Here is a 143,014-nt window from a genome sequence, read left to right on the forward strand (position 1 = left end):
TCTCACTAACCCTGAGAGGCTGTAAGTCTGCACACAATAAGGCCAGCTGCTTCTTCCTTTGTGTCCATGTGTTAAAGCCCACACCTAGCTTTGAATAAGTTTCAATTTGGGTTTCTGTCTCCAAAAGCAGGCAACATGGGGCTTGGCTCCAGACAGACTTAGTATGAAGCTTGTCTCCGGCCAGAAATATTAGGATGTCAAACACCCCACTCCCTACTCAATTTTACCCTGAATTAAAAGAGACAGCTTCAAACATAACTATCTTATAAAGTTCAGTGGCCATAACAATAATTATTCAGATTTCCAGGATCTGCTTTTGACTTATAGTGGTGCTGTTTAAAATTTTTATCTACCAACCAGAATTAAGAAGCAGCTAAAGATGCCTGACTCTGGTGGGAGTGATCTATAGGCCTCCTGACAGCAGCATCAGTGGTGGGTCTACTTGCCCCAAATCCTTTGTTTTCACTAACTCTGAGAGTTTGTGAGCCTGCACACAGCAAGGTCGGCTGCTTCTTTCTTTGTGGCTAGGTTTTAAAGCTCACACTTGGCTTTGAATAAACGGTGGTAGCAGGATGCCTTCATATGGAGATCAGAGAATGTGAAGCAAAGGCAAAACTTTTGAGGATATAACAAGCAGAGTTGATAAGGGGGAACTGGTAGACGTAGTGTATTAGGATTTGCAGAAGGCATTCGATAAGGTGCCACATAAAAGGTTATTGCACAAGATAAGAGCTCACGGTATTGGGGGTAATGTATTAGCATGGATTGAGGATTGGTTAACACACAGAAGACGGAGAGTCGGGATTAATGGGTCCTTTTCAGGTTGGAGAGACGTAACGAGTGGAGTACCACAAGGATCAGTCCGAGGGCCTCAATTATTTACTATCTATATTAATGATTTGGAGGAGGGGGCAGAATGTAATGTATCCAAATTTGCTGATGATACAAAAATAGGTGGGAGGGCATGTTGTGATGAGGACATAAGGAATCTGCAAGGGGATATAGACAGGTTGAGTGAGTGGGCAAAAGCTAGGCAGATGGAGTTAATGCAGGAAAGTGTGAGGTCATGCATTTTGGTAGGAAAAATCATAAGGCAGACTATTATTTAAATGGAGAGAGACCCCCAAAAAGTGCCGCACAGAGGAAAACCAGTGGGAAGCACTAAAAAGTGAGATCCTAATTGTACAAAGTAGACATGTCCCCTAAAAAAATAAGAGTGGTACTGCCAAATCTAGACCCCCTGGTTGCCTATAGGCATACAGGGGAAGATCAAACATAAAAAGAAAGCGTACAATAGGCACAGAGAACTAAGCACTGCAGATAGCCTAAAAGAATATAGGAAGTGCAGGGACAAAATAAAAAAGGAAATAAGGAAATCAAAGAGAGGGCATGAAAAAAGATTAGCAAGTAAAGTTAAAGATAACCCAAAGATGTTTTACCAATACATTAATGCTAAAAGGTTAGTTAAGGAAAAAGTGGGACCTATCAGAGATGAAGATGGAAACTTGTGTGTAGATGCAGAGGCTGTGGGAAGGATTTTGAATGAATATTTTGTTTCCATGTTTACAAAGGAAAGGGAGGATGTAGATATAGTAGTCCAGGAGGAACACTGCGAGATATTGGACGGGATAGTCATAAAGAGAGAGGAAGCACTGGAAGGGTTGAAATCCTTGAAAGTTGATAAGTCACCAGGGCCAGATGGATTGTTTCCCAGGCTGCTGAAGGAAATCAGGGAGGAGATAGCAGATGCTCTGAGGATGATTTTCCAATCTTCACTAGATACAGGGGACGCACTGGAGGACTGGAGAAATGCAAACGTAGTTCCATTGTTTAAAAAGGGATCAAAGGAAATGCCAAACAATTATAGACCAGTTAGTCTTACATCAGTGGTGAGCAAATTAGTAGAATCAACCCTGAGAGATAGGATTAACTGTCATGTGGAAAGGCATGGACTAGTCAGGGATGGTCAGCATGGATTTGTTAAAGGAAGGTCTTGCCTCACAAATTTGATTGAATTCCTTGAGGAAGTGACAAAAAGGGTTGATGAAGGTAGTGTGGTGGATGTTGTGTACATGGATTTTAGCAAGGCATTTGATAAGGTCCCACATGGCAGATTGGTCAGGAAAGTAAAAGCCCATGGGATTCAGGGTAATGTGGCAAACTAGATAAAAGGTTGGCTTTGTAACAGGAAACAAAGGTAATGGTCGATGGATGCCCTTGCGAATGGAAAGTTGTCTCAAGTGGTGTTCCACAGGGCTCGGTGTTGGGACCCTTGCTGTTTGTGTTATATATTAACGATTTGGACGTGAATGTGAGGGGCACGATTGGGAAATTTGCAGATGACACAAAGATCGGCCGAATAGTGGATAGTGTAGAGGATAGCCATAATCTCCAAAATGATATAGATGGGTTGGTGGAGTGGGCGGTAAGGTGGCAGATGGATTTTAACATAGAGAAGTGTGAGGTCATACATTTAGGGAGGTCAAACAGTTACAGGGATTACACAATAAATGAGAATATACTAAGAGGTGTAGATGAAGTGAGAGATCTTGACGTACAAGTACACAGGTCCCTGAAGGCAGCAGTTGTAAAGTTGTAAAGAAGGCATATGGAATGCTCTCCTTCATTGGCAGAGGTATAGAATATAAAAGTAAGGATATAATGTTGGAATTGTATAAAACACTGGTGAGGCCACAACTGGAGTATTGTGTGCAGTTCTGGTCACCACATTACAGGAAGGACGTAATAACTCTGGAGAGAGTGCAGAAAAGGTTTACAAGAATGTTGCCAGGGTTAGAAAAGTGTAGCTACGAGGAGAGATTGGATAGGTTGGGGTTATTTTCCTTAGAACAAAGAAGGCTGAGAGGTGACTTGACTGAGGTGTACAAAATTATGAGGGGAATAGATGGAGTGGTTGGATAAAATTGTTTCCCTTGGTGGAGAATTCTAGAACCAGGGGACATAGATTCAAGATAAGTGGCAGAAGGTGTAGGGGGGACATGAGGAAGAACTTTTTTACGCAGAGGGTAGTGGGTGTCTGGAATTCGTTGCCCAAGTTGGTGGTAGAGGCAGAAACTCTAAACTCTTTTAATAAGTACCTGGATCTGCACCTTAAGTGCTGTAAGATGCAGGGCAATGGGCCGGGTGCAGGGAGGTGGGATTAGAAAGGGCACCTGGATGTCCTCGGGCTGGCATGGACAAGATGGGCCGAATGGCCTCCTTCTGTGCTGTAACTTTTCTATGGTTCTATGGATCTGGGTGTTCATGTGCATGAAACACAAAAAGTTAGCATGCATGTGCAGCAAATAATTAACGCGGCAAATGGAATCTTGTCCTGCATCACGAGGGGGTTGGAGTTTAAAAATAGGGAAGTCTTGTTACAACTGTACAGCATGTTGGTGAGGTGGCACCTGGACTGTTTTGGTTCCCGTATTTAAGAAAGGATATACTGGCATTGGAGGCTGTTCAAAAGAGATTCACTAGGCTGATACAAAAACAAAAATATTTTTGTTTTTGTTTCAGATTTCCAGTATCCGCAGTATTTTGCTTTGATTCCTGGGATGAAGGGGTTGACTTATCAAGAATAGCTAAACAGGTTAGATCTTTATTCATTAGAGTCTAGAAGAATGAGGGGCGATCTTATTAAAATGTACAAGATTCTGAGGGGGCTTGACAGGGTAGATGTTGAAATGTTTCCACTAGTGGGGGAATCTCAAACTAGGGCACATAGTTACAGAATAAGGGGATACTCATGTAAAACTGAGATGTGAAGGAATTTCTTTCCACAGAGGGTAGCAAATGTCCGGAATTCTCCACCTCAGAGAGCTGTGGAGGCTAGATCACTGAAAGTATTCAAAGAGGAGGTAGATAGATTTTTGAAATATTGGGGAATTGAGGGCTATGAGGAGCTGGCACGAAAGAGGAGTTGAGACCTGGGGCAGATCAGCCATGATCTTATTGAATGGTGGGGCAGATTTGAGAGGCCAAATGGCCTACTCCCGCTCCTATTTCATATGTTATTTCAAATGACATATTGTAATTTTCACGTAGACTGGGGGATGCAAAACAGCTCAAGTCATAAAGGCAATGAATTTCCAGAATGGATCCAGGATAGTTTTCTGAAACAATATGTAGAACCAACAAGAGAACAGGCTATGTTAGATTTAGTGATGAATAATAAATTAATGAATAATCAGATAGTAAGCAATCCTTCTGCAAACAGTGATTGTAACACGCAGAGTTTGACATTAAACTCAAGAAGGAGAAAGATATATGCAAATCTAGCTGTATGTAAGGCTGACTTTGAAGAATGAGACTCAAGGTGAACACATTAAACTCGGTTGAGCCCATTCACAGGTAAATCTACAGTAAAATAGTGGGAGGTATTTAAAGATGTATACATACGATCAATACTTAACTCTAAAGAGCAACAGATCCACTTGTAGGGTCAAGCAATCATGTGAGGTAAAACTAAAACTAGAGAAACTGGTTTACACAACAGCTAAAACTGGTAATCTAGCGGTCTGGGAGAAATAGAAAATAACAAACGGATACAAATTACAATTAAAAGCTGCAAAAAAGGAGTATAAACTTGCAAGTAATATAAAGGCTAAGAGTAAAAGTTTGCATAAATATATTAAGAGTAAGAGAGTGGCTGAGAGAGATAAGTCCATTAAAAACAGTCATGTGATACTGTAATAGACAACAAGGTAATGACAGATTTATTAAACAAGTACTTTCAGAGTAGTATAGCAGTGATAGATGAAAAACTAAAAGTAAATCAAGGGGAGCAAACTATTGGATTCAATATAATGAAAATAAGGTAATTGAGAAAATAATGGGACTTAAAGTCGATAAATCTCTAGGATCCAATGCTTCCCATAACAGGGTGTTGAAAGAAGTAGAGGAGGGAATTACAGAAACATTAATCATAATCTTTCAAAGTTCTCTTGACTCAGGAATTATGCCATTAGATTGGAACTTTGCTAATGTCACTCCAGTAGTTATGAAGGGTGGGAGAAAGAACCAGGAAACCAAAGGCCTGTTTTAATTCATTCAGAGGAAGTGTGCATCATTGGCAAGGCCAGCATTTATTGCCTATCACTAATTGCCCTCGAGAAGGTGTTGGTGAGTTGCCTTCTTGAACCACTGCAGTCCACATGGTATAAATATACCCACAGTGCTGTTAGGGAATGAGCTCCAAGATTTTGACCCAGTGACAGTGAAGGAAGGGTGATATCGTTCCAAATCAGGATGTTGTGAATTGGAGGGAATTTACAGGTGGCAGTGTTCACACATACTTGCTGCCCTTGTCTATCTAAGTGGCAGAGGTCAAGGGGTTGGAAGGTGCTGTTGTAGAGGTCTTGATGAATTTCTGCAGAGCATCTTGTAAATGGTATACACTGCTGCCACTGTGAGTCAGTGGTAGGGGGAATGAATGCATAAGGATGTCGATCAAAAAGGATGCTTTGCCCTGAGGTTTTTTGAACGTTGTGGAGCTGCAAACGTCTAGGCAAATGGAGAGTATTCCTCATTTGTACCTTGTAAACAGTGATAAGGATTTGTGGAGTCAGGAGATGAAAAACTCGCTGCAAAATTCCCAGCCTCTGACTTGCTTTTGTGTTCAAAGTATTACATGCCTGATCCAGTTAAGTTTCAGGTCAATGCTGACTGCCAGGATGACGATGGTGGGGGAATCGAGCAATGGTAATGCCGTTGAAAGTCAAGGGGAGATGGTTAGACTCTCTCTTGTTGGAGATGATCATTACTTAACACTTGTGTGGTGCAATTCTAATTTTTCACTTATCAGCCCAAGCCTGAATGTTGTAAGAATTTTGCTGCACGTGGGCAAGGATTGCTTCATTATCTAAGGAGTTAGAAATAGAACTGAAAACTGTACAATTGTCAGCAAACATACTCACCTCTGATCGTATGATGAAGGGCAGTTCATTGCTATAGGAGCTGAAGATGGTTGGACCTAAGACACTGCCTCAAGTAACTCTTGCAGCGATGTCCTGGGACTGACCAACAACCACAAATCACCTTCCTTTGTGCTAGGTATGACTCCAGCCAGTGGAGAGTTTTCCCTGATTCCCGTTAACTTCAATTTAGCTGTTAGCTGTGGAGAAGGCACTTGAATCTATCATTAAAGTACTTGGTCAATCCATCCCTCAATAAATATGGACTGATCAGAGAAAGCCAATACAGCTCTGTTAAGGGCAAGTTATGTCTAATTTAGTTGAATTTTTTTAGGAACACATTAATAAAGTGGATAAGGGTCAATAGATATTATCTATATGAACTCCTAGAAGACATTCAATATCAGCAATTGTTAGCAAAAATGACAGTGCATGGAATCAGAGGTAGCCTTTTAGCTTGGATTAGAAATAGGAGGCAGACTAGGGATAAAGGGTACATACTCTTAATTGTGGCAATGTGACAAGTGGTGTCCCTCAGCTTTTCAATGATTTGGATGGAGGAATTGAGTTTTACACCCAAGTTTGCAGAGGACACTAAATGAAGAGGGACAGTAAGTTATGCAGATGGGAGAAAGAAGTTGCAAAGGGACATAGATTATTGTGGATCTTCTCACACATTTTCTTTTCCTTTGGGGAAATAGTGGGGAAGTGCTGGAAAGATTAGCAGGCTGATTTTCAACCTATTTGAACCACATCACACTCTTTCCATGGCCACAAATCCAAGAGCAGGACTTGAACCTGGAGTTTCTGGCTCAGAGGCAGAGGTGCTATCCACTGAGCCACAAGACCTCCTGCTTTTGATTAAATCAGTGGACACAAATATGATAGATAGTTAAATGTGGGTAAGTGCAAGGTCATCCATTTGAGACCCAAAAAAGATAAACAGGAGGTTTTTTTTTAAATGAGAAACTAAGGACTGTAAAAGTGTAAAGAGATTTGTGAGTCCTAATACACAAGTCATGAAAAGTAGACTATTATATAAAGCAATCAAAAAGGCTAATGGAATGTTATCTTTTATCACAAGAAGGTTGAAATAAAAAGGTTTCAAATGTATGCTTCAGTTGTACAGAGTCTTGGTCTGATCCCATCTGGAGTACTGCGTTCAGTTTTGGGTACTGCACTTCAAGAAGAATATAGTAATCTTGGAGGGGATCCAGCAGAAATAAACTAGGGTGTAGTTATGAGGTTATGTTGCATAAACTTTACTTGTATCCCCTTGGAGATTTGAGAAGTGATCTGGTTAAGATGTTAAAAAGGTTAAAATGATTTGATAGAAGAGATAAAGGAAAAAAAGTGATAGGGAAATAAAAAATAATGACACAATCTTAAGTCCACAGCTAGCCTATGCAGCAGCAAAATTGGAAGCATTTTGTGACGTTGAGGGTATTAGAAATTTTCTTGTCAAAGAATGGTGAATGCTGGGGACAACTGAAGCTATCAAGATTGAGATAGACAGGAAAATGGGGAGTTGAGGTACAGTTCAGTCAACAGTCATGATCTAATGGAATGGCAGAGCAGCCCCATTCCTGTTCCTGCCTTCCGGAGACCATGACAAACTACTGTTTTACTTCTGCATTGTAGTACAATTAGTACTGAAATTTTGTGAAGTACATCAGATTTGAATAATAACTTCACAAGGGAAAAAACATTGTCCATCTTGGGCATCTTAAGAATTCAAATGAATGACCTCAAGACATTGAATGAATCATATTTATTAGTTTTCAAAAAAAAAAATTCCAAACAAGTATGAACAGGATAAGAGCTGATGATGTGCATTTTTCACCTCAAAACAATCAAAGTTCTTTCCCACCCTCTCCAATGGGTAGTCCAGCCACCAGCGGAATAAAGACTGAAAGTGCTGGCAATGCGCAGCATCTGAAAAGCAAGTAAATGTTTTGGGTGGTCTTTCAGACACTGGCAAGCCTGCCATGTGTAGCCTGCATTCCCTCACTTTAAATTGCCAGCATTCACTTTTTGTCCCTCTCTTCCCTCCTACACTTACAGAAAGATCAAACTGTCCCTTTGGTGGCTTTTCAAGCACATTCAGGTTGGAAATGCATCAGCAGCTTTTTCTCATGAAGGTCCCTCGCGGAGCAATTTGCTCCAGAGTTTGTTTTGATCAGGATATAGGTTTATTCCTTTGTTTGTTGGTTTGGCGATGGAAGCACCTCTATCAAGTTGAAATCAACAGCAAAACAAATCATATTGCAGCTGCACATTGCCACGTTGTTCTTAACCATGAACAAGGAAAATTTGGGAGATATAACTGTAATGCCAATTTGCAATTAAGTTTCTCTTCCAGACTAGCTGGCTGTGGAACCAGAATGTTGAGCACAGAGTTTTGATCATTAAAAGAAATCTCATACTAAGGGCCACTGGTTTAAGACTGGAGTTTTTTTAAAATGGTAAACAAATACTTTACCGAGCATTCAAAAGGCAGCATAGTAGGACAACCAGTGCAATTCTGTATCCATCCTTGTGAATACTGCGCCATCATATTATAAAAGAGCAAAAGGTTTCATTTGCATCAGAAAGCTCAAATGCACACACACAACCAACATTTTCTCTGTAACAAGGTTTCCAGAAATGTTCAAGGGTGGTGGGAAATGCTTAGCAAAGAAGTATTGAGTAATAAAATGCAGAGTTGGTGCTTATTAGTGTCACTCCATTCAACCTCAAAAAATGAGGGCCCATGTTCCTTAGGGAGCTTTATTCTGCTGAATTGACACATCTCTATGCGAGGTACCTGCATTCACCCCACAGTATCACAATGTCACGCCATTGGAAAAAAACTGTACATAAAGCATAAGGTTCCAAGTTTGCTTCTCAATAATACCTTTTCCCGTCAATGTTTTTCTTTGCCCTGCATGAAGGTGTTAACCCCACTGTTGGGAGTAGCTCCACCAATGGCAGTCGCCGTCCAGTACCTTCCTCAAGTGGCCATCACTCAGGTATGAGCCTTAACAACGCTAGTAAACCATCAACTGCAGAAGATATTGCAGCTGAGCTAAGTAAGTTCCCATCTGACATACATACACACCCCACCATTCCCAGCAATGGCTGCAGGTTAGCAATTAGAGGAAATCCTGCCCGATTTTTCCCTGCTCCAACCAAGGGCTTAATAGCCATTTTAAAGCATATAGCAACATGGGGCAATTACAAGTGTGTAAATACCTCCCTTTACAACATTCAACATTATGGGGCAAAATCAGATAAATACAAATCTTCCTTAAATATGCAAAGCAAAATTAAAAACATTTTCATTCACAATTTATCTTGGTAATACTGATTTAGTAAATGACTATTATTTAAGCTGTTCACAGCTTTATTTTCCTCTCTTCTTTCCATCAACTTCTCCATATTAGTAGCAGACCCTGGGGTGTTACAAGATTTACCATTTCCAAAACCACTCCATTCTTTCTACAAAAATGTTTAATTATAAAGCTTTTGTTTAAAACTATCTTTTATAAAAATTGTTCTTGCATTAGTTACAAACCATAATTTGCAAGTATATATTATTCTACCATTACTTTATATATATATATCATAAAAAACATATGTATATATTATTTTTTAAGTCACACATAGGTACAGAAATTCTACTTGAAATGCAGCAGGTATCAACCAAGATTTCACAAGAGTTGATCAGATTGAGTTACGGCAGCAGCATTCAACCAGTTTGGTTCAGGATGCAGTGGTTTGCACCCCTTTTCTGTTACCTACACTTGCCCTCTCCACAGCTCACCCGCCATCTGTAGGAATAAAAAATTAATTCTGGTAGCAGATGGGGTTGCCAATCCTCAGGTTTGCCCTGGAGTCTCTAATCTGACCACTGATGAGAGCAAAAGCCCAGGAGAAAAGGCATAGGTGCTTCAAAATTGTCTGCTTTCTAAAATGTTCTTATAAGCTTTTGCTTATTAATTATATAAATATTGCAGATGGGAAGAATGGCTGTTTGACAGGGCAAGGCAGAAGAGTTTGTGATGAAACCTCCAGGAACATATCCAACTAGAGTTGGGAACTCTAGCTGCACACCTTTCCTAAAAGCAGGCTCTGATATCAAGTGACTAAACAAAGAATAACTTTAGAATGGCTGGCAGTGGCCATTTTGGTGCAACAATCGAAGATGTAAATTGGATTTGCTCCATTTTATGGTTAGTCAGATGTGCCAGTTACAGACTTCTCTTAACACTACAAAAAACCCTCATGCAGTTTCTCTAGCACATTTTAGGATCTTTAAGTGACTGTGGAATCAATGCATCCTCCTGTAAATGCTGTGTTGGGAACATCTACCACTGGGAAACGTAGTTAAATATCCCAGGGAAATTTAAAATATCAAAAGTAACAAAGGAGCATATGAAGAGAACAGTTGGACCACGTTGAAAGGTATGATGGGACTTAGGAGGGTTCATGTTTATTTTGAATATCTTCTGTCTACGCCCCCTTCCCCCCCCACCACCCCCTCCCATTACTGGAGGAGGCATACAGATCAATTGCTTTACCAGCACCAATGATAAAACCAGCAGATCCATTTATTAGGAAAAGATGGCTCTGAAGATGAGGAACTTGCCATGATTGTTTTCAACCAAAATAACAGCTGAAAACTGAGGGCAAATCTATATGGCAACCAGTTTGTGAGCTGGCACAGTGAGAAGAGATACACACCATGAATGAAGTAGGTCAATGAATATGTTGGACTCTTAAATTGTTTAAGAATGTTATGATTGTGAAAAGACTGAAAGGATTATTAACGCACAACCATCCATCAAAAAAATCTCCAAAATGCTAACAGTGTTGATAAGATTCGGTCATTTTTTCAATTGGTTCTTAATCAGTACTATTTTTTGCGGATTTGTGATCACTTGGCTTGATCTTTCATTTCGGCAACTGTTTGTTTTGCTGGTGTACGCCAGTAAACAATGAACATGCACAAGGATTCAATAGGTCAGTATTACACCTGCACTGGTCCAACAAGCCATCCATGGACTGGTAGAAAAAGGCTTCAAAAGTCTGTGGACACTCTCGAACACACCGACACATGCAGGGAGAAATGACCTCAAGCTATGCCACCAGTGCAGGCACCTGGAAAGGGATCCAACAGTTTATCATTGGAACAAAGGAAATTAAATAGTTACCCAAGGCCTACTCTCACGTACCTTTCAACAGCTGACTTGACCAGCCTGGGAACAATGTTTAAACACAAAAATTCCTAGACATTGTCTGAATACCTGTGCATATTAGTGGGTGGTTATGAGTTTATCCAGTACACAAGGAGGCTTTTCAGCCCATCTTGCCTGTGAAGGTTCTTGCCTACTTTGTCCCACTCCCCAGCTATTTCACCATGGCCCTGCAATTTTCATTCCTTCAATTTATTCAGTTACTATTCAATCTGCTTCTACCAGCCTTTCAGGCACTGCATTCCAGATCATAACAACGTATTTATAATTGTTCTTATAAAATCTGTATTAAAATGGCCATTAAACAGTGCAGGGTCCAAAGGCTGATCATATTCTGACAATGGACCGATCCACTTTGGTGTAAAGGAGGGATGTTGCTGTCTGAATGTTTAGTGTTACATCTAGATAAGCATTACAGTATTCTGACATACTGGAGGTAGACTGGGTGTGTAAACCAAGACAAAACCTGACTGTTCCCTGTACCTTTTCTTGTGTGCTTACTAGCATAAAATTAAAGAGCATATATAAAATGCAAAGCAAAAAAAGTAGCAGCTTCCTGTAGTTTGAACCAACTAGATTCAGAGGGTAACTGGAAAGAGTTTCCATCGTGGAGTGGTTAGACAACGCAAAAAGGAAACATTGATGAGAGAAGTATTTGGGTGAAGGAAAGACTCATATTGATGAAAGCAGAGGTGTCTTTAAAACACATGCCAGATCACAAGGCGTAAGTATCATTCAGTTGGCAGAAACACCCTTCAATAAGCAATCTAGGGCGGTAAGAGGGTAAGCAAGTTAGCATTCCAGCATTTTGCAAAGAATTATTGGTGTTGGAAACTCAGATTGTACTCAAGTTTTGGAAAATCAAAAAGTTAATTCTGCAGATCAGATCAAACAGGTCAGAGTGTTCAAATTTTCTTTACTGAACAAAAAAAGATGGCATCAAATGTTGGATGTTTTCAATCAGAAACAGAAATGAAGGTGATGGAAAGGAAAAATGAACTTTGGGGAGAAGGCAGAGAGGGGAGAGATGAGACGAGGGCAAAGTGATATTAAAACAGTAATATCACTGCTGGGTGTGCAAAGGTCATAAGGTTGACTGCAGATTTTCATCTCAGTATAATAAAGCAGTTATTCTAAAAAACCCAAGGCAATGCATCACATACTGCATATACATCAACACTTGTCAATTCCAAGTGTTAAAATGGGAAGCATTTTAAAATGTATTATAAGGAAAATGTATCTTATAGGCAACTGTTATAAAACAATAAATATTTATTCCAATTTCACTGCAACTTCTTGTGAGCAAAATTCTTGTAGCTTGTGTGGTCAGTTCAGTTCACAGGGAATGCTCATGGTGGTAAATCATCATTGTTCGCATGCAACCATTACACTCCATGCCTCCATTTTATATAGTTCAAAAACCTGTATTTTGCCCATTAGGGTTGCCAACTGTCCAGGATGGCCTGGAGTCTCCAGGAATTTAAGATCAATCTTCAGGGTACCGCTGTATCCAACCCTGGAGAAAAATCATGACATTTAAAAAGATTGGGGTTTTTTTTTGTCATTTTCTTTGAACAGTTCACTTTAGCAGATATAAAAATATTGAAAATGGGAAATAAAGGCCATTTGGCTGACAGTCAAGCATCATCCAATTGGGTAATGAGTCTTTTTGCTTTCCAATTGGCGTAAGGAGGTGGTACATCACAAGGATGGATGTGTTGGCTGATTAATTGCTGGAGCTTGGGGGCAAGTCATGTGACGAAATCTCCAGGAATAGATTTAATCACAGTTGGCAACCCGATTTGGTATGCTTGTAAATTCTAGCATAATCAGCATAAGAGGATATTTGAAAAGATACAATCTGTCCGTGGGCATTTCCCCACCACCCTATTCCAATTTCCTAATAGGCAAAGGCGTGGTTGATGTTTATTGAGCCATAATGTAAACCTGAAGGTCCTGAATTAGATTCTCAGTCTGTGCCGTTTCTCCTTCAGGGTTTTCAATCTTCCGGGATGGTCTCTGAGCAGCCCATGAGAAAAGTTATAAGGGCATTAGAAATTAGAAAAAAAAATTTAACACTTGTTAATTATAAAAATATTGGAAAAATGCTGTTTGAGTAACAGTCAGGAATCATCTAATTAGGTAAAAAGGTTTTCGCTTTTCAACTGGTGTATCATGACGATGGGTTGAGCATGCTGGGTGACCAATGGTAGGAATGTATGGGTTGGGGCAGTTGGAGGTCATGCAATGTCACCTCCAAGAATACGTACAAAGTTGGCAATTCTATTTGCACTGGTGCACTTCAATTAGCCACAGAATCCCTCGAGTGAGTGAACAGATAAGACTTTCTGCCCCCCAGTTGTTATTGGTAACTTGTACTGGAAAGGGCACAGGTGTGGACACTGGTTGACACCAGAATCGGGGACTCAGCTGCAATATCCCCAAAGGGCAACTACTCAGTGTTAAGACTCATGCATGGTGAATGGGCAGTCGGGCGAGGCACTGAAGGGGCAGTCACTGCCCATGAAAAAAAAATGACCTCTTGGAAAAGTCCTCTTCCTGAAAAGATATGGGTATATCTGACTAACCCCCATTTAATTTTAAAATCTAGCAGGTACCAATGAAACATGTTGCCTTCCACAAACACCTAGCTTCACTATTCTAGCTTGCTGCTCATGAAGGGAAGAGATACAAAAGTAAAGGGAGATTTTGAACCAAACTAAAAATGACAACTATTCTATTTATGCACACATTCTACATTATGCAAAAAGCTTATTGCATTTTAATATGGTGGCACTCTTAAGCCTTTCATGAAGCCAGCAGAAAATACCCCACTGATAACAGGTTCAAACATAGTGCACCATACACATTGTAGAGAACAAGACGTATGTTGGATCCTACCAGTAGAAAGGAATGTTGTGTGCAGATTTTATTTATTAATAAATCTGCTCGCTTTTTCATATATAACTATTTTTAAAATAATCTATTAGTGTACAAGGATCAATGCAGACACCAAAGGATTAACTCTCCTGCAGGTTATGCCCACTGGGGGTCCTACATTAGGACACAGGTATGAACATTAATAGAGCTGTGACATTCGTTTCCCCACCAAAGCAGCATGGAAGGAAGGAAGCTGTTAAGTGTGTACCTCAATAAGTTGTTGGTTCAGCTTGCACTATTATAAATTACTGGAAGGAACAGAGAAGGTAAATATTCTCAGTGTTAGCCAACACTCCAGTTTGGCTGTTTTAATTGTCAGACTAGTTACTACTCTTTTTTGGAATGGGGAGTAGAATGATTCATCCCAAGATGGGTTGGAATTTGCAGTAAAAATCCCGCTAATATTTTTCACCGGTTAGAAAATCAAACTTGAAATTCACAGAAAACGTTTCCACTGTTCAAACTACAAGCACAGACACACAAAGTATTATCAATCTCAAGACTTTCCAGTTGTTCTCAGCCTCTCCACATGCCCCTTTTCCTTTAAGGTGCTCCTTAAAACCTATTTCTCACCTGTTCCAATACCTCGTGGCTTGGTATCAAATTTGGTCTGATAATGTTACTGTGAAATACCTTGGGAAATTTTACTATGCTAAAGGCATTATATAAATGCAAACTGTTTTTGGCTGTTACCACAATCTTCCTGAAACCTCCTAAAAGATGCTGATAAAGCAAATGATAGTGAATAAGTCCATGAAGGCTTCGTTTAAGCACAATCAGCATGTGATAGCAGAGTCTAAACCTCACCTATTACAGAGAGCATGTGTTGAATTGGCCAAGGAGAGCCAAATTGTCAGGCATTTTCAGTTGCTTGCAAGTAGATGGTTTGGTGGGGAATTTTCCTGAACCTTCAGCATTTGCTTTTTGACATACAGCCCCATTGCAGGCTGTTCTTCAAACACAGCAGAAACGTGTCAAGTACCACACACTAACTGTTCCAATATCACCTCATGCTGTTGGGATTTGGTCCTCCCATTCCTGTGAATGAAATAGGAAAGCTTGGGAGTAGTCCTGTCTCCATGGTAAAGATCTCCCTAGAGTTAGAATGGTTGTTCATCATTAATTCAGCCCTCGTTTGCACTGCTTCAACCAAAACTACTGGCACTTGTTAGTCCACATGCCACAAAGGTTGCTCAATGGTGAAGGTGGGAGAAAGGACACTTTGGTTATCCTATTGGGTATCCTACTCAGATGTGTCGACCAGTTCCTTGCACAACAGTGTCATACTTAGTGACAGCAATCTGCCCAAGAGCACTGCATTCCTGCAACTCCTATGCTTCAACAGGTACTCAGGGAACCTAATGTTCATTCATTCAGCAAGGCTGCAAAGTGCATCACCTTCAGTTCAGCTACACATGCTGCAGTAATATCCAGGCTGTACATTATTCACTGTTAATTGAAGTAAATCAATGTATTCTCCCCGCTACCCTATGCATATCTGTTTTGTTTAATTGCTACCTTTGAAGTTGTCGGCTTAATTAGTTGAAGGAATTTTTCTATAGACAACAGTTTTATTCACAGACCAGGAGAAAATGAAATCTTCACAATCGACAGCCATCATTAATTTCAGCTGACTCGGCCTTTTGCTTCTTTGAACGCACCAATCAGCATCTACTTTCACCTCCCCCATGCCTTCACAAGTGAAACACCCAGTTGGATTTGTACATTCAAAAAAAAGGGCAACCTTTTTAGTTTGCAAATGTGCTCTGGACAACCTCCTCCCATCGTGATGTTAGAAGGGCAGATACACTTCACTCCCTCTTGAATTAAATGCTTGTTTTCTGGACTCTGCTGAAGAGCTGTTTCACAGAGAATTACACTTCAAACAGGAAGGAATAGTGTTGGTACTTCACGTTGAAAGTACAATTTTTCCACCTGAACACTTGCTTGCTCTTTTACATTGGCTGATTTGCGTATGCAAATCTTCACTGCTTCTTCCTCACATTTTAAAGGAACAATGAAGATTGAAATGTCTTTGTGGAAGTTTTTTTATTTTAATAAGATTTCCTGTTTAGTTTAAAGATGGAAAGAAAGCATTTCAACTCTGTCTTACGTCTCACTGGGCCAAAGGAAGAAAGGGTTTAGACTGTTGTTTGGTCTGTTTCATTACCTTCTGTTGCTGTTTTTCAGATCCTGCTTATGAAAGAAGCGCTGTTTGCTTAAGGGCTTATTTATTTTTTATTTTATAAAAAAAGTTAAGCACCATAAAGCCGCGCACTGTATGAACTAACCTGTACAAACTAGGGGCGGGGGAGTGGGGGTGGAAGGAGAAGGAATGGTGAAAGCCGTCAATAAAACTCAAGCCTAGTTTCAAAAGTTTATTACCAGGACCTCTGGTTTATGATGAACAAACAACTCAAATTTGTTTATTTTTTTTTGATTAAACGGGGTTCAGAGATTTTTTAAAAAAAAAAACTACATTTCGACGACTTTGTTTTACGAATCTGCCTGTACCTTATCACTCCTCAAAAACTGCTACCACCTCATGACATAGCTGGGAGAAATCCTAGATGCCGCCCATTTTAGTGGTTGAGAAAAGTATGAAATTCACTCACACAGCGATGGAACAAAATGAAAATAAATCAAAACGTTTGTTATTTGAGGTGAAAAAATAACTGTAAGCAGAGCTAAAAATTGGTTCCTCTTGGTTAAATGAGACAGACAAGTTACAGTGGCCATAGAGGTTTACTTCTGCCATGTGTCAGGAGTGTACCAATTACGGGACTATACAGTCTGGCTGAAAGAGGTCATGTTTCTATAGTAAACTGTCAAAGAGTTTTCAGTAGAAACAGAAGTTGATAGAGTTCTTTACAGTTGTGAAAGAGTTTGACGTAGAGAAGATGTTTCCATTTATGGGGGATCCCAGAACTAGGGACCATAAATACAAGATTGCATCTGATAGGGAATTTAGGAGAACATTTTTCATCCAAGAGTGAGTAGAATGTGGAAATCCCTATCTCTGACATGACTAGCATAGATGCATTTAAGGGAAGTTAGATATGTACATAAGGGAGGAAGGAATGAAGAATATGTTTTTCAGGTGAACTGAAGTAGGGTGGAGGACAGATACAGAACAGCACAGACCTGCTAGGCCAAATGGCCTGTTTCTATCCTGTAAAATACTACATAGTTTGCTTACAAGCAGTCAAACCTTGTGGTTAGGGTCATGTATCTGCCCAGAGAATGAGGCAATGTCACAAATCAAGAGTACAATTTGATGACTGGCAGGACCCTTAAGTGGAGTGAGAACACTGGAGTGGGTACTTACAACAGCTGAGCGAGCCAGATGTGAGGCTGGCAACCCCCAGCACTCAGACACTCCATCAGGCTTGCCTTCTCTTCAGGCTCACCGCCCTTCCTGCCAACCACCACTCCACCCCAACCCAAGACAGCCCCCAATAACTTTGTCAGATCAGCCTAGAACAAAAAAAAAATTAAAAATACTGCAGTTTAAAACTCAATAGTTTCTTTGGGACCTCCTCTCCTGCACTGTAGACTGGTAGTACAGTTTTATTTCAGGCTTATTACACAGTAAGAGCCTTATATCTGAGGTAACACTGTCATCTTCAAGATGATAAGTCTGAATTGATGGACACATCAACATGACGTCTTCGACCTGAAATGTTAATTCTGTTTTCCTCTACACAAATGCTGCTTGGCCTGCCGAGTGTTTCTAGTATTTTTATATTTTATTTCAGATTTCCAGCATTCTCAATAACTTGTTTTCAGACACACCTATTGTGTTGGGAGTGCAAGCTTGCAACTAAGAGACGTATGTGCAGGCATACATCACAGTTCAGTTGCGCAGACCCTAAGCTCTGGAATTCCCACCCTAAACCTCGCCACTCATCTACCCTCCTTTAAAACTCTCCTTGAAAGCTAACTCTTTGAACAAGCTTTTTGGTCACCTGTCCTAATATCGCAGGTGGTTCGATGTCGAATTCTGTTTGAAAATGCTCCGCTGAAGTGCCTTGAGGCATTTTACCACATTAACGGTGCCAAGTGAATGCAGGTTGTCATATACCTGCCCAGCCTATTAGGAAATGATGTAGATAAAGCTCAAACATTGAGGTGGAAAAGGATATTTACTGGGATGGATGGTGGGGGCAAAAGAGAAATCTCTCCTAGCTTTAAAGTCTGCATCACAGAATTATCTGTGAATACACGCTGGTTAAGTCCATCCTATGGCTAAAAGAAATCTTTACACACAGAGAGCTTTCGTGTTTGTTAAACTCGCACAGTGCACATGGTCAGTAATTCGCCCCTATTCTGACGCCGTTTATTCTCCCATTGGCTGCCATTGTCCCAACCTACCTGTAGAGTCCACTCGACATGATTTCAATTTGTTTTGGATGTTATTCTTAAAATTAGAACAAATTAAAATAAAAGCTTGAGGAACTTCTCAAGGCCTACACAGTAAGCATAAAAATCTCCACACTGCAGGTTGCATACTGCTGTGTCAGTGTAGTGTCAAAATTTTTTTTCCTCCCTTCTCCTAAAAGGGCTTTGAAGCCAGGCGTCAACATTTAATGTAAATCTCTTAAATGTGCTCTTTAGTGCCAAGAGCTGCGACTTGGGATTCAGCTGTAGAAGGATTCAGTCACCCAACTGGAAGACTGTCTCTGCTGGTGCAATACATGCCGATGAGATAAAGTCTCCTGCCTAGGAGAGGATGGCATTAGAACGACTAATTCCTATCAAATTGCCAGCGCTGAGTGATCGCCTTATAGCAGCTTTGCTCATGTCTTTGTATTTGTCCTCACACAGCCTGGAGATTGCCTGGAGGGGGAAAAAAAGGAATTATTGCCCAGTCCTTATTTTTTCTTAACCTCATTTAGTATTCTCCCTTTTTCACAATCTACATTTTTAAGCCCTCTTCTTCCTTCATATCTCCCCACACCATGCAATATCTGTCACCCAACAAGGCAAGCAGTTAACACAGCCATGAACCCTGCCATTGGAATGATTTATTGGTCATTGGTGCACTTAATGGCTGCTTGGAGTTCCGGTTAAGTCTGCAAATGTCCCCTCGCCACCCATCTTTGGAGAACAGGAAATTCCAAATTGGGATGTGCCAATCATCACAACAGTTTACAGAATGTTGCAAAACAACTTCTCATTGCCCACCGCCCCCCCCACCCCTTCCATGCCCACCTTTCCTGGAGGCATAGTTTCCAAGCCAGATGCTTCCCCATGCAATTAGGTGCCTCTGGTGGAAGATGAAGCCACTTACTCATCATATGGTCACTTTCAATAAGTAAATCATCAAAATTATATATTCTCCTTTTGCAAAAGTTGATTATCATTTTTAAGAAGATTTGCTGATGGGCAGAGGAATGACAGAAGAGAAAGGAATAAGAAAGACAACAAGGGATAACATCGTTTGGTACTGTAATATGCCTCTCAGTGCCCAGTTACGAACCTAGGGATATGCAGCCTCTCGAATCTGATCCACTATTCAATTAGGTCATGGCTGATCTGTATCTTAACATAATTCACCCATCTTGGTTCTGTACTGATAATGCCCTTACCTAATTAGAAATATATCAAACTCAGTTTTGAAATTTTTAATCTGTCTTGCCCCCAAATCAACAGCTGTTTTTGGAATCAGAGCTCTAGATTTCCGTTCTCCTTTGTGAGAAGTGCTTCCTGATATCACTCCTGAATAGCCCAGCTCTTATTTTAAAGTTGTGTCCCCTTGTTCTGGACTCCCCCACCAGAGGAAACAGTTTCTCTCTGTTTACACCATCACTCCTTTAATCACCTTTAATATCTCAAGTAGATCACTTTTTACTTTCATACGTTTTCCAACTGGGGTCCCTGAGGTCACATGCACTTCTTGATGTTTTTATTGACTTACTAATGTTATTTCTCACTTTGCACACTATTAACAAAGAGAAAGACAAGACCCCAAGTCCTACAGACCATATAACACCTTAATGAACTGTTAACCCAACTAAGCCTCATGGGCCATCAAATTATTCTTATCCCAAAGTGCATGACATTTCTAACGTGCACACAATATACTGACTGCCCTGATGGACCAATAGAAACCTCTGTACTGCAGCAGGACAAGGAAAAAAGTTACTCTGCAAGGATAGCGCCTTTCAAATTTGGAGAGTTGATCAACTCTGCAAACCGAGAACCAATGTAGGTCAGTGAGCAAAGCATGATGGCTGAATGGGACTTGGTGCAAGTTAGGGTCGAGAGGGTGCAATGTGAAAGACCAAGCAGGAGTGCATGGTGGTCACCAGGAGTGTGTTGTTAATTAAGGAGGCAAGTGGGAGGACGCATTTGATAAATTGTGGAAAATCACTGAATTAGTAAAGGCATGGAGCATATTGCTAGCCAACCATTACGTCTTGGAGGTAAGGAATGACACAAGTGTGAGTAAATTTAGGAGCAGCCCAAGATTCTCTGTATGCTTCCATTATATACTCTGTAGGTCACAGACACAATGGCAGCTTCCTGTAAGGCAAGCCTGTTTGCCGGTTTGCCAACCACATTGGTAGCACTCCTCTGAGCAGGCAACTTATGAGTTTAGAGACTTGAGCACGTAATCTAGACCGAAACTTCAGTGCTGTACTGGGGCAAGAGCTGCCTTTTGGATGAACTTTTAAACCGAGGCTCTTTCAGCCTTCTCAAGTGGATGTAAAGGATCCCATGACAATTTTCAACTAGCAGTTGGGTTCTTCCAGTGTACTGGCCCACATTTAATCCTCAGCCAAGATCAGAAAAAAAGCAGATTATCCAATAATTTACCTCAGTGCAGTTTGTGGGATCTTGCTATGTGCAGATTGGGTGCTACATTGCTCTACATTTCAACAATGTCATACTTCAGAAGTATTTAATTGAATATAAAGCACTTTGGAACATTCTGAGGTTGCAATAGGCGCTGTATAAATACAAGTTTGTATGTTCTTTTGAACAGTCATTACCTCTAGTTTCTGTGCTCGCTCTTTGCTGAGCGGCTCCAAGGGGAAATTCATATTGTTGTCATCTGCCAGAGAGCGCAGATCAAAGTAATATTTGGCGTAAACACTAGCAGGAACATTAATGTTAAACTGTAGCAGCTCTAGGAACTGTCTCTCCATCTCATTCCTGTAGGGAAAGAAAGCACCATGAGAACCTTTCAAGAAAGAAAAATACCTGATTAATAGAGACTGAAGATAATTAACGAGAAGCCTAATCAGAAGTGTAATTGACTTCAACAGAAACCTTGGAACGTGCAGAAAAATAAGCAGCGGCCAAAAGCCAGACCGTTGTGTAGTATCTTAGGACCCATTACAACTCTCAACATTGTTTGTGAATCTATTTGCACATTTTCATGCTTCAGAAGCATCTAGCTCCAAAAGTTGTACATTCTCACTTGGCAAGCAGCCTGCTGACAGTCAACGTCTAAGACTTGCAGGTGAAAAATAGTCATTTAGGTGAGGTACCAGAGGATGGTTACTGCCTGTGGAATTGTGCCTCAGCACAAATCTCTGTCCTCGGGAAAGGAAGGGAGAGTAGAGAAATGTGTTTTGCCTACCAGATAATGCTATGTTAACAGTAAAATTTGGATTTCAACCAAGTGTTTCTCTTTCCCGCAACTGCGGATCCTGTTACCAGTTGTCAACACATTATTAAAACAATCACCACCACCTAATAAGGGACAAAATTAGAGCTGGGCTATTCAGGGGTGTTGCCAGGGGGCATGTCTTCAGCTAAAGGGTATAGGAAATCTAGAACACACCCCACTAAAAAGCTGTGCGGCTGAAGTTGGTCAATTGAAAATGTCAAAACTGGGGTTGGTAGATTTTTGTTAGGTAAGGGTGTTAAGGGATACGGAATCAAGGCAGGTAAATAGAGTTAAGATACAGATCAGCCATGATCTGACTGGCAGGCTCAAGGAACTGCATGTTCTACTCCTGTTCCCATATTCCTAACGTAAACACAAGCCGTCAGATCCAATTATTAAACATTATTAGACATTCTTACGCCGTATCATGAGGCACTCGGACTTGGCCCTGTCTTTTCAGTTCCACTCCCAAGGGAGCCAAATAAATCCACAAAAACACAAGCCTGTGAATGTGGCTTTGACTTAAGGCCGTGTATTTAACCTGGAAATCTGCAGTTAGCCGATGTGTTTGCACTCCAGGCTTCTGAATTATAAAGCAGAGTTCAGTGGATATATAGAGACCACGTTCTGTTGTTCAATGCCGATGCGAGAGGGCATTCATAAAATAGAATGAAGCACAAACGTAAATACACCTTAGAAGTTAAAACGTCAGGCTACTTTGGTGTTACCAGGCTTAAATAGGAGTAGGTTTGCAATTATAATTCGAGTATATGCAAGGTGCAAAGATGACAATAACTGGATGTCCTTTACATCAGCTTCACATGGGAATACTTCACCCCATAAACTGAATTAACAAAAAAATACTGGGTGTAAAGAGAGAGAGGGAGGATGGAGGAGAGGGAGGAGGGAGGAGAGAGAAACAGGGAGAAAGAAAGAGATTCAGTCCTCCTCCTTTCTGAACTCTTGCATCCCCACAACAGATGAAAAGGATTCATATGTTGTGCATTATCAGCAAATGACTCAGAGCCACTTTCACCAGGATGATAACAGGGAGAGATTTACTGGGGAGGGAAAAAACACACATACAAAGGCCTCAGGCAGTCGCCACGGCAACAAATGGACTCTCAGTATGCTGCTGTTATCATGTCAGAGGATGAGGGCCCTTGAACCTGCAGAGGCGCATTATAGAAAGGCTTTTAACAGGAAACTGCTCTTCGTTATGCAACAGGCTTAATACATAGGTAGCATATACTAGGAGTGCTGCACTTTGCTGCCCTTGACATTCTGCGGCCATGGAAGCTGTGCAATTCTCGATGAGCTTTATTTAATAATTATCTTAAAATGAACCTCAACGTCCACTTACTCTCATCTTTTACAAGCTTCCATTTTGAGCGAGACTGAACAAAGGCATTAATGTGAAAGACAGCCTCAACCTTCTTTTTAATTCACTTGTCATTCATTCCAATAATCACAAAAAAGGTCTTAAGAGGGAACATCTAAAAAGTGTAGCAAGTAAATAAAGCTGCAATGTCTTACTAAAATTTGCAGCAAGCTTCCCTCAGTGTTGCTCAAGTGTGACCTGTGAATGTTCCCAAGTGTGACCTGTGAATGTTCCTGAGAACAGCAAGGATCATTCGTCCAGTTTGTTTCCCAAACATTGAAAAATCACTTAATAGCTCTAAATGGACTGCTGATCTTAGTAAATAAATGGCAAATACATAGTGTAGCACCTGGTATTCTATCACCTTCTCACAAAATACACCTAAAAGGTGCCATTTAGTGAATTCTAGGGTTTACATATTTTGAAGAGGAAGTAGGGTAAGTAAAAGGGGAAAATTTCTAGTCAACAGCATATAAATCATTTTTTTAATGTAGCAAGTTGTTCTGATCTGGAATGCACTGCCTGAAAGGGTGGCGAAATCAGATTCAGTAGTAACTTTCAAATGGGAACAAGATATATACTCGAAAAGGAAAAATCAGTATGGCTGTGGGCAAAAAACAGGGGAGTGGGACTAATTGGTAAGTCTTGCAGAGAGCTAGCACAGATGCGATGGGCAGACTGATCTCCTCCCGTGCTATATGATTCTACCTATACCTTAAATAAACTACAACAGGAATTTTGACATGTTTCTGTACGACTCCCTTTAGCACAGCATCAAGCTATTTCTATGTGGAAATACGAGGGAAATGATAAAGGTTTAGGAGAGCGCTGGGCTCTGTAAAGTGAACTTCAAACTGTAGACAGGTTTAATAAAGGCCAACTCAAATACTTACATATCCTCAACTGTCATGTCTTTCAGGATCTGGCAATAGTCCACATTCCAGACAGCCTGATCATCCCAGACCTTGGAAGCAAGCAGGATGGCACCCAGCACGATCCGTTTCCAGTTACTAGGACAGATATCTATCTCAGCATATGTCAGCAACCTTTCTAGGTATACCTGCAAGAAATGGCATTCAATCCAGTTACTACTTCATATACAAACAAAAACTTATTACGCGTAACAAATGTCCAAAATACTCAGGTACCTCATTCATGGGGTGGCCGGGGAGGGTGTGGTCAGAGGGGTACTGTCAAAGTTGCCAAAAGGGCCAAAGGCACAGCTCAAATCCCTACACAGAGTGGAAGCCCAAGCATTTCCTTGCAGCAAGGGTTATTCAGGTATGTATAGATGTGGCACTCAAAGCACACTGTTGCACTACACCTTGAAGTGGGAGAATCTAGGGTTGTGCCTACAATTTCCCACTCCAGTAGCCCTCTGTTTCTGTTGTGCTGCCCAAAGGTGGTGGGAACGGGAGAAAGAACAGAGGCCAAGACAAACTGGTCTGCTCTTGTAGGTTTCTTGGCAGAGGCCTCAGTGCATAAGAACTGCAGTAGCCAAGGAGTGGTATGCCTGCTTGTTTGGGTAGTGGTGCATGGTGACCTAAAAGGGTAAAAGAATGAAAAAACATAAAAATAAAATGCCACATCATTGTGCAACTCCAACACTTTGTACCATTGAATGATGTGGATTTGAGGCTGCATTCACAACAAACCAACTTCCTTTAGTTACACCACCCATAGGAAGCAAGAGAAGATCAAATACTTTCCCACCACAGGGAAGGAGAGGAGAATGAGAGTTGAAACTTAAATGCTTGCAACAGCTTCAAGCGATGGAGATAGAAAGGCAGGCCAGATTGCTGACCAGGCTTCTTGGCCCGAGGAGGCAAAATATAAATAAGAAAAACAAATATTTCAAATAAAGAAAGAGCAGGCCACCCCAAGCCAAATGTGCTTCTCTCAGCTGCTGCTTTCATTGTTGGAATATCAGACGGCCTCGAAACAAATCAACACCTAATTTCTCAGCTTAGGATAGTGCATCACAAAAAGATGGCTGCAGTAACTTCTATACATTAGATTGTGCCTTCATTTCTTTTCCCCATCACCCCCTCTCTTCCCTGCACCTTGCTCCCTTTCTTCTCCTAAAGGGACAATTTCCTGTTGGGACAAAGTTCTGTATGAACCAGTAGCTTTATTCTATCTTGTCCACAAGACCTTCTTTCATGCAAAAGCATAAATGCTCCAGTTATGCCAATGCCGGCAAGCTTATTGCTTGGTGAGAGAACAGCCAGACATTTACATGCTCTTCCCAGAAGAGCGCACTTATTTACAATCAGAAGCAGGAACAATCCCTTGCCTGGCGCACTGAGTGTAACTGCAGTGCCCAATGCAGGTCAACTGAACCAACGGAGGCCAAGAATGGAGCTTTCTGGTCATGTAATTTTGAGGGTGAACACAATTTGAGAAGAGCCAGTGCGAGTCATCGACACAGGGAAGGAAAAAGAGGCGAGAAAGAAAACAAGAGCTACTAGGTGCAGTACAACAGGTGCAGATGATTTTATGAAGATCAACTCACCAGTCACCAAGTGAATTCTACTCTACTTTTTTTTGAAAGTTTATTAATCATATAATCAGTTCCTTTGCAAACATTCTCGACCATATGTTACAATGTAGTGAAGAATTCTGGTTACGGTAATAATACATATTAAAGCATAATTCGGAGACAGGTCATCGTTTCTCTTTCCCACCATGTGCTTTGAGTGGATTCCAGATGATACTATGTGTTTATGTCTAAGGGCCCGTGCTCAACGTAAGAGATGGGAGTAGGAGTAGACCATATGGCCTGTCGAGCCTGCTCCGCCATTCAATACGATCATGGTCGATCAAGCTCTTTCAGAACCTTGTAATGCTTCAATAAGATCACCTCTCATTCTAAACTCCAGAGAATGTAGGCCCAATTTATTCAGTCTCCCATCGTAAGACAACCCTCCCATCCTAAGACAACCCTCCCATCCTAGGGACCAATTTAGTGAACCTTCGATTTACTGCATCCAATGCAAGTTTATACTCGAAGAGCCAAATGGCCTACTTCTGTTCTTAAGTCCTATGTCCTCGCTTTCCTTAAATATGGAGACCAAAACTGCACACAATACTCTAGGTATGCTCTCACCAAAGCCCTGTACAATTGTATCAAGACTTCTCTATTCCAATTTACTCCAAACCTTGGTCTTGCAATAAAGACCAGCATACCATATGCCTTCCTACTTGCTTGCTGTGGTTTTTAAAAAATTATTTCATGGGATGTGGGCGTCATTAGCAAGGTCGCATTTGTTGCTCATCCCTAATTGCCCTTGAACTGAGTGCCACTTCAGAGGGCAGTTAAGAGTCAACCACATTACTGTGGATCTGGAGTCACATGTAGGCCAGACCAGGTAAGGATGGCAGTTTCCTTCCTTAAAAGACATTAGTGAAACAGGTGGGTTCTTACAACAATCGACAATAGTTTTGCAGTCCTATTATTGAGGCTAGCTTTCAACTCCTGATTTTATATTCTACCAGCTGCTGTAGTGGGATTTGAACCCATATCTCCAGATCATTAGCCTAATCCTCTGGAGTACTAGCCCAGTGACATTATCACTATGCCACCATCTCCCCCTAGTTGCTAACTTTCTGAGTTCCTTGAACGAGCGCACCCAAGTCTCTCTAAACATCAACATTTACAAGTTTCCTTTTGATATACTAATAACAGGTCTTACAGTCTTGTTTTTATATTCCTAGCTAATGTGCTGTCATATCCTTGTTAAAAACAAAAGCTAGAAGAGACCAGGTGATCCTAGTCTATCCACTTACTTTTGCTGATAAATAAAAATTCATTCCAAAACAATATTTTAAATCAGAAAAAGAGACAAAATTATCTATACTCTCTTGCAACAGAGTCCACAATACATAATGATATTAGGAAAGAAATATAGAGGTAGACACTTAACTGGGAGCTGTACAGTTCAGAAAGGAAGAGGTAATATGATTTTATCCAAAAATCTCTTAAAAGTGCTCCATTTCTGTGGCTGCTGTGGTGCCTTACCTAGGTTGCATGTACTAGGGTCAGTCTCTAGTATAATTCAAAGCATGCAAATCAGTCAGAGGATCAGAACAGAACAGTACAGCATACAAGGCGGACATTTGGCCCATCGAGTCTGCGCTGACTCTTATGAAGAGCAATCCTGGCTCTTTCCCCATATTCCTGCAATTCTTTTCTCCTTCAATAATTTATTCAATTGCCTTTTGAAAACTACTTCTGAATGGCATCATTTCCTCATGCTATTCAGCCAATCACCTTAAATCTGTGCTTTCTGATTATTGACCCTTCAGCCATTGCAGACAGTTGCTCTTTATTTATCTAAACCCTTCATGGCTTCAAACACCTTTACCAAATTTCCTCTTACCCTTCTCTGCTCTAAGGAGAACAATCCCAGTTCTCCAGTATATCCACATTACTGTATTCCTTCATCCCTGGAACTAAGCTAGTAAATCACTTCTGCATTCCCTTCAAAACCTTCACGTCCCTTACTAAAGTATGGTGCCCAGAATTAGACACATCAGATGGGGTAACATACTAGGATTAGCATAACATTCTGGCTTCTGTACTGTATGCCCCTAATTATAAAACCCAGGATCCTAGATGCTTTATTAACTGCTTTGCTAACCTGCCCTGCTAATTTAAAGATTTACGCATTAACATCCCCAGGTCTCTCTGTTCTTACAACCCCTTAAAAATTGTATCAATTTATCTTGCATTGTCTCTTCTCATTCTTCCCACCAAAATTTATTACCTTCAATGAAGTATCAAATGTTTGTTAGGCAATGGATATTGGCCAAATACTGGGGGTGGGGGGTTTACTGCTCTTTATCGAGTGGTGCTAATGGGATCTTTTATGATTGCCTAGTAGGGTAAATTGGTTTGGCGTCTTGCCCGGGACGGCCACCTCTGGCGATGCTGCACTCCCTCAGTGCTGCATTGGAATGTGCACTCATGATTCTGGGGCAGCATTTGGGCCCACTGGTCTCTTCTACCCTCTGGCTGAGAGACGAGAATGTTGTCACTGTGCGAGCTAACACTTAGACAGCAGGATGGGAAGGAGGGGGGAGAAACTGCTGTGTGAGGGGGGTGGGTCTGCAAACTGTTGAAAGAGAATTGGAAATTAAGTAGGTGAGGTGGCACATAGGCAACCGTTTGTGTTAACACAAAGTGTTCCATACGAAAATGATCTGCAGTGCAAATGAGCTGTTAGATAGAAGGTGATAAAATTTACTTGTAAAGAATCAGAAAAAACTTCTTTAGCCTTAGTGTGGTTAGGATGTGGAACTTGCGGCCACATGGGAGTAGTTGAGGAAAATAGCATAGACTAATTTAAGAGGAAGTTAGGTAAGTACATGAAGGAGAATGAAATAGAAAGATGTGATAGGGTTAGTTGAAGAAGGGTGGAACTAACATACAACAGTTGAGCCAAATGGCCTGTTTCTCTGCTGTAAATCCAATGTAAATTTAACAAAAACTGAACTATTTAAAATAGATGGTCCAAATTTACGGTGCAAGTTGGCAGATATACTTGTCATGTTAGCTAAAATATACTGCAGGGAAGCAATAGTACCACCTAGTGGTGAGGTTTAAAAAAATACGAAAGCTAGTATCTCCACGTGCCTCAACACTCAAACCTCAGACTAATGGACTCAAATGAGTCAACCACTCTAACACTTCAAATTATATAAAACTCAATGCATAACTTTACAAACAAAAATTCAAATATATTTGGATTCTGAAAGAATAGAATCTTTTATAGAATAGAATCTTACACAGGAGACCAACCATTCGGCCCATCATGCCTGTGCCAACTCTTTGAAAGAGCTATCTAACTAGCTCCATTTTCCCTTGCTCTTTTCCCAATAGCTCTGTAAATGTTTCCTTTTCAAGTGTATGTCCAGTTCCTTTTTGAAAGTTGTTACTGAATCTGCTTCCGCCGCCTTTTCAGATTGTGCATTCCGGATCATCATGCCTCACTGTTAAAATAATCTTGAGTATTGCTGAAAAAAGCAGCATGGTGTCTAAGCTTTTCATCTTGCACTCATCAGTACAGATCACAAGATCACCAACAGTAAAGGCAATAACAATTTGTACTGCTTGAGAAGAGAGCACTGATTGGTTGGCAAGTTAGCAAATGTTCCCTGCTGCATTCTCCATGGCAACGCCTTTACCAGAGTCCACTTGCCATCCAATGAGCACTCTCTTCTCATGCAGCATAAACTGTTACTCCTTTTACTGCTGGTAATCATGCAATCTATCCTGATGAGTGCAAGATGAAAAGCTTAAGACAGCAAGTTGCTTTTCTCAGCAATAAAAATAATCTCTTATCTTTCTCTGGTTCTTTTATGAATTATCTTAGATATTAACCCTTCTGCCAGTGAAAACCATTCCTCCCTATTTAACCAAACCCCCTCATAGTTTTAAACACCTTTATTAAATCATCCTTTTAACATTCTGTTAAAACTGCAAGGGGAACAATTCCAGCTTCTCTAATCTTTGCACAAAATCATCCATAATTTATATAAAAAATAGATAGACTTCAATCAAGCACAACTTATGTAAGTACTGAAACTTGATCAGTTGGCAGATACCCTCATTTTTCAAAGGAAGGGTTAGAAAAACGCGACAGAGAACAGCTTGATGAATTGATACTGGATTCAACAACAGGTGCTTTTGTGTGAATGCAGGGGGCTGTATAAACACCACAGTATCTGGCTGAAAACACAAGGAGGAAACCCTTACCAAAAATGTAAGTCCCTACAATGCTATGAATACATGGTAACTATGTACATGCAGGTGTTTGGTTTCATTAAAGTGAAATAAGTCCAACACTCTCTCTCAACCTTCAAATATCGGGCACGGTCACAATTTGGACAGGCAGTACATACCGACACAAAAACAAAATTACCTGGAAAAACTCAGCAGGTCTGGCAGCATCGGTGGAGAAGAAATCAGTTAACGTTTCGAGTCCTCATGACCCTTCGGCAGAACTGAGTATAGTTAGGAGAAAGGTGAAATACAAGCTGGTCTAAGGTGGGGGGGCGGGGGGGGGGGGGGGGGGGGGGGGGGAGAGAGAAGTTGAGGGTGGGGTGGTTGTAGGGATAAGCAAGCAGTGATAGGAGCAGATAATCAAAAGATGTCAGAGACAAAAGGATCAAAGAGGTGTTGAAGGTGGTGATATTATCTAAGAAAAGTGCTAATTAAGAATGGAAGGCAGGATACTGAAGGTACAGCTCTAGTGGTGGTGGGGCGGAAAGACTAACAAAGTTTTAGTTTTAGATTTAAAAATAATGGAAATAGGTGGGAAAAGAAGAATCTATATAAATTATTGAAAAAAAAGGGAGGGGGGAGAAACGGGGTGGGGATGGGGGGAGGGGGAGTTTAAGAGCTAAAGTTGTTGAATTCAATATTCAGCCCGGAAGGCTGTAAAGTGCCTAGTCGGAAGATGAGGTGCTGTTCCTCCAGTTTGCGTTGGGCTTCACTGGAACAATGCAGCAAGCCAAGGACAGACATGTGGGCAAGAGAACAGGGTGGAGTGTTAAAATGGCAAGCGACAGGGAGGTTTGGGTCTTTCTTGCGGACAGACCGCAGGTGTTCTGCAAAGCAGTCGCCCAGTTTGCGTTTGGTCTCTTCAATGTAGTGGAGACCGCATTGGGAGCAACGAATGCAGTAGACTAAGTTAGGGGAAATGCAAGTGAAATGCTGCTTCACTTGAAAGGAGTGTTTGGGCCCTTGGACGGTGAGGAGAGAGGAAGTGAAGGGGCAGGTGTTGCATCTTCTGCGTGGGCATGGGGAGGTGCCATAGGTGGGGGTTGAGGAGTAGGGGGTGATGGAGGAGTGGACCAGGGTGTCCCGGAGGGAACGATCCCTACGGAATGCCGCCAGGGGGGGTGAAGGGAAGATGTGTTTGGTGGTGGCATCATGCTGGAGTTGGCGGAAATGGCGGAGGATGATCCTTTGAATGCGGAGGCTGGTGGGGTGATAAGTGAGGACAAGGGGGACCCTATCATGTTTCTGGGAAGGAGGAGAAGGCGTGAGGGCGGATGCGCGGGATATGGGCCGGACACGGTTGAGGGCCCTGTCAACGACCGTGGGTGGAAAACCTCGGTTAAGGAAGAAGGAGGACATGTCAGAGGAGCTGTTTTTGAAGGTAGCGTCATCAGAACAGATGCGACGGAGGCGAAGGAACTGAGAGAATGGGATGGAGTCCTTACAGGAAGCGGGGTGTGAGGAGCTGTAGTCGAGGTAGCTGTGGGAGTCGGTAGGCTTGTAATGGATATTGGTGGACAGTCTATCATCAGAAATTGAGACAGAGAGGTCAAGGAAGGGAAGAGAAGTGTCAGAGATGGACCATGTGAAAATGATGGAGGGGTGGAGATTGGAAGCAAAGTTAATAAATTTTTCCAGGTCCCGACGAGAGCATGAAGCAGCACCGAAGTAATCATCGATGTACCGGAGAAAGAGTTGTGGGAGGGGGCCGGAGTAGGACTGGAACAAGGAATGTTCCACATACCCCATAAAGAGACAGGCATAGCTGGGGCCCATGCGGGTACCCATAGCCACAGCTTTTATTTGGAGGAAGTGAGAGGAGTTAAAGGAGAAATTGTTCAGCGTGAGAACAAGTTCAGCCAGACGGAGGAGAGTAGTGGTGGATGGGGATTGTTCGGGCCTCTGTTCAAGGAAGAAGCTAAGGGCCCTCAGACCATCCTGGTGGGGGATGGAGGTGTAGAGGGATTGGACATCCATGGTGAAGAGGAAGCGGTTGGGGCCAGGGAACTGGAAATTGTTGATGTGACGTAAGGTGTCGGAGGAATCACGGATGTAGGTGGGAAGGGACTGGACAAGGGGAGAGAGAAGGGAGTCAAGATAACGAGAAATGAGTTCCGTGGGGCAGGAACAGGCTGACACGATCGGTCTGCCAGGACAGTTCTGTTTGTGGATTTTGGGTAGGAGGTAGAAGCGGGCCGTCCGAGGTTGGGCGACTATCAAGTTGGAAGCTGTGGGAGGAAGATCTCCAGAGGAGATGAGGTCAGTGACAGTCCTGGAAACAATGGCTTGATGTTCAGTGGTGGGGTCATGGTCCAGGGAGAGGTAGGAGGAAGTGTCTGCGAGTTGACATACCGACAGCCCTTCTTGTTTAAAGATCATAAGCAGTAGAACCATTGACAGAATCACAACAGGCTGAATGCCAGCTTTGAAACGGGTGAAATTCTGATGAATGTCCAATTTTCTACACTAGGTCCCAGGAATATCCCGGAATCAAGGCAGGGAACTTTCTTCAGCTTGGTGGTGTGGGAAATGTTCAGGAGTATTCTGGTTGAAGGCTAGCGATCAGAGACATTGCTCTGTGAGTTGCAACTGTACCTGCTAATCTTGGCTGCAGCTGCTACAGAGAAACAAAAGGATACGCCTTTCAGATTTTTTTGGAGAAGGGAATGACAGCAATGAAGATTGTCAAATAAAGATCAGTCGCACAAAAGAACAGGCTGTCACTTCTTAGCTCTTGTCTTTTGCTGAAGGATGATTTTTATTTGAAGAGATATTGAACAGACACTATAAACTACTTATATTTTGGAACTTCACTGATTTTGAGTCAAACGAATCTTCCAAAAAAAAAATTCTTTCAAGGAGGAGCTGAATTGAATGTGAATGAAATGCGAGTATTTTGTTTAGATCGGTTACATGTTTACTCATTGTTGCAACGTCCCCAATTGGTGCACAGTATTAGGTGCTGCATGGTACCACAGATGTATGCACCCTTACCAGTGTTACTATTGCACATTCTGCAGTCAATTGGGCAGCACCGAAGAGAGTCCTTACAAACCGGTATATATGTTTATGTTCTGGGTCGCGTTTATAATAATCTACTGGCACCTCTTCTCTCTGTAATAAGATACAAAATCTCAAAAAGGTATATTGGTAAAACAGTACAAAAATAAGAACTACACTTTGACTCTCTTCATTAATCAGTTCAATGACGGCTAAAATTTCTCTCTCCCATCACCTTTCAGGTCTTCCGCGCAACATTCTGCTAATGACCCTCTAACCAGAGTTGGAGGGTGCGTAACAAAGGCTACTAAAATGACACTTCCCTAATTATCCACAGATCTGGGCACAGCGTTCAGGGAATTGCTAGAGCTGAGTTTCCACCAGTGATGGCATTCTCAGGCACCTCACCCCGGGTGTCTGTTCACAGGCTAGCTTGCGCAGTGAGTGCCAACTGGGCAATTGGCTGTGGGGAACATCACAGCCCAGTCAGGACCAGCCCTCCTCCTGCATACAACAGACTTTCCAGTTGCAGCGAATGCATAAGGAATCAGGAGTGGAACTCATGGTATGGATTTGCAACATTAACGTTTGGCACACAGCAACTCAACACTATCTGTTACCACCGTTGCTCTGAATCAAATGAAACAATCCAGATTATTTCGTAACTACTTTGAAGAACACGTCATTTGCAGAATGCCATGTAACAATCAAAAGTTCTGCACAAGGCAGATCCTGTGGCATTATATCATGCCAGCTCATACAGGAGAAAACAAATTTAAAAATGGATTGAAATCTAATCTTCTCGATGGACTGGAGTAAATAAACTGGTTAGCATGGCACAAAATCAGAGTTCTCACTCCCAATCACTATCCAGCGACTCCAACAGGAGTGTTTGGTCGTTGAGCTATATGTGCCTTTATTTAACAGTCAGAACTGGGTGCAGCAAGCAATCTGACTCAATTTCATAGGGTGGTAATAATGTCATTGGAAAGATAAGGTGAAGAACAAGTACATTGCAAGAGTCATCTGGTATTTCAAATAATGGCAATAGGAGGGTAAATTCAAAATGGCTGAATAAATGCAGTATTTTATGAACTTTGGAGTTGCCCAGACTTACCAGGTTAGACTGCTCCAGCCCTGTGTACATTCCAATGTACAAGCATATGAATGATCATCAGCACATCTAGCCCCACTATGTCTACACAATAAGCTCAAGGAATTCAGTTCTTTAATAAAAAGAAAAGCACTTACAGTCAACGGGTGCTTTTTCTCATCAAAAATATCTATTGATCTGTCTGAATCTCTGCAGGAAGAACACAAATCACATTTACTACTTTTAGCACCTGTTTGCTACTTGCAATCTAAATTCTGCTGCTCCTTCAACTCACTTTGCTGCCACCCTCTGGAACCTCCTTAGCTCAGCATTGCCACCTTGCTCCACACTTATTAAATCCTCCTCAAAACTCTGTATTTCAAACAAGCTTTTGCCCTTCTGTAAAACCCAGTGCCTACTGCTTTGTTAAGCTACCCGAGATGTTTTTTATGCATGTCATGAGAGCTATGGAAATACAAATTACATAGAATTTTGCAGCATAAAAAAGGACATTTGGTCAAAATGGTCTCTGCTGGTGACTATGCTCCAAATGAACCTAGCCCCACACTTCGCCTGCCCTATCAACAGAGATTTATATTTTACTCTCCTTCATGTATATATCTAGCTTTCCCTTATATGCACATTTGCTTGAGTATTGCTGAAGAAAGACATTTTGTTGAAGCCTTTCGTCTTGCACTCATCAGGGCAATCACAAGAATATGAATGTCAGGGGAAGCAACAACTTTATACTGTATGAGAAGAGAGTGCTGATTGGTTGTCAAGTGGACTCTAATTGGTAGAGGCCACATGTCAACCAATCAACGCTCTCTTCTCATCCTGTATAAAAGTTGTTGCTTCCCCTGACATTGGTATTCTTACGATTGTAATGATGAGTGCAAGGCGAAAGGCTTCGACAAAATGTCTTTTTGCAGCATATATGCTATTCACCTCAACTACTCCATACGGGAGCGAGTTCCAGACTCTAACCATTCTCTGTGCAATTAAGTTTCTCCTGAATCATAGAATTATAATAGCACAGAAGGCCATTCTGCCTGTTGAATCCATGCCAGCTCTCTGCAAGAGAAAATCACACTACCCCCCCCACCCCCCCACATTTCCTATTGGATTTCTTAATCACTATCTTAAATTGCTCTTATTAATGTAAAAGTCAAACTTGTGTGTATGGTAAAACTAAATTGGAGGTGAAAGTTGTACAATAGCATTTTAGAGGCAAACTAAAAAGGAGGAACTGTACTCTTCCCCTCCAGTTGAGATCTTTATAGCAGAATATATTTTTTAAAAAGATACTTTTTTTTTGCCAATCTCCATTTTAAGTTCCAACTCGACTGAACGACTCTGCCAATGCCACTCTGAGACCAGCATCTAGGAAACTACTGAGTAGTTTGGTAGGTTCATCAAACATTTTAAAATTGATTTTTTTAAAAATTAAATAAGGGTATTTATAGATAGAGAACCAGGACAGATAAATGGAATTAAGATACAGATCAGCCTTGGTGTAATTTAATGCCCATGGGATTCAGGGTAATGTGGCAAACTGGATAAAAGGTTGGCTTTGTAACAGGAAACAAAGGGTAATGGTCGATAGATGCCCTTGCGAATGGAAAGTTGTCTCAAGTGGTGTTCCACAGGGCTCGGTGTTGGGACCCTTGCTGTTTGTGTTATATATTAAAGATTTGGACGTGAACGTGGGGGGCACGATTGGGAAATTTGCAGATGACACAAAGATTGGCCGAGTAGTGGATAGTGTAGAGGATAGCCATAATCTCCAAAATGATATAGATGGGTTGGTGGAGTGGGCAGTAAAGTGGCAGATGGATTTTAACATAGAGAAGTGTGAGGTCATACATTTAGGGAGGTCAAACAGTTACAGGGATTACACAATAAATGGGAATATAATAAGAGGGGTAGATGCAGTGAGAGATCTTGGCATACAAGTACACAGGTCCCTGAAGGCAGCAGTTCAAGTAGACAAAGTTGTAAAGAAGGCATATGGAATGCTCTCCTTCATCGGCAGAGTTATAGAATATAAAAGTAAGGATATAATGTTGGAATTGTATAAAACACTGGTGAGGCCACAACTGGAGTATTGTGTGCAGTTCTGGCCACCACATTACAGGAAGGACGTAATAGCTCTGGAGAGAGTGCAGAGGAGGTTTACAAGAATGTTGCCGGTGTTAGAAAAGTGTAGCTACGAGAAGAGATTGGATAGGTTGAGGTTATTTTCCTTAGAACAAAGAAGGCTGAGAGGTGACTTGACTGAGGTGTACAAAATTATGAGGGGAATAGATAGAGTGGACAGGATAAAATTGTTTCCCTTGATGGAGAATTCTAGAACCGGGGACATAGATTCAAGATAAGTGGCAGAAGGTGTAGGGGGGACATGAGGAAGAACTTTTTTACGCAGAGGGTAGTGGGTGTCTGGAATTTGCTGCCCAGGTTGGTGGTAGAGGCAGAAACTTTAAACTCTTTTAAAAAGTACCTGGATCTGCACCTTAATTGCTGTAAGCTGCAGGGCTATGGGCCGAGTGCAGGAATGTGGGATTAGAAAGGGCATCTGGGTGTCCTCGGGCTGTCATGAACAAGTTGGGCCGAATGGCCTCCTTCTGTGCTGTAAATTTTCTATGGTTCTATGGTTCTAATGGAGGAATCCTTTGAACCTGTTCTAATGTTCCTAAGAGCCTACCTTCCCTACTTCCCCATCTCCAGTGCATAAGCAGGAAACCAAGATTTGGAGAAAAATGCAGGCATGAACTATTACTGGTCCAACAAGGCAGATAATACAATTATTTGTTTTTAATCCACAGGACCATTGCTGGCATTCTTTCTTTACAAGGGAATAGATTGGATCCCTGTCAAGGTACTTACATAATTAGTAGCAGAGTGTTCAAATGCGAAGCTACTGTTCAGCTCATCAGGTTATCCAGACTGTGCCTCAGGAACCAGCTTGATTATTTCATATTTTTTCCCCACCTTAAGCTCATATCCTGCAACTGCATGTTGAATTAGCAATCAATCCACTGCCTTGTGGAAATCTTTCTGCAAGCTATGTACAGCTTTGGGGCTTCTTCAGCTTATAATTGGACACTCTGGTTCTTCTCAAGATATTGCCCAAGGTATATTTACATCAACTTCATCAATTCCCCCCATTTTTTAGAATCTGCACCTGCCCTTAATCTTCCTTTGCAATGACAACAGCTTTAGCTTCCTTTGCTCCTGACATAAAAAGTGTCAAATTGTCTTAAATTGCCTTTCACAACTTCAGGACATTCAAAAGCGCTTTACAACAAATGGAGTATTTTTGAAGTTATGTTGTAATGTAGGAAACAGTGAACATACTTCAAAAGTACTTTATAAGTGTGGCGATCACATATGCTCTCGCTAATGCTTTGTGGAGTACCCCTTTCTTTTCCCTGTGTTTCATGGAGGTACTGATTGCAGTTAATTTTTGCAATTGCTGTCACGACTATGAAGCTTTCAATGTTGAATGAACTATTAGATGTGGGGCAGGTATTTGGCCTCATGTGGCTCTTCAGCTGCTGTAGAAGATCCTTATTACTTCTCAATATGATTGGCTTTTTTTTACTAGCTGTTAAATTGAATACAAATCAAATACATTGTAATTTCATTTCCATAAAACTTTGATGCAGCTAACTAATTTTGGAGCCTGCCCTGCTCTCCTAGATTTGCCATCTCCATTCTCCTGCTGTATCAGAATGCCCAAGCTTGCCACAGGCACAAAACGTTACTTGTATCTTTGAACCCAGCCCAGTCTGTTCTCCTATCCAGACTCTGTTCTGTTGTATTCCATTTTTAAAAGCATTTACAGGGGCAATTTTAAAACAGAGGTCTTCTGGATGGTCACAAGCCTCCACTCTCTTGCAGGTCTGCTGTAGACCACTTCAGCGAGTGAAGACCTAGCCTTCTTCACATGCCTGAAGGACAGTAGAGACAAATGACAATGCAGACACCAAGAGTGTGATGCACAGACTTTTTTGCGTCAGTAAGGATACAACTTAAAAAAAAATAAAAGCAGCATTATATCCTACCAGGTCCAATTATCTATAAGTATTGAAGTACACCTTATTTATTAAGAATATAAGAAATAAGAACAGGAGTAGACGATTCACCCCGCGATCCTGCTCCACTATTCAATAAGATCATGACTGATCTTCCACCTCAACTCCATCTACCCTCAATATCCCCAAATGTCTTAACAAAAACAAAAATACCTGGGAAAACTCAGCAGGTCTGGCAGCATCCGCAGAGAGGAACACAGTTAACATTTCGAGTCTGACTAGGCACTTTACAGCCTTCCGGACTAAATATTGAGTTCAACAATTTTAGATCATGAACTCGCTCCTCCATCCCCACCCCCTTTCCGATCCCCCCCACTTTTTTTCCTAATAATTTATATAGATTTTTCCTTTCCTCTCTATTTCCATTATTTTTAAATGTATTTCCATCCATTGTTTTATCTCTACCTTTTAGCCTATTTCGATTCCTTCACCCCACCCCACCCCCATTAGGGCTATCTGTACCTTGCTTGTCCTGCTTTCTACCCTTAATTAGCACATTCCTTTAGATAATATCACCACCTTCAACACCTCTTTGTCCTTTTGTCTGTGACATCTTTTGGCTATCTCCACCTATCACTGGCCCTCTATCCAGCTCTACCCCCCGCCCCCAAACCAGCTTATATTTCACCTCTTTTCTATTTTTACTTAGTTCTGTTGAAGAGTCATATGGACTTGAAACGTTAACTGTGTTCCTCTCCGCAGATGCTGCCAGACCTGCTGAGTTTTTCCAGGTATTTTTGTTTTTGTTTTGGATTTCCAGCATCCGCAGTTTTTTGCTTTTATCCCCAAATGTCTTGATTCCCTTACTATCCAACAATCTCTCACCCTATCTTAAATATACTCAATGACTGAGCATCTACAGCTCTCTGCAGTAAAAATTCAGAAGATTCGTAACTCCTTAAGTGAAGGAATTTCTACTCACCTCAATCACCTTATTCTGAGCCTGTAATCCCTACTTCTAGATTACCTAGCCTGGGGAAACATCCTCCTAGCATCTAACCTGTCAAGATCCTTAAGAATTTTATATATTTCAATGAGATCGTCTCTCAGTCTTCTAAACTCCAGGGAACATGGATCTAGTCTACACAATTTCTCCTCATAGGACAATCCCCTCATTCTAGTAAACCTATATTGTACGTCCTCTATGGCAAGTATATATTTCCTTAGGTAAGATGACTAAAACCGTATTCAGTACTACTGGTACAGTCTTACCAAGAACTTCTTATAATCGCAGTCAAGACTTCTTTACTCTCATACAATACTCCCTTTGCATTAAAGGCTAACTTATGATTTGCTTTCCTAATTGGTTGCTGTACCTGCATGTTAACTTTGTGATCCTTTACATGTACACTCAGGTCCCTCCGATTACCAAAATTTCCCAGGCTTTCATAATATAAATTCTGCTTTTCTATTTTTCCTACCAAAAGGGATAATTTCACATTTCTATGTTCCACCTGTTATGTTCTTGCTCAATCACCTAACCTGCCTAAACCCTCTGGCAACCTCCTTGCACCCACCTCATGGTGATTTTGTATCATCAGCAAACTCAAACGTTTCACCCTGTCCCCCTCATACAAGTCACTGATAGCGATTGCAGCTAGCGGAGGCCTTGGCGCTGATCTTTGCAGTACCCCACTAATACAGCTGCACACCTTTTTTTCCCTACTCTGTTTTCTGCCCGTTAAACAGACCTCAATCCATGTTAATATATCAACCCAAATTCCATGAGCTCTAACTTTGTGTAATAACTTCTTGCGTGGCACCTTATTAAGTACTTTTTGAAGATGCAACTAGCCAAAATCCACTGTTTCTCCTTCATCTACCATGCTAGTTATATGTTCAAAAAACTCAAATTTGTCAAAGACGATTTCGCTTTCATAAATCCATATCGACTCTGCCCAATCATGTTGTGATTTTCTAAATTCCCTTTTTATCACGTCCCAAATTCTAACATTTTCGCTAATACTGATATCAGTCTAACTGGCCTTTAGTTAATTCCCTATTTTCTCTCTTCCTCCTCTTTTGGACAGCAGTGTTATATTTGCTATCTTCTAATCCATGGAGACCATTCCAGAATCTAGGGAATTTTAGAAAATCAAAACCAATTAATTCATTATCCCCATAGCCACCTATTTTTTTAAAACCCTAGGAAGCAGGCCATCAGGTCCAGGGGATTTGTCGGCTTTTAGTCCCATTCATTTCTCCAGTGCTGTTTCTTTAACTCATGCTAATTTCTTTGTTACTCATTCTCACTAGACTCTTGGTTCCCCACTATTTTCAGAGTTTGCTTGTGTCTTCTACCATGAAAACAGGTACAAAGTATTTGTTTAACATCCCTGATATTTTCTTATTCTCCATTACAATTTCTCCTGTCTCTAAGGGATCCATGTTTACTTTCACTAATCTCTTCCTTTTTATGTATCTATACAGGCTTTCATAATCTGTTTCACATCTCTTGCTAATCTACTCTCATATTCTAACTTTCTCTTGATCGATTTCTTGGTCCTCCTTTGCTGAATTCCAAAATTCTTCCAATCCTAAGGTTTGCTATTCTTTTTTTTAAGCAACATTATAAGCCTCTTCCTTTAACCTAACACTAACTATAATTTAGCATGTTAGTCATCGTTGGACCACTTTTCCCATGGGGTTTTTATTCCTTGAGGGAACATACATTCGTTGTGTATTATGAATTAATGATTTAAATGTATCCCATTGCTTATCTACCATCATATCTTTTAATCTAGTTTCCCAGTCTAACCTATGCGGTTTGCTTTGTTCAGATTTAAGGCCCTAGTTTCAGGTTTAACTAAATCACTCTTAAATGCTACATAAAATTCTTTCATATTATGATCACTCCTCCCAGAGGCTCCTTCATTAGAAGGTTAATAGTTAACCCTTTCTCGTTGCACAATACTAAATCGAAAACAGTCTGTTCCCTATTTGGTTCCTTGAAATACTCACCTAGAGAACTATCTTGAATGCTATGAACTCATTATTATTGCAAATCTTTTTTTTAAAAAGAGATTTACAAGATGATGAAGGCTCTAGATGCATTTGTGTAAATCAATCATTTCAACTGAACAGATTAGAGAGGACCAAGTATCACTCTTAAAAGTTATGGAAGTTCATATTTTTCCAGAGAATAGTGGACTGCTGAAGCAAGCTGCCAGCTCATGCAGTGAGTGCTGATTCACTTAATTTCTTCAAACAACTGAACCAACCGCTGGGTGGGGTGAAGATCGCCTGCAACAATCCTGTGATGTTGATCAAGGCCGTGGTGATCCCCTGGACTGGTTTAAATCACCTCAGGGGCTGGAGAGAAAATGTCCAGGTTTCACACCTCCCAAATTAGCCTGGGTTTTTTTGCTACTCCCGGGAGTTTTCATGGTTTTGGGTGGGATGGTGAATGTATGTAATGTGATGCATGAGGCATCAGAATTGTGTGGGGCAGGCTGGAAAGACAAGTAGCTCTTTTCCTCCATTACTTTTTGAGTGTTTGTTAGTAAAAGCATTAGGTTCCTCCGACTAAAAGAATAACCACTCCTGCCTGTGTCACATCTCAATTTGACTACTCAAATTCTCTCCTGGCCAGTCTCTCATCTTCCACCTTTCATAAACTTCAGCTCATCTAAAATTGCTGCCTGTATCTTAACTTGCACCATTCATCTGTCACCCTGACACCACGCCGCCACCCCCCCCACCCCCACCGCCCCCTATATTTGTTGACCTAAATTTACTTCTAGTGCAGCAATGCCTCAATTTAAAATTCTCATCGTCATTTTCAAATCCCTCCATGGCCTTGCCCCTCTCTATCTCTGTAACTGCCTCCAGCCACAACCCTCAAGAGCACCACATTCTGGCAATTCTGACCCCCTTTTTCCTTCATCACTTCACTGTTGATAAAACACCATAAAGTTTTACTATGCTGAAGAACCTACACAAATGCAAGTTATTGTAGAAAAGGCCTCCCCTTATCCTTTATTTGCGCTCCACTAAAATTCGTTACAGATGGTAGTTTAGGGCAGTTATCAGGGCTCTGCAAGGCAACTGGTAGAGGAAACCAGACAGGAGGCCACAAAACCCAACACAATGCACTAGAGACCAATTATATTTTGAAAATTAACTTCCTGAAAATTGACAGTGGATAACTGGCAGAGTACCAGCATGCTGTGACATCCACTTTGTAGAAAAACCCTACTTCTTGTGAAGTCACACAAACTAATTGCTACAAAATGGCATTAGATAATTGGTGGCACTTAAAGGAACAATTTGAGAAACTGTAAGATTACCTGTTCTTTGTGTGATAATATATTGCAAGTGTAACGCTGTTAGAAGGGGAAAATAAAAGTTATTAAAATTTCAACTTTAAACATATCCAAATTTAAATACAAGTTTACACCATCTATGGCCTGACAAATACAATTTTCCATGTCTCACCATTATCTTCCTTCCCAAAAAAACCTTTGCCATAGATGGATTGCATTCATGCCATTCAACCAGCCCCACCAAGCCCCCCCGCCCTCAGTTACAGTCAAACTAGGCTTCTTCATAGAGCTTTTACTGACCCATGCACATCTGTATTTAAAAAATAATTGAATTGCACTTTATAAGATGCAATGCTATGAGTAACTTGCCAATAGACTGGATTGAGAAGCCTGGCATAGTGCCCATCATATTCTCCAGAGATCTCAAAGCACTTTATGACCAACAAATTACTTTAAACGTGCAGTCATCATTGTTATGTAGCCAAATGCGGCAGCCAATTTGCACATGGCAAAATCCCATAAAGAGCAAAGGAGATTAAGGATAAATTAACCTGTCCCTGGTGGTGCTGGCAATGAGATAAATGTTGGCCAGTTAACTGGAAAAACCCCGCTTCAAGCAGTACCAAGAGGTTTTTCATACTCGCCCGGAACTAACTCAGTTTAACATCTTAATCTGAAAGAGGGTACCTCCGATCATAACATAAACTCATTGTTTGGGCTGATAAAAACTAAGGCTTGAATCCACAACCTTTTGACACTGATATGAGCATTCTACCCACAGAGCCAAGGCTGATGCCTGAATAAAGGATCAATTTTTCAGATATATCACAACAGTTCATATTAAGAATTTTTATGTAAAAACACTTGCGTTTTTAGTGCCCCTTAATTAGATAAAGAAACTCAACAATTCCATCTACTTTAAATCTATTCTGACAGAAAGGAAATTTCATTTGTTGATCACCTACCATTTAATTGTGCTTTTCAGGTTAGGTTGGCTTACAGTACTGTCATCAATAAATATTGTTGAACATGAGCTGTATTTTTTAGTGAGTTGACCAGGAGATACCTGTATAAATAAATGAAATCAAATCAGTTTGACTGAAAGATTTGCCTTTGTCTCTGCAAAACAGCACAAGACATTCATTATCGGAACAAGTGGGTATGAATCCTGTATAATGCAAAAGCCCAAACATTGAGGGTTTAAATTTCCAGCATAAATAATTGCAGTTTATAGCTCCATATCATATTGAAATTTCTTAACCCACCTCAAAGAGTCACTGTGCAGGTACATGCAAAAGCTATTCTATGTCAGCAACACCGCGCAAGTAGTAACAGCCAATTCATTTGCTCTTTTTTTGTTTGAGGGAGGAATACTAGCTGTGACACTGGAAGAATTCCCTACTAAAACCTTTCCCTTTGCCAAGCTTTTGGTCACTTGTCCTAACACCTCTTTATGTGGCTTGGTGTCAAATTTTGTTTAATAATCACTCCTGTGAAGCATCTTGGGACATTTTACTATGTTAAAACTGCTATATAAATGCAAGTTGCTGTTGTTGTTGCTCTTGGAATAGTTGCTTAGGATCTTTATTATCTTCTTGAACCACTTCTGTTTTAATATAACTATACCTTTGATTGAGTCAGGAAGGGGCTATTTAATCTTTACAATCCCCCAAATATTTTGATAACTTCTCTCAAACAAATGGCAACAAAACTTAGCCATATTGATGACACAAAATTAGGTGGGAATGTGAGTGGTGAGGAGGATGTTAAGAGATTTCAAGGCGATTTAGACAAGTTGAGTGAGTGGGCAAATACATGGCAGATGCAGTATAATGTGGATAAGTGTGAAGGTATCCACTTTGGTAGGAAAAACAGAATGGCAGGGTATTATTTAAATGGTGATAGATTGGGAAATGTTCAAGTACAAAGGGACCTGGGTGTTCTTGTACACCAATCACTGAAAGCAAGCGTGCAGGTGCAGCAGGCAGTTAAGAAGGCAAACGATATGTTGGCCTTCATTGTGAGAGGACTTGAGTACAGGAGCAAGGATGTCTTACTGTAGCTGTACAGGGCCTTGGTAAGACCACACCTGGAGTATTGTGTGAAGTTTTGGATATACTTGCCATAGAGGGAGTGCAGTGAAGGTTCACCAGACTGATTCCTGGGATGGCAGGATTGTTGTATGAGGAGAGATTGGGCTGACTAGGCCTGTATTCACTGGAGTTTAGAAGAATGAGAGGGGATCTCATTGAAACGTATAAATTTCTGACAGTGCTGGACAGACCGGATGCAGGGATGATGTTGCCTCTGGCTGGGGGGGGTCCAGAACAAGTGGTCACAATCTCAGGATACGAGGTATGCCATTTAGGGCTGAGATGAGGAGAAACTTCTTCAATCAGAGGGTGGTGAACTTGTGGAATTCTCTACCATAGAGGGCTGTGGAGGCCAAGTCACTGAATATATCTAAGAAGGAAATAGATACATTTCTAGACCATAAAGGCATCAAGGGGTATGGGGAGAATGTGGGAGTATGGTGTTGAGATAGAGGATCAGCCACGATCATATTGAATGGCGGAGCAGGCTCGAAGGGCCGAATGACCTATTCCTTCTTATATTTTCCTATGTTTCTACTCCTTAAGTGAGCTTCACTCTTGCTAAGCAGTCTCGATTACTGTGGATCATATCCTGAAGCAGTAGCAAAGAGGGTGATTGAAAATGGTGTATACTTGAAAGATAGAGCACACCCTCAGTACTGTACTGGAATGCAGTATAAGAGCAGAGTCATTTTCCCACATTTAGTCATGTAACATCCTGTAAATTGGTAGCATGCAGGGCCTAACCTTTTGAGTGCATGTGGCCTAGTTGTAGCACTTTAGTTATGGCGATCTGTGAATTGTCCTCTTGCCATTATGGCTGGACATTAACTAGCCCCAGTGAAAAGCAGGTCATCTAAGAGATCAAAACCTGGCAGATCTCATCACTGGCTGTGAAAGAGAAAAACCCAGTCCACAGGAGCTGATGATTGAAGAACAGAAAAGCAACTATAGATTTTTTGAATATTTGCTGTTTATATCTAGTCACCTTTGATAAGAGATACAGAACACTGGATAAAGCCACGTAGAAGTGCTGCAGGAGAGACAAACAAGGACAGGTAGAGTTAAAAGGCAGGGAGGCACAAGAAGCAGCAAATTGGAACAACAAGATGCTGTAACAGGATCATACGGGAACTGACTGGTACAAGAAACAACCCCACTGTACCAATCAAGGGCAAGGATGGTAGGACCCTCTTGACGGACGAGGAGGAGGATTACTTTTGGGAGATTCTCAACCAGCCCAGCTCCACATTTGAGTTCAATGACAGCTCTGCACCTCAACAGCTGAACCTAAACCTGGGAGAAATTGCAAGATCAGAGGTCCAAGGAGTCTTCAAGAGCATGAAGAACAACAAGGCACCTAGAATTGACGAGATACCAGCAAGGCTATTGAAATATGGCAAGAACACTAAAGCTCACGAACCTGTTCAATAAGATCTGGGCTGTGGGCATTGTCCTGAAAAACTGGAGGTGGAGAGTAATCGTAAAGCTGCCAAAGAAAGGGAACCTCAGTGACTGCAACTGGAGGGGCATATCACTGCTGTCAGTACCTGGCAAGGTCTTCATCAACAGATTGAAAGTAGAAGTAGACAGTACCTTTCGCAAAGAACAGGCAGATTTCTAGGGTGACCGATCATGATGCGAGCAGATCTTTAACTCAGAAACATCTGACAGGACAGACACTGAGACATTGTTTCCCCTAGTTGGGGAATCTAGAACACAGAGGCACAATTTCAGGATAAGAAGCCAAACATTTAGGACTGAGATGAGGAGAAATTTCTTCACTCAAAGGGTTGTGAATCTTTGGAATCTCTACCTCAGGTCTCTGGATGCTCCATCATTGATTATATTTAAGAGTGAGATAGACAGATTTTTGTTCTCAGATAATCAAGGGATTTGGAGAGTGGGCAGGAAAATGGAGTTGAGGTAGAAGATCAGTCATGATCGTATTGAGTGGCAGAGCAGGTTCGAGGGGCCATATGGCCAACTCCTGCTCCTATTTCTTACGTTCATAGAGCAGAACCTAGAGTATCAGAAGCCACTTGTTGTTAACTTCATTGGTTTCAAGAAGGCTTCCGATAGCATCCATCAGCAGTTCTCTGGCAAATTGCAAGATAGTACGACATCCGAGAGTGGTATAGTAACATGTTGAAAGCCTTATACCATGGCTCCAGCTGCTGCTGCAGGCACCACAGACTCCTTCAACGTCATCACAGTAGTTCAACAAGGCTGCATACTCTCCCTATTCTTTTTCCTCTTGGTTATTGATTTCATCACGAGGAAGGTGATGGTGGTTGCAGACTTTGGCATACCATGGCAACACCACTGAATGATGGACCTGGATTTTGCTCAACAGCACCTTGCTAGAATCACGCATTCCAAGACATGACCACCAGTCTTGAAAGTAGTGGCACCAGGGTTGGCCTACGCATCAGCTACAAGGCAACCAAGGCAGTGACAACTGGACGGCAACAAGGCCCTCCCATCATCGTTGGGCAACAGAACATTGATCACTTCCCCTATTAGGAAGTAACACTTCCAGGCAAGGCAATGTAGAGAACAACATCCACACAAGATTTGGGAAAACAGCATCAGTCTTCCAGCAGCTCCACACGGTCTGGGCGTCCAACACCATTAGCATGGACATGAAGCTGCAACTCTACATGTCCATAGTAGAATCAACTGTAATTTATGCCAACGAGACATGGAAGAGAACAGCAAAGGTATCACCTAAGTTGGACGCCTTTCACCAGCATTGCCTACATAATGGGCATGGAGAAACAGCATCAGCAATGAAGGAGTGCTACAGAGGACTGGTCAGAAGTGCCTATGGGACATCGTCATAGAGAGATGACTGAGACTGGCAGGATATGTATTTTGCCTGCTGAACATACACCCCACCTGACTGACAGTAGAATGGACACCAACAGATGGAAAAAGAAGACAAGGCCAGACAATGAAGACCTGGCAAAGTACATTTAAGGAGGGTTTTCAAGAGTGGGACACCACCTGGGCTGCAGCAAAAGAAAACACGATGGACCAGGACCAGTGGTGGAATTGTGCTGCCCATCGTCCTGCATAAGACCGGAGAAATTAAGTCTAAGTAAGTCTATCCAGTTGATGCAGAGGTACAACATTTCACACCTCTGTTGTGGGTAACATCAGCAACAAGGAGAACAGTGCAAGACAATGTGCAACATTCCAAAAGGATGCCAGACAGTGTTAATTGGTTCATTCAGTTTATTTGTGTGGTAACATGATTTGCATACAGTCTGCTTTGAGCTACTGGGAATGATTTGGCCATGTAATTGCCTGGTTACAGAGCAGAGCTGTTTTTCTCCCACTGTAATTCTTGCTGCCGAACAGGAATTCGGCACCCACTCCATCCAATGGCACGTGTGCGCCTTCTCCAGCCGCTGACGTTATTGTTGTGCGTCCCCCTCTCCATTCCCTTTAGGGAGTGGCTGGGGGGGAGGGGGGGAGGTGTGGTGGCAAAGGGGGAGGAGTGGCAAAGGAAGGGGGAGTGACAAGCAGAAGGGAGATAATCAGGGTGCAGAGTTGGTGGAGGGTGGGACGGTGAGTGGGGTGAGTGAGAGCAGCATTGTGTTCTTTTATTCTTTGTTAGACCTATGCCATCTTTGATGCTGGCAACTGCCTGGGATGCCACTGTCAGTTATGTCACAGGCACGGCAACTGCATGTGCAGGGAGTGTGCCCTCTGCAGTTGTGACATCAGCAAGTGCAGCCTCTCTCTCCAGTGCCAGTTTCTAGACCTGCCATATTGCAAACCCAGAGTCAGGAACATCTCCCAATTCTCTCACCTCCAGTGTAATGTTACCACCAATCACACCTTCCTCACACCTTTTGGCATTCCAGAGGGATCCTTCCCTCCACAGCACCCTGGTTCACTCTTACATCAACCCCCAAAACCCACTCCCCTTTGAGTGCAAGTGAAGGATATGCAACATGTCCTGTCCTTTCACCATCACAGGCCCCAAACACTCCTTCCAGGCGAAACAGCAGTTTACTATGTACTTTTATGCTAGCATATTTCCTATGTTTCAACAATAACTATAACTCTGAAGCACTTCAATGGCTGTAAAGTGCTTTAGGACATTCTGTAGTTGTGATAGGCTATATAAGTAAAAGCCTTTCTTTATAATGGAAGTAATTGGGTGGCCCAATAGGCTGTTACATTGCATTTTCACACCTGGGAACAGACCTTGAAAAGATTTCTCTCTGTTTCCTACATGAAATAGGTTTGGGCAGTCTCAAACTTGGCTCCTTATGTGAACTGGTCTCAGCGGTGTGCACCACTCAGTTTTCATACTGGTAGTCTACACACTCACCTTGTATTTTGCTGCAAATGCAAAGGACTGTTACCATGAAAATGCACCAAGGGATATTAGTGAAAAAATGTTTGTGCTTCTATGAAATGCTGCTCTTTTAGTGGAAATGCTAACTTATTTTTAAAATAAATGGGTTAAGCCTTGATCAAAATAACAGTGGCAAAAATGTTAAGCATTCGTATGCTAATATCCTAAAGTGTGATTTCACAGCATCAATGATTTAATACCTCACAATATCAGTCCAGTTCAGCTAGTTTAAGAGCTTCCCATTTTAAATTACCTCTGCAAAAAATCTACTGACATCTGTTTCTTCCAAATTCAAATGCATATGTTGGACACAAGATGGCACCAAAAATCCTTTCATGCACCTGAGAATGTCCAGCACAGTGTCCAGCCCATTACTATTTCAAATACCCTCCTACTTAGAATCTTTCTTGCAAAGATCCCAGGATGATATGAGATGCAGACGTAAAAACACTGAGGATACCAGAGGGTCATCACTGAGTGGATACACCGCAACTTTCAGTTAATCATACAAATGAAATGATAACATGGGCCAACAGATACAGCATGTGAAGCAATCTGTACTGTTGCTGTGTGCGCTAGAAAAAAAATCAAATTCTAAAATGATAGAAAATGCTGGAAATATATTACAGACCCACCAACAGCTAGCTGCAAAGAGATTGGTTAAATTTTGGGAGTTTTCACATGGATTGACAGAAATTAAATTGATGAATGCTGTAGTTTAAGAATGAAATCCTGAAGTGTTACAAAAATATTGATGGTCTGCAATAGTGAAGCAGACAGACAGCTTGTCTAAAGGAACTGCACTTACATGGTTTATGTGGTTACTCTTCCTCTTCTCTCTCACTGTTTTTAAAGAAGGAAACAAATTTAAAACATGTCAGTAAATTAAAGCAAATGGTTGATCAATTTGAGTTAAATGTAAACATTTGGATTATGATTTTTTGAAAACTTAGTATGGCAGATGGAGGAAAGCTGAAGAATTGCAAATTTATTAGCAAAGCAAGTTCTTTGTATATAGTGCTGCTCACAACCTCAGGGTGTGTGTGTCTGAAAGCACTTCACAACCGAATGAAGCACTTTTCAACTGTAATCATTGTTGTTTTGCATGCAGATGTGGGAGCCAATTTGCACCCAGCAAGATCCCACAAACAGCCATGGATATGAACATACGAACCTACAAAACAGAAGTAGGCCATTCAGTCCCTCAAGCCTGCTCCGCCATTTGATAAGATCATGACTGATCAGTTTGTTCTTCAAGTTCCGACACTGTGTTTCGAGTTCTACCCCCTGATAACTTTTGATTCCCTTGCCTAACAAGAATCCATCTACCTCTACCTTAAAAATATTCAGTGACCTCACTTCCACTGCCTTCTGAGGCAGAGAGCTCCTGAGTTGCACAACCCCAAGAGAAAAAATTTCTCCTAATCTTTGTCCTATAAGGGCAACCGCTAATTTTAAAACAGTGTCCCCGAGTTCTGGACTGACCCACAAAAGGAAACATCCTTTCCACGTCCACCTTGTCAAGGCCATTCAGGATCTTATATACTTCAATCAAGTCAGCCCTTACTCTTCTAAACTCCAGTGGAACCAACCTATCCTAATAAGTCAACCCACTCATTCCAGGTATCAATCTAGTAAACCTCCTCTGAACCGCCTCCATTACATTTGCATCCTTCCTTAAATAAGGAGACCTAAACTGCACACACTGTTTGAGATGCTGTTTCTCACCAATGCCCTGTATAACTGAAGTATCACATTCTTACTTTTATGTTCAATTCCTTTCCTAATAAAGGATAGCTTTCAAATAGCCTTCTTGATTACATGCTGTGCCTGCATATTAACTTTGAGACTCATGCATGAGAACACCTAGATCCCTCTGCACCTCTGAATTCTGCAGTCGTTCTCAGTTTAAATAATATGTTTTATTATTCTTCCTGCCAAAGTAAACAACTTCACACTTTCCCACATTATACTCCATCTTCCAGATCTTTGCCCACTCATTCAACTTATCTATATCCGCCTGCAAACTCCTTATGTCTGTGTTGAGACCTCAGCACAGACCCCTACTTGACTCCAATCGTCACATCCTGCCAATCAAAAAAAGACCCATTTATGCAAACTCTGTTTTCTGCCAGCCAGCCAATCCTCTATCCAGGTTAACATTTACCCCTCTACACCATGAGCTTTTCTTTTCCGCAATAACCTTTGATGTGGCACCTTCTCAAATGCTTTCTGGAAATCCAAGTACAGTACGTCTACAGGCTCCCCTTTATGCACAGCACATGTTACTCCTTTAAAGAACTCTAATAAATTGGTTAAACATGATTTCCCTTTCACAAAATCATGCTGACTCTTCTCGATTGCCTTGTGTTTTTCTAAGTGCCCAGCTATAACTTCTTTAATCATCGACTCTAACACCTTCCCCACAACAGACCTCAAGCTAATTGGCCTATATTTCCTGTTTTCTGCTTCCCCCCTTCTTGAATAGAGGGGTTATATTTGCTACTTTCCAGTCTGATGGAACCTTTCCAGATTCTAGGGAATTTTGGAAAATTAACACCAATGCATCAACTACCTCATTAGCCACCTCTTTCAAGACTCTAGGATGAAGTCAGAGACTTGTCAGCTCTCAGCTTCATCAGTTTGCTCAGTGTTGTTTCCCTAGTGATTGTAATTTCACCAAGTTCCTCTCTCCCCTCCGCCTCCTGATTTATAGCTATTACTGGAATGTTTTTTATATCCTCTGTAGTGAAGACAGAAGCAAAATATTTGTTCATTTCATCTGCCATTTCTTATTACCTACTATTAACTTCCCATTATCACACAGTGGAGGACCAACACTCACTTTACCTACTCTTTTCCTGTTTAAACACGTGTAGAAACTCTTGCTATCCGGTTTTATATTTCTAGCTAGCTTCCTCTCATACTCCAGTTTCTTTCTCCTGATTAACTTTTTAGACATTCTCTGCCATTCTTTATATTCTGAGCAATCATCTGACCTTCCACCCTTCTTTGCGCAGTTATACGCTTTTTCCATAAGTTTGATGCTTTCCCAAACTTCTTTAGCTAATCATGGATGGTGGGTCCTCCCCTTCGAATTTTTCTTTAGAGTAGGAATACACTTATTCTGAATATTCTGAAAAATCCCCTTAAATGTCTGCCACTGCTTTTCTATTGATCTATCCCCTTGCCTGGTATTCCAGTTAACTTCAGCTAGCTCAGCTTTTATGCCCACATAGTTGCCCTTACTTAAGTTTAAAATACTAGTCTTAGATACACTCTTCTCCCTTTCAAACTGGATATAAAATTCAATCACATTGTGTTCGCTGCTATCTAGGGGTGTCTTTACCCTGAGGTCATTAATTAATCCTGTCATATAACACAATACCAAATCTAATATAACCTGCTCTCTGATTGGTTCCAGAACATGCTACTCTAAGAAACTCTCTCAAAAGGATTCTATGAACTCCTCATCCAGGCTACTACTGCCAATCTGATTTTTCCAGTTTATATGTAGATTAAAGTCACCATGATTATTGCTGTCCCTTTATCACAAACACCCAATATTTCTTCTTGTATATTTTGTCCGAAATTGTGGTTACTGTTAGGGGGCCTGTAGACCACTCCCACTAGTGACTTCTTTCCCCTATTATTCCTCATCTCCACCCAAACCAATTCTACATCCTGATCTTCTGAGCCAAGGTCATCTCTAACTATTGCACCAATGCCATCCTTGATCAACAGTGCTACCCCTCCACCTTTACCTAGCTTCCTATTCTTCCTGAAGGTCATATACCCCTCAATAAATGAACAGTTAATTGTGTTCAGTGGTTTTAATTGAGGAATAAGTATGGGCCACGACACTGGGAGAACTCCTCTGCTTTTCTTCAAATAGTGTCATGAGACCTTTTACATTCACCCAAGAGTGCAGATGGGGGTTTGGTTTGACATCTCATCTAAAAAAACCGCACCACTGAAAGTGCAGCATACTTTCAGTACTGCAATGTCCACCTGAGTTATGTGCTTAAATCTTGAAGTAGCACTTGAGCCCATAATGTTCTGAACTAGGGCAGACAGTTCTCTTCTAGCTGGAGCAATGGACAGATTTTTGGATATCAAGGTAAAAGGAGATCGTGTGGGAAAGTGTAGTTGAGGTAGAAGATCAGTCATGATCTTATTGAATGGCAGAGTAGGCTCCAGGGGCCAAATGGCCTACTCCAGTTCCTATTTCTTTTTGCTGTATTGCACAATTCAGCCAAACAGATGCTTACTGTAAGGCCACATAGGGTGAGCCAGCTTTCTATTATGGATCGTAAATTAGCAAAGGCACCCTTAGACTTATAACGTTCAGTGCTATTAGTCGGCTGAATCATATAAAATGCCCAAGTGCATTGCTTTCATATGAAGTCTTGAAAACTATACTGTGCATGTGTTACTCATGCATCAGGGGTGGGTGGGCGGAGTGGGACATGAGGATATAGAAGAAAGCTAGTGCTCTCTTGATCATTCTTGCACACACTGGCACCATACAGAGGCAGGTGATTAGCGAAATAAAGCAAGAGAAGCTCAGCATGACCTTTCGCAGGTTAAATGAAAGTATCATCTTTGAGCATTTAGGCAGACGACTAGTGGAATGAGTGCCAACACCTATAGCTGAACATACAACTCCACTGATCAATGCAGCAGAAAATAAGGGCTTGCAAAATTTTGTTGGACGAATGGTACACATCACCACTGCCATGGCTCACTGGAATGATTTACCGTCCAAGTGTGCCTTACAGAAACTGACATCAATAGTACGAACTCCATTGTTACTTTTGGAAGGGTAAAAGCCTCAAAGAAAATCTAGTGCCTTTAGCCATTTCATTTTTAGATTGTTACCAGCTTTGGCAAAAGGCACTCCAACTTAAAGTTGAAATTTTCTATCCGAACTACTAGCGGCGCTGCTGGAGAGCTGTACAACCACCGAGATCAAATACCAAAACTCAACTTCTTGATGCACCGTACAGTAATCCTCATTAGAAAGGTTTCATTTGCGTTGTCCTGAATGCAGTGGTGAAGGGATCGCTGCACTGTAGGGGGCGCTAACTATCAGATGCGTATTAAACTGAGGTCCCTTCTGCTCTCTTAGGTGGGCATTAAGATTCCTCAACACCCATTCTGAAGAGGAGCAGGGGAGCTCCCCACAATGTCCAGGCCAATGTTTAGCCCTTAACAAACACCACTAACAGATTATCTGGTTAGCATCAGAATGCTGTTTGTGGGATCTTGTTCGCAAATAGGCTGCTATATTTCCTGAATTACAAAAATGCCCACACTTCAAAAGTACTTAAATGTTTGTGAAACACATTGGGACATCCTGAGGTCATGAAAGGCAATGTAAATGCAAGTCTTTCTTTCTGTAATCAGCCAACTCAGCAAAGACTGAGAGCTAAACCTGGAACAATCCTGATTTTTAAACACATAAATTGCCTGGTCAAAAATACAATCTAACATGGAGGGAATCTTAAAACACAATTCACCAGCAAATTGTCCCTTAAACCAGTGGTTCCAAAGTATGGTACGTACACCCCTGGGGTTACGTGAGACATCTCTGCAGGATATGGATGAGAAATTTTCTAATAATGGCAGATGTAAGGCCTAATGCAAACATATAATTATTTTTTCCGTCAGTTATTTTTAGAATGCATTATTTTTTGTGTGTGTGGGTGTGCGTATGTTTGTAAAAAGAGAAAAAGATAGGCTGCTTCCCAGTGTATGCTTGCTTTATCTGTTGTATATTTTCCAAATGCAAAGGCATGTTGCATGGCCCAGGGATGGGTGGCTGGTTTGTCATGGGAGAACAGGTCTCTGTGCCATTTGGTCATCAGCGACCACTTAGCTTGCTCTTAAGAGCTTCCAAGAGTGGGTCAGAGGTCTCCACAGAAAACTCTACCTCTTCCAACCTATCTGGTGCTAGCAATGCACTGCCTGGGAGAACATCACCTACACTTACCTGACATTTTGTCTGGAGAAGCAGGACAAACTATCCTGTGGTTTCCTTACAGTATTAGACCTCACAAATTCAGAGTTTTCATACTTCTTTTAAAGAAAAGTCTAACTCTCACTATCACAGCATCAGAAAGTCTGCACATCATTTAAATAAAACCCCATTAATGAAGCACATCATTTACATTTTATATAAATATCTGCATCGTAGTACCAACACCAAGACAGCTATGATGAAAATAAAAATCAATTGATTTGTACTCAGATACAACACAATAAGCTGCATGACTGATTCAAACAAAAGCTTACATTTATGTCATTTTTAACCTAAAAAAAACATCCCAAGGGACCTCACAAATGGAAACCACCAAGGAAAGGCCTGTGAAAGCCATGGAGGAAGAGATTAGTAAGGGATGACCAAAACCTAGCAAAAAAAAAAAAGTGATTTTTGAGAGGATTTTTGAATGAACAGAGATTGGTGGTCATGCAGAAATGGTTAGTGGGGGGAGGTGTGAAACTAATGTCACCAAAGGATCTAACACGGTGAGTTAGAGAAAAAATATCAGAATCAGAGGACTGAAAGATGCCATGGAAGGTGATATAAGACTCTAAGGATGTTGTAGAGATAGGGTGCAGCAAGGCAATGAGAAATTTGTTAAGAACGAATAGTTCAAATTTAATATGTTGTGGGGCAGTGGCCAGTGTAGATCACTGATGGGTGAATTGTACTTAGTGTAGAAAAGGATTTTGTAATTTTGGACAAAGGGGAGTTTGTGGAGGACAGGAGAGCATTAGAATAATTAAGTCTAGAGGTGACAAAGAATGGATAAGATAAGGTTTTCAGTGACAGGGGGACAGCAATGTTGCACACATGGAAATAGGCTATGTTGGTGATGGGACATGGGGGTTTAAAATTTAGCTCAGTATCAAACAGAATGCTAAAGATTCACACAGCTTGTTTCAGTCTCAGTGAGTTGCTGGGGAGGGAACTAAACAGTTCTTAGAGAAGGATGCTGAGGGATTCTCCCAGGGCTCGGTGCTAGGATCATTGCTTTTCTTTCTTTAAATATAAATGAATTGGAAACAAAAACAGAAAATGCTAGAAAAACTCACCAGATCGAGCAGCATCTGTGGAGAGAAAAAAAGAGTTAACGTTCTGAGTCCACATGACTCTTTTTCAGAGCTAAAGAGAAGTGAAAAAGTGATGAAATTTATACTATTTAAGGGGGGATGGAGTAGATGAAGCTGGATAGAAGGCCAGTGATAGGTGGGGGAAAAGGAGAGATAGCCAGAGATGTCATGGACAAAAGGACAAAGGGGTGTTAATGGTAGTAGTACTGGCTAAAGGAGGTGCTGATGGTGGCATTAAGGTCAGAAAGCAGAATGTGATAATAGCAGGACAAGGGTAAGCACTGTGGAAAGTACAACATGAACAAGTGACAGATGACCCTTGTGGAGTTGGGGTGGGTGGAAGGGATGGTGGTGGGAAAAAAGATTGAAAATAGGATAAAAGGTGGAGATAAAACAATGAATAAAAATGAAATAAAAATAAAAACAAGTGGATGAAAATTAAAAATTAAAAAATTAAAATGAATATTTTTAAAAAGGGGATAAAAAAAGGTGAGGATGAAGGAGAGAGTTCATGGTCTGATGTTGTTGAACTCAACATTAAGTCCGGAAGGCTATTAAGTGCCTAACTGGAAGATGAGGTGCTGCTCCTCCAGTTTGCATTGGGCTTCACTGGAACATTGCAGTAGGCCAAGAGTGGACATGAGAGCAGGATGGGGTGTTGAAATGGCAAGCGACAGGAAGGTCTGGGTCATGCTTGCAGACAGGCTGAAGATGCTACGCAAAGTGGTCACCCAGTCTGTGTCTGGTCTCTCCATTGTAGAGGAGACCCCATTGGGAGCAGCGAATGCAGCAGACCAAATTGAAGGAGGTGCAAGTGAAGCAATGTTTCACCTGAAAGGAGTGTTTGAGCCCTTGGACGGTGAGGAGGGAGGAGGTAAAGGGGCAGGTGTTGCACCTTCTGCGATGGCATGGGAAGGTGCCTTTGGAGGGGGAATGAGGTGTTGGGGGTGATGGAGGAGTGGACCAGAGTGTTCTGAAGGGAATGGTCCCTACGGAATGCCAGCATGGGAGGGGTGATGGGAAGATGTGATTGGTGGTGGCATCGTGCTGGAGTTGGCGGAAATGGGAGAGGATGATCCTTTGAATGCAGAGGCTGGTGGGGTGAAAAGTGAGGACAAGGTTCTGGGAGGGAGAGGAAGGTGTGAGGGCAGAGGCGCGAGAGATGGGTCGAACACGGTTGAGGGCCCTATCGACAACAGTGGGTGGGAAACCTTGGTTAAGGAAGGAAGAAAGACATGTCAGAAGCACCGTTTTGGGAAGTGGCATCATTGGAATAGATGCGACAGAGGTGAAGGAACTGAGAGAATGGAATGGAGTCCTTACAGGAAGCAGGGTGTGAGAAGCTGTAGTCGATGAAGCTCTGAAGCGCCATACGGACTCCAAACCTTAACTCTGTTTTTTTTTCCTCTCCGCAGATGCTGTTAGACCTGCTGAGTTTTTCCAGCATTTTCTGTTTTTGTTTCAGATTTCCAGCATCCGCAGTATTTTGCTTTTATATAAGTGAATTGGACTTGGGATGGCCTCCTTCTGTGCCATAAGAGTCTATGGTTCTAAGGGAGTGGAGTTTAATGCTGCCACTTTCATCTTTAGCTGTCCTTACAGCATGCGTACAGAGATAGCAGACAGTAAGAGAGTATTCCCCGAATCAGACCATTGGCAACAATTTGAAAAACTGCGACTGTAAGAAGTTAAAGGGGAGTAAAAAGGCTGGAGGTGGGTCAGGGAGGGATAACAAAAGTATTGTCCACCAAATGTGGAGTGCAAAAAAAATTGCCAACATACTTCAGTGTTTATTTCACTGAGCAGTTTAAGACTCAAACTATTACTACCCATCACTGTAAACATTATGTGCCTGTGCTCGAATAAACAGCCTCATGCATCATAGTAATGGTGAGTAGTACTATTAAAGGTATTGTTTAAGTTGTATACAGGCTTTGAATTTGCACATTTTAAACAACGCTTAGGCAGGAAAGAGATTAAAACAGTAAACATATTCGCTGGTAGGGGTATGTGGGCAGCCAGTAGATCTGGAAGGTGGTATGCAGTAAGTTTGGGGACCTCTGCCTTAGAGTCACCTGCTTCAAAGAAGCTAAAGGGGTTTAAGAATCCCTGAATTTGATCGAGTTACTGAAATATCAATGTTAAGAATTTCTTTACCTTCAGAGTTGTTGGTCACCATGACCCCCAGGTTGCTGATATATTGGAACCTGCGGTCCTGGTCATATCCTTATGGATGACAGACAGCTCTAAAGGTAGATAAGCAAAAACAACCTTCTCATTATATCTCAGCAATTAACAGGGAACAAAGAGGATAACCCCTTCTGCCACCTTTGCCAAGTAATTTTGGGAAGTGCAATACTTAAAAGAAAAACGTTGCATGGGAAAGGATGATGGAAAAGAGATGCAACTTTCCACTACTGAGCTGAAGGCAACATATTCATTGATGAATGTTAGAAACCTTAATGGAACATAGCAATCTAAAAAGGCAGCGTTTTTTGTTGCTGGGTAGCTTAAAATTTAGTGAATGAATATTATGGATAGTGTGGTTTCTGTAGTTAGAAAAATATAGAATCAAAGCAATGTTGTGACACTGCATGAGATTTTTTTGTGGAAATAGGGTCATTGCTCCAGAGTGAAGTTTACAGCAGCTATTGTAATGGTGAGCATGAAGTGTCCTGCATTTTTAAACAGGCAGAACATTACTCTGGTAGGTAATGGACGATAATAACACACAGATGTCAGGATATTAATCTGGCTGATATCTACTCACCATCTGGCTGTGACTTGCTCAGGAAGATGGTGCTGGCTCTTGGGTGGTCGGATGGGTTGGATTCAAAGTTCATATCTAGGAAAGGAGAGGCACAGAAAAAAAATATAAAAACTGCATCCGAGGCTGCAACAACTGAAACCAAACAGGTTTTGCAAAATGATAGGTTTAGAGAAGATGCTTCTACTTGTGGGGAAGACCAAAACTAGGAGCCATTAAAATAAGATAGTGCAACAAATCTAATATAGAATTCAGGAGGAACCTTTTTTACCCAGAAAGTGCTGAGAATATGGAACTTGCTACCGCATGGAGCAATTGAGGCGAATAGTATAAATGCATTTTAAGTGGCAGCTAGATAAGCACACAATGGGGAGAAGAATGAAAGGATTAGATGAAGTAGTGGTGAGAGACTAATGTGGAGCAAAAACAGCAGCACAGACCTGATGGGCTGAATAGCCTGCTTGTGTGCTGCACATTATATACAATTCTACGTAAATGGAAAATTTCTATCCAATTTTCCCCATACTTCCTTTGCTGTCAATCCTTCCTCCCCAGTGTCGGTAAATTGTCAGACAGCTTGCTCCAGAAATTTCCTCCAATTAAAAATTGGGAAAACCAAGGTCATTGTTTTCAGTCCCTGCTACAAACCCTGTTTCTCAGCTACTGACTTTATCTTGCTCCTTGGTAATAATCTGAACCTGACCCAGACTGTTTGCAAACTTGGCGTCATATTTGACCCTGAGGTGAACTTCTGACCATATATGCACTCCACTACCAAGACCACCTATTTCAACCTTCAGAACATCGCCTTGACTCTGCCCCTGCCTTAGTTCACATGTTGCTGAAGCCCTCATCTCTGCTTTTGTTACCTCTAGACTTAACACTCTTAGCTGGGCTCCCACATTCTACTCTCCATAAACTTGAGGTCCTCGAAGACTCTGCTGTCCCAAATCTTTACACACACCAGGTCCCATTTACCAATCATCACTGCACTGACTGACATTTACTGGCCTCTGGTTAAGCACTGCCTAGATTTTAAAATTCTCATCCCCGTTTTCAAACCCCTCCTAATTTCTTAATCTCCTCCAGCCCTACGATACTCCAACATATCTGCGCTTATCTAATTCTGGCCTCATTAGAAGTCCTGATTTTAACTGTTCTGCCATTGGTAGGGTTACCAACTCTGGCTGAGCATATTTTAGGAGATATTGACAGAAGCGACGTCACAGAATCCCAAGGTGTGGCACAAGCAGGTGACCCCATCCGGGGGTGGGGGCAAAGTCCAAAGCCCTGGACACTAGACACAGGGAGCTGACAAACAGCTGTCTCGATTTCCACTTTCCAGCCAGCGGCGGCCCTGGCCTGCTCCCTTCCGTTGGTTACATTAACAGACATGAGCGCTCCATCCCTGGGAGCGTGGCCTCGTGCCTGCTTCCTGTGGAAGTGTCAAAAGTGCCAATTCCCCTGTCAGCTCACATCGCACTCACCTCAGCACTGGCAGGGCAAAAAAGGTCCTTGGGACATTAAAGGTGCATGTGTTGGTCATGGCTCAGTTGGTAGCACTTCTGCCTCTGAGTCAGAAAGATGTGGATTCAAGCCCCACTCCAGGACCTCAGCACAAAAACAAATCAAGGCTAATCCAATGCAGTACGGCTGCTTCACTGTTGAACATGCTATGTTTTGGGCAAGATGTTAAACTGGGGCCCCATCTGCCCTCTCAAATGGACGTTAAATATCCCATGGCATTAACTTCAAAGAGCAGCAGAGAAACTATTTCCAGTGTGCTGGTCAATAACGATCTCTCAACCAACATCACAAAAAAAATTATCCGGTCATTGGCAGTGTCATTTGTGGGATCTTACAGTGCTCAAATTGGCTGCCATGCTTTCTCAAATGTAACAGTAACCACAATTCAAAAGTACCTCATTAGCTGTAAAGCACTTCAATACTTCTGGTGGTCGTGAAAGATGCTATAGAAATGTGTCTTACATTTTTTATTTTTTTTATAAATACAAGTTGTTATTGTTACAGTACCCAAATCCAAGTGACCTCCCTTCATGTATGAATTTTGATAATTAGTGCCACCTGGCTACTTGATGATAGAGAATATTACAGCCGTGCCCGAGCCTGCCTTTGCCCACATGTCCCAGCAGGAGTTGCACTCAATTATCAGGACAACTTGGTCAATGGGATAGGTGTTGAGGAGCATGTTACAGGAGGAGAGCGCAGTTGAGAGGCAGAGAGGTTTAGAAAGGGAACTCTTGAGCTTGGCACGTAGGGTAAGGCTGACAATGACTGAGCGATAGAAATCGTGGATGCACAAGAGGGCAGAATTGGAGGAGCGCAGAGGCCTATGAGGGTTGTAGAACAACAAAGTGACAAATCATTCACCCATAGTGAATAGCAGAGCTCAAGCTGCAAAGCAACAAGTCTGATGGGCAAGAAATGCTACTGGTTCACAGTGAGAAAAAAATGCTGGATTGAGATCCCCCCAGTTAGCACAAACTTTAAATAAATCGGACTTGAACAGCAAAAAATAAATTTGACTCACCCAACCATTGATTTAATAGGTCATTTTACCTCAAAATCAGGTTCATAAAATGTTACAAGTACGAGGCTTTTCGGTGCCATCTTCTCTCCCAATATTTAAGCCGCACTTGCTAAAAGCAGGCCGTTTTTCAGATTCAGAAATTATTTCTTTTCCTGTATTCTGTCTATCCAGAGAACTAAACATCATCTCACTTGCAGTAATCAGGGTGCACTGCAGCGTCATGCTATATTTCAGAATTATCTTAGACGTTTTAACATCACGATAATACTTTACTCACAAACTGCTATACAAGCACAACAAATGGCAAATATTAAACACAAAACAATATGCATAACTGTTTTTCGTATGAGCTTCTGATTTGGTACAAGTGTTGTCAACCTGAAAACAAAGCTGTTACTGCAAGATAAATTCAGCATCTTCCTCTTCCTTTTCCTGTAACTATTTTAGCCGCTAGCAGAGTTTCATTGCAAGAACTCAAGTATTTTAGACAACATGTTTTGGAAGGACTCCTGGTCTCTTTTCCAAATCCTGCCTTTAATTCAGACAACACTAACACTTTGAAAGGTTCTCTGATGTTCTCTTGGTCAAAATCAAGAATCTACTGCAACTTGCTGATTCAGACTGCTCCGATAGATTTTTAATGCTTAGGTGCAATTAAAAACAATAGATATATGCAGAAGAGCCCCTCCACCTAGTGACCACTGAATCACATACAAAATGGGAAACATATGACTCTGTCTGCCCTGCCGAGATACAAAACACACTTAGGAATGGGAGTAGGCCATTCAGCCCATTAAACCTGTACTGCCATTGAAACGACTATGTACAAACACATACAACAACTTAACATAATTAAATGTCCCAAGGCAGGTCACAGGAGCATTATAAAGCAAAATAGGACACCATGTCACATAAGGAAGTATTGGGTCAATGAGGTGTGTTTTGAGGATTGTCTTAAAAGAGGAAAGTGAGGTAGAGATGTGGAGAGGTGTACAGGGAATTCCAGTGTTTAGAGCTGTAGCAACTGAAGGCACAATCACCAATGGAAGAATGATTAAAATTGGGGAGGCTTAAGTGGCCAAAATTAGAGGAGCGCAGACATCTTGGAGCGCTGTGTCGCTGAAGGAGATTATGGAGTTAGGGAGGGGCAAAATACAGATTTTTACAATGGACCAAACTAACCCTTTAGATGAAAAAACAACCTGCTAATTAAAAGTCAATTAAATAATCACATCCAATTTCAAAATTTAAATATTCTAGTCAGCGACAAACACAACCTAAACTCCATCACACATAAGGTACAGCACATACAAACAACCATACACACAAATTCAGAGCAGGCGTAGGCCACTTGGCCCCTTGAGCCCGCTCCACCATTCAATCCAATCCTTCAATAAGATTATGGCTGATCTGATTGTAACCTCAACTCCACATTCCTACTACCCCCAATAACCTTTTACCCCCTTGTTTATCAAAAATCTATCTACTTCTGCCTTAAAAATATTGAAATACTCTGCTTCCGCTGCCTTTTGAGGAAGAGAGCTCCAAAGACTCACTACCGTCTGACAGAAAAAAATTCTCATCTCTGCCTTAAATGGACTACCTCATTTTTAAACAGTGATCCCTAGTTCTAGATTTTCCCACAAGAGGAAACATCCTTTCCGAATCTACCCTGTCAAGGCCCCTCAGGATCTTATATGTTTCAATCAAGTCACCTCTTGCTCTTCTAAATTCCAGCATATGCAAGCCTAGCCTGTCCAACCTTTCCTCAAAAGGCAACCTTCCTATTCCAGGTGTTAATCTAGTAAACCTTTTCTGAACTGCTTACAATGCATTTACATCCTTCCATAAATAAGGAGACCAATGCTGTACACGTTACTCCAGATGTGGTCTCACCAATGCCCTGTTTAACTAAAGCATAAATCTCTACTTTTGTAATCAACTCCCCTCACAATAGACAATAACATTCTATTAGCTTTCCTAATTACTTGCTGTACCTGCATACTAACCTTTTGCGATTCATGCACTCAGACACCCAGGTCCCTCCGCATCTCAGAGCTCTACAATGTCTCACCATTTAGATAGTATGTTTCTTTTTTAATCCTCCTGCCAAAATTTCACATTTTCCCACATTATAATCCATTTGCCAGATCTTTACCCACTCACTTAACCTATCTATATCCCTTTGTAGCCTCCTTATGTCCGCTTCACAACTTACTTTCCTACCTATCTTTGCATCATCAGCAAATTTAGCAACCATACCTTTGGTCCCTTCATCCAAGTCATTTATATAAACTGTAAAAAGCTGAAGCTCTGGTACTAATTCCTGTGGCACACCACTCATTACATCTTGCCTACCAGAAAATGAGCCATTTATGCCTACTCTCTGTTTTCTGTTAGCTAGCTAATCTTCCATCCATGCCAATGTTACCCCCTACGCCATGAGCTTTTATTTTCCACAATAACCTTTGATGTGGTACATTACCAAATGCCTTCTGGAAATCTAAGTACAGTAAATCCACCGGTTCTCCTTTACCACAGCACGTTACTCCTTCAAAGATCTCCAATAAATTGATTAAACATGTTTTCCCTTTTACAATACCATGTTGACTCTGCCTGATTGCCTTGATTTTTTTCAAAGTGCCCTGCTATGACATCTTTAATAGTAGCTTCAAGCATTTTTCCTATGACAAATGTTAAGCTAACTGGCCTGTAGTTTCCTGTTTTCTATCTCCCTCCCTTTTTGAATAAAGAAGTTAAACATTTGTTATTTTCCAATCTAATGGAACCTTCCCTGAATCTAGGGAATTTTAGAAAATTAAAACCAATGCATCAACTATCTCACTAGCCACTTCCTTTAAGGCTCTAGGATGAAGTCCATCAGGGTCCGGGGGTTTGTCAGCCCAAAGCTCCAACAATTTGCTCAATACCACTTCTCTAAGTGATCGTAATTTTGCTTTCTGAATTTGGGTTGTGTTTTGAAAGAAACATGACAGCTACACAACACCAGGATGAAATGCTATTGATAGGAGCAACTGAGGGTGAATTAAGACTTTCACACAAGTAGCACTGTATTACATATATATTAGGGAAATAAGACTTTTTCCCAAAATTGTAAGCTGATTAGGCCCAGTGACAAAGACAGCAACTCTGTTTATAACTTGGCTTATTGAAAGCCCACAACTATAGCCCGAGATGACTCTTTGTCAAAGTTTTTGCCGTCTCCTATAGTGATGAGGAATGGATCATTCGTGACGATAACAGCACAATACTAAACTTGATTTTAAGTGTTCTGAAGTATCAATCACATCTTCTCAACTCAACAGAACAACAAAGGCAGACAACTTCCCCAGAGCTGCCCCAGCACTGTAACTGCAAGGACAGTAAAGCTCAGGTTTTCACATCACTCTACAACACCAACTTGCATCTATATAGCACCCTTAACATAGTAAAAGGAGACATTAAGACAGATTACCAAAAGCTTGCTCATAAAGATGTGTTTTAAGGAGTGACTTAAAGGAGGGAGACAGAGTTGGTGAAGTGAAACCACCCACCAAATCCAAAAAATGATGGTTTGTATGAAGGGTGATCAATCAGCATTGTGTTGACTTGTGCAACATGGAAAAGCCAAAAAAGAGAGAGAGAGAGAAAAAGAGAGTGGGTGGGGGGATGAAGAGAAAGGCAGTGAGGAAGAGAAAGAGAGGATGTGGGGACTGTGTGTGTGTGTGGGGGGGGGCGGGGGTGGGGGTAGAGAAAGAAGGAGTTGGAGAGGTTTTGGAAGAAATTCCAGAGCTTAGGGTCCAGGCAGCTGAAAGCACAGCCATCTTCGGTGTAGTGATAAAAATTGGGGATGCACAAGAGGCCAGAATTTGAGAATTATCTTTACAAACATTAGATAAGTGAGACTGATTGATCTTTTTCCTAATTGGGAGTCAGAGTATATTAATTTACCAAGTGATACTAATCAGCTGTTGCAAAGAAGACACCCTCATCTTTTATTTATGTCTCCCAGTCATTCAACAAGCATTTATGGTGTAGTTCTATTTAATGATAGAATACCAAGAAGGGTTCTCTACAACACGTGAGCACGTAAGTGCAAAGGATAAGGCTGAGGCATTTGTAACCATCTTCAGCCAGAAGTGTTGAGTGGATGATCCATCTTAGACTTCTCCTGAGGTCCCCAACATCACAGGCGTCAGTCTTCCACCAATTCAATAAGATAAAAGCAAAAAACTGCAGATGCTGGAAATCCAAAACAAAAACAAAAATAAAAATACCTGGAAAAACTCAGCAGGTCTGACAGCATCTGTGGAGAGGAACACAGTTAACGTTTCGAGTCCGTATGACTCTTCAACAGAACTAAGGAAATATTTCACTTCTCTTCTATTTTTCCTTAGTTCTGTTGAAGAGTCATACGGACTCAAAACGTTAACGGTGTTCCTCTTCGCAGATGCTGTCAGACCTGCTGAGTTTTTCCAGGTATTTTTATTTTTGTTCAACCAATTCAATTCACTCAAGGTGTTACATAGAGTCGTAGAGGTCTAGAAAAAGACCTTTTGGCCCATCGAGTCTGCAGCAGTCAAACAATCCCATTTTCCAGCACTAGGCCCGCAGCCTTGTATGCCATGGCATCTGCATCTTAACAGCTCAACCTGCAACCGAGTTCCTAGGACCAAGGCCAGGAATTCTGCCAGACAAAGCCTCCTAAAAGAACCTTCCTTGGACATTGATTCTGGGCTCACGTGAAACCATAATTCTTAGAGTCAAGAAACTGATGAGGGCATTGGATACTGGAGGGCTTTAAACTAAATAGTCTGGGTGAGGGCTCAAGCTTGAGAAGATGTGATAAATTAAACAAAGAAGACAAGGCTGGAGGACAAGTAGCAATAAAGGAAATTATGATCAGTACATGGCAGGAAGGAACAAGTGCGCCAGCAGATAAGGCTAGAGGTTATTAAAATAGTAAAAAGGCAGAACTAAAGGCTCTGTATCTGAATGCATGTAGCTTTCATAACAAAATAGATGAATTGACAGTGTAAATAGAAATAAATATGTATTATCTGATAGTCATTACAGAGACATGGCTGCAGAATGGCCAAGATTGGGACCTGAATATTCAAGGGTACATAACATTTAGGAAGGACAGGAAGCGAGGAAAAGATAGAGGGATAGCTCTGTTAATTAAACTTGGCATTGGTACAAGAAAAAGAGAGATGACCTTCATTCTGGAGATCAAGATGCAGAATTAGTTTGGGTAGAGGTGAGAAAAAGTAAAGGTAAGAAGTCACCTGTGGGAGTGATTTATAGCCCCCCCCACCCAACAGTAACCACACTGTAGGAGGGGTAGACAGGAAGAAATAATGGGAGCTTGTGAGAAAGGCATGGCAATAATCATGAGTGATTTTAATCTACATCTGGAATTGGACAACCCAGACTGGCAAAGGAAGTGTGGATGATGAGTTCATAGTGTTTTTGGGATGGTTTCTTAGAGCAGCATGTTCCAGCACCAGCCAAACAGCAGGCTATACTAGATCTGGTAATGTGCAATGAGACAGGATTAATTAGTGACCTCATAGTAAAGGCACCCCTAGGTAACAGTGATTATTATATGATTGAATTTCACATTCAGTTTGAGGGAGAGAAGAGTGGATCTAAGACTAAGTGTTTTAAACTTAAATTAGGTAATTATGAGGGCATGAATGCAGAGCTGGCTAAAGTGAACTGGGAAATTAGGCTAAGGGATAGTTCAGTAGAGATGCATGGCGGACATTTAAGCAGATAGTTCAGAATACTCAAAAGATAGAGTCTTTCTTTCTTACTGGAATGTAAGTGAAGGACACACAATCCATGGTTAATGAAAGAAGCTAACGGTAGTATCAAATTAAAAGAAAAAACATAATTCCACAAAGATGAGTGACAGATCAGAAGATTGGGCAGAATATAAGGATCAGCAAAGAATGACTAAAAGATTAATAAGGAGGGAGAAATTAGAGTTTGAGAGAAAGCTAGCTAGAAACATAAAAACAGATAGTAGGAGTTTCTACAGGTATTTAAAAAGAAAAAGAGTAAGTAAAGTGAGCATTGGTCCTCTAGAGAGCAAGTCTGGGGTATTAATATTGGAAAATAAGGAAATGGCGGATGAATTGAACAGACAGTGTGTGTCTGTCTTCACTGTGGAGGATACAGATAACATTCCAGAAATAAGTGTGAATCAGGAGGTGAAAGGGAAGGAGGAACTTGAAACAATTCCAATCACCAGGGAATGTGTACTGGGGAAATTAATAGAACTAAAAACTGACAAGTCCCCAGGTCCTGATGGATTTCATCCTAGGGTCTTAAAAGAAGTGGCTGCTGAATAGGTGCATTGGTTTTAATTTTCCAAAATTCCCAAGATTCTGGAAAGGTCCCATCAGATCAGAAAATAGCAAATAGGACACCTCTACTCAAGAAAGGAGGGATACAGAAAGCAGGAAACTACAGGCGAGTTAGCTTAACATCTGTCAGAGGGAAAATGCTGGAATCTAATATTAAGGAGAATATAGCATGTAACTTAAAAAAATTTCAATGCAATCCAGCCAAGTCAACATATTGTTGTGAAGGGAAAATCATGTTTGACTAATTTATTGGAGTTCTTTGAGGAAGTAACAAACAAACTACACGGATAAAGGGGAACCTATGGATGTGCTGTAATTAGATTTTTGGAAGGCATTTGACAAGGTGCCACATCAAAAGTTGCTGCCCAAAATAAGAGCTCACAGTGTACGGGGTAATATATTAACATTGGTAGAAGACTGTTTAGATAACGGGAAACAGGGTAGGCATAAATGGGTCACCTTCAGGTTGGTAAGATGTGATGAGGGGAGTGCCACATGGATCAGTGATTTACAATTTATATCGATGAGTTAAATGAAGGGACCGAATGGATGGTTGCTAAATTTGCTGAAGACACAAACATAGGCAGGAAAGTAAGTTGCAAAGAAGACATACAAAGGGATACAAGTAAATTAAGTGAGTGGGCAAAAATTTTGCAGATGGAGTATAATGTGGGAAAATGTGAACTTGTTTCCTGTTATCTAAAAGATTCCTGGGCGGCAGAGGGGCAGCACACGCAGCGGCCACGACTTGTAGGAGGGGCACCCAAAGTTGACAGGAGGCTATTGATGTAGACATCTCCTCTGCCCACAATTCCCGCTGGAGGCCTGAGCAAGGTCACCTTCTGGGCTTCCCCCACTGCCCCTGAAACCCTCCCGCCAGTCTGAAAATTGAGGCTGGGCAGGAAACAGCCCTTAGGCGGTCATTAGTTGGCCACTTAAGGGCCTCAACTGGGGCAAGGGCTGACGGGCCGGCATAGGCCTCACTCATTCCACCGTAAAACTGCAGAGGGGCCAGGGTGGGTGGGGACCCAGTGGAAAGTCTATCTGAGGAATTTTACATGCCCCTCCACCTGCAAGCCAGCTGGTGGGGGGGAACATAAAATTCTGCCCCAAGGTTCAGTTGGGTCACTCGGCTCCAGACTTCATCACAGCTTTGGTCCAAACATGGACAAAAGAGCTGAATCCCAGAGGTAAGATTAGAGTGACTGGCCTTTACATCAAGGCAGGATTTGACCGAGCCCAAACAGAATTGAATTCAATGGGAATCAGGGTGAAAACTCTCCACTGGTTAGAGTCATAACTGGCACAAAGGGAGATGTGGTTGTTGCCAATGATAACAGCTCCAGGGCATCAGTGCAGGAGTCCCTCAGGGTAGTGTCCTAGGCTCAACCATCCTTGGCTGCTTCACCGTTGTCCATCATAAGATCAGAAATGGGGGCATTTGCTGATGATTGCAGAATGTTCAGTACCATTTGTGACTCCTCAGATAATGAAGCAGTCTGTGTCTGCATGCAGCAAGGCCTGGGCAACATTGAGGCTTGGGCTGTTAAGTGACAACATTCATGCCACATAAGTGCCAGCCAATGACCTGGCATCTCCAACAAAAGAGAATCTGACCATCTTCCCCATGACATATAACAGCCTTACCATCACTGAACCTCCCCACCATAAACAGCCTGGGCATCACCATTGACCAGAAACACAACTGGACCAGCACAGAAATACTGTGGCTACCAGAGCAGTTAGAGGCTGGTAATTCTGCAGCAAATAACTCATCTTCTTCAAAGCCTGTTCACCATCACTAATGCACAAGTCAGGAGTGCGATGGAATGCTGTCCACTTGCCTGGACAAGTGCAGCTCCAACAAAAACTGAAAAAGTTCGACACCATCCATGGCAAGGCAACCCACTTGATTAGCATCCCATCCACCACCTTCAACATTCACTCCCTCCACCACCGATGCATAATGGCAGCAGTGTGTACCACCTACAAGGATAAGGGCGGCAGATGCATAGGAACATCACCAGCTACACTAGCCACACACCCATCCTGTTGGAACTATATCGTTAGTCCTGCACTGTCTGAGAGTCAAAATCCTGGAACTTCCTCCCTAAAAGCACTACGGGTCCACCATATCACATGGACATCAGTGGTTCAAGATAGCGGCTCACTCCTACCTGCTCAAGGGCAATTTGGGAACGGGTAATTAATTTAGGCATTGCCAGTGATGCTCATATCCCACGAATGAATAATAAAAAACACGCAATACCAATACAATTTCTTGTGATTCAACTTTCTGGCTGTTATATTTTGAGTGCCATAACTCCCACCAAATGCAAATAAACTCAATACTGCAAACCGGAATGTCTCTGCCCTTCACGTTTAGAAGGCAGCTTTCCCTAAAGGATCTGACAGTGTCAGTCTGTAAACAACTGGTAGAAGAGGAAGCAGTAGCCTAAAATGATACACCTTCTGATCTACCATCTTACCCAGCTAGAAAAACAGTTAGCCTTCATTCATCAGTCTCCCAACACTTAATCGCCACATGTCTAGAAGCATCCTACCATTCCATGCAGCATGGTCATTTGGCCAGCAGCACCGTCTCCTATCCCAAGCTTTTCCTCCTATTGCTGCATCAAATTAGAGTACTGAAATAAAAAGGTTCAAGCATGCATGGGGCTAAATTCTCTCCCTCGTGCTTATGCAGGAGTGCAGGACATCGTATCCCCTTCTCCTTTAAAGGGTCAGTCTTAGATGAGTGGTAGTACTCTTGCCTGAGTCAGAAGGTCATGGGTGCAAGTCACTTTAATTGCATGCCTACGAATAATAAGACAGTATAAATATTTATTTGCTACACCCAATACAAGACTGGAAAATTCCATGTCAGCTAGCCGGGGAGCAGCGAACTTTCAGATTTAGCAAGCTGAAAAACAAAAGCAGCTTGCACATAACATTCATTCGGCCTTGCCCTGCCTAACCTCCAATTTTAGATCAAAGAAATTACTGCACAAGGGGCTATTCAGGCCACTGCTCCTGTGGCAGTGCGAGCGCTTACTGGCTCCAAATCCTGTTTCCATGCCCCTACCCTATATGCTTTCCTGTTCTTCCCTCCTGCTTCCCAGCCTTTCTGTGCTCATCAGGCCCATTTTAACTCTGATGCTTCAGTTTAGATTCCCTTCTGAATTGGAAAAGTGTATTTTAATTTAATTTTTTAAAAAATCACTGGTTACAGGTGAAGTCAAGGTCCCTGATGGTTAAAGGAAAAATACTGTGGATGCTGGAAATCTGAAACAAAAACAAAAAGTGCTGGAAAAACTCAGCAGGTCTGTCAGCATCTGTGGAGAGAAAGACAGAGTTAACATTTCAAGTCCGTATGACTCTTCTCCAGAACTAAAGAGAAGTAAAAATGTGGTGAAATATATACTGTTTAAGGGGGTTGGGACAAGTGAAGTTGGATTGAAGGCCAGTGATAGGTGGAGGCAAAGGAGAGATTGCTAAAGATGTCATAAACAAAAGGTCGAAGAGGTGTTGATGGTGGTGATACTGGCTAAAGGAGATGTTAATGGTGACATTAAGGGCTGAATTCTGGCTGACGTGCGGGTGGTGGAGCCCGCACTTCAGCGCTTAAAATGTCGCGCACTGATGTCGCGAGAGCGTCCCAACATCAGCGCGCGGCATCGCGATATGTAGGTCGGCAGGCACGCTATGCAACGCGACGCGCGCCCGCCATTAATTAAAGGCCTTGCTAAGGCCATTAAGTCACCAATCGGCGAGGATTTTGAGGAGTCCGTGCGACCTTCGGCTCGGTGGACGGGCTCAGCGGGCAGGCAGATAAGTGATTTTTTTAACAAACCTCTTCCAGTGGCGGGATGAGGTTTGTTTTCGGATTTAAAAACGTTTAATAAAGGTTTTGTGTACTTCATTAACATGTCCCATCTCGTGTGACATTTTTACGTGAGGGGGACATGTTAATGATTTTTTAATTTTTCTATTTTTAACGTTTCATAGCCTTTCAGCGATCTCCCTGAGGCTGCACTTAGCCTCAGGGAGATGTGCACTCTTTCTTGCGCATGCATGAAAGAGCGCACTCTCGCAGTTGGGGAATCCCCCCCCCCCCCTGCCTGCACAAGGAGCGCATAGCGCTTATTGGCCCGCCCATGTAAAATGGCGGCGGGGCCCGCTTCGGTGGCAGCGATCGGCTGCCCGCCCGCCGCCAAGTCGGTCGGGCCCACCCGCCCATCAAGGGCAAAATCCTGCCCGAAGAGTAGAACGCAGAATGAGCAACTGACAGATGGCCCTAGTGGGGGAGGGGAAGGCGTGGGAATAAAAATCAAAATGGGCTATAAGGTGAGGATAAAATAATGAATAAAAATGGAAATAAATTTTAAAAAATAATAATAAAAATAGGTGGGAAAAAAATATATATAAATTTTTAAATATTTGAAAAAAGGGGATCAGAAAGTGGTGAGGATGGAGGAGAGAGTTCAAGGTCTAAAGTTGTTGAACTCAATGTTAAGTCCGGAAGGCTTGTCCGCAAGCATGACCCAGACCTTCCTGTCGCTTGCCACTTTAACACTCCACCCTGTGCTCATGTCCACATGTCCGTCCTTGGCCTGCTGCAATGTCCCAGTGAAGCTCAACGCAAACTGGAGGAACAGCATCTCATCTTCCGATTAGGCACTTTACAGCCTTCCGGACTTAACATTGAGTTCAACAACTTCAGACCATGAACTCTCTCCTCCATCCTCACCCCTTTTTGATCCCCTTTTTCCAAATATTTTTAAATTTTCATTTATAGATATTTTTTCCTACCTATTTTTATTATTATTTGTAAAAATTTATTTCCATTTTTATTTGTTGTTTTATCCCCACCTTTCAGCCCATTTTGATTTTTTTCCCCACACCATCCCCTCGCACCCCCCTAGGGCCATCTGTCACTTGTTCATTCTGTTTTCTACTCTTAATGTCACCATTAGCACCTCCTTTAACCAGTGTCACCACCATCAACATCTCTTCGACCTTTTGCTTATAACATCTTGTGCAATTTATCCTTTGCCTCCACCTATCACTGGCCTTCTATCCAGCTTCACCTGTCCCAGCCCCCTTAAACAGTATATATTTCACCACATTTTTACTTTTCTTTAGTTCTGAAGAAGAGTCATACGGACTTGAAACATTAACTCTGTCTTTCTCTCCACAGATGCTGTCAGGCCTGCTGAGTTTTTCCAGTACTTTTTATTTTTGTCCCTGATGGTTAGACAGACTTAGGCTGTAAACAACAGAGCACCAGAGAATGTTTCAGATTGAAATAATGTGATCTGCATTGAGTTAGCTGAGCCTATCCAGAGCATGTGGTTAGGCATTATAATTGGTTCCAGTACCGTGGGTTAGGGAGAGGTGAAAGTCATTCAGAGTCACTGCTTCATCTCTTGAAGTGCATGTGTGTGGATGTAAAGCTGGGATGGGGGTCAAGCTCAGTAATGACGCACTGCAGCATTTCAAAACGGCAGCTCACCACCACCTTCTCAAAGACAATTACAGATGGGCAACAAATACTGGCCTTGCCAGCAACGGTCACAGCCCTTGAAAGAATTTTTTTTTAAGTTGCATGTGTTATGATGTGGCAGATGATATGTGCCAGGCAGATCAAATCCACGAGAGAAACTTGATCATGCAGTCACAACTGTTTTGCAATTTGTATTTTATTTCAAGAAGCATGCCTTGCATTCAGAATAAGACTACCATGACTTCAGAGGTTTTTAGAAAATTAAATTAAACATTTATGAACAAAAAGTATTTCAAGCACATACATAGGTCTACAAATTACTACCATAATAACTCCTAAAACCCCCAATTAATCTGACTCCCAGTTACACCTCCGTTAAGGCAACAATAAAAACAAATGGATTTAAACAGAAAACAGCAAAGCACACAATACGCTGGACAATGAGTTTCAAAGTGAGTTTTCTCAACTTTGGTTCCTGTAGGCAGAAACTTGATGCACAGAGGCTGGAGGCTTTTCACACTTGTGTTAGACCTTAGAACACCTTCCCTCTTACACATAGTTTCATCTCCTTCATACATGTTTCTCTCCTTTTAATACAAATTACATTGTTCCAAATGTCTTTGCAACTTTACTTTTCTCATAATATAAATCTTTCATAGTACTAATTTTATCAGTAACCTTTGGGAAAAATAAACACACTGATTGGCTTAGCTTCTTCTGGCTAGGTGTAACATCTTACCATCTCTTTGAAATTCAAAATACTCTACTTTATGTAAAAATGCAAATTTTCCTTACACCTCACATCCTAAAACTTCAGCCATGTTTATGTATTTAACATTTCAAACCTAGCTTCTTGTTGATAACTCAAAACCTCCAGACCAGCTGTTGCCAATTCAATTAAATCTCTGCAACCTCCTCCAGACACAGAAACACACAGCCACAGGCTAGAATTTTTAGCTCGGCGGGCAGGCGCGCACCCGACCCGACCGAGTGTGAAATGGCGCGTGATGACATTGGCCGAGCGTGCTGACATCAGCACGCAGTCGCACGATAGGTCGATCAGTGGCTACACTGCCGGTTGGCGGGCAGGCGAAAAGGCCAAGTGGCCTTTGCATTTTTTTTGGAAACCTCATCCACGGACGGGATGAGGTTTCCAAAAGCAAACAGAAATAAAATAAAAACTTTATTTTTTAATTAAAAACATGTCCCTGCTCATGTGACAGAGTCACATGAGCAGGGACATGTTTTATTACATTTTTCTATTGTTTATTAATTTTTTCAATATCATCTTCATCTCCCTATGGCAGCTTCGTGCCTCAGGGAGATTCAGTGCTCTCTCGCACGCATGCGTGAAGTTCACGCTAGGCCTGCTCCCCCGCCCGCACAGGCAGTGCTCAGCACGGCCGCTCGCATATCACGTTGGGCGGGCCTTAATTGGCCTACCAGCGTGAAATCGTGGTGTGCTGTTAATCGCAGCAGTCGGCTTCCCTCCTGATGTGCCCCCGCCGATCCCGCATGCCATGGGCAAACTTCTGCCCACAGAGAAACTAATCCAAACCCCACTATTAACCCACTTTTACAATAAATCACAATAATATGAAAACTGTATTTTTGTGACACATGCTACCTTTAGGTAACCTGCTGATACTTAGTGTCAAAGGTCACAAATGAAGAATAAGCTCTGGCTCAGATTGGCAAAGCTTTCGCCTGAGTCAGAACGTTGTGGCTTCAAGTCCCATTCCAGAGACTGGAGCATAAAATCCAGGCCCATAGTCACAGTGCGGTACTGAGGGAGTTCTGCACTGGCCGAGGAGCTGTCCTTTAGATTAGACATTAAAATAAGGCCCTGTCTGCTCTCGCAGGTGGACGTAAAATATTCCATGGCACTATTTTGAAGAATACCAGGGGACTTATCCCTGTTGTGCCGGACAATTTTAGCTCTCAACCAACATTACAGAATATTTGGTCATCACCTCTCAGTCATTTGCAAGACATTGCTGTGTGCAAATTGGCTGCTGCATTTTACATAAGATATACAACAGAGAAACAGGCTATTTGGCCCAACCAGCATATGCCGGAAGTAATGTTCCACTTGAACCTCCCCCATCTTTCCTCATTTGACTCCATCAGCATAACCCTTTATTCACTTCTCCTTCACATGCTTGTCTAGCCTCCCCTTAAATGTATCTATATTATAAGTGAAAGTTGTGGTATAAATGCACATCTTTTTACTATGGCCACTCAAGTGAGGAGAGGGCCCGAACATCACCAGGAGTGGAGGAAAACAATTTGGCATGGGGGGAAAAGAAATTCAAATAATGTTTTTGGATAAATAAAATTTAAAAATATTAACAGTTGTGGCAAATCAGTATACTTTAAAATGACTAGGGTGTAATCTACCTGTTTATTTCTTTGGTGGATGTAAAGAAACTTTTTTTGGGGCTAAAACGCAATTACACACAGGCTGTTGTCATCAAACTGTGGGAACACTAAGCTAATGGGGAAAATCAGACTGTAACTGGATCAAACCAGGGTCCTCTTTTATAGGGCTGGAACAGTGAGGCACAAAAATTCTCACTAACAGCTTGCATTTATATAGGACCTTAAACATAGCAGAAACAGCTCAAGACAGTTCACTGAGTGCAATGAGATAAAATTTGGCACCAAGACACAAAAGATGATAATGGGTCAGGTGACAAAAAGCTTGGCCAAAAAGGTAGGTATTGAAGGAGCGTCTTAAAGGACAGAGATAAGAGAGGTGAAGAGATTTAGAGAGGAAGGTAGAGAGATTAGGGCTTACGCAGCTGAATGCGCAGCCATCAATAGTAGAGCGACGAACATCAAAGAAGTGTAAAACCAGGATTGGAGAAACACAGAATTCTCCTAGCAACCTCGAGTAGGCTCACTTTACACTGCAGCACAGCTAAGGCTACAAATGCAGTTATGCAAAAAATTGTGGACATGACACACATCCGTGGAGCTCAATGTCACCTTGCCATCACTGTCTGCCCTGTTTGCCACCAACTCCTAACTTTCACCTATTCTCCACTGCAGACATAGGTTGATGTTGGGTCTCTTTCTTTACCATGGCTATTGGTCACACATGGAGCTAGACTGAGCATCGACGAGATTTTTAACTGTCAGGAAAATCATCCCTGAGCCTAAGCACATATTATCTGAATTGCAATCCTAGCTGATGTTTCCCCCTATTTAAGTATCAAGGCCAAATGCAGCATCATCTAACCCAATACAGGCCACCAGTCAACAAAACATGGACTCAGGACTATAGATATTTCAGCACATACATAGGCCATTTGGCCCAACATGTCTATGTTGGCTCTTTGCTACAGCAATCTAAAAATAATCTCACTGGCTGCTCTCTCTTCCCATATCATTGTCTGTTTAAGTGCTTAAAATATTTATCTACTTTAAAAGATGCATTAGCTAATCCCAATGGCAAACCATTCCATGTTCTAACAACTCTCTGCAGAAGGAAATGTTTTCTTAATCCCTCTTTGAAGGGATTACAGAGAATTTTAAATCCATGACTCCCTCATCATTGACTCCACCACCCCAGAAAACAGCCTCTCACTATTCCTTCTTAGTCTTCTCTGCTTAGTAGTCTCAATATTGTAATAGAAGTTCACCATCTCAGACACCATTCTTGTGAATCTGAATTGTCTGCTCTCCATGTATTTTCCAAAAATGAAGCAGCAAAAACTGCACACAGTCCTCTCAATGTTAAGGCATTTAACAAAGATTAAGGGGGACGCTAGATGGGTACATGAGGGAGAAAGGAATATAGGACATGGTGATAAAATGAGATTAAATAAGGCAGGAGGATACTATAAGTTATCATAAATTCTTGCTCTATGTTTACACACAAGGGGCTAAATGGCTTTCATCTATACCCTAACATTTCTATGTTCTTACTTTATGCCCATTTATAAAATCCAAAATGCATTTTTCAAGGCTCTTTCCACTTGTTCTTGCATGTTAAAGGAATTATATATTTTCTGATCTACAGGGTATTGAGTCATCAGGAAACTCCATTACTCACTTCTTAAATAAGTCATGATATTTCAGGCAATCCTGGGTAGGTTGGCACAAAGACAGCTAAAGACACAAAAACTTTTACATTGTTATTAGGTTTAATAACCCGAACAGACAGACAAGTTCTACAGTCTTGTAGAGTATTCGCTATGACAGTAGGGGTAGTTACTGTATAGAAGAAAGAGTGGAAAATACATAAAATTATACCACACAGAAACAGGTCACTGGCCTATCGGTCTATGCTAGTGTTTATGCTCCAAATGAACCTCCTCTCAGCTTTCTTCATCCAACCCTATCAGCATATCCTTCCAATTCTTTCTCCCTCATGTACTTATCTAGCTTCCCCTCAAATGCATCTATGCTACTTTCCCAAACCACTCCATATTGTAGCAAGTTCCACATTCTAACCACTCGCTGTGTAAAGAGGATTCTCTGTTTGGCTCTGTTTGGCTCGGTTCCGCTCTGTTTTGCTCTGTGTGGCTCTGTTTGGCCCTGTATTGCTCTGTTTGACTCTGTTTGATTTGTTAGCCGTTATCTTGTTTTTATGACCCCTAGTTTTGGGTTCCTCCCCTGGTGAGTAGACACATCTTCTCTAAATCTACCTTCTTGAACTTCATCGTTTTAAAGATCTCCATTAGGTCACCTCTCAGTCTCTTTTCTGGAGCCCCAGCCCTTCAGTCTTCTCTGATAGTTGTACAATGAAAATCTTTACAATTCAAAAGTTGTAGATCCAATAACAGGAAATATTGCAGTCAGTATTCTGATGGGTCAGTGGCAGAATCTATCAAACAGGGGGGAACAATGTGGTTTTGAGCCATACATACCAATATCACCCCAGATGCAAGGCTTGGTTTGTGCTGAATTAACTGATCCCAAGCAGGGATTTGGCCTCAGCATCCCTCACAAGGTAGAAGGAACAAGTAATCAGCTGAAAAGTATACTTGTCGACGATTTTCATGCTCCAGGATTGGCTTTGTGCTGTTCCCACTGTTAAATTGCTTAGTGATACACGCTGGCTAGACTCACAATTAAAAGAGTGATTTGGACAATGTACTAAAAGCTTTGTGGAGCTATGGAATGCACTACAGTCAGAGACTGTAGGCGGGGGAGGAAGAGAATTGGAGGGGACATCATCAGCTGCATGGTAGCTGGTTAAGTTACAGTTAGTTTGGTTCTGGCCACCGTACTATAAGAACAATGTGTTTGCACTAGAGAGGGTACAGGGAAGATTTCAGAGGACGTTACCTGGACTGGAGAATTTTAGCTAGAAGGAAAGTTTTGATAGGTTAGGGATGTTTTCTTTGGAACAGAGAAGGCTGAGGGGAGAACCAATTGTAGTGTACAAAATCATCTCAATAGAGTGGATAGGAAGGCCCCACTCCCCTTTGTTGAGAGGTCCATAATTGGGGGGATAGATTTCAGAAAAGAGATAGGAAGTTAAGGGGAGATTTGAGGGGAAACATTTTCACCCAGAGGATGGTGGGGGTCTTGGACTCACTGCTTGAAAAGTGTGGTAGAGGTAAAACCTTCATATCATTTAAAAAGTTCTTGGATATGCACTTGAAGTGCCATAACCTACAAGACCGAGAGGTGGAAAGTGGGTTAAATTAAAAGCAAAACACTGCGGATGCTGAAAATCCAAAACAAAAACAAAAATAAAAATACCTGGAAAAACTCAGCAGGTCTGGCAGCATCTGCGGAGAGGAACACAGTTAACGTTTCGAGTCCGAATGACCCTTCAACAGAACTAAGTAAAAATAGAAGACAGGTGAAATATAAGCTGGTTTAAGGGGGGGTGGGACAAGTAGAGCTGGATAGAGGGCCAGTGATAGGTGGAGATAACCAAAAGATGTCACAGACAAAAGGACAAAGAGGCGTTGAAGGTGGTGATATTATCTAAAGGAATGTGCTAATTAAGGGTAGAAAGCAGGACAAGCAAGGTACAGATAGCCCTAGTGGGGGTGGGGTGGGGTGAAGGAATCAAAAAATGCTAAAAGATAGAGATAAAACAATAGATGGAAATACATTTAAAAATAATGGAAATAGTGGGAAAAGAAAAATCTATATAAGTTATTGGAAAAAAGGGGGGAAATCGGAAAGGGGATTAGGCTGGATGGCTACTTGTTTGCTGGCGCGGACACAATGGACCAAATGGCCTCCTACCATGCTGTAAATATCTATGATTTGATGAAGGCTACTTGGGTAAAATCTTTCGGGCCCTGCTCATGTACCAATATAAATAACTCCTAAGAGTACAAAACTGCTCTGCGAGGTTAGCACACTAATAGAAATCCCGCCACCCCCTCCCCCCACTAGCTCAGGTATCCACATGTCCTGCCAGCAAACTGCTTACATTAAGAACGGGAAGGCAACCAGAATCTGAAGTATGCCTTGAAGTGAAACTAATCACCACCATGTAGAGTGGAATTTACACCCTGGAGTCTCAGGATGACACAAACAGAACCAACTGCAGGCTCTCTTTCACCACGTGAATTATCTGTAGGCAACTGTGTCATTTTGAAATCCCCCCTCCTCCCCCAGAGGTTATCGCATCATTGACCGCAGTGACTGAAATACTACACAGTGGATAAAGTTACTTAGAAAGGAATATGTGTCCCCAGAGTAAGACCGGAAGTAGAAAGCAGCCTGTCCTTGACTTTTAACACTCAAGGGGAGAGAAATGCTTCAAACCTTTCTCTCCTTCCTCCCCACCTATCAATCAGCAGTACAACCTCTCTGCCCAAAAATAATTGTTACAGTATGGCAGGTGGTATTTGTCAGGCTGACCAAATCTCAAAAGGAAACTTAGTCACGCTATCACAACGATTTTGCAATTTGTATTTATTACAAGAAGGTTTCTGCATTGAAGTCAGAAGTAATGAATCCACTACCACCTATAGAGATTTTAAAGATTAAATTAAAACATTTATTAACAAAAGAAAAGAAAACTTAAACACACCATGTCCACAGTAGGACAGTTACATTTAGTTTTATAACAATTCTCAAGATTTCTACTTAACTAGATTCCCAACTACCCACTCCTTTCAAGCAACAGTCCAAATGGATTTGTCATCTATAAAACATCCAGCAGTATTACCACAAACACCCACTGTCGCTGCAAGTGTATTTCACAGCTTCTTTCTCCCTTTCACTCAACAATCTAATTTCAAAAGCTTTTAACAAAACCTTGGTTACTGCAACAGCAAACTGTCCAGGGTGGCTAGAGGCTTTTTCCCACAGGTCTGACTCATACCATGCACCTTTCAACATCTCATACGGCCACTCCCCACACAGTTTCCCATCTTTCTTTAAATATATTTCCTACCTGTTGGCCTGTAAATTCCATTATTTCAACCTTTCTTTGCAAATTACTTTTCTCAGAATATAAAAATCTTTCATTTTGTCATTATGGCCAGCACCTTTTGGAAAAATAAACTTATTAACTTTGTCTTATTTATCTTGCCAGTTGCAAATATCTTATGTCCCTTTGAAAATCAAACAACCTCTCAATTTATCCAAAAATGCAAATTCCATTCACACTGTAACTGCTGAGACTTCATTCCATCTCCATTTCAAATGCCTGTTTTACACGTAACCTCTTTTGATGATTCCAACCTTGTAGTCTGACTGTCTGTAGTTTAATTAAACTAGACACACAAACAAACATACACACACACAGTCCCCATAAGCCTGCTTCAGTATCCCATAGTAAATTTGGGAAAAAAATATTTCCTTTAGACAATCAGAAATACATTTCCTATAGTCCTTAGGTTAATTTTTAGATCTCCAGCATCAGGTGAATTCTGTACTCCCTGGGCCAACCGAATTTTTGGCCTCACACACAATGACATTCAAAAAGCATGCAATATTACAGTAATTCTAAGCATTCAGCAAGTTTTCATACGTATTAATTTACTGCAATTTGCAATGTTGATAATATATACGTCAAAAAGTCATCACAGAAAATCATTACTTGTTTTCATGTATGTTTTCCCATCCTTAATCTTTTTATTCATATTATTTCTCTGCTTTACATTGCCTTCCATTACCCTGGACCCGTTATGAAACTTCTGTTATACAGCACTTTTCATATCACTCAGATGGTCCAAAGCACTTCAGCCAACAAGTTTTTCTTGTGAAGTATCATTACAATGATCATAAACTTTGCATTCATTAGTGTAGTGTAATGTCCCACCATTTTGTCTGCTTTCTTTGCTCCTGAGTTGACCCACATATACTGTATGATATTCAGTAGCAACACAAGCAAATCAAAATTGAAAGCGTACTCTTCCCCTAAAAATTCAAAGGGTCAGGTGTGGGTCAGTGGTGGCACTCTCTTCTCAAATTCTGAAGATTGTGGATTTGCTCCAGAAACTTGAACGGCAACATCCAGGCTGTCACTCTGCTGAAGTACTCCACCATCAGGGGTAACAACTTTCAGATGAGATGTTATTATACCGACTGGTCCCTCAGGTGTACGTAAAAGATCCCATGCACTATTTCTAAGAGCAGGGAGTTCTCTGTGTCCTGTCCAACCTTTATTCCTCCACCAATCTCTAAAATCAGAGTGCTTGCTGATTGTTACAATCTTGTTTGTGGGGCCTTGCTACAGACATACAACCTAGGAGTAGACCACTCGGCCCCCTGAGTCTGCTCCGCCATTCAATAAGATCATGGCTGATCTGAATGTAACCTCAACCCCACATTCCTGCCTACCCCCAATAACCTTTCACCCTCTTGTTAATCAAGAATCTATCTAGCTCTGCCTTAGAAATATTCAATGGCCCTGCTTCCACTGCCTTTTGAGGGAGGGTGTTCCAAAGACTCTCGGCCCTCCAAGAGAAAAAAATTTCTTTTCATCTCTGCCTTAAATGATCAACCTCTTATTTTTAAACAGTGACCCCTAGTTCTAGATTCTCCCACAAGAGGAAGCATCCTCTCCACATCCACCTTGTCAAGGCCCCTCAGGGTCTTAAAGGTTTCAATCAAGTCGTCTCTTACTCTTCTAAATTCCAGTGGATACAAGCCTAACCTGTCCAACCTTTCCTCATAAGGCAACCTGTCCATTCCTGCTTTTAGTCTAGTAAACCTTCTCTGAACTGCTAATGCATTTACATCTTTCCTTAAATAAAAAGACCAGTACTGTACACAGTACTCCAGATGTGGTCTCACCAATGCCCTGTACAACTGAAGCATAACCTACCTACTTTTGGAATCAATTCCCCTCACAATAAATGATAACATTCTATTAGCTTTCCTATTCACTTGCTGTACCTGCACACTAACCTTTTGTGATTCATGCACTAGGACACCCAGCTCCCTCTGAATCTCAGAGCTCTGCACTCTCTCATTTAGATAATAAGCTTCTTTTTTATTCTTCCTGTCAAAATGAAGATTTTCACATTTGCTCAATTTATACTCCATTTGCCAAATCTTTGCCCACTCACTTAACCTATCGGTCACTTTGTAACCTCCTTATGTCCTCTTCACAATTTACTTTCCTACCTATCTTTGTGTTGCCAGCAAATTCAGCAACAATTCCTTTGGTCCCTTCGTCCAAATCATTTATATAATTTGTAAAAAGTTGAGGTCCCAGCAACGATCTCTGTGGCACACCACTCGTCACACCCTGCCAACCAGAAAAAGACCCATTTTTGCCAACTCTCTGCTTCCTGTTAGCTAGCCAATCTTCTGTCCACACCAATATGTTATCCCCTACACCATGAGCTTTTATATTCCGCAATAACCTTTAATGTGGCACCTTATCAAATGCCTTCTGAAAATCTAAGTGCAGTAAATCCACCGGTCCCCCTTTTTTCACAGCACATGACTCCTTCAAAGAACTCCAATAAATTGGTTAAACATGATTTCCTTTCACAAAACCATTTTGACTCTGACTGATTACCTTCAATTTTTCTAAGTGCCTTACTACAACATCTTTAATAATAGCTTCTAACATTTTCCCTATGACAGATGTTAGACTAACTGGCCTGTAGTTTCCTGCTTTCTGTCTCCCTTCCTTTTTGAATAAAGGAGTTATATTTGCTATCTTCCAATCTAATGAAACCTTCCTCGAATCTAGGGAATTTTGTAAATTTAAAACCAATGCATCAACTATTTCACTAGCCACTTCTTTTAAGATCTTAGAGTGAAGTCCATCCGGACCTGGGGATTTTGTCAGCCCGCAGCCCCAACAATTTGCTCAATACCACTTCCCTGGTGATGGCAATTTTCCACAAGTTCCTCTCTCCCTTCCATTTCCTGATTTACAGCTATTTCCAGGATGTTACTTGTGTCCTGTATAGCGAAGACCGGAGCAAAATACCTGTTTAATTCATCCGCCATCTCCCTGCTTTCCATCATCAATTCTGCAGACACACTTTCCATAGGACCAACGTTCACTTTGTAAACTCTTTTATTTAAATACCTATAGAAACTCATTACTATCCGTCTTTATATTTCTAGCTGGCTTTCTCTCATACTCTAATTTTTCCCTCCGTATTAATCTTTTTGTCGTTCTTTGCTGTTCTTTACATTCTTTCCAATCTTCTGACCTGCCACCCGTCTTTGCATAATTATATGCTTTTTCTTTAAATTTGATACTGTCTTTAACTTTTTTAGTTCACCAGGAATAGTGGGCCCTGCCCTTGGAATTTTTCTTGCTCAGTGAAGTGTATATATTCTATGTATTCTGAAATATCCCTTCAAATGTCTGCCACATTTCCTACATTATAGCAGTGACTACATGTCAAAATTACTTAGCTGACTGAAATGCTTTGGGAGGTCTTGAGATTGTAAAAGGTGCTATAGAAATACAAGGCTTTTTTTTAAACCCAGGGTCAGGGTTACAGACAGAAAACAAGTGCGGCTGGGAGCACCTTGTGATCAGAGAGGGTATCCTGCAAAATGCTAACAAAGAAGTATTTTGTTGACATCAACAGAACCGCTGCAGGGTTGTTTATGATATGCAACTGCGGCGGATAGTTGTCTTTCAGGAATTCCAATCATGCATCATTCAAATTCACTGGCATTCAAAGGAACAGCAAATTATACTACAGTAATCTCCCCACAGACAGACGCTTAGATGTGTGCTGTGTGTATTCACACACCAATCAGTCTCAAATTAACATATTTCAGGATCCCAGATGTGCTCAACCGCAAGAGCTCAGGGAAGCAGCTGTCCCCAAAATAGCTTCCATGGGCCAGATGCACTGCAATCACTGACACAGAGGGCGTGCACCTCAGTGAGATGACTGTCCAGCTACAGATGTAATGCATTACCATTCACCAGGCTCTTATTTGAAAATAACTTTACTGCCCAAATCTCTCCCCTCGTTTCCTGAACCCATTAAGTGAAGCTGGACGTAGAACCTCATGGGCATCAACCTTACCTCCAAGTAACTGTTCTTCATACGTGACTCTCGTTAGTGATTACCTGCATACTTTTTGAGTATTAGGGAGGGAGAAATGTCACAGTTGAGTCTAGTACTGACTTTCCCTGGAACAAAGTGGGAAATACAAAACATTTTTGCTGCTCCTCACCCTGAGAATTAGAGGATAATTCATGTTCTCATTGCTGACATAAGTGATTGTAAAGCAAAACCCAACAAAGAAGGTGACATTTATCTTTTAAGACTGACACAGCCATCTCCTGATAATTTCTTGCACTAAAATTCTGGATGACAAAATTTGAATCATAATTGTAAATATAAGAAAGGTGGGAACTTTGTGCTAAAAACATGCAATTCAGGTCATTTGAATTAAACAAACTGAATTATCAAAATAGGAATCAGTGTGTACAAACATGCAAATTAGGAGTAGCCATTTGGCCCCTCTGCCAGCTCTGCCATTTGATAAGATCATTGCTGAACTGATTGTGGCCTTTAGTTTCCTGTTTACCCCCTATGCCCTCTGACACCCTTGTCAGTCAAGAATCTAAATCAGTCTTAAAAATATTCAACGACCCTGCCTCCACTGTTCCCCGAGGAAGAAAATTCCACATACTAACATCTTTCGGAGAGAAAGAAAATCTCATCTCCATCTTAAATGGGAGACCCCCTATTTTAAAACTGTGTTCTCTTAGTTCTAGTCTCCACAAGAGAAACACCATTTCAGCACCCACCCTGTCATGTCCCCTTCACAATCTTATATGTTTCAATAAGATCACCTCGCATTCTTCTAAACTCCATTGGGTACAGATCCAAACTGTCCAAGCTCCGCAAATATCCCCAACCTCAATGCTGGAGGAGCCCAGCACATTAGTGCAAAAGATAAGGCTGAAGCATTCGCAACAATCTTCAGCCAAAACTGCTGAGTGGATGATCCATCTCGGCCTCCTCCAGAAAGATGTTCTGTCTTGAGCCAATTCGATTCACTCTATGTGACATCAAGAAATGGCTGAAGGCACTGGATACTGCAAAGGCTATGGGCCCTGACAATATTCCAGCAATAGTACTGAAGACGTGCTCCAGAACTTGCTGCGACCCTAGCTAAGCTGTTCCAGTGCACCTACAACACTGGCATCTACCCGACAATGTGGAAAATTGCCCAGGTATGTCCTGTACACAAAAAGCAGGACAAATCCAACCCAGCCAATTACCACCCCATCAGTCTACTCTCGAACATCAGTAAAGTGACGGAAGGGGTCATCAACAGTGCTATCAAGCGGCACTTGATTAGCAATAACCTGCTCATTGACGGTCAGTTTGGATTCTGCCAGGACCACTCGGCTCCTGATCTCATTAGAGCCTTGGTTCAAACGTGGATAAAAGAGCTACTAAACTCCAGGGGTGAGGTGAGACTGACTGCCCTTGACATCAAGGCAGCATTTGACTGAATGCAGCATCAGGGAGCCCTAGCAAAACTGGAGTTAATGGGAATCAGGAGAAAACTCTCCGCTGGTTGGAGTCATACCTAACACAAAGGAAGGTGGTTGTGGTTGTTGAAGGTCAATCATCTCAGTTCCAGGACATAACTGCAGGAGTTCCTCAGGGTAGTGTCCTAGGCTCAACTTCTTAATCAATGACCTTCCTTCCCTCATAAGGTCAGAAGTGGGGATGTTCATTGATGATTGCAGAATGTTCAGCACCATTAGCGGCTCCTCAGATACTGAAGCAGTCCATGTCCAAATGCAGCAAGACCTGAACAATATCCAGGCTTCGGCTGTCAAGTGGCAAGTAACATTCGGACCACACAAATGACAGGCAATGACCATCTCCAACAAGAAAGAATCTAACTATCATCCCATGACATTTAATGGCATTACCATCACTGAATCCCCCACTATCAACATCCTGGGAGTTCCATTGACCAGAAACAGAACTGGACTAGCCATATAAATACTGTGGCTACAAGAGCAGGTAAGAGACTAGGAATCCTGTGACGTGTAACTCACCTCCTGGCTCCCCAAAGCCTGTCCACCATCTACAAGGCACAGGTCAGGAGTGTGATGGAATATTCCCCACTTACCTAGATGAGCGCAGCTCCAACAACACTCAAGAAGCTTGACACCATCCAGGACAAAGGAGCCCGCTTGATTGGCACCCCATCCACAAACATTCACTCCCTCCACCACTGACTCACAGTTGGAGCAAAGTGCACCATCTACAAGAAGCACTGCAGGAACTCACCAAGGCTCCTTTGACAGCACCTTCCAAACCCACAACCACTACCATCTAGAAGAAGGGCAGTAGATACATGGGGACACCATCACCTGCAAGTTCCCCTCCAAGACACTCAACATCCTGACTTGGAAATATATCGCTGTTCCTTCACTGTCGCTGGATCAAAATCCTGGAACTCCCTCCCTAACAGCACTGTGGGTGTACCTACACCACATGGCCTACAGTGGTCAAGGAGTTAGCTTACCACCACCTTCTCAAAGGCAATTAGGGATAGGCACATCCCATGAATTAAAACAAAACAACCTTTCCTCATAAGGCAACCCCTTCATCCCAGGAATCAGTCGAGTGAATCTTCTCTGCACTGCCTCCAAAGCAATTATATAATTTCTTAACTAAGGAGATGATATAATGCACTCCTACAAGCACTAAAAAGACCTGGCTATATATAAATAAATATGAATGTACGCTCTCATAAAATGTGTATTTGAATGCACATTTCTAGGAATTCAATTAAAAAAAAAGCAAAGCTGGAGAATTCACAAAAAATTACCAATTCTAATTGAAACTAAGTGCTTCTGCTGATGAGCAAGATTTAATCGTTTTCTAACTACCATTTTCTACTGAATAGGATCTCTGTACAAAATGCAGATTCAGTTTCTCTAATAATTTAAGAGGTACATGCGCTTCATTGTGTGGTACCGTGCCATTCACAGCAAGGTCTCAGCTTATTCCTGATCTTTACCCATGCTGGAAAGCGCACATGCAGACATCTGGTTAAAGGCAAGCTTCTTAGCAGTTTAAAAGACACAGCCTGCCTGAACCGTAAAGTTGGAGAGGCACCAGAAGCTGTCAGTGGGTGTATTCCTGCGAGGGCATTAAAGTGGGTGTGTGGGGATGGTGGGAGAAAGGAAAATGCATAGAAAACATTAAGCAATGAGCAAGCCATTTTAAGGTGCCAATTATGCATGAGGGTTTTCTGTTGGGATGCAAAGGCAGCTGTCAACACTCTCATCTGCCCAGTAATCCTTTGCTTAAACTCCTTGCTGCAACTTGGCAGCTAATTCCACCAATTTGTCTCCCTGGCTGGAGCACTGTCTGTGACGTCACTGGCGCCTGGTGTTACCGCCTCTCCCCTCCCCATCCCGCAGCCGCGCGGTGTCGCCACTCTTACCTTCCGGCGCTTCCCTGTCGCTGATGTGCTGCAGGTTGGTTCCGGGGCTGGGCTCGGGTTCCCGGAGCTCCGCCTCCACTCGGTAAGTATCGACCCTCTCCTGCTGCCGCTGCTGCTCCTGGCCCCGGAGCCCGCCGCGGCCCGACAGCGTGGGGCTTGCCCCCGGGGACACGCAACAAGACAAGGTGTTTCCCATCACTCCTCGATCGGGGGACGGGAAGCGAGTAAAACGTTAGCCCCGCCGCCAGCGGCCTAAGAGTGTTTTTCCCTTCAGGGAGGGAAGGGAAGGGGAGGTGGAGGGTGAGGGGAGTGGATGGGGGCTGCCGCTCGACGTCGTTGTCGCCGCCTCTCAGGTGAGGAAGGGAATCGTCACTTCTCCCCTATGGTAAATGACAGCCTCTCCGACCGGGATCTGGATGCCGTCGAATCCCCGGCTTACCCCTGCGGCTTTGGCTTCATTTGGCCCCGCGGAATTTCTCCGCCATTTTGCGCCGCGCCTGGCCCCCGGACTCCGGCATGGCAACCGAGCCCGCCCAGCGGAAACCCCGCCCCTGATTGGATGTTGTCAGAACAATCGATCAACAATCTATAACTTCATTGGCTGTCACACTTGTCAATCACTGGTCCTTTACCCTCATTGGCGTGACCAGTGTCAATCACCCGGCCTCATTGTTGTGAATTAAAGGCGCTTCTGCCCCTTAAAGTCCTCCCACTTTTTTTATCTTGGCAAAATTTCAAAGTGTCATAGACAGCTGTTCATGACACACTGACTCTTGTACAAAAATCCTGGCAGCTTATCCATGATTAAGTGGGGTGGGGATATTTTGCAGTCATAAAATATACATTGAATTAAACTTAAAAGTTTTATGATTTCCCAATGAACTTTGTACCTTACTCATACTGAGGCACTGCCATAAACCATGTTTGGGATTCAAATTGTGAACTAATTCCAAGGAAGGATAAAAAGTAGAAATACTAGTTTCTAACTCCTTCCATACAATGGTTTTTGTTACTGTTTCCAATATAAACTTCAACTTGAAACAGACCATTCAAAAATAAGGTCCAGTGCCTACATATTTCCACCTTTTTAATTTTTCAGTTCATTATCTCTGCCATTTAAAATAAAATTCCCCATCCTCTTTCAAACCCACTGACTCTGAGGAACAATTCCACTGGCATTAGTATCTCATTCCAAGAAACTATTACTCATTTGTGAGCAATGTCAGTGGGGCTAGTCAACAGTTGAGCTTGATCCTCTCCTCACTTGATGCTCACATTGATGGATAGCAGTAAGGGGTGTAATTTATTTCTCCTTAACCCAGGGACGGTAATATCATCTACAGCAGTCCTTTTATTGCCATGAGTAATATCAAGTTGCCATCTTGAATTGCTGCCATCTGTGTGGTGAAGGTGGTCCCAGCCTGTCTAGCAGCCTCTATGGCTTAACTACTTCAAGATTGCTTTCTTGAAGAACATGTTTACAGTCCAACAAAGCAATTAACATTGCTTGATTGAGCTCCCGGAAATGAAGTTCAACAAAGAACTGACATGACAGTAGGAGAACAATTGGGAAATAGCGATTGCTCCAACATTTAAATAGTAAAGGATAATGTGCAGTGAAAGATAACGATGTTGGTTTTGTAAAAGCTAAGTTCTGTGAGATAAGAAAGGACCAGCTTAACTTGGCAGAAAACTTAGGAAACAGATAAGTCATGGTGAACCTTCAGCTTAGAGATATATGGAGTACATAAAGTAGATATTTTCCTTTGGGTGTAACGCAGAGTTTTGTGGACAAATGAATTAAAAATAAACAAACTTGAAGGGAAACATAATTGAACTAGAGCTGACAATACTGAAGAAAATAAATCAACTTAAAATTGTCAGAGATTGGGGAGAGATTTTTTTTTAATGTAAAAGGTTATTTGACCATGAAATACTTTGCCACAGGAGGCAGTTGAGCCACAATCCATTGCAGCTGTAAAGGAAATCTCAATATTTGAACCTGAGGAAGATAGCAAGTTTAATGGGAGAGAGACAGATGGTGGTGGGATTCAATTTTGATTCCTCCTAAAAAGAGATGGTACAGAGTCAGTAGGCCATATAGCTTTGTTCTATGTAAAGTCCAATATTTCTGTGGTACTGACCAGATGTATTTGCTACACTATTGTGGGAGTCTTATCAATAGGAAAAACTGGAGCAGCTAGATATAGCAAACCCAATGTTCATTAAGATGAACCAGCAAATGTATTCTAGAAGGACTCTCGGCATTATATATTCTTTCTCAGATTCAGGACTGGAGACCTGTTTATCTGATTATGATGACAGGATTCTTGAGAAGTATGCAAAAAACAAATACAGACTTTATTTAACATAGATAGAAAGAAATTGCATTTATAAAGCGCCTTTCATGATCTCAGGCTGTCCCAAAGAGCTTTAGAGCCAACGTAGTACTTTTCAACTGTTATAATGTGGGAAATGCAACAGCCAATTTGTGCATAGCAAGTGACATTGGTTGCAGGTTAAATATCGACCAGGACATGAGAAAGAATTCCGCACCTCCCTCCATCCCCCAACTCTAAAGCAAAATAGTACCATGAGATCTTTTACACCTATCTGAGAGCTCAGACAGGGCTTTGGTTTAACATCCCACCTGAAAGATGGCCCCTCTGACAGTGCAGCACTTCCTCTGTACTGCACTGTACAGGAGTGCCATTCTGGATTTTTGCACTCCAGTTTTGGGACTGGGACTTGAACCCACAACTTTCCAACTCAGAGGCAAGAGTGGTACCCATTGAGCCATGGCTGACACCAGGGTCCACTTTCCCAGTCTTGATCTACTGACCCTTGCTAGATGATGGAATCATTCCCCACAGTTGAACAGCCTACTGATATTTAACAATGCCCATGTGTGAAAAATAACAATTTGGACTAAGTACTGTAAGGCTGCCACCAGTATCCTTAGGGCCAAATCCTCTCCTATTACCCAATGTTTACACGTGTAGAGGGAGTCACAGGCCATGAGCAGGATCAATAACCAATCTTTCTTTTCCCCCCAGATAGCTTCTGGGTCAGTTGTGGTGTTCCAAATACTACTTGGATGAGATTTGCAAACTCACCATAGATTGGGCCTTAAATCTGGAACCTTCTGATCTAAATGGCTTAGTACCCAGTGGTACTATTTAGATTGTAATTTAAAGATATACAGAGTCTCCATAGCATTGCCTTCGACATAGAAAATAGGAGCAGGAGAAGGTCATTCGAGCCTGATGCACCATTCAATATGATCATGGCTGATCCTCTATCTCAACCCAATACTCCCGCGCTCTCCCCATGCCCTTTGATGCCGTTAGAGTCTAGAAATCTATTTCCATCTTAAATATATTCAGTGACTTGGCCTTCACAGCCTTCTGTGGTAGAGAATTCCACAGGTTCACAACCCTCTGAGTGTAGAGATTTCTCCTCATCTCAGTCCTAAATGGCCTACCCCGTATCCTGAGATTGTGACCCCTTGTTCTAGAACCACCTCCCCAGCCAGAGGAAATATCCCTGCATTCAGTCTGTCCAGCCCTGTCAGAATTGTATACGTTTCAATGAGATCCCCTTTCATTCTTCTAGACTCCAGTGAATACAGGCCTAGTCGACCAATCTCTCCTCATAAGACAGTCCTGTCATCCCAGGAATCAGTCTGGTGAACCTTTGCTGCACTCCCTCTATGGCAAGTATATCCTTTCTTAGGTAAGGAGACCAAAACTCTCTCAATTCTCCAGGTGTGGTCTCACCAAGGCCTTGTACAGCTGCAGTAAGACATCATTGCTCCTGTATGCAAGTCCTCTCGCAATGAAGGCCAACATACCATTTGCCTTCTTGACTGCTTGCTGCACCTTCATGCTTGCTTTCAGTGACTGGTGTACGAGGACACCCAGGTCACTTTGTACAACAACATTTCCCAATCCATCACCATTTAAATAATACTTTGCCATTCTGTTTTTCCTACTGAAGCGGATAATTTCACTCATCAATGTTATACTGCATCTGCCATTTATTTGCTCACTCACTCAACCTGTTTAAATCACCTTGAAGCCTCTTAACACCCTCCTCACCACTCACTTTCCCACCTAGTTTTGTGTAGTCAGCAAGCTTGGAAGTATTACATTTGGTTTCCTCATCCAAATCATTGATATATACTTTGAATAGCTGGGGCCCAAGCACTGATCCCTGCGGTACCCCACTAGTCACCACTTGCCACTCTGAAAAAGACCCATTTATTCCTACTCTCTGTTTCCGGTCTGTTAACCAATTCTCAATCCATGCCAATACATCACCTCCAATCCCTTATGCTTTAATTTTTCGCACTAACCTCTTACGTGTGACTTTATCAAAAACTTTCCAAAAATCCAAATACACCACATCCACTTGTTCTCCCTTATCGATTCTCCTAGTTACATCCTCAAAAAACTCATGAAAAATTAGGCGAGACATGATTTCCCTTTCATGAATCCATGTTGACTTCGTCTAATCCCGTTGATATTTTCTAAGTGTCCTGTTATCAGATCCTTTATAATAGACGCTAGCATTTTCCCTACTACTGATGTTAGGCTAACCGGTCTGTAATTCCCTGTTTTCCCCCTCCCTCCTTTTTTAAATAGTTGGGTTACATTCGCCACCTTCCAATCTGCTGGGACTGTTCCAAAATCTATCATCCTTCAGCTGCACTCTCTGCTGCTTCTGTGCACCCTTTAACTTCAAATTGGATTTTATTTGATACTTACGAAAATGACAGGGCAGAGCCTGAAAAGCTGACCCATCAAGCTTGCCCAACACCCATGAGGGCTGGAGCATCAAGACTGGACCCCTGGGCCTCTCTGCCCACAGCTGTGTGAAGAAAAAAAAGGGAGAAAAACAAAGGCCAATAAGGGAATGAAATGCTTTTGAAAATCCCCCAACTCACTGCTCAGGCAATCAAAACCAGTCCAGGAGATCATATGGGCCATGTGTTACATATAGAGCCACTTAGCTTCTAATGCTGGCAACTCAGCTCCCTTCTCTGAAGGCATACAGAGTCAGCACCCACCACACACACCAGCCACCAACAATTGTTTGGTCGTGCTAACAATCATGAGCTGATTAATTCCTATTACTAAACTGAACCTTTGCATTACCCTCTGTTTATTAACCTGGTTAAAGGCCTTTGTGTATCAGGTTGTTGCCTGTCAGATTTTCAGTCTTGTTTTTTGAGGATGCTTCCTTTCATTTTGTGCATTTAGCTCAATTTTTAGTTAGGTTTTCTGGGGTCATACTTCACCTTACCTAAGGAGCAGGGCAATGGCAGCAGTAACTCACATCTGCCTCAGTCACGACACAGCAGTAGTACAACAGGTTGTGGGTTCAAGTCCCACTCCAGAGACCTGAGCATAAAATATAGGAGAAGCCAATTTTCATCAACTTATATTTATATAGCACCTTTAAAGTAACAAAATACCTCAAGGCGTTTCATAGAAGCATCGCAAGACAAAGTATGACGCCGAGCCACATGGGCATATATTAGGTCTTGTGCAATTTTTCAGATGAGATGTTTAAACTGAGGCCTCATCTGCCCTCGCAGATGTAAACGATCCCATGGCACTATTTTGAAGAAGAGCAGGGGGGTTCTCCCCAGGGTCCTGGCCAATATTTATCCCTTAATCAGCATCACAAAAACAGATGATCAGGTCATTATCACATTGCTGTTTCTTAGACCTTGCTGTGCACAAAGTGGCTGCTGCATTTCCTACATTATATCAACAACAACTTGAGTTTATAAAGCGCCTTTAAAGTAGTAAAAGGACCCAAGGCACTTCACGGGAGCATTATCAATCAAAATTTGACACTGAGCCAGATGAGACAATATTAGGACAACTGACTAAAAGCTTGTCCAAAGCAGTAGCTTTTAAGGAGTATCCTGAAGGAAAAAGGCAGAAAAGCAGAGAGATTTAGGGAGGGAATTCGAGGGCTTAGGACCCAGGTACCTGAAGGCACGCGCCAGTGGTGTAATGATTAAAATCAGGGATGCGCAAGAGGCCAGAATTAGAGGAGCGCAGAGATTTCAGAGTATTGCAGGGCCTAGAGGAGGTTATAAAAGGTGAGGCTGTAAAGGGATTTGAAATTCAAGATAATGCAGGAATGAGCTAATGTAACTCTGCAGGCACAGTGATGATGGGGTGAATAGGACTTGATGCAAGTAAGGACATAGGAAGCAGAGTTTTGAATGAATTCAAGCTTACAGAGGGTGGTAGTGGGAGACCAGCCACAAAAGCACTGGAATAGTCAGGTCTAGCGTAACAAAGGCATGGTAACATTTCAAAAAAAAGGTCATAAAAAGCACCAGATCAGACCTATTTGAAAATGTTTTAGTGGAATGGAGGACAGAGGCATGCACTGAATTCAGCCTACCAGAGTAGGGGAGAAATAATTAACCCAAAATTTAATTGGAACCAAGAATTTAAAGTGAAGACCACAGAATATAAACTGTGTAGGAGATATGAAGAGGGAAACTTATCAATGTGAATTAACAGCAAGACAAAGTCTCACTGCAGCGGGCTGGTTGGGATTGTGAAGCTGAAGGGAGTTTCCCCATCAGTAAGTGGGGAAGAGGGCAGGCTGGCAAATTCCTTAAGATAAAAGCAAAAAACTGCAGATGCTGGAAATCCAAAACAAAAATAAAAATACCTGGAAAAACTCAGCAGGTCTGGCAGCATGTGCGGAGAGGAACACAGTTAACGTTTCGAGTCCGTTTATATTTCACCTCTTTTCTATTTTTACTTAGCTCTGTTGAAGAGTCATACGGACTTGAAACATTAACTGTGTTCATCTGGCAAATTCCTTCCCTCCCACTGCAATCTCTTTCCTCTACAGCTGCCTGGCCCTCCTCTTTCCTCACCCCCTTCTGACTCCAGAGTCACATCAAATCCCAAGTGGGTGAAAATGGAACAAGTATAGAAACAAAAGATGGGTCTAGAGGAGGTGTCAATAGTTACAGCAGAATAGCAGAGAGGGAGGGATGCATGGAAAACTTGGCAAAGTGGAGAGTGTTGTTGCTGAGACGTGGTTAAAAATTTCCAGCATCCACATTATTTTGCTGTGGCTCTAATGTAATGGGCTTGCCAGCAAAGTTAAAGCCCATGGAATAAATGTTGCAGTGGCAGCATGGATACAAAGTTGGGTGAGTGACAAGAAAGAGAGTAGTGGTGATTGGCTGAAACAATAAAGAAAAGGCTGCAAAAACTCAGCAGGTCTGGCAGCATCTGAAGCAGAGTCATACGGACTCGAAATGCTAACTCTGTTTCTCTTTCCACAGGTGCTCCCAGACCTGCTGAGCTTTTTTTAACATATTCTGTTTTTGTTTCAGATTTCCAACATCCATAGTATTTTGCTTTTATTATCGTGGTGAATGGCTGTTTTGCAGACTGGTGGAAGGTGTATAGTGGGGTGCCCCATCGGTTGGTACTAAGATCATTGCTTTTCTTAATTTATATGAATAACCCAGACTTGGGTGTGCAAAGCACAATTTCAACATTTAAAGGCGACACAAGCCTCGGAAGTGTTGTAAACTGTGAGGAGGATACTGATAGACTGTAAGGGGACACAGACAGGCTGGTGGAATGGGCAGACGTGACAGATGAAATTTAATGCAGAGGTTTGTGAAGTGATGCATTTTGGTAGGAAGAATGAGTGGAGGCAGTACAAATCCAAGGGCTACAATTCTAAAGTGGATGCAGAAACACAGGGACCTGAGGGTATATGTGCACAAATTGAAGGTTTCGGGACAGGTTGCAAAAATGGCTAATAAAGTATACCGAATCCTGGGCTTTATAAACAGCGACATAGACTACAAAAGTGAGCAAGTTATGATAGTGTGTTGAATTGTGAGCCCCACACTGTAGGAAAGTTTCACAGAATGAAGGCAGAAGAAGCTGAGGTTGCTCTCCTTCAGACAGAGAATGAGAGGAAATTTGATAGAGGTGTTCAATATCATGAAGAGTCTAGACAGAGTAGATGGAGAGAACCTGTTCCAATTGGTGTAAGGGTCAAGAATCAGAGGACATCAGTTGGAGGTGATTGGCAAAAGAACCAATGGCAGCTTGAGGAAATGCTTTTTTTTTTGCAGTGAATGGTTAGGATCTGGAATGCTCTGCCTGGGATTGTGGAGGAAGCCGATCCAATTGTGGCTTTAAAAGGGAATAGGTAAGCACCTGAAGAAAAGGGGCCATGAGGAAAGGGTGAGGGAGTGGGACTAGCTGAGTTGATCTTGCAGAGAGCTGGCATGGACCTGAAGGACCAGATGTTGTCCTTCTTTCCCTAACCATTCAATGATTCTGTGATAAATGCAAGTTGTTGTCTGGCAGCATCTCTGAAGAGAGAGAAACAGAATCACTGAGTCAGAGTCACTGACCTTTCAGTTCTAACTCGGTCATCAACCTGTTTCTCTCTCCACCGATACTGCCAGATGTTGCTGAAGAGTCTTTTTGGTGTTTTCTCCTTTTATTTCAAATTATTACTTTACTTTCTGGTTTAATTTGGATTTGTGATGACCCAAAGCTCTGCGACGCCAATTAAGCACTACCCTGAATCACCGACGTGCTGCACTGTCGGATGTGTCGTTCCTTTGGATGAGACATTAAACTAGGCCCTGACTCCCCTCTAAGGTGGCATAAAAGATTCCACGGCATTATTTAGAAGAAGAGCAGGGGAGTTCTCCATCAATAAAACAGGCAAGGCAGTCACGACCACATTATTGTGTGTAGTGGCTTGCTGTATGCAAATTAGCTGCTGCATTTCCTAAATTACAATGATGACTGCACTTCAAAAGTATTCCAGTATGGCTGTGAAACACTTCAAGATGTCCTGAGGTTGTGAAGGATGCTGTATAAATGTCTTTCTTTCTTAGTTTTACAGCGTGTGTGAAAGTCCAGGCAGGAACATAATGGCTTTACTGCCGTATGATGGTGCCATGATACCAGGACTCCGGAAATTCCATGAAGCATCAGCAACTTTTCACTATGCCAAGAGAGATATAGTGATCAGACAGAACTGGAATCAGCTTGGGGTAGCAGCGGTTGTGTGGGATGCAGTAAGTATCAGACTTTCATTTCATATTAATGCGTGCCTGAGACCTCAGTCAAGGAAGCCTAGTTTTAGTATCTTCATTGACAGATTATCATCAGATGTGAAACTGATATACAGATTGAGTGTCCTTTATCCGAAATCCATGGGGCCACTTGCGTTTCGGTATTTGGATATTTTCGGTATTGGGTATAGTTAGGATGAATAAGGCGTGTCTTGTGGAAACCTAGCTTGTAGTGAGGACTTAGAGAAAAAGTTTGGTGCCCCTCAGTGGTACGTTTAACAGTTTGTGAAGCAAGGGGAAGCAGCCTCTGGCAGACCGGTCTTGGCACTCATACCTGTACTTCCAAAGACTCGCTGATTCCATTTGGATCAGATATCATTATTTGCCCGAGGGGCAGCATTTTCTTGGTTGAATATAGTTTTCATGATAGGGTTTGGGTCAGAAGCAAAAACTCTCACAACAGCTGGGCACAAGGTAAGGCAAACAAGTAGGCTTCCCATGCTAAAGGTTGTGTGCATTCAGTGAGGTTCATGTTGGCTCGGGTCGTGTCAGCTCGGGTCAAAGACTTCCCGAACTAAAGGTTGATGAGGTTTTTAAAAAAGGTAGTTTTTGGATGTTTTCGAATTTATGGATAAAGGATACTCGACCTGTACAAAAAGGAAGACCTGCATTTATGTAGCACCTGTTCTTCTAATAGAAGAAAAACAGTACAATCTTTTGCATCCACCTGAGGGGGCTGACGGGGCCTCAATTTAACGTCTCATTTGAAAAATGTCACCTCCGACGGTGCATTTTGTGGCTCAAGTGCCTGAGTATGACTTGAACCTACAACCCACAATCTGGACACCATTATGCAAAACATGAGTGTGAACTCGTGTTGTATGAAAATACTGTGTCGCATCCAGGTTAGGTTTTGGTCCTTGCAGTTGTTGCGTTACTTCACTGGCTCTGGTTTTTTGGGACATATTGAGGTGATGAAAGTATGCTATCTATGCAAGTCTTTTTCTTCCTTTATTTCATGGGTGGAGAGTAGCTGAGGCTAAGCGTAACAGTAGAAAAAAATATGGCAAGAGGGTATCAGAGAAGAGGTGAAAGCCATAAAGCAGATTTGAAATTGAGGCTCAGCACAAAATAGTGAAGAACCTGAATGAATACTTCATCCAAGTATTCATGAGGGAAGACATGAGAAACCTGCCCTCTCCTAACTAGAAGACACGACGGGCCGAATAGCCTCCAACTGTGCCGTAATCATGCTATGATTCTATGAATCAGTGGCTTTGTCATAAGCAAGATGGAAGTTCTGACAGGCTAACTGGCCTCAAAACATGGTCAGTAATCCCAGAGTGCTGAGAGAGACAAGGGGGGAGATTTGTGATACACTGACAATCCTTATGTGGGAGTCAGTGAACTTTGGAGAGGTATTAGAAGATTGAAAGCAAGAGAATGTGGTAGTTGCATGCAAAAAACAAGGGCCAAAACAGACACAGCCAACTATTAATTTCATTAGTCATATATTGAGGAAAGGATGAATCTGAAGCCAGTCTTTTCCTTAAGTCAGGTTTATTTTGAAGATTACAGAGTAATGGCACATATTCCTCTTGTTCCCCCATACCCAGTGTGAACTAGGTTTTAAACTCTTGCAATGATCTTTCCCCAATTGGGGATAGCTGCTCCCAATCACCAACTTAAAGCATGCACTCTATTGCAGCATGATTCCAACATTAATACCAACTACAGACCTCATTATTCCGTGCCCGGTGGGAACCGCGGGGACTGGGGAGTTTTGTTGACCCCTTTAATCACATTTTGGTTTAATGTTTATAAGGTTCCTTTAAAGTTTTTCCTTGATTTTACAGCTGACCTGACTTAGGGGCTGTGCTTGATTTATCCCTTATTGTGATAATTTAGTTTATTGTTTTAACTCTGAAAGAGTTACAGACCTCATTAGTCTTTCATAGCTTGCAAAGTAATGGAATCACATATTAGGAGTCAGCTTGAACATCATGTGTACAACAATAATCTAGTTAACAGCAGTCAATATGGATCTAGAATGGGAAGATGCCGCCTGATCTACCTCCTCAATTCCTTCAAGACAGTGACCGCTCAAGTGGAATGTGACGGGAGGCCTTAATACGGTGTAACCTTGACTTTCGAAAGGCTTTCAATAAAGTTCCACATGAAAGGCTATTAATTAATGTCAATGCTGTATAATTCCAGGGAAATCCTGGGAATGGATAAGAAGCTCTCCAATGGTTGGGAAAGCAACAAGTTCTCAGTAGAGGAGTTATGTTGGCTTGGGTGGAGTGGGAAATACTCAGGGCTTGGTCCTGGCACCACAGGGTTTCTGATTTAAATAGATGACCTGGATTCAGGAACTCAGTGTACAGTGGTCAAATTTTCAGAAGATACCAAACTAGGAAGGTCAGTGGACTAGGAAGAGGCAACTCAGAAATTAAAGAAGTGTTCAAAAAAATTTGCAAAATAGGCAGAATAATGGCAGCTAAAATTTAATGCCAAAAAGGCTCAAAGTGCGATGCAGAGGAATGATGGTACACCTGTTCCATGCATGGTGTTGAAAAAGCTAAGGATAACAACTGAAAAAAAAATTGAGGAGCCTTAACAGATTGAACACAAAACATGTCCAACTGAATTAGTTGCAACAATTGTCAAAGGACAAATACAAAAGCAAAATACTGCAGATGCTGGGAGTCTGAAATAAAAACAGAAAATGCTGGAAATACTCAGCAGGTCAGGGAGCATCTGCTCTCCAGAGATGCTGGCTGACCTGCTGAGTATTTCCAGCATTTTCTGTTTTTAATTGACAAAGACTGTTGACTACATCACCAAACTGTAGGACATAAGTTTGACGAAGTAATCTTTTGGAAAGGAAAATTGCAAGACTGTGTATGACCTGACCACATAATAGGCAGTTGAGGCTAAGAGAAGCTTTTCCTTCTGTGTTTCAGGCCATTGTACTTTGCACATATCTTGAACTAGGAACAATCCAGCTACGAGACCGTACTGTGATAGAGCTGGGAGCAGGTACAGGATTAGTTGGAATAGTTGCAGCACTCCTAGGTAGGTGATGGGTTACCGATGTTCATTACACTCTGCGTTACTGAAGCCATTTGGCACTCTCGCATTATTGCAAGAAGATGTGCGTGAAAGCACAGGATGTAGACTCAGTTCTACTCCTGCTGATTTAACCTCAGTCATTTTGGTGTGGGGAGGAATTGAGCAAAGGTGTAGGGAGTCTGTGGGGTGGGTGTTGGAATATCAAAAGATCATGGACCCTAAACTCTGTCAATTATATCTCTGCTTGAGAGAAAAGCTCTGGCCCCATTAAGTTGACTGCGCAGACTATGGGAAGTGGCCAAGAGAATGAAATTAAACGACTACTAAGCAAATATCATGGGTTTCCATGCACAGGCTGACTGCCTATTAGGCGATACTAAGGTAGAATGTATATTTCTGTAGCGGCTTTGATGATCTCAGGACCTTCTAAATTGCTTTCCAGCCAATGAAGTACGTTTTGAAGTGCAAGCACTGCTGTAATGTAAGAAATGCAGCAAATAAATTGCACACAGCAAGCTCCCACAAACAGCAATAATATAATGACCAGGTAATCTGTTTTAGTGATATTGGTTACGGGATAAGTGTTGGCCCAGGACGCCAAGAAGAGATGACACCTCTGGCAGTGCAGCACTCACTCAGTACTGTGCTCAGGTGTCAACTTCTTTGACAGTATCGTCAGTCACCTTCCCTAACTATCTCCTGACTTGCTCAGTTTCATTTCCCCTTATCACTTTCCCACCTCCGTCCACCCCTCCTGTCGCAATGAGTCACTTTGGAGCAGTTTGTTACATTAAAGGCGTTTTATAGCTGCAAGCCTGATGGGTTGGTAGTACTTGCTTGTGGAAGAAAAAAAGGGTTTAATCCCTCGCCCATCACTTGAAAATAAACATATATATATTTTAATGCAATTTTGTTCCCTTGTTTGTCTTAAAATAGGTGCTGATGTAACAGTCACTGACAGGGAAGTGGCGTTACAGTTCCTGGAGTCTAACCTCCGAGAAAACATCCCCCCTGACCTGCAGACCAGGGCGCGGGCCAGGGAGCTGAGTTGGGGGGTGAACCTGCACCAGTATGACGCAGGCAGCTATGATGTGGTCCTAGGGGCAGATGTCGTTTACCTGGAGGAGACCTTCCCGGCCCTGCTGGAGACTTTGGAATATCTCAGCTCCGAGCAGACTATGATCCTGCTGTCCTGCCGCATCCGCTATGAGCGAGACCAGAACTTCCTGAAGATGCTTGGGAGTCGCTTCACGGTGGAAAAAGTCTATTACGATACTGAGAAAGATGTTCATGTTTACAAGGCACAGAAAAGAATGGCGAAGGAAGATCTTTAACCAGAATGTAACTAATATTAGATTTACTTAGGAAGAGGAGGAGGAGGCCATTCTCAGTTTTGAAATTTCAATTGACCGCCAACCTCAACCGTTTTTGAGGGAAAGAGTTCCATACTTTCACTGCCTTTTTGTGTGAAGAAGTGTTTTTTGACATCATCCCTCAATGGCCTGTCTCTAATTTTAGGGTTATGGCCTCTTGTTCTGGACTTGCTTACCAATATGTTCTCTCTATCTACCCTATCAAATCCTTTTTAATCAGCCCAACTATGTCATCTTCTTTGCTCAAGGGAATACTAGCCATGTCTATGCAACCTGCCCTCATAATTTAATCCACTTACTACTGGTAAATCTGTGCTGCACCGGCTCCAAGGCCTATCTATTCTTCCTAAGGTGCAGTTCCTAGAAGTGAACACAGTACTCCAGAGACAGTCTAACCAGAGCTCTCCACAGCTGTAAAATAATTTCCACCCTTTTGTATTCCAGCCCTCTTGAGATAAATGCCAACATTCCATTAGCTTTTTGCATTTTTTTTGTATCTATCCACTAGCTTTTAGTGATTTTTGTACTTGGACCCCTAAATCTCTCTGCTCCACCCCAGTTCCCGCTGTTTAGAAAAAAATCTGCTCTATCTTTCTTAGGTCCAAGATGGATGACACCACACTTCTGAGATCTAGTCTCAACATTTGCGTCCAAGAAGGTCCACCTGAGCAAGCCTAATAAAGAAATAGTTATGTTTAAGATGATGTTTTACCTGTGTGAATCTATTTTTTTTTAAACTATCTTTATTTCTTCTGCGTGATGCATCAGCTCAGCAGTTAACCCTCTCACCTCTGAGTCAGAAGGTGTGGCTTATCAAGTCCCAAGATGTTTTACTCCATTAAGAGCACTGTGCAAGACCGAGTTGTTGTTGTAGTATGTGGGCTGACGTATGAAGGACACCCACTTGTGAGATAGCAGAGGATGGTCGGCACCGATAGAATTGTATTCCAGCAAGACACAGCAGCTTCAGGAGAGAGGAGAGCAGAAAACTGGAGCAAAAGAAATCAAAATTGAAGAGCAAATTCCTACTTAACTTGTCACTGTGGGGTTGGGGGTAGGGAACCACAAAGTTATGCATAAAGGAGCTGGTGCATTGCACTTTATGCCTTGTTGCCTCATTCATTTTCATTTGTGAGATGTCTGAGCAATTTGTGCAGAATTCTGTGACCGACAGTTTAAATAACAGAACACATGAAGGGTGACGGTCACAAAGAGCCTCCACTATCCATTCTCTGTGCTGCAGGGCCAGTGCAAACACCCCTAAATCCCACAACAATAAAGGCAGGGACAAAGTATTCACCCATGTATTTCTTTTCTAAGCACTGCACAACACTCATAATTAAGACTTGTATTAAGTAAGAAACCTGACCACTTAACTGTTAATTATCTAGCTTCAATTTCACATTCACTCCATTAGATTTTCATGGCAGTGTGTGTGTGTGTGGTTTGATATAATTGATTGTTTCATAAGAACAAAATATTAGCTAGAGAACACTAATAGCATAACACTTTGTTTTTTAAACTTTTCAATATTCCACACAGCGGTATACTTGTACCGTACCTTTTGTTTAAATAAATAGATGACATAGCTGCACACTTTAGCCTGTTTGTTTGAACAATTGTTGCTTTCTTAGTAAAAGGTAATTGTAACCATTTGAAGTACAAATTAAGAGTCTCTTTACTGTAACTCTCCCTTCATGTGCAATATTTGACTTTTCTCTCATCCTTGTTCACACTTTTTGTCTCTCTGTTCCTCTGCCTCCTTTTAGAGTTTCTCAATCTCCCTGAAAAAGAAAGACTTGCAATTATATCGCGCTTTTCATGATCACCAATGAAGTACTTTTGAAGTATAGTCACTGTTGTTAATTTAGGAAACAGGGCAGCCAATTTGTGCACAGCAAGCTCTCACAAACTACAAAGTGATCATTGTTACGATCCCCGTAGAGAATGGTAACTTTTAAAAAGAGATACGAATTTCCCAGTGACCGAAAGAATCACATGACAAGATTTCATGTTTTTAAACTTTTACTGTAACAAATGAACTAAAATCAACTGAGACTAAACATTACATAATAAGCAACTAATGTACCAAAGCAACGAAAAGGTACTTCTCCAATAACTAATTAATGCAACTGGAAATACTTTACCATCCATTTGTACATTATACTACGCTCCCAGCAGATATGTAGCTTGAAGGTCAAGCCCCACATTCCTAATGATTCTCAGCAGACTCCCTTCTCCCTGCCATTCCAGGGCAAATCTGGTGTCCTTTGAAAGTCTTTTCACTCAGTGTCCTGAGTATCCCTGAACCGACTTCCAGCAGCAAGGCCCTTTTCAGCATCTCCTTGGTCTTAAATCTCCACCAGTCCAATCCCTTCAAACAGAAAATCGCTGTCCTTGGCATCCTGCTTGGGGGATAACCCAAAACAGTCTTTCTTTCTGCTTCTCACAGCAGCAGCAGTTTCTAACTCCCTCTCCAGGTCCCTGAGTCTGATTGTATCAGTGTCCAGAAGACCTGCTCCTCTTTTGTGTTAAGGTGTGAAAACTGGCGCTTGATTTTTCTATAGGTTTTGGCCTGGGCCTCTTTTCCCAACAACAAAACAGCATAGGCCTGCCTCAGGGCAGAGTTTAGTTTGATTTCACCAATGCCCTTATTTCATTCTATTTCACCTTAATTTAAAACAAAGATTTTTTTTTTAAATGACTGCCTTATAAAGTCTCACATTCACAAAACAATGACCAGATAATCAGTTTTTGTGATGTTAATTGAGGGATAAATATTGCCCAGGACACCGGGAATAACTCCCCACTCTTCAAAATAATGCCGTGGGATCTTTTACCTCCACCTAAGCCAGCAGATGAAGCCTCTGTTTAATGTCACATTCAAAAGACGGCAGTGGTGACAGTGCAGCACTCCCTCAGTGCTGCACTGGAATGTCAGGCTTGACTTTTGTGCTCAAGGCCTGGACTGGAACTTAAGCCTTGTGACTCAGAGGCAAGTGGGCTACTCACTGAGTCACAGCTGACACTGAAGTAAAAAGCTAAGTATATGAAAATAGATACTTGTTAAAAATGTTCTAAAGTTTATTCTTTCATTCATTTCATTAAAATTGATATGAAAAAAATACTAATGGATAGTCACTGTTATAGCCTAAGGAAAGGCACATTTTGAATTGTGTAGAACTTCCTGAATACTTGTGCATTCAGGGACTTTGTTCCACAGTGCAAACACTCTGATTCCGGTAAGCTGGGAATTTAGGTGGCAGTAAAATAAAAGCAAAATACTGCAGATGCTGGAAGTCTGAAATAAAAAACAGAAAATGCTGGAAAAACTCAGCATGCTTGGAGAGAGAAATAGAGTTAATGTTTTGAGTCAGTATGACTTCTTCAGAGCTGAAGAGAGGTAGAAATGTGATGGGCTTTATACTGTTGAAGAGAGGGGGTGGAACAGCACCTCATCTTCCAATGAGGCACTTTACAGCCTTCTGGAATTAACATTGAGTTCAACAATTTCAGACCATGGATCCTGTCCTCTATTTTGATGTATTTTTTTTCCCAAACCCCTCCCCCCACAGAGCCACTCTGTAACTTGTTCTTATGTTTTGCTTTCAGAGAGCGCTGACCCTTGTTCTGCTATGAACACATTCTGCTATCGGACCTTTATGCCACTATTAGTACCTGCCTTAGGCTTTAACACTATCATTACCATGCCCTTTGTCTTGTATCTATGACATCTTTGTCAAATCTCTCTTGAGCTCCCACCTATCCTTGACCTATTTTGCTCCACTTGCTCCACCCCGTGTCTTCAACAGTATAAAAGCCATCACATTTCTACCTCTCCAGCCCTGGTGAAGAGTCTTACAGACTCAAAACGTTAACTCTGTTTCTCTCTCCACAGATGCTGCCAGACCTGCTGACTTTTTCAAGCATTTTGTTTTAATTTAGATGGCAGCCTTGGTTCAGTGGGTAGTACTCTCACTTTAGGGTTAGAAGATTGTGGAATAAAGAAACAAGCCAGAGGTCGGAGCACAAGCTATATACTGATGCTCCAGGCAATACTGAGGGAGTCATGCATTGCTGGAGGTGTCGTCTTTCGGTTATCTGCCCTCTAAAGTGAATGTGAAAGACCCCTTGGGTCTATTTGATGAAGAGCAGTGGATTTCTGCCCAGTGCTCTGCCCAATATTTATTCCTCAACCAAAGTCACTATGAACAGATTATCTGGTCAGTTATCATGTTGTTGTTTGTGGGTATTTGCTGTACACAAATTGGCTGTTGCATTTCCTCCATTCCAACAGTGACCAAATGTCAAAAAAAGAGGGCTAAATTGGCTGTGAAGCACTTTGGGATGTCCTGAAGTTGTGAAAGACGCTACAGAAATGCAAGCCTTTCTTTGGGGAGAAGAGCAAGGAGAAAAGAATGCCACAACATCAAAGCTGCTAATCAGCAGAAAATTCAATTGATCTGCAGTGTACTTAAGCCTCTCACTTTTATGAACCTATCACAGATGAAATAATTGAGACAGAGCTGGGAGTCTACTGGCCTGCCAGAACAAATCAGTCAAATAATTTACCACAATAAGAATAATTGTGAAGCAATGTCCACGGTTGAATGCACAGAGCCCATAAATAAGAAGTGATGGCTTGCATATGTTGAGGCATTCTGCAACAGCACTTCAACTATTTACGTTGCCGTTTAATCTGGTTATCCTAAATTCACTACTTAACGTTGTTTCAAAGCAGTAGCAATTTAACTCAAAAGCAAACTACTCTGAATGCTGGAAATCTGAAATCAAAACAATGCTGGAAATATTTAGGAGTTCTTTAGCAGAAAGAAACAGGCTGATGACCAAGTTAGAACTGAAAGGTCAGTGACTTAAAACATTGATTCTGTTTTTCTCTCTTCAAAGATGCTGCCAGACAACAACTTGTATTTATCACAGAATCATTGAATGGTTAGGGAAAGAAGGACAACATCTGGTCCTTCATGTCCATGCCAGCTCTCTGCAAGATCAACTCAGCTGGTCCCACTCCCTCACCCTTTCCTCATGGCCCCTTTTCTTCAGGTGCTTACCTATTCCCTTTTGAAAACCACAGTTGGATCAGCTTCCTCCACGATCCCAGGCAGAGCATTCCAGATCCTAACCATTCGTTGCATTAAAAAGTATTTCCTCAAGTTGCCATTGGTCCTTTTGCCAATCATCTCCAACTGGTGTCCTCTGATTCTTGACCCTTACACCATTGGGAACAGGTTCTCTCCATCTGCTCTGTCTAGACTCTTCATGGTATTGAACACCTCTATCAAATCTCCTCTCATTCTCTTTTTGAAGGAGAGCAACCTCAGCTTCTTCTGTTCTCATTCTGTGAAACTTTCCTACAGTGTGGGGCCCACAATTCAATACAATACTCCAGTTGAGGCCAAACCAGTATTTTATGCAGTGTTATCATAAATTCCTCACTTTCGTAGTCTATGTCTCTGTTTATAAAGCCCAGGATTCTATATACTTTATTAACCACTTTTGCAACCTGTCCTGAAACCTTCAGCAATTTGTGCACATATACCCTCTGGTCTCTCTGTTTCTGCATCCACTTTAGAATTGTAGCCTTTGGATTTGTACTGCCTCTACTCATTCTTCCTACCAAAATGTATCACTTCACACATCTCTGCATTAAATTTCACCTATTCCACCAGCCTTCGCTATGCCCTCTTGAGGTCAATCACTATTCTCCTCACAGTTTACAACACTTCCAAGGTTTGTGTCATCTTCAAATGTAAAGATGGTGCCTTGCACACCCAAGTGTAGGCTATTAGTATAGATTAAGAAAAGCAATGATCTTAGTATCGACTCTTGGAGCAGCCCACTATATACCTTCCTTTAGTCGGAAAAACAACCATCCACCACTACTCTGTTTCCTGCCACTCAGCCAACTTTGTATCCATGTTGCCACTGCCACATTTATTCCATGGGCTTTAACTTTACTGACAAGCCTATTAGTTGGCACCTTATCAAATGCTTTTTGGGAGTCCATATAAACCACATCACGTTCATTACCCTCGTCAACCCTCTCTGTTACCTCATCAAAAATCCCAACCCTATTAGTTCCTCTTCCTCCATATGTAGATCCCATTTTGGCCCCACTCCTCCCCTTACTTCCCTTTTACTATTTCTATGCCTATGGAAGACTTCTGGGTTCACTTTCATGTTAGTTACAATCTCTCCTCAAACTCTCTCTTTGCCCCTTTTGTTTCCTTTTTCATTTTCCCTCTGAACTTTCTATACTCAGCCTTCTTCTCAATTTTATAGTCATCCTGACACCTGTCATATGACCCTTTTTCTGCGTCATTTTACTCTGTACCTCTTTTGACATCCAGGGAGCTCCGGCTTTGCTTGGCCTACCTTCCCCCTTGTGGAAATGTACTTCGACTATATCTGATTCATCTCCTCTTTAAGGACAGCCAACTGTTCGGTTTCAGTTTTGTCTATCGATCTTTGATGTCAATTTACACGGGACAGATCTGTTCCCATCCCACTGAATTTGGCCCTCCTCCAATTAAATACTTTTACTCTGCATTGCTCCTAGTCCTTTTCCATTGCTAACTTAAATCTTATGATACCATGATTGTTAACTACCTAAATATTGCCTACTGACCCAGAACATCCCCAGAGCCTGGTCCAGCCTCTTCCCTCAATGGGTCAGAAACATATTGATCTGGAAAATTCTCCTAAACACACTTCAGAAACTCTTTCTCCCCCTGCCCTTTATGTTACTACTATCCACATCGATATTATAATAATTAAAGTCCTCCATTATAGGGGCCCTATAGGGCCATAACTTCCTTCGAGTGACAATCAGCGTTGGATTGCCACTCTGTGCCCAATTACTTACACTAAATTTCTTCCATGCCTGTCTCGCCCGACCTTCCGACTCAGGCTGGCAAGATCCAGGCATTGCAGCTGTCTTCGAGGCCCAGCGTCGCAGTCCAGCACAGTCGGATTGAAGAAGGACACCTTTTGGGGGGTGGGGGCGTGGGATGTGGGTGAAGGGTTGAGGGTCGGACCTCGGGATGTGGGGATGGTCGGACCTCGGGTGGGGTTGGGGTGGGGGGGGGGGGGGGGGGGGGGGCGGTGGTCGGAGGGTGGGAGTGGCGGGTCAGGTTGGTTCAGTAGGGGGTCGGGCCTGCGGGAGGTGGGGTGGTCAGGTCAGGTAGATGGTGGAGTCGGGCCTACGGTGGTGGGGGGGCTGCTGTCGGGCCTGCGGGTTGGGCCTGCATGCGAGGGGGGTAGGATCGGGTCAGGTCCGGGGGGAGGTGTGGTAAGGGCAATCCCATAGGGGTTCGGAAGGTGGGAAATATTGTCGGGGGGTGTGGGGGGGTGGTTAGTTGGGGGTGGGAGGAGCATGGGAACCCCTGGGTGGGTCTGGGGTGTAGGAGTGGTCCCCGGTGGGTGTTGAACGGTCTGATTTTTACAATAGTTTCCCAGAAGTTAGAAGAGGTTTTAATTCTAAGTTTTTCTAGGTAACTATTTATGTAACACAGCTTGAACCGTCCGAAGTTTGCAATTTAAATCGCATTTTATGATAGTTCCCAGCGCAGGGCAATTGCACAGAGGAAGTTTGCGCATCAGGGCAATTGCTGTGCAACTCCATACCTGTGAGGATCTGAGAGGGATTCCCCAGTGCATGTTTGGGGTACCCCCAAATCCAACACTGGGGAGATCGGAAGCTACGACCCAAAGTTTTTGCATCTCTCTTTAATTTCCCTGCAGATTTGATTTCCTATATCTTTTCCATTAGTTCGTGGCCTATAGAATATACTCAGTAGTGCAATGCTATCTCTATGATTTAGTGCATTTAATGTACTGTGTGACCTGCTGAGTATTCCCAGCATTTTCTGCTTTTGTTTCATTGGCATTTTAATGCTAGATTAGCAAGCAAGCACGATTTTCACACTTATCCAGAAAGCCTAAATTTATTGTCACCAAGGTAACAAAGCTCTTGTTTGGGAATGAGAAGCTTTCCTATTTGGTCTCCAAACACGAGTAGGTGTCAGCTGTAGCTCAGATGGTGGCAATCCCACTTCTCATTCAGAAGATTGGAGATTTGAACCCCAATCCAAAGATTTAAACACAAAGCCTAGGCTGACACTCCAGTGCAGCCCTGAGGGAGTGCTGCACTGTCGGAGGTGCTGTGTCTCAGGTGAGATGTTAAATTGAGGGACATCACTAAAACAAATTATCTGGGCATTATCGCATGGCTGTTTGTGAGACCTTGCTGTATGCAAATTGGCTGCAGTGTTTCCTACGTCACAACAGTGACTACGTTTGAATAGTACTTCATCTTTTGCAAAGTGCTTTAGGACGTCCGGACATTGTGAAAGGTGCTATATAATTGCAAGTCTTAAAGATAATTCTCAAGTGCAGTGTTAACAAGTTTAAGATGAACAAGTGCAACAGCACCATCTGTTGATAATGAAATGGTACTTCACAATAAAATTCCTTGTTTTCTTTTTCTCTCACGTTCAGCATTGTAAACGTCCCAAGGCGCTTCACAGGGGCATAATGACACTAAATTTGAGACCGAGCCATGTAAGGAGACATTTCGGATGGGTGACCAAAACCTTGGCTAAAGAAATAGGTTTTATGTGGCACCATAAAAGAGGAGAGAGAGGCGGAGGGTTAGGGAGAGAATATCAGGGCCTCGGCAGCTGAAGGCATGGTCACCAGTGGTGGGCTAATGGGGTTGTAGAAGAGGCCAAAGTTAGAGAAATGCAGAATTCACAGAGGATTGTAAGGTTGGAGGAGGTTACAGAGATAAGGGGAGATGAGTCCATGAAATTTGAAAGTGACAGTATATTAAAATCGATACATTACTGAACCAGGAGCCAATATAGATCAGCGAGCAAAGGGGTGATGGTTGAATGTGGATGGTGAACCTTCACTGAATGAAAGTTACGCTCTTCATAAGTGTTGTACATGTAGATACCAAGTTTTTCAGCTTTGGCTCAGCATTGACACTATTACCTTAAAGTCTAGAAAGTCATGGGTTCAAGTACCACTCCAGAGACATTAGCCTTTAGTCTCAGGCTGACATCCCGGCACAGAGCTGAGGGAGCGCTGCACCGTCAGAGGTGATCTGACATTAAGCCAAGGCCCTGTCTGCCTTAGGTGGAAATAATGAACCCAAGACACTAGCTTGAAGAAGAGGAAGGGGGTTCTCCCTAGTGTCCTGGTCAATACTCACCCCTCAATCAATGTAATTAAAACAGACCCTCAGATCATTTATCACATTGTTGTTTATAGGAGCTTGCTGTGTGCAAACTGGCTGCAGTATATCCTACATTACAACTGTGACTATGCCTCAAAAAGTATTTCATTGGCTGCAAAGTGCTTTGAGATTCCTTGTGGTCATGAGAGATGCTCTAGAAATGCAAGCATTTCTTTCCTAATTTTCCCTGACCTAAGCCACCTTTTCCTTTTTCCACAGTCCCTTACATCCATATTGCTGAGATGGAGTGGAGGGAAATCTCTAACTCAAGGAAGGTGCAGTGTCAAGACACAGATCAGGGACTTGGGTAGAGTTCTTCATTTTTCCAATTGTAAGGGAGGATGGAGTAGGTGGAAGAGAATAACAAGCAATATTTCTCCCAACACCACTTACTGGGACTTAGGTCTGTATGTTACCAGAATGTGTCAACAGTGTGCATTCAGAAGTAGTAATCCTGGCTTACACCCCCTGCATTCCAGGAATGCCAGACACCATGTGATGCATCATTACTCTTGCTGCCAGTGAACCCAGCATAGGCCAAGTACCTGTGACTTTCCTGGTCTGTGTGGCTCTGCTGGAACCCAGGGCACTGCACTCGTCCATTAATCTTCGTGGGCAGGCTTATGTAAATACATGTCTTTCTTAATTTAGTGCTGACGCAATGGCAAATGAGCTCCTAATTGCAGATAAGATGTCCCCCCTGCCCCACCGACCCCCCCGTGTCTTTTCTCCCAATCCCCTTTTCTGTGCAATTAGAAATGAAATTTTGTACCTCTGCAAAAACAGAAATCAGTGGGCATTTGCGGAGAGATGTTTACAGGGCTGCAAGAAACCATCTGACTCATCCCAGATGATTTCTTCCAAGAGCCTTGCAACTGTCAGAGTCAGCTGTGACTCAGTTGGTCTTGAACCCACAACCATCTGACTCAGAGACAAGACCCACTTCAGTGCAGTACAGAGGGAGTGCTGCACTGTTGGAGGTGCTGCCTTTTGGATGAGATGTTAAAGCAAGTCTCCACCTACCCACTTGGGTAGATGTAAAAGATCCCATGACACCATTTCAAGGAAGAGCAGGGGACCCTGGTACCCTGGCTAATATTTATCTCTCAATCAACACCACAGAAAGCAGATTACCTTGTCATAATCACATTGCTGTGGTGGGAGTTGCTGCGTACAAATTGACTGCTGCACTTCCTACACTATAGCAGTGACTATGCTTCCAAATTACTTCATTGGCTGTAAAGTGCTTTGAGAATTTTGGTCATGAAAAGTGCTGTATCAATGCAAGTCTTTTTTGGGCTATTTTAATCTGTACCTCCTGACATTAAACAGTATGACTAAGAGCATTTCTAGAGCGCCTTTCACGACCTCAGTCCACTGCAAAGTGCACTATGGCAGCTCTACTGAAAGCTGCACTCCCACATCAAGCATCAGCCCTACTTCGGGTTGGAGAGGTAGTGAGAGCAATGAACCTTCCTCTCCACTTACACATAAAAAAGCCTTGAAAAGACAGCAAACATAGCAAAGACCACACCCATAATCATTGTTTTTGATATAAAAAGGCTCTTTTCTTTGATACAGTGCATTTACGACACCATACAACATAGGCTGTTCAAAGTACTTTCTTTCCAAAATGTCCAAGCTGAAAATAAGTTTTACAACACATAAAAAATACTCCCCAACTGAACGTGATACAGCTGCACCTCCACATGAATGTGCCACAATGAGGAAATGGGTTATGTTCATGGAATGATGCAGATTTATAGAATGATACAGGACAGGAGGAGGCCATTTGGCCCATTGTGTTCATGTTGGGGGGTAAAGGAAACATTAGTTTTGCTTTTGTGCTCCCACCCATTTTCCCTCTACACTATGGCAACTCATTGGTTCCTGTAACTTTACAGCCCTGTTGGTTGATTAAGAGGCAAATTCCTGCCACTTGGTTTTCATCATTTTCTCAGATAGCTATTGAAATAGTGACCAGACATTGATGATTCCAGCCTTGCTCCACTAGAGCTGAAGCCCAGTGGGAGAAAAATGACAGCCTAGTCTTGTGTTCAATACGCAAAACCATTTGCAGCTACAATCTGGAGAGGTCACATTGGATTTCTTTCCCATAGGACTGGGATTTTCTGGTCCCGCCTGTGGCGGGAATCGCTGCAGGGGGAACGGAAAATTTGATGGACCAGCCAAAGGTCCATTGACTTCAGGCAGGAATCGGGGACTGGAAAATCCCTACACTTAGGTAGGGCAGTACATGGAACCAAAATGTTTAAGAACCCTACTTGTGATCTCCACCAGTTAGAATGACGAGGGCAACAGCCACTTGGGGATGCCATTGCCTCCTCCAAGTCTCACACCTTCCTTTCTCGGAACCCCATCGCCTGTTACTTCATCATCATTGGGTCAAAATTCTGAATCTTCCAACTGAACAACACTGTGAGACTACCTTCACTACATGGACTGCACATCTCACCCACCACCTTCTCAAGAGGCAACCAAGGATGGGCAATAAATGCTGGGCTTTCCAGTGACGGTCACAACCCAGGAATGGATTTAAAAACATTGAATGTTGTGATGAAGAACTGGATCTATGAATAAGAAAGGCTTGAAAGGCTTTCTTCCTCTATATCTACTTGGTGATCTCAGTGCTGAGAGAAAGATGCTAGCCCAGAAGAACAGAGACAGTTTATTGGGTGGGCTGGGTAAAGAATACCCCTACACGTCTAAAGCCAGTCGGAACATTGTCCTCTAAAGTGTCACATGATAAGCCACAGCGAGTTAGACTTGGAAGGGTTATTGTAGTTGGATACAAAATGTTCTCTTGTGATAAGCTTGATAAATAGATAACGAGGAAAGTAATCAGGCTCCTTGCTATCTTCAAGGATATTTAACTCGGGAAGCTAATGCTCCACTTAGCTGATATATAAAGATTTGACAGAGCAGATAGAGAGAAGCTATTGCCTTGGGTGGAGTCCAGGGCAAGGGACAGAATTTTAGGGCTAGGCTGTTCAGGGGTGACGCTAGGAAGCACTTCTTCACACAATGGGTAGTGGAAATCTGGACTCTCCCCAACAATGCCCTAGTACAGCCAATCATTTCAGTCTATTCTTGCCCCATGGAACTGACTTCTTCCTATCTCAAGTCTACCTTCTTCTCCTCTTGTCCTGTCTCTTCTTACCTACCTCTATGTACATCCATGATTCTTCCACCACCCTCTGCCACTTCAACAGTTTCCTGGTCCTAAAGGTCTTTTTTCACTTGACTTAAAATTGCCCTACACCTCCATCCTCCACCAGGTCGGTCTGAGGCTTCTCGGTTTCTTCCTTGAATAGTCTCCATTCTTCATCTCTCTCCTCCAACTCGCTGAACTTGTTCTCACATTAAACAACTTTTCCTTTGCTCCACTCACTCCCTTCAAAGGGTGTCACTAAGGGAGCCCAGAATTTTAGAATTGTTATGGCGCAGGAGGAGGCCATTCAGCCCACCGTGTCTGTGCCAGCTCTCTGAATGAGCAATTCACTTCGTGCCATTCCCCCAACTTCTCCCTGTAACTCTGCACATTCTTCCCCTTCAGATTATGGGTCCCAGCCAAATTAAACACAGAAAATGCTCGAAAAACTCAGCAGGTCATGCAGCATCTGTGGAGAGAGAGAGAGAGAGAGAGAGAAACAGAGTTGACATTTCAGGTCAATAACTTTTCATCAGAATTGGTTCTGACAGAAGCTCAAGGACCAGCACTTAAACTTCCAATTAAGCACTTCTGGACTCAATTTTGAGTTCAAACATTTCAGACCATAACCACAATTCTCATTTTTTCGAATAGCAGATGTTTATTCATAAAGTTTCTGCTGTTGCCATTTACACTTCCACATCTTTTGTTTCTTGTCCATTACCGTCCCGAATTGCCTTGCACCCTCATCCCTTTTGTCATTTAATTTCTCCTGCCTTCCACCCCATCACAGGCCTTCCCTTTTGTTCTCTCCTCCGCTCACCCACTGTCTCTTCCTCTGTACTTGCTTCAAACCTAAGCTACATCTCTAACTTTTTCCAGTTCTGATAAAAAGTCATCGACCTGAAAATTAATATTAGTTGTTTCTCCACTGGTGCTGCTGGGTAATTCCAGCATTTTTATTATTGACAGGTTTTTTTCGGGTAAGGATGAAGGAGTTAAGGAGGATAGATGGAAATTAAGATACAGATCAGCCATGATCCGATTGAATGACAGAACAGGCTTGAAAGGCTGTGTGGCCTACTACTGTTCTGATGTAGATCTAAAACATTCTGGTTAGAATGATCTTCGCTTTCTGAGAAACCTTAGAGAAATGTGGAAGCAAACTCGAATTTTAAGACAAATAAAGAAAAACCGACACTGGAAAATAAAATTCAGTAATCCAAAATCTATCAGTTGGGGTTATAGGGAATAAGACAAAACAATGTTTTTGTCCCATTTATATAAATCTTTCACATGAAAGGAGTTTCTAAAAACTACTAGACCATAATACTCACTTGTAAAAAGACATCGCTTGCATCAGATGTTAACATCGATTCAATCCTCTATCTTTGCTCTCTCACACATGATGCTTATAACATGAAAAAGTTATTTTAATTAAGCAGGGCTTTACATTGATTAGAACATGACACATTTCTCTGTACACCATGCCAATTGAAGAAAAACTCTATTGTGTATTGTTCGCTTACACCCGGCATGCTGGGCAATAAAAATAAATGCACTGACAAGGAGGTGAGTTGGAAAAGTAACTTCCAATTAAAGATATATTTTTTTAGGGAGACAATCTTGATCTAATGCTTTAACTTCTTCACAAAGTGAGTCAACCGAATCAGGTCTACACCACTATGAAATGGTCATAATTAAACCAGGGCTTTATAAAAATATTAGGTCTTGCATAACATTTTTACACTCCTGGTTCCTTTGGTTTGCAATAATATCCTTTCCTCTCACAACAAGAACAACAAGACCAAGTACAAAAATAGACTGCAGTAATTTCATCAGGATCTTTCTTGGTAGCTGGAATACCATTGGGCAAAACTGTCATTGACTCTTTCACAAACAGACCTTTGTTTAAATTGGAACTACATGCAGCCCTAACACAAATTTCTCTTCACACTACTACTTTAACGTTTTTTATACATTAAAGTAGAATTTATTTTTGTCCGCGCTCATGAAGGCACTGAAAAGAAATTCGCATTTATATAGTGCCTTCATGATGTTACAGCCAATGAAGCATGTTTTTTTTTGAAGTATAGTCACTGTTGTAGTGCAGGAAACTCAGTCACAGATTTGCACACAGCCAGCTGCCATAAACAGCAATGAAATAAATGATCAGATCATTTTGTTTGTGATGTTGGTTAAGGGACATTGGCCAGGTCGACAGGGAGCACTCACCCCATTCTTTTCTGAAATAGTGCAATGGGATCTCCCACATTCACCAGAAAGGGAAAATAGGCCTCAGTTTGCTATCAGATCGAAAAGATAGCATTCCCTCGATACTCTGCAGTGGGACTTAAACCTTTGATTCAGTGGCACGAGAGCTACCAACTGTGCAACAGTTAACACAGTTCCTCTGAATTACTGGTCGCTCAAGCACTGACAGCCCTTCACTACCTTATCTGAACCTGGCGTTCACACGTGTATTTCTAGAATAGATTGCTGGACAAAAATGAGGAATTACATTTCCCCCGCCCCCAGCCTTAACCCAGAAGAACTGAGGCTAATCATAACATCTCAACTGTTGCATTTGCCCCAGAACTGTTAATTTAGCGAATACGATTCAAGTCCCATTCCAGAGATGTGAGCACAAACTTGAGGCTTGCACTTCCAGTGGAAGGCTGAGGCAGTGCTCCTACCATCGGAGGTGCTATCTTTAGAAGAGACAAACCGCGGTTCCGTTTGTTCTTTCAGGCAGATGTGAAAAGATCCCACAGCACCATTACAAGAAAAAGCAGGGGAGACCTTCTGGCCAATATTTTCCCCTTAACCTACACCACCAATTAAAACACGGGTTAGGCGTGCATTTGCCTCCAATGTCCATCGTGGGGCCTTTTGTAATTCGTCCTTTGGAGGAGAGTGTTGCTGACAAGGCCGACATTCGTGGCCCGTGCTGAGTGGCTGGCTGTTAAGAATCAATTCCATTGCTGTGGGTCAGGTATGGATGCTGGATTTCCTCTCCTGAAAGATGCTTGTGAAACAAATGGGTTTCCACAACAATTGAGCAGTTTCACGATCATCATTACTGAGACGAGTATTTTATTGCCGATTTATCAGTTAATTGAATTTAAATTCCCCAGCTGCCGCGATGGGATTTGAACTCGTGCCTCCGGAGCATTCGTCCAGATCTCCGGATTACCAGTTCAGTGACATTTCTGTGAAGGACTTTGCAACATCCTGAGGATGCGAAAGGCGCTTTGTACCTGCAAACTTGTTTTCTTTCTTTGAGGGTGGGATGGATTACATTGGGCTACTGGGAGAGCTAGTTAATGTACTGGTATCCTTCCGATCACACCAACTGTCTTACGCCACTGTGAGGACAGAGGATCAACCACCAACATCTCATTCCTATATACTACTGCATTTGCCAGTCCCTCTAAAGGCCCGATCTTGTTCTAAATCCATTAATTAGCCACCTCAGGCAAGGGAGGTTGAATACAAACATATATGAACAAGGAACAGGAGTAGGCCACTCGGCCCTTTGAGCCTGCTCCGCCATTCAATAATTTCATGGTTGATCTGATTGTAACCTCCTGCTTACCCCCAGTAACCTTTCACCCCCTTGTTTATTAAGAATCTATCTACTTCTGCCTTAAAAATATTCAAAGAGTGTTCCAAATGATGTAGAGGTAAACCCGGCACAACTAAAGAGTCGGTACCAAAGAAAAAATACGATGAGCAGGGAACGGAGCAGCAAAATTAACTCTCGTTATGACGTGGCAGATGATGTGTGCCAGGCAGACCAAATCCACAAGGGAAACTTGGCCACACTATCACAACAGTTTTGCAATTTGTGTTGATTACGAGAAGATGTGTGCACTGAATTCCAGAAGTAATGAGTCCACCAAGGCCTTCAGAGATTTTAAAAATTAAATTAAAATATTTATTACCAAAAGAAAAGATTTCAAGCACATAAATAAGACCACAATTACTTAATACTATAACAAATCCTAAAATTCCTAATTAACTTGACTCCCAGTTACACACCCGCTTTAAGGCAATGGTACAAAATAGATTTTAGGTTTAAAAAAACCAACAAGTTAACACGGTACCCACTTGATAGTGGAATTCCAAATAACTTTCTCCAACTTTAGTTACTGGATATAACAGACTCATGCACAAATGGCTAGAGGCTTCTTCAAGGTTGTTTCACACACTCCTGTTAGATCTTACATGGCCCTCAATATAGCCTTTCATTCTCCTTTATATATGTTTCTCTCTCTTTAATATGTAAATTCCATTGTTCCATATATCTTTGGAACTGTAACTTACCCAAAATATAAAAACTATCATGTAGCCAATATTGTCTGTAACCTTTGGGAGAAAATAAACACACTCCTTAGCCTTGCTTATCTGGCTAGTTGTAAACAGGCTAACATCCCTTTGAAATCCAAACAATCCTTTCACTTATCTAAAAATGCAAATTCCCTTCACACCTTACATGCTAAGACAGCATCCACGTTTACTGATTAGCATTTCAAGTACATTTCTACACCTAGCTCCTTTTGATAATTTCAAGTTTGCAGTCCACTAGACTCTGAATATAACTAAATCACACAGACAGAACCATCTACACTCACACTCATAAATCTGCTTTACAACAAACCAGAAAAATATTATGAAAGTTATTATACTTTCATAACGCTATGCACAAGAAGCCTGAACTCAATGTTGCCAAGAGCTCCTGCAATCTAACAGTTTGGGAGAATGGAATTCCAAGCCTATTTATCTTTGCTTATTACTGCCCCATTTTTAAAAATGAGTTTCTGCGGTGATAATTAACATGTACAAAAAATTCTATTGGCCCTGAGGGAAGCATGTGCAACTCTGCCTCTTCCAACTTCCTTTTCTGAAGGGCATCTCAGGCGTTCTGGCACAGAACTGTTGCAAATTGAAATTGGTTCCATTAATTTTATAAGCGAGTTGGGCATGTTTTCAAGGAGCCCGCAGGGGTTGGGTGGGGAGGATGTGGGACTCACAATCACTGCTCTTTCAAAAAGCTGGCACAGGCACGATGGGCCAAAAGATCTCCTTCCATGTTGTACGTTTTTATAGTTCTATGGAAAAGAAAATCAATTTCTATGTTTATAAAAATAGTGGCCAAAACCTGGAAAAAACCTTCAACAATTTGGCTTTCCCTTGGATTAAAATGTCTCTTGTTGTGTCAAAACCGTAAAATCTCTTGCAGAAAGGACCCTGTGCATTTACATCATGTAGGCGGTGGGAGAATTTATTTGTTTTATGTTCTTCTCATGGCTTATTACAAGTCACATTTTGACAGATTTTTATGCGCAACAGCTCTCAGAAGCAGCCTTAGTTCTCTCTCACACCTAATTTTATTAGGGTAAATTGTTCCAACACATATACACAAGTTTCTATGGTCTCAACAATCCCACCCCCATCCAATCTCAATAACCTCCTCCAGCCCTGCAATTCTCCAAGATCTCTGTGCTCCACCAATTTTGGCCTCTTGGGCATAACCGATTTACATTGCTCTATCATTGGCTGCCATACCTTCAGCTGCCTGGGTCCTAAGCACTAGAATTCCCTCTATAAACCTCTCCACCTCCCTCTCCTCCTTGAAGATGCTCCTTAAAACCTACCTCTTTTATCTGCCGTAATATCTCCTGCTGCGACTCAAAGTCAAGTTCTATATGATTATGTTTCTGTGATGCTTTTGGTACTTATCACATTAACGGTGTTATATAAATGCAGGTTTTCAATTGATGGTATAAGGGCCATGTCAGCTAGGAGTGAGAATTGATTCATTGGCACGTACAGCATTCACATCCATGAGACTCACAAGTTGCTAATCCTGACATCATCGGAAATGCTGTTGCTCAGTTGGCCTCATATCATTTGTATGCAAACTTTAAGGCCAGCGGCATGATCCATACTCACTCTATTCAGTAATTCCCAGCACTAACTATCATGGCCCTTGTAAAACTGGCAAAGACAGAACAGTCTGTAGCTTTTATTGCTGGAAAAAAGACTGAGGGTTGATCTAAGAAAGTTCCTTAAAAATTACAAAGGGATTTATTACATGGAGACGAGGAGATGATGTTTCCACTTGTGGGGCCAGTCCAAAACTAGGGGTCATGAATATAAGATGGTCACTAATAAGTCCAATATGGAATTCAGGAGGAACTTGTTATGACACAGCAGATGGTAAATACTGAGCTGTTCAAATCCCAGAGGGAAACTTGAAACAACTGTCACAACTAACTTTCAATTTGCATGTTTTGAGATGCGGGCTTTGAATTCAGTAATAAGGCCACTGAGTCTTAAGAGGTCTTTATAAAATTAAATTAAACATTTATTAATAAAAGAAAAGATTGTAAGCACATACATATATCTACAAATTACTACTATAATAACTCTAAATCCCCTAATTAATTTAACTCCCAGTTACACTTTCGTTAAGGTAACAGTAAGACACATAGATTTTAAAAGACCCAGACAAAGTAAACAATACCCTGAACAGTCAGATTCAAAGTGAGTTCTCTTAACTTCAGACCCTGGAGGCAGCAGTTTGGTACGTACAGGCTGCAGGCTTTTTGCACTTGTTGGATCTTCGACTGCCTCCCTTACAAACAGTCTTATCTCCTTTATACATATTTTCCTCTTTGAATGCAAATTCCCATTGTTTCACTATGTCTTTCGGATTTGACCTCTACTAATAAAAAATCTACCATAGCACTAAGTTTTACCAGTAATCTTTGGGAAAAATAAACACACTTTTTCTAAACTTCACCTGGCTAGGTGACACATTTCACTCCCTCTTTTGAAAACAATCCAGTCTGGTTTATTTAAAAATGCAAATGTTTCCTTGATGCCTATGTTTCTAAACTTCCCCATGTTTACCTAATTAACATTTCAAACCTAACTTCTCTTCCTACATCAAAGCACCCAGACTAGCTGCCTCTAATTCAGTTAAGTCTCTCACACACACAAACGGACGCATAGACACATCCCACTATTACTCTATTTTACAATAAATTCCAATAAATTAATAAATAAATTATTATATCTTCCTGACAAACTTCTTTACTCAGAGAGTGGTTGGAATGTAGAACTCGCTATCACATGGACTGGTCGAGGTGGACAGCACAGATGCATTTAAGGGGAAGCTGCAAAGTACATGAGCGAGAATGGAATAGGAGAATGTACTGATAGGGTTACACGAGGAAGCTTCTGGGGATCATAAACACCTGTACAGACCAGTTGGGCTGAAAGGCCTGTTTCTGTTGTGTAACTTCTATAAGTGTTAATAACCTTTCTATCCGTCAAGTCTTTTGCAGGTCTTCCTGAAGCCAGCACATTGACTATTTGATGCAGCAGACAAAACTCAAAATAGATTTATTTTAACAGAAAACAACAGTAAGCTCGTTGGTAGTTTCTCAGAATCACAGAGTGGTTACAGTACAGGATGCCATTTGGCCTGTTGTCTGTGCTAGCTCTCTGAAGGAGCAATTCGCCAAGGGTGATATGCCTGCCTTCTCGCTGTGGCTTAGCATATTCTTCCTTTTCAGAGACTAATCCAATTCCCGCTTTAATACTTTGATTGAACTAGGCTTCACCAGCCTCTCAGGCAGTGCATTCCTAATCACTTGCTGTGTGAAAAAGCTTTTCTTCATGTTGCCTTTTCTTCTTTTGCCAATTCCCTTAAATCTGTGCTCTCTGGCTCTCGATCCTCCCACCAATGGGAACAGTTTCTCCCTATCCACTCTGTCCAGACCCCTCATGATTTTGAATGCCCGTAACAAATCTCCTCTCAACCTTCTCTTCTCCAAGGAAAACAGTTTCAACTTCTCCAATTTATCTACGTAACTGAAGTTCCTCTTTTCTGGAACCATTCTCATACATCGTTTCTGCACCGTCTATAATGTCTTCACATCCTTCCTAAAGCGTGGCACCCAGAACTAGACACAATGCTCCTTTTAAGGCCAAACCAGTGTTTTATACAACTTTAACATAACTTTCTTGCTTTTGTACACTATGCCCCTGTTAACAAAGCCCGCGAACATACGAATTAGCAGTGGGAGTAGGCCAATCGGCCCCTCAAGCTTGCTCTACCATTCATGGCTGACCTGATTGAGGCCTCACCCCGCACTCCACCTACCTCAGATAACCTTTGACTCCCTTGCCAGTCAAGAATCTATCTACCTCAGCCTTAAAAATATTCAATGACTCTGCCTCCACCACTCTCCAGGGAAGAGAGTTCCAAAGACTCATGACCCTCAGAAAGAAAACAATTTCTTCTCATCTCCACCTTCATTTTAAACTGTGTCCCATAGTTCTAATATCTCCCCCCAAGGGAAGACTTCCTCTCAGCATCCACCCTGTCAAGTCCCCTACCTTTCCTCATAAGATGACGTCTCCATTCCATTATCAGTCAAGTGAACCTTCTCTGAACTTCTTCCAATGCATTTATATCCTTCCTTAAATCAGGAGACCAAAACTATACACAGTATTCCCCAAACTATGGTCCTGTACAGCTGTAGTAAAACACTTATATATTCCATTTGCCCTTGCAATAAATAACAATATTCCATTTACCTTCCTAATCACTTGTTACACCCATGTACTAACTTTTTGTGCTTCATGTACCAGGACACCCAGATCCCTCTGTACCTCAAGAGTTCTGCATTCTCTCTCCATTTAAATAATATGCTGCTTTTCTATTCTTCCTGTCAAAGTGGACAAGTTCACATTTTCCCATATTTTTGTAGTGTGGCCTTGTCGTCTATTTGTAATAGAGTTGATCTGCAGACAACTTTCTAAGTGGAAACATTAGGTTTATTTACAATACAGCCAGCAGCAACTACACATGTGCTTTCAAATCCATCTCTATCTCTACACTGACTGAGGAGGTAGCCTGCACTGCTAATACATTGGTTTACACAGACCATGTGATCTTACATCACAGGACTATTCTTAAAGGTACAGTCCAACATTTAACAAAATCATAATTACTACACACATTATAGTCCATTTGCCAAATTCTTGTCCACTCACTTAACCAATGTCCTTTTGCCGGTTTCTTATGTCCCCTTCACAACTTTCCTACATATCTTTGTGTCATCTGAAAATTTAGCAACCAAACATTTGGTCCCTTCATCCAAGCCATTGATATAAATTGTAAGTAGTTGAGACCCCAGCACTGACCCCTGTGGCACTCCACTTGTCACATCCTGCCACCCCGAAAATGACCCATTTAGGCCTGTTCCATTTCCTGTTAACTACCAATCCCCTATCAATACTAATACATTGCCCCATAGACCATGAGTTTTTATTTTGCATAGTAACCTTTGATGTGGCATCTTGTCAAATACCTTCTGGAAATCTAAGTCCAGCACATCCACATGTTCCCCTTTATTCACATAGCTTGTTACTTCCTCCAATAAATTAGTCAAACACTAATTCCCTTTCACAAATTCATGTTGACTCTGCCTGATTGCATTGAGGTTTTCTAAGTGCCCGGCTATAACATAGATTCCAGCATTTTCCCTATGCCAGATGTTAAGCTAAAGTGAACTGGGTTTAGGATGCTGAATACTCTATTAACTGCTCATTCAACCTGTTCCAGCTCCATCAATGTTTTATGCACATATATACCCAGATACCTCTGCTCCTGCACCCACTTTAGAATTGTACCCTTTATTTTATATTGTCTCTCTGTGCCCTTTTTGCCAAAAGGAATCACTTCACACTTCTCTGCATTAAATTTCATTTGCTATTTATCCACCCATTCCACCAACCTGTCCATGTCCTTTTGAAGTTTTACACTATTTCCCTCACAGTTCACAATTTGTATTGTCTGCAAATTTTGAAATTGTGCCCTGTACAGCAAGTTCAAAAACATTTATGTATATCAGGAAGAGCAAGGGTCCCAACACTGACCCACTGGGAAACTCCATTACAAACCTTCCTCCAGTCTGAAAAACATCCACTGACCACTACTCACTGCTTCCTGTCACTCAACCAATTTCTTATCCATGTTGTGACCACCCCTTTTATTCCATAAGCTCTAACTTTGCCTATAAATCTATTTTGCATCACTTTATCAAATGTCTTTTGGAGGTCCATGTACACCACATCAACATCATTATCCTATCAACTCTCCCTATTACCCCATCAAAAAACTCAAGCAAGCTTTTTTTATTCATTGGATGTGAGTGTCACTGGCTAGGCCAGCAGTTATTGCCCATCTCTAATTACCTTTGTACAGAGGGCGAGCGGGTGCGCTCGTGCGAGAGAGAGCAAGTGGTATGTGCACGCTTGAGAGAGAGTGAGTGGGTGCACATCGTGAGCGGCTGCGCGAGAACGTGAGCAGGAGCGCGTGTGTGAGGGAGAGCGAGCGGGTGCGCCCACGTGAGGGAGACAGAGTGAGCGGGTGCGTGTGCATGAGGGAGAGCGAGCGGGGGGGGCGCCCGTGTGAGGGAGAGCGAGCGGGGGGGGCGCCCGTGTGAGGGAGAGCGAGCGGGGGGTGGTGGGGGGGGGGGGGCGCCCGCGTGAGGGAGACAGAGTGAGCGGGTGTGCATGCATGAGAGAGCGAGCAGGTGCTTGAGAGAGCGAGCGGGCACATGAGATAGTGCAGGCGGGTGCGCATGCGCATGAGTGAGGGAGGGGATGCGCGCGTGCAAAAGTGAGCAAGCAGGTGCGTGTGAGAAAGAGAGAGAGAGAACGAGAGCGGGTGCATGAATGAGAGAGTGTGTACAGGAGAGACTGCGTGAGAGAGAGAGAGTGCGTGAGAGAGAGAGCGCATGAGAGAGAGAGTGCGTGAGGGAGAGAGAGCGCGTGAGGGAGAGAGAGAGCACATGAGAGAGAGAGCGTGAGAGAGAGCGTGCGTGAGAGAGAGTGCGTGAGAGAGAGTGCGTGAGAGAGCACGTGAGAAAGAGAGCGCATGAGAGAGAGAGTGCATGAGAGCGCGTGAGAGAGTGCGTGATAGAGAGCGCATGAGAGAGATCACATGAGAGAGTGCGAGAGAGAGCACGTGAGAGAGAGCATGTGCATGAGAGAGTGTGAGAAAGAGAGTGCATGAGACAGAGAGTGTGTGAGAGAGAGCGCGCGTGAGAGAGTGCGTGAGAGAGAGCATGTGACATGAGAGAGTGTTAGAAAGAGAGTGCATGAGACAGAGAGAGTGTGAGAGAGAGCGCTTGAGAGAGAGAGCTCATGAGAGAGAGAGCGTGAGAGAGAGAGCGCATGAGAGAGTGCGTGAGGGAGAGAGAGCGCGTGAGGGAGAGAGAGCGCGTGAGGGAGAGAGAGAGCGCATGAGAGAGAGAGCGTGAGAGAGCACATGAGAGAGTGCGTGAGAGAGAGGGTGCGTGAGAGAGAGCACGTGAGAGAGAGTGCATGAGAGAGAGCGTATGAGAGACAGAGCGTGTGAGAGAGAGCACATGCATGAGAGACTGTGAGAGAGAGAGTGCGTGAGAGAGAGAGTGCGTGAGAGAGAGCACATGAGAGAGAGAGCAGCATGAGAGAGAGAGTGCATGAGAGAGAGAGTGTGAGAGAGAGCATGCGCACGAGAGAGTGTGAGAGAGAGAGTGCATGAGAGAGAGTGCATTAGAGAGAGAGCATGTGAGAGAGCGCGTGAGAGACAGCATTTGAGAGAGAGAGCGCATGAGACAGAGAGCGCATGAGAGAGAGAGCGCGTGAGGGAGAGAGCGCGTGAGGGAGAGAGCGCATGAGGGAGAGCGAGAGAGCGCATGAGAGAGAGTGCGTGAGAGAGAGAGCGCGTGAGAGTGAGCGCATGAGAGAGAGAGACCATGTGAGAGAGTGCGTGAGAGAGTGCGTAAGAGAGAGCGTGCGTGAGGGAGAGAGCACGTGAGGGAGAGAGCAGGTGAGGGAGAGAGAAAGCATTTGAGAGAGAGAGCGCATGATAGAGAGAGCGCATGAGGGAGAGAGAGTGCGAGAGAGAGCGAGTGTATGAGAGAGAGCATGTGCATGAAATAGTGTGAGAAAGAGAGTCCATGAGACAGAGAGAGTGTGAGAGAGAGAGCGTGTGAGAAAGAGAGCATGTGAGAGAGAGCACATGAGAGAGTGCGAGAGAGAGCGCGTGAGAGAGAGAGCGTGTGAGAGAGAGAACGTGCATGAGAGAGTGTGAGAGAGAGAGTGCGTGAAACAGAGAGTGCGTGAGAGAGAGCGCATGAGAGAGAGAGTGCATGAGAGAGAGAGCGCATGAGAGAGAGAGCGCATGAGAGAGAGAGCGCATGAGAGAGAGAGCGCATGAGAGAGAGCGCGCATGAGAGAGAGCGCGCATGAGAGAGAGAGCGCATGAGAGAGAGAGCGCATGAGAGAGAGAGTGTGAGAGAGAGCATGCGCATGAGAGAGTGTGAGAGAGAGAGTGCATGAGAGAGAGTGCATGAGAGAGAGCGTGTGAGAAAGAGCACCTGCATGAGAGTGTGAGAGAGAAAGTGCGTGAGAGAGTGCGTGAGAGAGAGCACGTGAGAGATCACATGAGAGAGTGCGAGAGAGCACGTGAGAGAGAGCATGTGCATGAGAGAGTGTGAGAAAGAGAGTGCATGAGACAGAGAGTGTGTGAGAGAGAGCGGCGTGAGAGAGTGCGTGAGAGAGAGCATGTGGCATGAGAGAGTGTGAGAAAGAGAGTGCATGAGACAGAGAGAGTGTGAGAGAGAGCGCTTGAGAGAGAGAGCGCGTGAGAGAGAGAGTGTGAGAGAGAGAGCACATGAGAGAGTGCATGAGAGAGAGGGTGCGTGAGAGCACGTGAGAGAGAGCGCATGAGAGACAGAGCGTGTGAGAGAGAGCACGTGCATGAGAGAGTGTGAGAGAGAGAGTGCGTGAGAGAGAGTGCATGAGAGAGAGCACATGAGAGATAGAGCGCGTGAGAGAGAGAGAGTGCGTGAGAAAGAGCGCGTGAGAGAGATAGCGCGCGAGAGAGAGCACCCGCATGAGAGACTATGAGAGAGTGCGTGAGAGAGTGCGTGAGAGAGAGAGAGCACATGAGAGAGAGTGCACATGAGAGAGAGAGCGCGTGAGGGGGAGAGAGAGAGCGCATGAGAGAGAGAGACCACGTGAGAGAGTGCGTGAGAGAGAGTGCGTGAGAGAGAGCGTGCGTGAGGGAGAGAGCGTGTGAGGGAGAGAGAGAGAGTGCGTGAGAGAGAGAGAGCACATGAGAGAGAGTGCGCATGAGAGAGAGAGCACGTGAGAGAGAGCACCTGCATGAGAGAGTGTGAGAGAGTGTGTGAGAGATAGAGAGCGCGTGAGAGAGAGAGTGCATGAGAGAGTGCGTGAGAGAGGGCACGTGAGAGAGAGAGCGCATGAGAGAGTGTGAGAGAGAGAGTGCATGAGAGAGAGCACTTGCATGAAAGAGAGACTGCATGAGAAAGCGCATGAGAGAGAGAGTGCGTGAGAGAGAGCACGTGCATGAGAGTGTGAGAGAGAGCGTGTGAGAGAGTGCGTGAGAGAAAGTGCGTGAGAGAGAGTGTGGGAGAGAGAGTGTGAGAGAGTGTGTGAGAGAGAGCACGTGAGAGAGTGTGTGAGAGATAGAGAGCGCGTGGGAGCGTGTGAGAGAGAGCACGTGCATGAGAGTGTGAGGGAGAGCATGTGAGAGAGTGCGTGAGAGAGATTGTGGGAGAGAGTGCGTGAGAGAGTGCGTGAGAGAGAGCGAGAGAGAGCATGAAAGAGACAGTGCGTGAGAGTGTGACAGAGAGAGCACTTGAGAGAGTGTGTGAGAGATAGAGAGCACGTGAGAGAGAGCGCGTGAGAGAGAGAGCGCATGAGAGAGAGCACGTGAGAGAGAGAGCGCATGAGAGAGAGCATGTGAGAGAGAGAGCGCATGAGAGAGCGTGTGAGAGAGAGCACCTGCATGAGAGAGTGTGAGAGAGAAAGTGCGTGAGAGAGTGCGTGAGGGAGAGCATGTGCATGAGAGAGTGTGAGAAAGAGAGTGCATGAGACAGAGAGTGTGAGAGAGAGCGCTTGAGAGAGAGAGCGCGTGAGAGAGAGAGCATGAGAGAGAGAGCACATGAGAGAGTGCGTGAGAGAGAGGGTACGTGAGAGAGAGCACGTGAGAGAGAGTGCATGAGAGAGAGCGCATGAGAGACAGAGCGTGTGAGAGAGAGCACGTACATGAGAGAGTGTGAGAGAGTGCGTGAAAGAGAGAGTGCGTGAGAGAGAGCGCATGATAGAGAGAGCGCATGAGAGAGAGAGCGCATGAGAGAGAGAGCGCATGAGAGAGGGAGCGCATGAGAGAGGGAGCGCATGAGAGAGAGAGCGCACATGAGAGAGCGCACATGAGAGAGTGCATGAGAGAGAGAGTGCATGAGAGAGCGTGAATGAGAGAGCGTGCATGAGAGAGCGTGCATGAGAGAGCGTGTGAGAAAGAGCGTGTGAGAAAGAGCGTGTGAGAGAGAGCACATGCATGAGAGTGTGAGAAAGAGTGTCTGAGAGAGTGCGTGAGAGTGCGTGAGAGAGAGTGCGTGAGAGAGATTGTGGGAGAGAGAGCGTGGGAGAGATGCGCGTGAGAGAGAGCGAGAGAGAGCGTGAGAGAGACAGTGCGTGAGAGTGTGAGAGAGAGAGTGCGTGAGAGAGAGAGTGCGTGAGAGTGTGTTAGAGAGAGAGTGCATGAGAGAGAGCACGTGAGAGAGTGTGTGAGAGATAGAGAGCGCGTGGGAGCACGTGAGAGAGAGCACGTGCACGAAAGAGCGTGTGAGAGAGAGCACGTGCATGAGAGTGTGAGGGAGAGCATGTGAGAGAGTGCGTGAGAGAGAGTGTGGGAGAGAGTGCGTGAGAGTGCATGAGAGAGAGCGAGAGAGAGCATGAGAGAGACAGTGCGTGAGAGTGTGAGAGAGAGAGCACTTGAGAGAGTGTGTGAGAGATAGAGAGCGCGTGAGAGAGAGAGCGCGTGAGAGAGAGAGTGCATGAGAGAGAGCACGTGAGAGAGAGAGCGCATGAGAGAGTGTGAGAGAGAGAGTGCATGAGAGAGAGCACGTGAGAGAGTGTGTGAGAGATAGAGAGCGCATGAGAGAGAGAGCGCGTGAGAGTGAGCACGTGCATGAGAGTGTGAGAGAGTGCATGTGAGAGAGTGTGTGAGAGAGAGTGTGTGAGAGAGAGTGTGGGAGAGAGTGCGTGAGAGAGCGTGAGAGAGCATGAGAGAGTGCGAGAGAGAGCGAGAGAGAGACAGTGCGTGAGAGTGTGAGAGAGAGAGTGCGTGAGAGAGTGTGTGAGAGATAGAGAGCGCGTGAGAGAGATCACGTGCATGAAAGAGAGAGTCCATGAGAGAGCACGTGAGAGAGAGCACGTGCATGAGAGTGTGAGGGAGAGCGTGTGAGAGAGTGCATGAGAGTGTGGGAGAGAGAGTGCGTGAGAGAGAAAGCGCGTGAGAGAGAGTGCGTGAGTGTGAGAGAGAGTGCGTGAGAGAGAAAGCGCGTGAGAGAGAGTGTGTGAGAGAGTGTGAGAGAGAGAGAGTGCGTGAGAGTGCATGAGAGAGTGCGTGAGAGAGAGTGTGTGAGAGAGAGCACGTGCATGAGAGAGTGAGAGAGAGAGCACATGCATGAGAGTGTGAGAAAGAGAGCGCGTGAGAGTGTGTGAGAGAGAGTGCGTGAGAGAGTGCGTGAGAGAGAGCACATGCATGAGAGAGTGTGAGAGAGAGAGCACATGCATGAGAGTGTGAGAAAGAGAGCGCGTGAGAGTGTGTGAGAGAGAGTGCGTGAGAGAGTGTGTGAGAGAGAGCACATGCATGAGAGAGTGTGAGAGAGTGTGTGCGAGAGTGCGCATGTGAGAGAGTGCGCATGCGTGAGAGAGAGGCGTGTGCGCAAGAGCGATTGTGAAGGAGTGCGTGCGAGAGCGTGCATGTGAGAGAGCGTGAGCACGTGTGAGCGAGAGCGCATGAGTGCGTGCATCAGAGAGAGTGTGCATGAAAGAGAGAGAGTGCCTGAGAGAGCGAGCTAGAGGGGGTGCATGCGAGAGAGAATGTGTGAGAGAGTGTGTATATGAGAGAGAGAGAGAGAGAGGGAGAGAGAGCGAGTGAGTGGGCAGAATTTTCCGTGCCAGCTGGTGGACAATAAGATGCCATCAGTTTTACGACAGTACCCGGGTCGTCTGCTCAGCCCATCAATGGCAGGCTGCGTTTCCCATCAACGGACATCCATAACCTCATTGTAATACATCAGCATATCATTATCAGGCCAGCCTTCTGGAATCGACCCCCCCCCACCCCCTCCGCTGGATCATCCGGCAAGCTGGTGGGAAAGCATGCCGACGTGTTTCACAACAGCACGAGAAAGGCGTGCACTTGGCGGCCTGCGCTTTGAGGGGAACACGGAGGTGAGAGCACAGTAACATTGTGCAGTGCTCGCCACAGTCGCCTGTTGGTTTTCAAGCTTCAGGGGCGTTGGGGTGTCGGGGTTTAGGGCAGCCCTGGGGTGTCGGGGTTTAGGGCAGCCCTGGGGTGTCGCGGTTTAGGGCAGCCCTGGGGTGTCGGGGTTTAGGGCAGCCCTGGGGTGTCGGGGTTTAGGGCAGCCCTGGGGTGTCGGGGTTTAGGGCAGCCCTGGGGTGTCGGGGTTTAGGGAAGCCCTGGGGTGTCGGGGTTTAGGGCACCCCTGCTGTTGAATATAGCGCACAAGCATTCAGGGTCAGGGGTAGGGTGGGCGAGGGAAATGGCCCCACCTTAGGGAAACCTGTATAAAGTGACCATTCCTCTGGAGCTGAGACAGTTCAGGCGCAGCCACATTGATATGATTGGAGTTGGGCTTCTAGCTTATCTGCCCACTCGAGCAATGCAGAGGCAAAGTGCCACTGAGTGCTCCAAAGCTTTTCACCCCTCGGGCGCAGACTGCAAAGTGATGAGCATTTTGGTGGACTGCAGAACAGTTGGACAACTGCACACATTGTACAATCTCCTTGCTAAGGCTGTCCATGGAACAGACTCTGCTGGAGGTGTTTACAGCCCCTTGCAATGTCAGCATCCTGGTTTGGACCAGTCTCCCCCATGGTTCAAGCTAACAGGGCAGCCTTGCAGCGCATTAATCTCTGGCCATCCAAGGTGTGGCCAGCACTCTCCGGGAAGGGTTAAGGGGCCTTCACACTTAACCAGGACAGGTCCTCAGTGCACCCATGCTAACCAAGTGTTTCGCTTTTTCATCCTGCAGGAGGAGTACATCAGGATCATAGAGCCTGGTGAACTAGCTGTATGCCTGATGGGCTACAGAGAGCGGAGATGACAGAGGAGAGAGCGACTGAGGCTGCTGGCTGCGTAGAGGCGGGAGCAGAAACCTCAGGAAGAAGAGGCAGCTGGGGCTCCCGCACACGCTGCCAAGGAGCTACAGCGAGCCATAGCTGGTCGGCGCCTAGCGACACCCAGGGTCTATAGACGCCGCCTTTAATTCCTGCAGATGAGCCAGAGCCAGCGTTGCCCCAGGCTGCGCGTGTCTAGGGAACTGGTTAGTCACATATGCCACCTGCTGCAGGATTCGGCGCCACAGGGACATGGAGGGCATCCACTGCCAGTGGCCGTGAAAGTGACAGCAGCGCTCAATTTCTATGCCAGTGGCTCCTTTCAGGGCCCCACAGGTGACCTCTGTGGGATATCACAAACCTCCACCCACAAATGCATCCATGTGGTCACGGATGCCATCTTTGTGAGGGCACACAACTTGGTGCATTTCGCCCGGGACAAGGACAGCCAGGATGCAAGGGCGATTGGATTTGCCCAGATCTCGGGTTTCCCACAGGCTTAGGGTTAGATCAACTGCACTCGTGGTGGGCTCCATCACAATACACGGTGAACTACATCAACCGCAAGGGGTTCCACTCGCTGAAGGTGCAGCTGGTGTGCAACCATCAGAAACACATCCTGCAGGTCTGCACAGTTTCCAGGGGGTGTGCATGACTCCTACATCCTCAGTCGGTCACAGATCCCTGAGGTCTTCCAGGGATGGCTCCTTGGGGAAAAGGGCCACTCAAAGAGGCTGTGGCTGATGACACCCATGTGGCAGCCTCAGACTGTAGCAGAGCGACGGTATAAAGCGGCTCATGCTGCAGCTCGTGGTGGAGCAGACCGTTGGGATGCTGAAGATGAGGTTCCAGTGCCTGGACCAGTCTGGTGGAGCCCTGCAATACAGTCCACATTTGTGTCACGCACCATTGTCGTCTGCTGTGCCCTTTACAACCTGGTGCTCCAATGGGGAGATGAGCTGGCTGAGGAGGAGATAGAGGAGCTGGAGGTCTCCTCAGATGAAGAGGACACCGACGGGGATGGGGGTGAGGAGGTCCTCAGAGGCGACGATGATGGGGGATGAGGCCCTCACACTGGCTAGATGAGGCAGGCACGCTTGGTAGGCCCTTGTAGCTGCTAAATGATCAGAGGATTATGACATGCAGTGTCACATCGCATCTGTGAACGTTTGACTCCAGTCTGGCTTATGGCAGCGTGAATACCCTCTGTGAGAATGCTCCTGTCATGGAGATGCAGTGGAGGCTCTAATTGTTGCTCGATTGCAGGAGGATGATGATGATAATATGTAGTATCGACACTCCATAAATCTTCACATAGCCTCGGAGAATGTCTGACTCCTGTCTGGCCAAGGGCAGCTCGCTTGCACTCTGTGATCAGGGTCGTATCATAGTGTCACAACTCAAGGGGGATAATGCGCTGTAATATCAAGCCCCACTATTCCCTGAGCCATGACAAATGTGAAAAAAGTTTGATCAAACCACCAGATTGTCCCAATTCTACCTGCTTAATTTAAGTTAACAGAATACAAGCACTTAATAAACTTAATAAGTAAATAACTATTTATTGAACAAACTGTCATTAACCAGTGGCAAAAGAGAGAAATATGAACTAATTTCTAACACTATAACTTAAACTCTACCCCCTTCTTAAATCCTTATACACACACATACAAGACACATAAGACATACAAAAACATGGATTTTAAGGGTGGGATAAAACAGTTCAATAGCACCAATTCTGGAGTACAGGATTCAATAGGTTGATTTTGATCAATGTCTTCCAAATTCCTTTCAGTTCTTGTTGATGACATGAGGTGGTCTTCCAGCACTTTCAGTATTTAGTTCACTGGTTGAGCACTTGCTTTTCAATGTCTCTCTCAGTGATTTTCTCCTTTGCCTCTTGACAGGGATTTTGAGAGAGAGAGTAGATTATAGAGATATGAGGAGAACAAAAAAAACAGCTATGTATTATTGTGGAATTACTGGAATCTTCCACACACAGGAGAAAGAGGTTTTAAGTCTTGTTCCTTTCAGACTAGGAGCTATTCTGCTTTGCTCTAATGCTAATCCTGGTCAGGAGCCAATTAAAATGCTGATGGCAGGCAGCTCCCTTGGTCCAGGACTCCTTTCCGGCACCATCCTATCTTTCATGGCACACTCTGTTCCAGGATTGCAACATTGTATATACATATATATATATATATATATATATATCTCATCCTGTTCCAGTGGACATATCTTTTAACCTGCAGCCATTGTAATTTTAATCCACAATCCAACAGAAAATAAAAAGATATGTTCTTTACAAAAGTCCAAGAGAAATAAAAATATATTTTCTTTACAATAGAGATGCAGCCTTGAAACTTTAGAAGCAGCTGATCCTTTGTCTGCCTTCAGCACCTGAGCTCTTCGGGAGCACAGCATCAGTGGTCACAGATGAAGAGATGGGGGCCAGCCCCTCCTTAAAGGTGCTGAGTGCACACAGGGTGAATGAGAGAACTCTGTGGCACCTGTCTGCTACATACTGGTAGATGACAAGCACTGCCAAAGTGCAGACAACAGTAATGGTTCAGGGGGTGTGAGGCTGGACCATCACTTTGGTCTGAAGGCTGCACTGAGCACAGGGAAGAGGCCCTGGACTGAGACACCTGTTTTTATCTTGTGCAGAAAGGTTTCACATCTGAGTGACAAGAACACAGCTCATCAGAACAAGGAGCAATAGGCAGCGAGACGTTCTTTGGAGTTTATTGACAATTGTGAACAGTATGTCCAAGTGATTAACACTTTTGCCCAGGCTGTGCAACTGATTCTCCTTAACTTTCCTAACCCTGCCGCTACGCCTTGGTGCTCCCTGGACATCCACTGCAGAGGTGGAAGCAGCCTGCTGATTGCGACGCCCTGTCTGAGGTGACCTTGGCAGGCGTCCTCTGGAGGGCCGAGACCTGGAGGGCCCAGCCTGCTTTTGGAGTCCTGCTGGGTGGCAGTGGCACCCTCCTTGGCTTGTAGAGTTGGAGCTGCTTAGATCACAGGAAGAGGGGATTCAGATGGGCTGGACAGTCCCGGAGTCACCCAGATGGATGAGCCCCGGAGTGTGCGCCTGCTGATCCTCCTCCATATGGGTGCCCAAGGCTGACTCCTTGAGGAGCAGGGGTAGCTGGAGTGAGATCAAGCTGCCTGGTACCCCTTTCGCGTACACACTGTTGGAGGCCAATTATGGCATCAGCGATGGAGTTGAGCCTATGCAGCAGTGCAGGAGCAAAGTCCTGGACCAAGGTCTCCATGGCAGCCGCCATCCTACCAGTGCTGACTGCGATGTGTTGGTACTATCACCTCAGCCTGAAGGCAGACGGACTCCTCCATCGTGCCTTGCAATCTGAGGAGTGCAGTGGACATCACTTCCTGATGTTCCCGAGCTTGCCTTTGCAGCTCCAGCAACTGTGACATGACCGAGTCCAAAGGCTCATCATCTGACATGGACTCAGCAAAGTTCTGGCCTCCAGCAGTCCTCTGAGTGGTAGAAATCTGGGAAGTCCCTGCCTCCACCTGCTGTGGATCGGACGGTGCAATGTGCTCACCAGATTGTGATCTCGAGGCTATTCTAAAGCTTGGTCCCACCGAGGTGTCTCTCTCTCTGCACTGGTGGAGGGTGTGGCTGAATGCTGGGATGGGACTTCAGGGAGAAGTTCCTCCAGGTTCCTCTTGAGGTTTCTTTGGGGCTTGACTGGAGGCCCTGGGTCGTGGACTCTGTTGGCTGTTTGGTAGACATGTCTGCAGAAGCAAGGGGAGATAATTAGTGCATGGCAGTGACTCGTGTAACAGGACACATCACTCATGGCATGCTTGTCTGATGGATGTTGCACTGCTGGACCCTCACTTGGTAGAGCACCGCCAACCTCAACGTCAGCACAGGACTGGTCCAGATCCTCGCCGGCCAGCTGGATGACTCTGTTTTCAAAGTCTGAGAGTGCATTGATTTCGGCACTCTGCCACCGGCCTGTGACCTCTCCCTGGTGTTGTGCGGCAGCTTGTCCTGCATGAATAGAGATGGAGAAACTGTAAGCAGGATGCTTGTCAGGCCAGCTGATAAGTATACCAAGCCTGTGTAGGTGGTGAGTGGTCCCATAGATGGGATGAGGATAATGACACTGATTGTGAGAGTGAATGGTGATGTCTCTTGAACTGGCAGTGAGGGCCCTATGGATGTGCGATGGGCTTGTGAGTGTGTGAGGTGAGTGATAGAAGAGTGACTTACCCTGGCAGGTCCAAGGATATCATTCATACTCTTGGGACACTGCATGGCTGTCCTCTTTTGAAGGGCATTGGCACTAACCAACGCTGCCACCGCCTCCCAAGCCGGGTTAGTACTATTGCTGCCCATCCAGCAGCCAAAGAGGGGGTAGAGGACATCCCGGATGGCCTCCACGGCATCCAAAAGGCGCTCGAGGGATGCGTCGTGAACCTGGGGCTGCAGTCTTATTCAGTTTCAGGGACATGTCTTCCGTGCAGCAGCGGTGGTCGGGAAGCGCTGAGATGTGTTTGCAGCTGGACTTTAAATATGGCGCCAGCAGGCTGATGGCGGGTGGGTGAATGAGAGCCCGCCCGCCATTGATACTGCATGTTTCCCGGGAGTGCATATGTGGCAGGTTTGGGACGATATGGCGTAAAAACCTGCCATCATGGCTAGCGGGTAAAATGCCGTTTTACCCACCACCACACTTAAAGAGAGTGTGAGCAAAAGAGAGCGAGAGAGAGCGGACACGCGAGCGAGAGGGCAGGCGTGAGCTCATTCCAGAGAGCACTCAAGAGAATGTGAGAGAACGAGAGAGTGAGTGAGAAATAGTGTGAGAGAGACAGAGTGATAGAGAGGGGGAGCCAGTGCGTGTCTGGCTCACTACCAGTCGCAGAATGTTCACTCACTCACATCCCCACACATCATTACATTATTTAAACCCCTCCCTCACACAGTGGGTAAGGCCAAGTGAGTGAGCACCCAGAGACTGGAACTGAATCGACATACACACTGGCCCTCTCAACCTCTAATATTCTCCTTTATTAATTACTCTTTTTCTAAAAATCAATTTATTGCTTTGACTTTTGCTCAGCAAATTGTTTTCTTCTTCAGCTTTTTTTGAAATTCATGTATTTTTCTGAAATTTGCTCAAGTGAGAAGAAAATGGAAATGTTCCCTCCTTCCCACCCACGCACCCCCCCACCCCCACCACACACACACAAAGGTTGTACAAGTCTGGCCTAGATTTGTGTGTGCAAGCCCTTAAGTGGGACTTGAAACAGCCTTCTGACTCAGGAGGTTAAGAGCTACCAACCAAGCTAGAGCGGATAGAGTCCAAATAAATCATAAACTTTCACCTTAGGTCTTTCAAAGTGAATCAGAGAGTTCTTTTGAAAAACAAATTCAGCAACTAAACGTTTTTTGCTGCCAATACATCAAGATCGATAGGACTTTCCATGAACTTGGTGTTGACACCGATTTTGACATCTGCTGGGGGATTTTCATTTTTCCAAAACATTACTCTCTTGCTAACTTCAACATAGAACCCCCAAGCGCTGCTTTGAAGCATTCAAGCTGGCACCTATTCGACAATGTGGAAAGTTGCCAATCTATGTCCTCTCTATAAAAAGGACAAATCCACCCTGGCCAATTACTGCCCCAACAGTCTTCTCTCCATCATCAGCAAAGTGCTGTTAAGTGGGATTTTTACTCAGCAATAGCCTGCTCACTGACGCTCAGTTAAGATTCTGCCAGGCCACTCAGCTTTGGATCTCATGATAGCCTTGGTCCAAACATTCCCTTGACATCGAGGCAGTATTTGACTGAATGTGGCATCAAGGAGCCCTGGCAAAACTGGAGTAAATGGGAATAAGGGAGAAAACTCTCCACTGATTAAAGACATATCTAGCAGTAAGGTAGATGGCTGTGGCTGCTGGAGGTCAATCATTTCAGTCCCAGGGCATCACTGCACAAGCTCCTCAGGGTTGTGTCCTAAGCTTGTCCACCTTCAGCTGCTTCATAGAGGTGTCAGTTGTGGCTCAGTTCATAGCACCCTCACCTTTGAGTCAGAAGGTTGTGGGTTCATGTCCCACTCCCGGAAAAAAAAAGTCAAGAACTGTGAATGTACTCGAAAGAGTTTCAGCTGCTTCATCAATGACCTTTCCTCCATCATAACATCAGAAGTGGAGATATTAGCTGATGTTTGTACAATGTTCAGCACCATTTGTGACTCCTCAGATACTGAAGCAGCCAGTTTCCATATGCAGCAAGACCATCTCCAACAAGCAAGAACCTAACCATCTCCCCATGACTTTAAATGGCATTACCATCACTGAAATCCCCACCAACAACACCTGGGCGGGGGGCGGTTACCATTGACCAGAACTTTAACTGGACTAGCCATATAAATGCTGTGACTACAAGAGCAGGTCAGAGGCTGGGAATTCTGCAGTGAGTTACTCACCTCTTGACTCCCCAAAGACTGTCCACCATCTACATGGCACAAGTCAGGAGTGTGATGGAGTACTCTCTGCTTGCCTGGATGATTGCAGCTCCAACAACACTCAAGAAGCTTGACACCACCCAGGGCAAAACAGCCCACTTGATTGGCATCCACCACCTTAAAATATTTATTCCCTCCACCACAGATGCACAGTGGCAGCAGTGTGTATCATCTACAAGATGCAATGCAGAAACTCACCAGGCAACACCTGCCAAACCCATGACCTCTACCACCTAGAAGGACAAGGGCAGCATATACATGGAAACACCACCACCTTGAAGTTCCCCTCCAAGCCATTCACCATCCTGACTTGGAACTATATCGCTGTTCCTTCACTGTCACTGGGTCAAAATCTTGGAACTCCCTTCCTAACACACTGTGGATGTACCTACACCACATGACCTGCAGCTGTTAAGGGCACAGCTCACCTCCACCTTCTCAAGGGCAATTAGGGATGGGAAATAAAGGTTGGCCTTGCCAGCAACACCCACAACCCGTGAAATAAATTATTACATGGTGCCTTTGAAATTGGCTGTAGGATATCAAACTGTCAGAGTTGGAGAAAGCAAAGATCCAGTTGAGGAGAAATTCCGTCTTGGGTATTTGGGGATGGAGTGTGAGCAGACGATGCATAGGGGTACAATTCCTGACTTCACAAGGTCTGGCTTAAACAGCACATCAGTAAAAAAATAAATCCTCTTAGCTCAAAGTCTGCAATAAATTATATTGTATTTTGTTGGCAATGTCCCAGTAATGTGGCTTCTGATGAGAGCCTCTCCTTTGAAACTTGTTTAAATTTAAAATAAGCCTAGAGGTCAACATTAATAAAAAAACTGATTTTAAAAAACCACAACCTGCTCCGTCTTAAAATTCTTATGATGTATAAATGTCATTATTTTTCTCCACATTACGTTCACCAACTTGCAGTTATGTAGCACCTCCAATGTGGTAAAACATCCCATGATGTTTCACAAGTATAATCAGACAAGGAGTTGACAGAAAGCCACATAGGATGCTATTCTTAAGGTGTCCAGGAGATTGCTCAGTGGTAGATTTGAAGGAGTATCTTAGAAGGGAGAGAGAGAGGCAAAGAGGTTTAGGGAGGGAATTCCACTAAGGCGTAGGCAGCTGAAGGCATGGTCACCAATGGTGGGACGCTAGAAATTGTTCAAAAATTTGATTGGTGAATTTTGGGAAAGCCACAAACTAGTCCCTCCTAAAACTCTTAAGGATGTAATTTCTGAAATGTAATGTTGCAGCCTCTGCATTACACTTGGTATTACTATCAACAAGTATCAGATATTGAGAGCTACCTCTACAGAGCTGGAGTTCATCATCTTCCATTCAAATCCATTCTGCAAGCTATTCTGAAGGACTCGTTTTTTAGGACAGCAAGGCTCAAGTGCTACTGAGTTAGCTAAAATTAGCCTGGTCAGTTAGCAGGGTCACTGTATTTAGCCTGGGTTAAGGAAAAGGAAAATTAGGTGGTGTTGATACTTTGGATCGCTATACAATGACTCTAATTGGATATTCACATGTGTGTGCTGTGATACTCATGTCAGACTAGCTGGTACTCGCTATGAAATTTCAGATGTAGGAAGGTACTGGATAGTTTTCAGGGCCCTATGATGGTTTTGATAGAGTTAGTAAGGTGATACTGCCAGGGTGAATAAATCAGAGGACTCAGATTCAAGGCAACTGGCTGAAGAATAACAGACAAGATAAACTGGACATATACTCAAAAAGGAAAAACTTTTTTCCTGGAAGAGAGCAGAGGAGAGGGACCAGGTGGATAGCTCTTTCATATAACTGGCACAAGCAGCATGGGGAGAATGTTCTTTTTCCAGTATGATTCAGTGGGTGATCCTCGAACGCAAAAGGGAAAAATTGTGGGATGAGAACCAGGGAGAAATAAACTGCTGTATAAGCTTACAAAAATGAAGCTCAATTTGTTTCAATTCATCTCTCCCCCTTTTGTTGTTTTTTCTCCCTGTCTCTTAGGCCCAAGGTCAGAGAAGAGGGAGAGCCATTGCCAGGATATTTAATTGCCATCCAGTTGCAGTGGGTGAGCGAATGCCCTGGAAACACTCGATTTTCACTCACCACCCCAAAATATAGACTGTGAACTGCAAAACCTGAAATTTGTTCCACCATCACACTTTTTAAAACACCAGCTCTAAGTGTGAACGATAAAATAATCAACAAGATGACAAACTTAGAGACAATAACTTACAGCACAGTAGGCAGCTGTTTGGCGCATCGTGCCTGCATTGGTGCTTTGAAAGAGCTATTCAATAAGTCTCACTTGCCCTACACTTTCGCCATAGCATTGCAAACTTTTCCTTTATGTATTTATTCAATTCAATTTTTGAAATTTACTATTAATATGCTTCCACCACCCTTCCAGATCACAACTCACAGCATAAAATAATTTCTCATCTTGCTTCTGGCTCTTTTGCCAGAGGAATGGGAGTAAGTGGATAGCTCTTTCAAAGAACTGGGACAGACAATATGGGGAGAATGGCCTCTTTTTTACAGTAGGATTCAGTGAGCGATACTCCAACAGAAGAGGGGAAAATTGTGCGCGTGTGGGGTTGGGGGTAGAACCAGGGAGAAACAGTATAAGCAACAAAAATGAATCTTAAAGCGTTTACGTTCAGTATTGGTTGCAATCGAACAACCACAGATGAGGATCCTGACCACTTCGCATCAAAAGTCTAGTTTTAAACATAAGCCATATTTTTTAAACAAAAAATTTATTTTTTTTTTAAACAAGGGAAGTGAAGAAAATAAAACAAAACCCTTTGCTGGGAAGTTTCTCATTTAGAAGTAACCCTGAGGGAATTGTTACAAGTTTTTTTGGGTGTTGGAATGGACAATCAGATTATGAGTTGATCTGAAAGAAAGCCCCTAGCTCAGTTAAACCAACTGTAAATTCCATAAGAGACAGTCAGTCTCGATTGGGTCTCCAGGGCAGAACAGCTGCTGTGAAGTCAAAGGCAGTGGAAATATTTTTAAAATGTCAACTACTTTGAATATCAAAGGAGACTTTTTTTTTGCTCTTCAACAGCATTTTCTTTGCAAATGGGTTTTCATTCAATCATACAGCACAGGAGGAGGCCATTCAACCCATCCGGCCTGCACTGGTTTGCTGAAAAAACTATCCAATGAATGTCACCTCCCCGCTCTTTCAGCATAGCGTCACAAAACTTTCTCCGAGTGCATACTCAGTTACTTTTTGAAAACTACCATTTCCAAGGCATCTTCAGAAATCTATTCCACAACATAAGATGATCATGGCTGATCTGATTGTAACCTCTCGCCTATCCCCATAACCTTTCACCTTCTTGTTAATCAAGAATCTATCTAGCTCTGCTTAAAAATATTGAAAGATCCTGCTTCCACCACCTTTTGAGGAAGAGAGTTCCAAAGACTCACAACCCTCAGAAAAAATTTCTCCTAATCTGTCTTAAATGAGCAACCCTTTAGCCTAACCTGTCCAGCCTTAACTCATAAGTCAACCCGCTCATTCCTGGTATTAGTCTAGTAAAGCTTCTCTGAACTGCTTCTAACACATTTACATCTTTCCTTAAATAAGGAGGCCAGCACTGAACACAATACTCCAGGTGTGGTCTCACCAGTGCCCTGTTCAACTGAAGCATAACCTCCCTACTTTTGTAATCAATTCCCCTCACAATGAACAATAACATTCTATTAGCTTTACTAATTACTTGCTGTACCTGCATACAAGCCTTTTGTGATTCACAGCTCTGCAATCTCACATCATTTAGATAATATGCTTTTTTATTCTTCCTGCCAAAATGGACAATTTCACACTTGCCCACATTATACTCCATTTGCCAGATCTTTGCCCACTCGCTTAACCTATCTATGTCACTTTGTAGCCTCCTTACATCCTCTTCACAACTTACTTTCCTACCGATCTTTGCGTCGTCAGCAAATTTAGCAACTATACCATCTGTCCCTTCATCCAAGTCATTTATATAAATTGTAAAAAGTTGAGGCCCCAGCACTGATCCCTGTGGCATGCCACACGTTACATCCCGCCAACCAGAAAAAAAACCCATTTATGGCTACCCTCTGCTTCCTGTTTGCTAGCCAAGCTTCTATCCATGCCAATATGTTACCCCCTACACCATGAGCTTTTATTTTCCGCAATAGCATTTGATGTGGCACCTTATCAAATGTCTTCTAGAAATCTAAGCACAGTACTTCCACAGATTCCCCTTTATCCACAGCACATGTGACTCTTTCAAAGAACTCCAACAAATTGGTGAAGCATGATTTCCTTTTCACAAAACCATGTTGACTCTGCCTGATTGTTTTAAACTTTTCTAAGGGCACTTGCAGGTACTGTCTTTCAGAAGAGAGGTTAAGCCAAGGCCTTGTGCACCTTCTCAGGATGGGCGCAAAACATCCCACAGCACTATCACAAAGATGAGTTCTCTCTCAAATCCTGGCCAATATTTCTCTCTCAACCAATATTTTTGGGTTATCGCATTGCTGTGGGATCTTGCTGTGCGCAAAGCAGTTGCTGTGAACAATGACTACATTTTAAAAGTACTTCATTAGCTGTAAGATGCCATGGGACATCATCTGGTCATGAATGACACTGTATATATATATATATATAAATAAAAGTCTTTCCATTCTTCTTAACAAGTCATCACTGTAGTATTAAGGTTCATTCTTGTGCTTGGCTTTGCTAGTTAGCTTGTACAAGCTTTCATTAGCATAGTAAATATAAGATACTGTAAATGTAAACCTTGCCACTCAGGTATCCAGCCATAAATGTGTTTGTGTGTCCCCCCACATACGTGCAGCATGCATACACACATGGAGAGGGGGCATTCTAATACCATACTGAAGGAATGCTTTGCTGTTGGAGGTGCTCTCTTTCAGATGAGACATGAACCTGATGCCCTGACTGCCCTCGCAGGTGGATGTAAAAGGTCTCATGGCACTACTGCAAGAAGAACAGGGAATTTCTCCCATGCGTCCTGGCTTTTATATCCTTAACGAACATCAATAAAACAGATTACCTGTTGAATATTACACTGCTTTAAGCTGCCATGTTTCTTACTATAGTGACTACACTTCCAAAAAAAAGTACTTCATTGGTCATAAAGAGCTTTGTGATGTCCTGAGGTCATGATAAGTGCTTTCTTTCACTCTCTCTTTGCCCTCCTGGTTTTCTGTTGTTTTACTTCAACAGGTGAAGTTTTCTACACTCGAGTTGCTTGGTGTCTTAAATGCCTAAGTGCCTTTTGTGTAA

The 143,014-nt window shown here is 42.9% G+C and overlaps 2 protein-coding genes across 3 annotated transcripts; one reads left to right on the forward strand and one right to left on the reverse strand.

The window, feature by feature from the left end:
* Positions 1 to 16,563: 16,563 nt before the first annotated feature.
* Positions 16,564 to 88,491, reverse strand: ccnyl1 (cyclin Y-like 1). Its single transcript, XM_078551545.1, has 10 exons — positions 87,972 to 88,491; positions 58,697 to 58,771; positions 49,616 to 49,650; positions 43,305 to 43,405; positions 42,364 to 42,399; positions 34,136 to 34,187; positions 32,879 to 32,998; positions 23,991 to 24,157; positions 21,094 to 21,256; positions 16,564 to 18,934 (listed from the first exon to the last, which is right to left on the reverse strand). The coding sequence occupies exons 1-10, from the start codon at positions 88,165 to 88,167 to the stop codon at positions 18,818 to 18,820; spliced, it is 1,062 nt and encodes a 353-aa protein (XP_078407671.1). The 5' UTR covers positions 88,168 to 88,491; the 3' UTR covers positions 16,564 to 18,817.
* Positions 87,970 to 102,226, forward strand: mettl21a (methyltransferase 21A, HSPA lysine). Of its 2 annotated transcripts, none has more exons than XM_078551547.1 (4): positions 87,970 to 88,053; positions 96,895 to 97,077; positions 100,041 to 100,152; positions 101,086 to 102,226. In XM_078551547.1, exons 2-4 carry the CDS (start codon positions 96,931 to 96,933, stop codon positions 101,481 to 101,483), a joined length of 657 nt encoding a protein of 218 aa, XP_078407673.1. In that variant the 5' UTR covers positions 87,970 to 88,053; positions 96,895 to 96,930; the 3' UTR covers positions 101,484 to 102,226. The 2 variants fall into 2 exon arrangements, with proteins under 2 accessions (XP_078407673.1, XP_078407672.1); XM_078551546.1 differs by having other exon boundaries at positions 88,019 to 88,156.
* The last annotated feature ends 40,788 nt before the right edge of the window (positions 102,227 to 143,014 follow it).

This window comes from Cetorhinus maximus, chromosome 11, assembly GCF_964194155.1.
Source record: "Cetorhinus maximus chromosome 11, sCetMax3.hap1.1, whole genome shotgun sequence".
Classification (NCBI taxonomy): Eukaryota; Metazoa; Chordata; class Chondrichthyes; order Lamniformes; family Cetorhinidae; genus Cetorhinus; species Cetorhinus maximus.

What these genes read in the sequence shown, in the direction of transcription:
- ccnyl1 (XM_078551545.1), bottom strand. Translation starts at nt 88,167, where the DNA reads ATGGGAAACACCTTGTCTTGTTGCGTGTCCCCGGGGGCAAGCCCCACG. An exon ending in GAGCAAGTCACAGCCAGATG is followed by an intron (nt 49,651 to 58,696) that starts GTGAGTAGATAT and finishes CTTTAAAAACAG; the next exon opens with TGAGAGAGAAGAGGAAGAGT. An exon ending in AGCGAGCACAGAAACTAGAG is followed by an intron (nt 18,935 to 21,093) that starts GTAATGACTGTT and finishes TTCCCCCTCCAG; the next exon opens with GCAATCTCCAGGCTGTGTGA.
- mettl21a (XM_078551547.1), top strand. Translation starts at nt 96,931, where the DNA reads ATGGCTTTACTGCCGTATGATGGTGCCATGATACCAGGACTCCGGAAA. An exon ending in CAGCGGTTGTGTGGGATGCA is followed by an intron (nt 97,078 to 100,040) that starts GTAAGTATCAGA and finishes TCTGTGTTTCAG; the next exon opens with GCCATTGTACTTTGCACATA. An exon ending in AATAGTTGCAGCACTCCTAG is followed by an intron (nt 100,153 to 101,085) that starts GTAGGTGATGGG and finishes GTCTTAAAATAG; the next exon opens with GTGCTGATGTAACAGTCACT.